Source organism: Eleutherodactylus coqui, chromosome 10 (assembly GCF_035609145.1).
Source record: "Eleutherodactylus coqui strain aEleCoq1 chromosome 10, aEleCoq1.hap1, whole genome shotgun sequence".
Lineage (NCBI taxonomy): Eukaryota > Metazoa > Chordata > Amphibia > Anura > Eleutherodactylidae > Eleutherodactylus > Eleutherodactylus coqui.
Window position 1 is genome coordinate 137755478 of NC_089846.1, and position 113435 is coordinate 137868912.

General features: G+C 45.7%; 1 protein-coding gene across 1 annotated transcript; it reads left to right on the forward strand.

The window, feature by feature from the left end:
- The first annotated feature begins 18810 nt into the window (after window positions 1-18810).
- On the forward strand, window positions 18811-109705 carry PLEKHG2 (pleckstrin homology and RhoGEF domain containing G2). Its single transcript, XM_066581909.1, has 20 exons — window positions 18811-19071; window positions 40008-40092; window positions 63329-63403; window positions 65859-66295; window positions 81319-81419; window positions 81780-81846; window positions 85404-85450; window positions 86956-87106; window positions 87185-87316; window positions 87712-87894; window positions 89854-89946; window positions 90214-90300; window positions 90937-90970; window positions 94697-94786; window positions 97515-97616; window positions 97717-97755; window positions 99135-99151; window positions 100166-100456; window positions 102671-104006; window positions 105530-109705. Exons 3-20 carry the CDS (start codon window positions 63355-63357, stop codon window positions 107956-107958), a joined length of 5685 nt encoding a protein of 1894 aa, XP_066438006.1. The 5' UTR covers window positions 18811-19071; window positions 40008-40092; window positions 63329-63354; the 3' UTR covers window positions 107959-109705.
- Window positions 109706-113435: the final 3730 nt, after the last annotated feature.

Consider the following 113435-nt stretch of genomic DNA (forward strand, 5'->3'; position numbering starts at 1 on the left):
GAGAGGGTCAGCCAATTGGAGATCCCATAGATGTCATGAGTGAGCAGCCCTACATTTTTTCATTACGTAAGGGTGGTTTCACATCTGCGCTGGGGATTCCACTTTCCTGCTCAGCTTGGGGAGCAGGAAAGGAGAATCCCCGTGTCCGAACAACTCCGTCTTTGGACAGAACCGAACAGCATCAAACAGGCCCCATTGATTATAATGGATTCCACCCAGCTGCCTGGCTTTTGGACGAAAGAAAAAGCGCAGCAAGCAGCGGATCTATGATGGAAACTCCGGCCAGAGGTGCCAATGCAAAGGTGAAACCACCCTAATTTTTATTGAAAGAGAGTTTATCAGAGTTTCAAATATTACATTATACAAAACTCTTCAAACATATTCTGTCAAACCACTTGCAGCGTACATCGAGATACCCTCATGCTACTATCATATCCTAGAGAGTAGATCTCCCTCCCCTCACCCAGAGCTCCAGCCATAGTCAGACCACATGAGGGGTCACCATCAATCACAACAATCATCATAATTCATGTTGCTAACGGGCCCACTGAGGGCAAGAAGGCGACCCAATGCTTTCTTTATTTTTATAACATTCTAGGAACAAGAATTCTATCATGAAAAGTTCAGGAGTTTCCAGACCAGAGCCGTCCAACAAGAAGCCTACAATCCTTCAACTGTCTTATAATTATCTCTCTTCATGTAAACATATTCTTCCATTGTTATGAGCCATTTTAGTTTGTCCATAAATTCTCCTTCTGTTGGCGGACTGTCCTGTAGCCATTTATATGCAATGAGTTTATGAGCCACGTGTAGCATTCTGGCCACCGCCACTAATTGTGCTTCAGAAATCGGTAAATCCTCCACATAGCCCAACACACGTGTATGGCGAAGGGGTTAAGCTGGCTGCATAGACATTCTTAATAAAACCTATAGCCACACTCCAAAAACTCCCAAGCTTAGGGCAACCACACATCAAATGTAACAGATCGGCTTTTTTTAACATCAGGTACAAAGGGGAGCTCCACGCAAACCAATACTGAATATCAGATAAATGTGGGAGAGTTGATTGACTCACTAAGTACTAACTTTGGGTTACAGAAAGTACCTCCTGTCATTGCTCCTCTTCAATGGGATCCATGGCCTCCTCCAACTTTTCCATAAACACGCAGAGGATGTTTCTCCAGTTCTTTAGTTATTAAATATTGATAGAACCCAAAGATTAGCCCGGCGGAGCTTTCTGACCTCCTCACCATACTTATAAAAGGATGTTGGGACACCCGCATATCAACATCTCCCATATTAACTGTTTCCTGTTGAAATGCGCATTATAGTTGGAGATATTTGTAATATTGGCTACTTTGCAGATCATTTTCAGCCTGTAGTTTAGAAAACGTCTTCAACTCTCCCTCCGCATCTATTTATCTTCATCCGTTTAGTCGGGGAGGACTATCGGACACTTTATGGATCGGCTCTTTCCATGCGGTTCTGTTTTGTACGGCTTCTTACAGTTCAGTCATTTGTATGTTAGTGTTGGCTTTGATAGTATCAACCCAGCGTGTTCTTTTGGTGGTCAGGTCTTCTTTTGCCGCTGACCACTCCAAGCATTATCAATGTTTCCAATGAATTAGCTCGCATTATGGGGCTGAAGTATGAGAGTCACGGTTTCATAACAAGGCCCTGATGGATGGTAGGGCCTAATAAAGGGAGGATTGTAATCTAGATAGACCCCCCTCACATAAATATCACCAGGCTAGCTAGTACCTCGTTGTGGTGTCTGACCCCCATCCCCCAGAATGGAGGTCGAGGACTGCGGCCAAAGATCCACAGCCAAGGAGCCAAAAAGGGAGAAAACGCTTGATGATAAAAACTAAAGAGTCTGTCGATGTGTTTCACGGTCATGTAGCATCTTTAGTGGTATCCAGCAAGGGTCCTCAGTGGGATAGTGAGGACGGGTACACCAGACCCACAGAGGGGTACAGACTAAACAGTATACTACAAAACTATTGGATTGAAATTCCAACAGTATGTAGATACATTGGATGCTCAAAAAGACCCTTAACGCTCCAACGTATGATATTGGGAGGATCGGGTAAGAATGACAGAGCTCTCAATAATCCAATTTTAGAAATCCACAGATATTTAGAAGGCTCGATGCGTTTCTCTGGCCGTACGGACAGAACATCAGCAGCCTAATGTGGTGAGAATATCACGGAACCAGTCTCTGTAGTTAATGATGTGGTATTTGGTTTCAGGTGAGCCAATCCTCAGCCGTGTTAACCCACAATTGGGTAATTTCTAAGGAAAACAGGGGCCTCCTAAAATGTCTTTAAAAAAACACAGGGCTGAGACCCAATCATCTCCATTGATACCCTGGAGTTGCTAATATACACCTGAGGCACAATCACCCTGTATATACCGGAGAAGGCAGCTAGAGGCTGGTGAATAAACCTAAGATGAGCTAGCCGAGATTGGGCCATGAATGCCAGATGAGCAGATACAGACATCAGTCATGATGGTGGACGGATGTTAGAAAAAGAAAGCAACAAATGCAAACACCAACTCTGATGGTGAGCTGGCGTCAGAAGGAGAGCTTAGATGCGGTCTAGAACTGTGTTTGTTCGTGATCTTGGCGGTCCAAGGAATTCGTAGAAGTTTCCTCCAGCACCAAAGTTGAAAGCCATCAATCTTCTTCTGGTCCATTTTCTTCAGTGTCCAACTTTCACAACCATAAGATGTGATTGGGAAGATGATTGCCTTGTCTATCCGGTATTTCATTGTAATGCTTATGTCTTTGTTTTCCCAGATCTTATTCATATTTAACATTGCGCTGCGCTCTAGTGTCAGTTATTGTTTTATTTCGGGTCCAGATTATCCATTGTAGTCGATTTTCGATCTGAGGAAGATGAAGTCTTAAACTGCAGTGTATTGAGCGCCGAGCTAAGTTGTCTGTCTGTTCTAATTTTATAATGGATTTAATACATTAATTTTCGGCTTTATATGAACGCACCTTTAAGGACATATTAGAAAAAAAAATAGTGAAAAGAAAAGTAAGTGACAATGAAGTTACTGCTGCAGTATATTGCGGTAGTCGGTCATTGTGGGTATGCAGGACCATTATAATTGATCAGGATTTTTATCCTTCTACCACATAACAGAACGTTCCCCTTATTGGCGTCTTTAGCACCGACCAACTCACGGATTATTTATCTTGTTTATTTATTATTCCATGGATTCCTGTAAGTAAATGTCCATTTTTAACACCCGGTCATCTTTGGGTCTAACATTCTGTGCTGAGGAATTTTCTTAAAATATCTTTGGAGCGATCAAAGCTTATTTTCTACATCGTCAGCAAAGATAAAGGGGTTGACCAAAATCGACTTTTATGGAGGGACACATTGTGGATGGCCTTGTATGTCGTTGATAATAACTTGAATTGGACTCTCTGGCTAATAGGCAGCCGGTGAAGGGATTGGCAGGGGATAGACTGGAAGAGGTGGATAAGCCAAGCAGCAGAGTAGAGGATGGATTGGAGGGGTGCAAGGGCACTGAATGGGAGGCCACAGAGGAGAATGATGCAGCAGTCAAGATGGGGGATGATGAGGACATATGCAGCATCCGAGGAGCGGGCCCCACCTAGAAGTCCACACATGGGCTAGGATTCAAAAGGCCAAACTGGAAATGGTTGGTGAAGCCGTTTACTGAGAAACTTGAATAACACTTCTATAACAGTCCTCTTTACATTCACCGAATGCTATAAAATGAACCTTCGGCCAGACAGCAAGCGTATCATCAAGTGCTAAAACTCACTCTGAAGTTTTGGTCGGGATGCTGCTGCAATGCTCATGAAGAATCCTCCCTCCTTCCCCAGCGTGTGCGCTGCATACAGTAGGTGCAGGAGCGCAGGCGCCGTGAGGAGGATCTGAGCGCCGCAGCAGAGTCCCACGTGGAGCTTCAGTCAGTTATAGGCCTTGATGATGTGGCTGCTGCCCAGCCGGACCGCTCACACCACCCAATTATTATTTATGAACTGCTTGCACCGGCCTGTAGAGTAAATGATCGGCCTCGCCCGTGGGCTACCGGCCGGGTGGCAACCCTATATATGTTGTATCTGGAGAGAATGTATTGGAGTTTCCATTTCAGAAGGCATTCTGCGGAGGTAATGAGTGCAGCACAGGAGATGTTTGATGAGACTCGGAGGAGTCACCATTACGTCCTCCGCTCGCTGCGTCCAGCTGGGAAACACATCCGTAAGAGATAAATATGGGAAAAGTGAAGAAACCCCAAAGGTCATTTACGGCTGCGCAGAATATCCCTCTGAACCTTCTCACCGGGAGCGCCCCCCTCTGCTGCCCCTGGTGCTCATATCATATTTTACCTGCGAATGGAACATTTAAGTGGAAATCTAGGAGAATTCAGGCAAAAATGGATAAAATAAAAGTCTAGTATTTAATGTGCAGTAATAGGGGGGTCTGGTCCGACCTCAGCAGGGAAGGAATGAAGATCGGCAATCAGGTGGCTGTTTTTATATTCCAGAGGACCTCGGTGCTGGGATCTGATTGGCTGCTGCTAGCCGCTACTCCATCTTCTTCTTACACCAGTTTTTATAAATCTGCTCATTGTGTAGTTCGGTCTTAGAGACCTTTCACACCGGACGGGATAAGATGCACGATGCACAGCGAGTCGCAGTACGTTCTGCACCAAAATCCGCAGACTACATGACGATTTTACTGCAGAACTGAAGATGGCGTAAAGGCTGCCTGCAACTCTGCATCGTAAACCGCAGTTAGGCCGGATTCACGCGGTTGTATTTGCGCGTGCATTAAAAATTTGCGGGCACAATACGCAGAAAATAAAGCGCACTTGTGCAAGGAAAGAGAACATCTTGAACTCGTTAAACTAATTGGCCGTTTTAATGGCTGAGAGCGAGATTTTTTGCAAACGACTTGAATGCGCAAAAAGTACAGTAAAAACCGCAGTTGTGCAAATAGGCAACACTCGATGCGTAAATACACGGCACAAGTATGATAGACTTGTGTGAATCCGGCCTCAGAGCTGCGGATTTGGCTGCGTCCTGCAGCGTCATTCCATGTTGTGTGAAAGGCCCCGTACAGTGGATGACCCCCGCAGTACAGCCGTCCTCCAGCCCCCCCACTCACAAGCCGTATAGCTGCTTCGGCTCTGCTATTTCCAGGCCTAGTGTCTGGCAGAGCAGACAGGACATTTTATAGGCTACAAACTTTTTACTGACTCGGTGGGATTTCTGCAGATGGCACGTTCGCCGTTCGCCCGGATCGCTTCCCTTCCTGGATGTCAGGTTTGAATTAGGACAGAATCTGGATCTGTTCTTGCAGATCGTTCGCAGGACGCAAAAAGTGACGACATCTGGGAGAACATGGAGCTTATTCTGCTGACAAGACAAACAGCTGCGCCCGGAGTGAGACGACTTCAAACAGACTTGTGTCACAGCAGACTCTGCGGTCCGCGGCATCTGCAGCCGGGACTCCAGGACTCTGCTGCAGGATGGAAACAGGAAGACTCTGCAACGTCTAGTTCACAAATCTGCAAGGAGATCCAAGAATGGCGGCCGAATGTGAGCTGCGCACGCGGTTGGGGCGAGATGAGGTGTTCACAATGCGACACAGCCGGCTCGCCATCATGGATCTCCGTGGAGGGCAGAAGGTGTGGGGTCAAATCTGACAATAGCCATAAGAGGGCTCAAAGCCTTGAAGGAGTCCAGGGAAAGAGTTTAAGGGATTTTCCAGTTTTGGGCAATAAACCTTAATCATTGTATAATGAAAAGTTCTGCAGTTTTCCAATATATTTGGTGTTTCAATTTCACACCATTTTCAAGATCTCTACTTGCAGCCAGTGAATGGAAACTAATGTTACCTCCATAGGCTGAACACCTATACAGATATACACATTGTCAAATAAAATCTAGGACCAAGAAGGAGTCGGAATCAGATGATACTTTCTCTGTGTGATTGTAACCATGATAGAAGTGATTACATATCAGAGCAAAAGGAGAGTTCTTTCAAAAACTCAACACTTGAACGGAGGCTCCAGTACCCTGTTGTACCGCCTCTAGCTTGGATACAAGATGTGATACGGGTGGGCATGGAGGCTCTAGTACCCTGTTGTACCGCCTCTAGCTTGGATACAAGAAGTGATACAGGCAGGTATAGAGGCTCTAGTACCCTGTTGTACCGCCTCTAGCTTAGATACAAGAAGTGATATGGGCGAGCATGGAAGCTCTAGTATCCTGTTGTACCACCTCTAGCTTAGATACAAGATGTGATACGGGTGGGTTTTGAGGCTCTAGTACCCTGTTGTACCGCCTCTAGCTTGGATACAAGATGTGATACAGGCGGACATGGAGGCTCTAGTACCCTGTTGTACCGCCTCTAGCTTGGATACAAGACGTGATACAGAGGGCATGGAGGCTCTAGTACCCTGTTGTACCACCTCTAGGTTAGATATAAGATGTGATACGGGCGGACATGAAGGCTCCAGTACCCTGTTGTACAGCCTCTAGCTTAGATACAAGATGTGATACAGGATGGCATGGAGGCTCTAGTACCCTGTTGTACCGCCTCTAGCTTGGATACAGGATGTGATACAGGATGGCATGGAGGCTCTAGTACCCTGTTGTACCGCCTCTAGCTTGGATACAGGATGTGATACAGGATGGCATGGAGGCTCTAGTACCCTGTTGTACAGCCTCTAGCTTGGATACAAGATGTGATACAGGCAGGGATGGAGGCTCTAGTACCCTGTTGTACCACCTCTAGCTTGGATACAAGATGTGATACAGGCGGACATGGAGGCTCTAGTACCCTGTTATACCACCTCCAGCTTGGATACAAGATGGTATACCAAGGGCATGGAGGCTCTAGTACCCTATTGTACCGCCTCTAGCTTGGATACACGATATGATACGGGCGGGCATGGAGGCTCTAGTACCCTGTTGTACCACCTCTAGCTTGGATACAAGATGTGATACGGGTGGGCATGGAGGCTCTAGTACCCTGTTGTACCGCCTCTAGCTTGGATACAAGATGTGATACAGGCGGACATGGAGGCTCTAGTACCCTGTTGTACCGCCTCTAGCTTAGATACAAGAAGTGATACAGGCAGGTATGGAGGCTCTAGTACCCTGTTGTACCGCCTCTAGCTTAGATACAAGAAGTGATATGGGCGAGCATGGAAGCTCTAGTATCCTGTTGTACCACCTCTAGCTTAGATACAAGATGTGATACGGGTGGGTTTTGAGGCTCTAGTACCCTGTTGTACCACCTCTAGCTTAGATACAAGAAGTGATATGGGCGAGCATGGAAGCTCTAGTACCCTGTTGTGCCACCTCTAGGTTAGATACAAGATGTGATACAGGCTGGCATGGAGACTCTAGTACTTTGCTGGTCCGCCTCTAGCTTGGATACAAGATGCCATTTTCCCTCGTACCACTACTAGGGGTAACCGACTGTCATATGCAATGCTCCCCCAGACCATCACACCGGCAGTGGGGGGCAGTGTGCCGCTCCACAGCAAAGGCAGGATTGAGGCGTTCACCCCTAGGTTTCCAGACATGAACACGGCCGTGGTCCGTATCCGACCCAGTTCCACTCCATAGCAGTCTAGTTTAGGGAGGTTTAAAATATCCCACCAGTTAGGAGTCAAATAATAACTTTTTTCTTCAATTTTCCAATTTTCTCGGGATAGGTCATCAATAGAGATGAGCGAATATACTCATTTTGAGTAATTACTCGGTCGAGCTGCACGATTTTCGAGTACTTCTGTACTCGGGTGAAAAGATTCGGGGGGCGCCGGGGGGGGGGGGGGGCGGGGGGAGGCGTGGCGGAGCGGGGGGTAGCAGCGGGGAAGCTCTTTCCCTCTCCCCCCCCACTCCCCGCTGCAACCCCCCACTCACCCATAGCGCCCCTTGAATCTTTTCACCCAAGTACGGAAATACTCGAAAATCGCGGCACTCGGGCGAAAAAGGGGCGTGTCCGAGTAGGTTCGCTCATCTCTAGTCATCAATAGTTGATTGGCAGGAGTCCGCCGCTCGAGACCTCCGCCGATCAGTTGATCTCCGTTCCTGCACTCATTGCAGCCTAGCCACACGCTGACAGTTTCATCCTCATTGCAATCAGAGCCAGAAGTATGGCATAGCTACTATGGAAATCAATGGGATCTATGGCTTTAATTACACTTCCGGCTCCGACTGCAATGAGAACAAAGCTGTCACCCACCCGCTAAGCTGCAATGACTGAGGACCTTCGCCGGTCAACCATTGATGACCTATCCTGACAATAGGTCAGTGAAGGTCCCGGTATAGTAATGAAAATTAGTTATAAATTAAACTCATATGGACCCCAAAATGTACCTAAAAACTACATTGTCCTATAAGGACATCGGAACGTCATACAGCGAGATCCTCCATACTATAACCCATAACGGAGAGCTGTTCAGTAAGAACGGGTTCTGTTCTGGAGGACGTTCTCCATCCTGGCATTTATGTGAATGGCCATCTTGTAATGCTACGTCTCCCTGCAGCGGTCAGTCACTGCAGAGAAAAGGCAAAGCGGGCGTTCCCAAGCTCCACATTCTGGGAGGGGTAGTGCATCTTGGCACAGCCTCCTTAGAAATAAAAAAGTTATGGCTGTCTTGGGTGTCCCTGCCAGCATATTATCATCAATTGGCAGCTGGCAGGATTTTGAATGCAGCTTTGAATGTGACTAGAGACATTTAGTGCTATAACTACAGTAAGACCATCAGATAAATAATATTACTTACAAATTTCCTACCATATCATTTGTTATACCACTACTCCTCTATACTACCCACTACCCCTCTATACTACCCACTACCCCTCTATACAACCCACTACCCCTCTATACTACCCACTACCCCTCTATACTACCCACTACCCCTCTATACTACCCACTACCCCTCTATACTACCCACTACTCCTCTATACTACCCACTACCCCTCTATACTACCCACTACTCCTCTATACTACCCACTACCCCTCTATACAACCCACTACCCCTCTATACAACCCACTACCCCTCTATACAACCCACTACCCCTCTATACTACCCACTACCCCTCTATACTACCCACTACTCCTCTATACTACCCACTACCCCTCTATACAACCCACTACCCCTCTATACTACCCACTACCCCTCTATACTACCCACTACCCCTCTATACAACCCACTACCCCTCTATACAACCCACTACCCCTCTATACAACCCACTACCCCTCTATACTACCCACTATCCCTCTATACTACCCACTACCCCTCTATACTATCCACTACTCCTCTATACTACCCACTACCCCTCTATACTACCCACTATCCCTCTATACTACCCACTACCCCTCTATACTACCCACTATCCCTCTATACTACCCACTACCCCTCTGTACTACCCACTACCCCTCTGTACTACCCCCTACCCCTCTATACTACCCCCTACCCCTCTATACTACCCACTACCCCTCTATACTACCCACTACCCCTCCCATCATCCATTGGTGATTTCTCTGTTCAGCCACAGATGTTGTAGGGACTGTCTACACAAGCAGACAGGGATGGCTATGGATAATGGATCCTGCTGGTCTCAAGATGTACACAGACTGAGAACTGTCTGCTAACAGACACATGCCGACCAGACGGCCCTGTGAAAAAAAGAGAAAAATGATACAATACACAAACATTGCATGTAAAAGTGAATTCCCTCATAAAGTGGGAACAGTCGGCTTACGGAGGGGCAGTCATAGGTTGTAGCCGACATTAGTTATTTAGTCTTATGTAATGTTACATCTTAATTATAATAGTATATACTTACACTACTTTTAATGTGCAGTGCAAGAATTCAAGGGCTACAAGGAAACCACCAGCCAGCTGCTGTTGACGGATCTTAACACACCTTGATATTTAAGTGCTAATGCAATGAGTCTGGTTCCAAACTGGAAGCCCCTGCAAATAGTGCAGCAGCACCTGGTGGTCTAGGGAAGAAAATGGGTGTAGTAAATAGAAAATACAGACCGATCACATGTACGATGCCCGTCACGGACATGAGCAACACATCAGACCAAGAAGTAATTGTTTTCTATGGACCAATAGACGTACATTATATCATCAGAATGCGGGGAACACAAAATAGGGCAAATAAAGGCAACAGAAATAGGCGGCTGGGAACACTATCTCTAATGAACTGTGATTTGGCAAACTAGAAGCAGGGCAATCGCTCTGATAGGGGCAGCCCTACGTCAGGAAGCTAGGAGGCCTAGTCTGATTCTAGATGAAGGATAGGGAACATGTTAAATGCAGATGGAAAGAGCAATATGCATGTAGTGTAGTGGCCCAGAGTTGGGCACTACAAAAGTGTATGTGGTCACTTTTAGACAATGACTGGCGCCCATGCAGGGGTGGGCATGGAATAAATACTCTTCTAATATGGCTGATTGCCCAGCTAGGGGAAACACCTCCCTTGTGGCCAATTAGTCCAAACACAACAGGAGATTTTGTAGCAAGGTTGTAAGGAAGGGCACATTATACATTGAGCCCACTGAGGGATTTCCGACAGATGACACCTTAGGGACCTTCTACAATGACAGGGCCCATGTGCTGAAGGCACAGTCATGTGGGAAGGGACTGATGTTGTGACAGCACCTTGGCTCCACTTATTGATTTTGTCCGGCGTGTGGAAAGTCCAATTATGTTACCCTGGAGGGTAATGAGTCCTAATTATAGGATCCCTGGTAAATTGAGTGTCTTCTCAGAGGCAGACAAGCGCTGAGCAGCGGAGCGCTGGTGATACTGTACATTAGACGATTACCAAGTAAATGTGGTTGAGTGGTATATCTCACGATCTGAGAAACCTGCAGCCGCAGCGCACCTCAGGCCACCTCCAGTACTAGTCGCTGACTGTCTGCTCATCTACAGACCCCTCACTCCAGAAGTACATGATGTCTCCCCTTGGTAGGGGACCGATGAAGACGAAGAGTTCCAAATAGCACTCAGGATGTTCCTAACCTATCACACGCTCCAAGACTGCCAAGGCCTGCAGACCATTGTTCATTGTCTTGCTGACCTCAGGTCTATGGTCATACGACCGGTTAACGTCGGGCCGTCTGTCTTTGTCGTGTGTGTTGGTCAACTTATACAAGAGGCCAAATGTCAGTGTATGAATTAGCCCATGTTTCTCCTCTCCATCGCTGGTTCCATCCTTCATGCAGAGAGTGGTCTGGGCCAGAACCTAGGACGTAACCTGGATAGTGCCATAGGAAGAACGTGAGACGGAGAGACGTTGGGCTTCATCTCCCATAGCTTCCATCCCTGTCAGTCTTTTACACTGGACAGCGCTGTCTCCGTCTCACATATTCTGCCCTATGGCACCCTCTAGGTTCGCCGCCCATCGCTGAAGAGGGGAACAATGTGACAGAAGCCTTATACTCGCCCATTTTTCTGCTCTCCAAACATCATCTTCAGCCCTCGGGGCTCCTTCACACAGAGGATAGAGCCCACTGATTACGATGGGTTTGTTCACATGCACTTATGCTGAGCACACGGGAAGAAAACCTGCAGCACCAAAAGTCCCCATAGAAGTCTGCGTGTGGAGGGGGGGGGGGGGGGGAAGGGGGGGAAAGGGGGGGGGGAGTGCGCAAATGCCTGCACAATACGGAATAAGTGGGTGCACAATATACTGTGCAGTTCCAAGGTAAAGAGAAGATATCTGGACCTCATTAAGCTAAAATGGTCATTTACATTGGGGCATGTTCGCCAGCCGCCCACAAATGAGCCTGCCCTATGGGCACAAAAAGTGCAGTCAGATACGCCAATATGAACACAAACAAGCCTCGTTCATGGTGTAAATACATGGCGCATACGGCCGTGTGAAGGAGCCCCAACTGCTCACTTGTTGGCAGATATACCCCCCCCCCCTGCTCTGCCACCATTATCACAATATAATCAATGTTATGCACTTCCCGTCAGCGGTATGAGGCTAACGTCACACGGGCGAGCGTGATATAGCGCCGTGAATCCCGCCCCCATATCGCGCTCCCCACTGTGTGAATGCCTTGAGGATGCGAGGCGTTTTCATGTCCAAACCGCCTCACGTCACGTCGCAGAATTTCTCCCATTGTTTTCGGAGACCTGGCATCATGAGCATCGAGCACGTGCCGCGCTGCCGCCGTCAGCCCCATGGATAATAATGGGCGCTGCGATGCGAGAGCACACAGGATAGAACATGCTGCGACTTGTTTCCCGCGTCACATTGCCACGCAGGAAAACATCGGTCATGTGTATGAACCCGCTCAAAAGAATGGGGTCCATATTTGTGCGCAATTTGTGTATCTTGCAACGCACAAATCTTGCATAATTTTGGCGCCTGAGTGAAGGCAGCCTTGGTGTTATGGCAGATCAGTGTAAATGGGCATTGTTATACGAAGTTGCTCCAGTCTGGACCGCAGGCCTTGCATTATATTCATGAACCAGAATGACTGGATGAACGGTGTTATAGATTCCTTTCACAAAAAATAGTGTAGGACTTGTGGGAGGACAGATGAAAAAACGAAAAGTAAATAATGAGTGGGGCCCCGGGGACAGATCCCGTGAGGCGGGGGGCCGCAGAGAAGTGAATGCAAGACAACTATTTACTGTCACTTGTCTGATTATTTTTCAAACAATGGAAAGTTTACATAAGATTGTTAAAGAAACAGGAAAAACGCCGAAGACGAGACGCTAGAGGATGAAGTCAGTCTACTCCGGCCCGATGGAGGAAGCGGGGAGCGCAGGCTTACCAGCGACCGTCATGCCGTGACCAATGTAATGTATGCAGCAGGGAGACCTACTGGCGGGATACACCTCGGAAACCAAATCCAGGTGATGGCATATCACAGAGGACGGGGTCAAGGTCACCTCTAGTCTTATGTGCATCTGCAACTTGGTCATACAGTGTACTTTAATTCAATTTCACACTATTTCAAAACCTCTGATTGCTGTCAGTGAATTCATGTTTACAAATAGAGGCAATAATCGGTATGCTTGAGTCCGCTTCCACATGGGCGATTTTCTCGCATGATTTTGTAGCGATGCGGCAGTACTACTAATCGCATGTATGTGAAGCGCATGCTCTCCTATGGGTTCATCCAGATGCAGCGGAGCCGGACGGCGCTTCTAAGGTGATGGGTACTTTTTAAAAGAAACTTTCCTGCAGCCAGGGCTTATAGTTTAGGGATTTGACATTAGGATTTCCTACTTTCAAAGTTGCATTGCACAAAAATCGCGTTTTGGAGCGATGCAATGCAACAGGCAGGAAAGCTACATAGGGAAACATGAGCTACAAAACCTCACAAGTCGCGGGCAGATCGTCGGACCCGCGAGGTTTTTGACTCGCAATGTTGGAGGCTACAAAACATCGCAAATGTGAAGGAATCCATAGGAAAGCATGGGCTTCACATACATGCCATCTGTAGCATTGTCGCAACGCGGGATAATCGTGTGACTTTGTTGCCCGTGTGAACGAGGCCGAATACTTCTCACAGCTGAGAATTTGCTACAGCGGTATCCAGTTTAGGCGATCTGTGAGCAAAATACCAGAATAAGGGCCCATTCACACCTCCAGGAGATCCGGCAGGAAACTCCATCATAAATGCTGGAAAAAAACGGAACAGCATGCAGCGCTATTTTTTTCAGACACTATTAGGCTGACTGCCCGCTAGCATTTTTTTCCCCTGCGAATTTGCTGCGTTTTTTTTCCAATTGTCAATGGGACTTTCTAATGTTAAAAACGCATCAAACCAAAAACGCAAGTTGCCATTTTTGTGTTTTTTGACAATATAAGACAGAATATAAACAAGAATTTTTCCATTCACTGACAGTAAACAGGAATATTGAAAATGATGGACAATTAATTCCCAGGTGCATTATAATGCTGTATAACTTCTCATTAGTTGTAGCTGCGGGCAATCTCTTTATGTTACGAGAGTTAGACTGCTGTGGCCTTGTTGTTGGCACCACCAGCGACCAGCTGGAATCGGTGAGGAAGCTTGGCAGCAAGTGTTCAACTTCCCTGCAGTGCCTCCACAGGGAGAACCAAGTATTACACGGTTAGCACTGAAACCAATGGTCTGTCTGGGCTCACACGCTCTTTCCATGGTCTGCAGCACCAAATATTGTAAGTAATTACATGTGCAAACTGGGTGCAGGCGATATGCAGTGACTAGAGCCCATTGATTTCAATCACGTGCGTTTTTTGCAGAGCATTTTAATCACGCAAAAAAAATGCAGCACTTTGGTGTATAATACGCATCGATCAGCTCATAATAAACCTAATTGGCCATTGAAATCTAAAGGAGCGTACCTGCGGATTTTTTTACACACATACACGGGGCTAGCGCAAAAAATATAGTGAAATACACATGGATGCGCACAAAAATGCAACATCGATTGAGCAGAACCGTGGCGCAAATGTGCGTGTAAATACACTTATGCCCATGTGAAGCCGGCGTTATGGCAAGGTTAATAGATGAGTCCGTCTATACATGCGGATCTAAGTATGGACTGGACTAATGAGTGTTGTGTACATACATATACAACAGACACATTACTATTATGTACCGATGGTCAATGGTGGAGGCAGAGGGGGATAGTAAGGACAAAGCCTGCAAGGTATGATCCCCAAGAGCCGGGTGCCAGAGGGTGACGCCAACAACCCACTTGGATTTGCCCAGGATATAGACAGTAGAGTAGGCCAGCTGTGCCTTCAGGTCTACTGTTGTTGTAAAGCTGTGACTCCCAACATACCCTGAAAGCGGGGAACGCTAGAAGTTGGAAGTTTTGCATTAGTTGGAAACCATTACTCTGGGTGAGGGGCCCCATAGTAAAAATCAAAATGGGGGCCCTTTCCTGTTGATACTGGTGGGATCCACAAGCAGATGTGTAATCTCTGCAGGCAGTTTTAGGGGCCTTTGACAATAGACAGAACATTCCAGCCCAGCATTGCGGACTCTGCCCTCCTGCGGAGTATTCAGCACTACATTCTGCCCTGCTGACCTGCGGATTTTGGTGCAGAATTCAAAGTATCAAAATCCTGCTGAGAATTCCACATCCAAATCCACAATTAGTGCGGAATTCAGCGATGGCCTATTCTGTGTGAAAGGTCCATAAAGAGGTTTTGTAGGACTAAACCATTGATGACTTATCCTGAGGATGGATCATCAATAGTCGATCGCCATTGGTCAGCATCCTCACCGATCCGCTGATTGAAGTGCGAGCGCCGCGGCTGCACAGTGTCATACATTGTATAGAGACTATGTCTGCTATAGTGGCCATGTGACCAATGAAGGTGACGTCACCTGCCTGAGAAGAGGCCGTGGGGCTCACCTAAAGGCCTCTTCCATCAGCTGATGGGTAGGAATCCCGAACTGCAGACCCCCGTTGATCAACTATTGATGACCTATTCTAAGGATAGGCCATCCAAAGATTAGTGGCAGAGAATCCACCGTGTATATTTGGGGGACGTCTTAACAGAGATTTCTACTTTTTGTGTATCACTTCGATATACCAAAAAAGTGTGATTGAAGACCTTACTGCTGGAATACTCATAATCTATAAGCAGACCTCTCCCAATCACAGAGTACAGGGGAAGCTTCAGATGTTTCCATACCATCATTTATGTCAGTGGACAGTGACGGTCCACAAAGAACAGGAGCTTCCGCATCAAGAAGGGACATTTACAGTGTAAATACAGCAAAGCAATCAGAAGGAGACGTCAGTGCGAAATCCTGCTGAGAAAACTGGAGATCTTAGAAAGTCCCTGGAAGTTCGGAGCCTTCAAGTTAAAGAGGATCCCGGGATGGAAAAATACACTTTATTGCACTTTATTTGGCTTTCCCTCACCATTCAGATCAATGGTGGTAAAAACTGAATGGGTTATTTCCGTTTTAATTCCGTTTCTCTGCTGCAAAAGCGCAATAAAGAGATAAAAAGCCAAAGCAAGGATAAACGCTTGGAATGACCCTGAGAATGTTCACACCTAGAGGGAAGGCTGCGGTCATCCTCAAGGAAAATCCACAGCATTGACAGGACAAGCCGAGCGGATGAGAAGTAACAAGTGTCATCTGCAGGGTGCAGATACAATCCGCATGGCGTCCACAAGGGAACTGATGAGAAGGGGATTCCAGATTCGCAGCATGTCAGTTTATGCTGTGAATTGTACAACTTCAGATAAGAAGATGGAACCAAGTCAAAATCCGCGTATTGTGTGCAGATATTGGTGCAAATCTTCCACTATAGAAATCCACGCTGGAAAACCAATGGCAGAAATCCACGTGGCTGTCATGGATTTCTGCCAATGATGTCTCCCATGGATTTTCAATTAAAGATGCCGCAGATTTACACACAGATGAACCCCATTCAATGGAGAACATACACATGTGGATCTTCAGATGTGGAATCTGCACCAAGAAGCGAAGTCACTTCTTTGCCATATAGACTACAATATGGAGTATATATATATATAGTGGACCCAACAGCTATATGCACTATGTCGCTATTAAAGTGGAACTCTGGTAAAAACATTGAAGCATATTTACTTAGACCGGCATATCATACTTCGATGTATGTAAACTCTGCGCCAGTGTGAGACAAATGTATTAAGCAATGCAAGCCTGTTAATACATTTGTTGCATCTGCCGGCACCTCCATGCATCAGACTGAAACCTACGTCAGAAACAAGCCAGAATACTTTTGTCACGTCTGTCTCCTGAGACCTGTGGTGCTGCAGGTGCTCTGGAGTTCTCCTGCCCAGGTGTGGGGATTGTGCTGGCTGGGCATGTGTGTCTCCAGTCAGCCAATCACTCCAGGTCAGTACACATAAGAGCTCTCTTCCCAGGTGTGGGTGTGGTCAGCTCTCTTCCCAGGTGTGGGTGTGGTCAGCTCTCTTCCCAGGTGTGGGTGTGGTCAGCTCTCTTCCCAGGTGAGGGTGTGGTCATTTCTCTCTCTCTCTCTCTCTCTCTCTCTCTCTCTCTCTCTCTCTCTCTCTCCTGTGTTTTGGGTTTTGTTTGGTTATGTCATTGGACCCCTGGGGGGCATTATGTTACGTTCGTGGGGGGCTAGAGAGCACTGGACCCCCACAAACATTGCCATGGATAGGGAACACCAGGTGAAACAACCACCGATTAACACCTCTCCCTATCTTCTAAAAAGGAAGATGACCAAGGACCTACCTGAGCGGAGACATTACCCCCATAAAGGGTGGCCCAGTGGTCTTCGGATCTGAGCCTTTACTGCCCCTAGGAACCCACGCACCCAGGCTAGGACGCATACACATGCCAACACCAAAAGGGACAACTGGACAGGATAAAGAGAGACACACAGATCCATAATCACACCATACAACAGCCAATACACAAACACTAGCAGCAGATGTTAACGCTATGAATGACAGGTATTAGTTGACATTTTGGCCAAAATATGGAAACCACTCTCCTGACATGTGAGGGTCTCAGAGGGGGAATCTACCATCATTTATGACATATCACACAGGTTCACCCCAATGTCTATGATTTATCTATAATAAACAATTTATGATCGTTGTTTTCTAAAAAGTGACTCAACTTTCTTCTGTTCTCAATTAAATCCTTATTGTCACTCCAATAGAGTCTAATAACAGTGACTGAGGCCGCTCTCACACACGCCATCAGCAAAGCGCCACGATTTCCCGCCATTTTAAAGTAGTTTTCGGACGCAGGTTCCTGCCTCCAACATCGGGTTTTAACGCACCCCATTATTCTGCTGGGTGATAAGGTGCGTTAATCGCAGCAAAATAGAGCAAACAGTGCTAGAAAGGGCCATGATTTTAGAGCGCTGTCTGCAAGGCCCCATTAAAATCAATGAGAGCGTTATACCGTGATTGCCGCAACGTTCAAAATGTCGCGGTAAAAAGCGCGGTGTCAGATTTCCCGTACAGGTCAATGCCATTATTCAGCTGACAGACAATTCCAATGGATTCCTATGTGAGAATCTTTCCCTTTATAGCACAATGTCTGCATGTAACGGGTCTTTCACACGGGACGGAACAGGTCGCAGGACGCCATAGTAAATCCTGCACCACAATCCGCAGACCCTGATGCTCGGTGTTACCTGGCCCGCTTCTGTGGTTCTATGCAGGTGTCATTGGGGGGCAGAGTTGTAGCAAAGCTTTCCTTCACCGGCTGCAGGATTCAGTTCAGTGACCTAACCCTTTCTTTTTCCCTTGACCAAAGTCAGAAACCAACAAAGTCCAAAGTCAGAGTGGCTTGTTGACGCCTCCCCGGCACCCAACCCCCAGGGTATATATCCCGCCAGCAGCCTCCAATCTAAACCTATTGGGGCATTTTCTCTCCACTTTTTCTTTAAATATTGGAAAATGTTCTAAATCTTTGTATCTCCGGCCTCAATCCATTGGGGTATGGAATACAGAATGAGCCGCCGATACATAACAAGTTACAATTAGTTATCTTGTATCAGCAAACTGCACTGTGAAAGTAGCAAGTGCACAGTGGTGGGCAATGAGATAGATAAGTACCTGCAGAGAGGTAGGTAGGCAGGTATCGGTACTAGTATACAATAGCTTCCCATCTGGCAATTGAGGGGTTAAGAGAAGCAGGAAACTTTTGAGAGTTTTGTTACTGCTCCAGCCCAGTCTCCCCCCTCTCAGCTGTGCCTCCCTCCCCCTGCGCTCATTCTCTCTCTCCCCTCCCTGGCTGATTACACAGCCCTGGCCCCTTATTTCCTTTGGATTGTCCTGCTTATTCTCTCTCCATAGACTGCACCAGTCCCCTGTGGCTTTCGGGAGACAGGGCACCCTGTCAATGAATCTGACTTTGGCCTTAAACTTGAATGCAGGGATCATTCTCAGGACTTAGTAGCAGATCTCCAACTTGGAAAAGGGACTTCTCTCTTTCATCACCACACGTGGATAAAGATGTGATTATTTTGGGGGGGAGTACCAGATGGCATCTATCTGACCGGTAAACCTCAAACTGGGGCACAGAGTGTTGTACAGATAAGGTAAGACCACTCTTACATAGAACAATAGGAGTATGGGGCTGAGCTAGTGAAGAAGGTAGGGGGTGGGGGCACAAGACCCTTAAATTGGCTGAAACAAATCTACTACTCCAGCTCACCTCTCTTCTCACAACTGGGGTGTCTGCACTACAAAGGTTATAGGGTTACATGTCCTTAGAAAACAGATTGTATCCATTCCTTCTGAGACAATGAAACATTTTTAGGACTTTCTACTACATACGCATTGTGTTCTAACATGTTCTTCTAAGCCGTCCTGAGAGACTACAAGGATACGCTGATACATCATCTCCAGTTTATTCGAGTTGGGTTGGTATCTGGTTGGGTCACATCATTCATTTTACACCCCTTAGATTTAAAATGATCCTTAACATGTTCCCCAAGTCGTAAGATCCACCATCGTCCCTCTGACTCGCAGCCCCTGTAAACGGCATGACCTCTTAACACCCGCACTCTGGAGGTGGGATTTTAAGAAGAAACAGGTGTAGCTAAATGAATAGACAATGGGACAATAGTAGATGGGCACGAGGTGGTAGATGGATCTTTAACGTTTCCATAAGAGTTCAGTGATATGAGATTTTAATGTGATAAATAGGAGGAAGACAAAGTTCAGTTGCTCCCGCCCCAGATTTGGTGTTAGGGTAGTAAGTATGTTGGGTTCCTTCATTGACATCAGTGTAGTCCCTCTCAGTCATCCTCATGTCTGGATAACATCTTGTCTGTAGAATCCACTTGTCTTAGTGCCCCATATTGGTGTACAAGGCCCTTCACCGTCCCAACAAGTTGGATTGTTCCACTAGAGCTTGTTCTAGTCTTCAGCTCCCCTTTCAGCATTCCAGCAGGTCTTGCCCAATTGTCCTCTTTTGCTCTTCAGTATATTATGTTTCTGCAAATACAGCTGTTACCTGCACATGCGCTCGTCTGAGTCGTGTTCTGTATCGGGCAAGGCCTGCGCTCCTTTGTTAGATGAACCTATGTGTAAATATTGTGCTCTTAGCAAACACCGAATTCTATAAGGTTGGTAAAGAGAACCTATACTTATTCCCGCTGATGGGATCCGGTCATGATACTTGCTTTGGCTATGATCAACTTTACAGAAGCCTCAGACAACCCATGTACTGCTGATCATATAACTCCAGTATTTATATGCAGTCCATGGCCGTGGTCCAAATATCAGTACTTTCATTAGATCTCTATAGTTGCATTCGATCACATTATACAAGTTTAGGCCATATTGACCCACAGACAATAGTCACTCCTAGCATCACTCCCCATATGAGGGTTAATCCTGCTTTTGGATCAATTCCCTTCTGACAGCTGAAGAAGCTGCAAGTCTCAGCATTTAGGCTTTCTAGAGTTTGTAGGAACCACAAGTACTAATATTCTGCCAAGGATCTGGATTGTAGTTCATCCCTTGTTAGAAGATTGAAGCTCTAAAGGTAGTTACATAAATAGTTGTTAAATGAGTAATCCATTGACCTGTGAGTCGGACTGGCCCAATGCTTTAACAAACAACTATTTTAGTATGAGTAAGACCCACAGTACTGCACGATGTGTGAAGGGGCTCTCCAGGGGTGCTAGAATTTTGTGATGCATCAGGTAAAGAGCATATACTGCCAAAAGTAGCTGCCAATGTAGTGTGTCATAGGGTAGCATAGCCTCACACACATCCATGGGATGGTCCATAGTTTTGAGACCAATGCACAGTAGGTTCTCTACTGTAGCCAAAGTTGAAACAGTTGGAATGGGCCTGGTCATGGGTAATAGAAGTGTCTGTAATCTCAGGATAACCCCCATGGCATTGGCGAACTCAAGGGAGAAGGGTAAGGAGGTGCAGACCTAGGAGGAGGAAGACCTCAACTTCAATCTGGGCTTCACAACTCTCAGCTATAAAAAGAAAACCTTCCATTTGGGTAGGCCGTGTGTGGTCACTGCGTTGACCCATGTCTGCAACTTTACTCACTCCCTAAAGATTGATAAGGAATACTAAAGTCTGCCGAAATTAAAGTGGACTGGGTGCCGACCTAGGTAGGGCTGGACCATCTGGAGCAAATATGTACATCACCTAATAGTGTTTGCTGTCTCCAAGACATGCCAAGAACTTACACTGAAAATTCATGTGTACTTGTTGGTGAGCAGAGCTGACCGGTGACGGACCACATGGCTATAGTAACCGTTCTTATACATTTCAGTTCCCGCATTATGTACTGTCCCCTACTTGCAAACGTTCGAGTTGCGAACTTCGCTAGATACGAACAAGCCTGTCCGTAAGTATGATGTAATGCTATAGCATTACATCATACTCTACAGCGATTGGCACAGCTTGATAGGCACCCAGCATAGGCAGCCCCGGGGCCTTTAAGAAGTCAACAGCGGTATTTAAAGAGTTAACAGCTCTGATGAGCAGCACAGCTTATCGGAGCTGTTGCAGGCGGGTGCAGGCTGTAAGAGCAGGCGGGTGCAGGCTGTAAGAACAGGCTGCACCCGATGTTGTTTGTAGCGGGATCCACCCGCGATCCTCCTCCATACAAGCATTTGTTCGGACATACGAAGAGATGCACTTACAAACAGCTTCCTGGAACGGAACCCGTATACAAGTAGGGGACATTCTGTATTGTATTTTTGTAAGACTATCAGGCTTTGTTTTACACTACCAGATCCTGTAGCCACATAACCTTTGACATAATAAGCCCCTCCTATCTATTAGTCATGCCTCGTCAAATAAAATAGTTTGCAACTTTGCTAGTAGTTTCAGGCTCTTATACAGGCAGTTCCATTTGGTAACCTTTTCGATACTCTTCCATTGACTTGTCATCTGCCTTTGGCTCTCCAATGCATAGTGTTCACACTGTTTTCTTCCACGTTGGGTTTCCATACGTTACATTCGTCTATAGTTTGGCCAGGTGAGGTGCGTTCTTATGAAAAAAGTGGATTCAGGTGTATGATGTGCTCTAGTGAATGATGCCAGCGATTGCCATGACTTTGTTGTGTACATCACAGCTTTCCAATGAGTGAAACTGCATTGAAGTGAATGTTTCACCTTTCTAACAATTGGCAAATCTGCTTTCTGTTACATAATAGTGCTTCCCCTTACATGACAATAGAGTCCAGATAATTTTAATATTAGTTTGGGGTAAGGCGCATTCCTGACCCCTTGAATTTGAGACATCACCAACCCAAGACACTCCTCCATGGGCTGAAAGAGCTGTTGACTGTCCCTAGTGGCAGGATGTTACATTTTAGGTCATGGGTATTTAGTACACTATTCTACTAAAAGTTATTGGTCACCTGAGCTAGAATAAAAAGTAGTATTTACTTACGTATGTTAATGCTTACTGGGGCTCCTTTGGCCCTAATGACATTGGATACTATCCATAGCATACTTTCTACTGATACTCATCAGCTGGTGTTTCCCTCCACTCATCCTGCAAACATCTGGTGAGTTCTTTCAAAGAAGATGGATGCTGTTCTTATTTCCTGACCCAATGTTCCAGTTTGTCCCACTGACGTTCAGTAGGGTTCAGGTCGGGACTCTGGCCGGCCAGTCAAATTGGGGAACATTCGTATCCTCAAACCAATATGAAACAGCGTTGGATTTGTACCACAGTACATTGTCTGGTTGCAAGTATTGCCGACCATTCCCAGAGTATTGCCACATTGTCGGCAGAACATTATTGTCTAGAATGTCAAGTTACACCCCCGCGTTCTTGTCACCACAACCAACAGACTGAGACCATGCCACGTAAACCATCCCCAGACCATGAAGGAACCTCCGCCGTACCTAACTCCTGGCACAACACACTCAGACAAAAGTCATTCCCCAGGCATTCTCCACACCCATTTGTCTGATTCGAAGATGGAGTAGCGTAATTCATCACTCTAAAGAACGTTCTTCATTGTTTAACTATCCAATGACAACCCTCCTTGCACTATTGTAGATGGGCCAATGCATCTTCTTTGAGAGAAGTCACCAGACATTTGCAGGTTGACTTGAGGGAAATACCAGCTAAACTGTATTAGAGGTTAGTAGAACGTATACCACCGAGAGTATCTGATTTTATTAAGATATGGAAATAAATACTACTTTTGATTTTTGCTCAGGTGTGTACTTACTTTTGGTAGGAGAGTGTAATTGATGGTTGTAGCCTTTGTGGCTACAATATTCTAGCCACATTGGCCTAGCACAAAATCTACCAGATCCTGCCAGGCCGATCCCATAGAATAGATCCCATAAGTAGCTCTGTTCTCTTTTCTGGACAAATATTGTTGCCTAAGAAGGGATACTGTATCTCACGTTTGTTGAACGGTCGTGACGTTTCCCTTATGGTCGTTGTATCTGAAGGCCACGATGCAGCAGAGTTTACATAATACTATATGGACTGAATTCATATGTTTTCACAGTGCAACCCATAAGGAATAAATCCCATGACTGAATGTGATGTATATTGACGGGTCGCTGCTTGTAAGTCATTGAGTGTAACAGGGCAATGTTCTGCAGATTACTAGAGGGGTCAGTCACCTCCTGGGGGATTTAAAGGGTTGTATACATTTGTCAAAATGGGTCATAAACCAAAGCACATGTGGGGCTCCCGCTTTGTCATATGGTCCGTGTTGTGTTGCAATTTGGTTCCCAAGTGCTGATCTGAATGACTGAGGCTGAAGGAGTGGGGGGAGGGGGGGGGGTTCCCCTATGCATTTCCACGTAGACTTCTATGATACAATGTTTACATAAAGTCAATGTCCATAAATTCTGAATGGTTCCTATAACTGTACATCATACATGAACAAGTAAGGCTGCATACATAGTAGTGCATCCAAACTGTGTACACCTCATACCATACTGACCCCTATGAGCTGCCCTCTACTATCATTGGGCACCAAACACAGCAGACGGGAAAATGCAGGAGTTTACGTTTGTGCCATGGCCGACCCTAGCTGCATGTGATTTGTGTGGACGCACAGGAACGCGACCACCAGCTTGTGGCGGTAGAGGGGACCAGATGGATGTAGAATGGGGGTGATCGGATCCCATATTTCTGCCTCGACAGATGGTCTTCTTCCTCATTGTGGCATCGTCTTGTAGAGCTACATGGATCCTACAACTCCTGGCTCTGTCTTCTCACCTCTGATGTTCTGAGGCGCCTCTGTCATCCCATTAGTGCCCCCACAACACAGTCACTTAGTTCTGCTACTGTATTTATGTACTGAGCTTGGCTCTAGTGCTGTATTTATGTTATAAGCTTGGTTCTGGTCCAGAATTTATTCACTGAGCTGTTCTGGTGTGGGGATGCCGCTATCTTTCTGTACAAGCAGAATACATACCGACTGCCTATCAGTGCAATATATCAATTTTTCTTACGACAGGCGCCAGCAAAAATTACCCACAGGGTTCCATCTAACCAAAGGCTGGCACTGGTTTGTGCCAGTGAGGTTGCAGTTTCAAATAGGATTTAATGCATCACCCTTTAATAAAAACGTACATATCACTCAGGGGTCTACATAAAAGAGAGTGGGGTCCTGTATCGTACATCAACAGAAGGTTTCCTTATGATGGTGCCCACTCATGACACCTATTCATTCCACTGCCCATCTCTTGTAATAGACAGTGACCCTCAGCCCTGTCCCTGGTCCACTAATAGGAGGCTTCTAGAAGGTGGATCCCTACACAGGGCCATGGCTCCAGTGGGGATGGGTTGGGTCCAATGTGAGCTGCCGCCTTCCATTCTTTGGACCCCATGGGCCCAAGGAGATTTGTTCTGCTGCCAGTTGAATGCAGTTAATATTTGTCCAATACATTAAATAGACATATTAAACATATTTGCAGAGTCTCGCCATGTGATATCTGTAGCCGGCACAAGGTGCTGCTTATAAGCAGGGACAGTACATGGATTCCAATTAATACCATGTAATGCTTTGATTGCCCACTAGTGGCGCAGTACTAAAAACAATCCTTTTCTCCTGCCAACAGTCATTGCTGGCAGCAAGACTCACCCACAGTTGGCTTTTCTCAGAGGGACCCATAAGCTTTCCAAGATGGATGGCCTCTATAAATGGCTGCTTTATGTAGAAAGCAAAACTACTGGACTACATAAAGAAAAAGCTTAGTAGAGTTATTTGATTGTCATAGTAATCAGTCCATAATCTCATCATTGAAGGGAGTGTATAGGATAAAGGCAAACATGTCAGCTTTCTTTCAAAAACAGTGCCACGCCAGTGTGCAGGATGTATCTGGTATTGCAGCTCAGCTCCTTTGACGTGAACTGAGAAGTCACTGAGGCAGAGGGATCTTAATATTTGAAAATATGCCCTTCACAGATAAGGACCCTTAAAACTCAACCTTTAATAATTTAAACCTAAAACCTAAGGGCCGTACATAAATAGAGATGCCAGACACACAGATAATAGGCATCCCCAAGGGCAATAGCCGGGGTCACAACGAATAACCCTCTGCAATTAGCCACTAATTAGGGGGAGCAACGGTTGTATAATGAACCAGGAGTCTCCCAATACAGTAAAGCCCCCAGGAGGTAAAACTATACAGTCCAAGCAGTGCCAAGTATCCCAATGGGCACCATAAAGGACAGATAGGTGCATCACCAGGAGGGAGTCATGCCCGATGCATCTAATATGGTAGATAATGGGGGTCCGAGTAAAAGCCCACTCATTGACTTAAACGCAGCTTGAAAAAATGTCTCTTTATATAGAATTTGGTGATTAACTTAGGCGGTTCGACGCGTTTCAGTCCGACATCTAACATCGTCAGGAACCTTGTAGGTTTTGAGATAAATGCTAACAGTAAAGGCCCATTTAGACACAACAATTATCGCTCAAAATTGGTTCAAACGCCATCTTCTGAGCGATAATCACTACATGTAAATGTGCCCATCTTTCAGTTTTCTGCCGAACAATGTATTTCATTTCGGCATAAAATCCATCATTCAGCAGAACAGCTGATAAGCAGGACCGCATGCTGTGTTCTGCCCGGGGAGCACTGATAACAGCTGATTACATTGTCTCAGCTGTCAGCCCCGCTGGCAGAACAAAGGGAATGTATTCAGAGAACAGCGGGTGGTCTGTTTTCTGAATAAAGCTCCCAGTGGCTCACACACTATTAATTGGTACTAATAGGCATTTGTACCAAGTAGTAGGTCAAGCAAAGTGATCGCTCAAAAGCCATTCCATTTTAGAATAACCTGGAGGCACAATAACCCCAGATCACTAAGGCTTTGTTCCCACGAGAGTATAGCGGCCGCCGTTTTCACAGCTGGCCGATATATGCTACGATCTTCGCAGTAAAAGCTTGTGAATGGGCACACAAATCTAACGTTTGTGCGCCCGTTCAGACGGCATGGGTCCCTCCGCATATACGCTGAGGCTGCCATGCTGTTGAGCCTTCCCCTTCCCTCCCCCTCGCCAGCTCACCTCCTCTCTCCTGCCAATTGGCTGATTGCAGGGAAGGGGGGGAGCTAAGCACCGCCGCATCCTGCCTCCTCCCATTGCTGGCTGTGGACAAGGGGTGGGGGGATCTTAGCTCTGCCCCCGCCCAGCCCCCACTCATTGGAATCAGCCAGAGGGGAGGAGAGAAGAGGGACAAAGTTTAGCAGGATGGGGCAGTGCTTAGCTCCACCCCCATCCCCACCATTGCTGGCTGCGGACAAGGGGCGGGGGGAATCTTAGCTCCGCGCCCGCCCCACCCCTGCCATTGAAATCAGCCAGAGGGGAGGAGAGAAGAGGGAGGGAGTTTAGCAGCCACAGGTTTAAATTATTAAAGGTTAAGTTTTCAGGGTTCTTTGACGTGAACTGGTTAATTGCAATACCACACCCAACCAGTGGACAGGGGTGGAGCTGTTTTTGAGTGAAAGAAGCCATATTGTTTAATATTCTATAACTCCTTTTAATATATGCCGATCCCAATCTAGTTGAGCATGCCCTCTCCTGGAGCCTGTCAGGGGTCCCTTCAATGTAGACTCTAATGTTCTGCTCCGGTAATAACGATTTTGGTCAACTGAAGAGCAGACGGCAAAATAAGAAGAAAACGGAGCGGCAATAATTATGTGAAGAGTTTCTGGGAGATTTCGGCATCATTATCGCTGCCTTGTGATGTGTTCTATCATGTTACTGATTCCTCTAATGATTACAATGAGCCCAGTAATTAGAGGAGTGTAGGAAACAATTAGCGGCGCCTCCTGTACTGCTTCTAGAAGTGGATAAATAGCTCCAGCGTTAAACTTTCACAGACTGAATCGTTAGTGTCCCATTAACTAACAAACTGCCCCAACCCAGAGAGGAGGAACCTGTTATATGCAGGTTACAAATACTAGCAGTTCTCTCAAAGTCTTATATGGCAACATGTGGTTAGATCCACATCTCCAATACTATGTAACCTGTGAGATCATAAGGTCCCACACTATCTACAAAAAGTAATTGGTCATGTAAGCGAGAGTCAAAAGTAGTACTTATTTCCATATGTTAATACTTAGTGGGGCTCCTTTGGCCCTAATGACATTGGATACTCTCCATGACATACTTTCTACTAACGCCTGCTACACTTCAGCTGGTATTTCCCTCCATTCATCCTGCAAACATCTAGTGAATTCTCTCAAAGAAGATGGACGCTGTTAATATTTCCTGCCCCGACGTCCCTGTTTATCCCAAAGATGCTCAGTAGGGTTCAGGTCAGGACTCTGTGCAGCCGGTCCAATTGTGGAGCATCCATAGCGTCAAACCTACGTAAAACAGCGTTGGATCTCTGACAAGGCGCGTTGTCTTGTTGGAAGTATTGCTGACCATTCCCAGATTATTGTCACACTGCATCAGCAGCACATTATTGTCTAGAATGTCAGGGTTACCTCCGTATTCATGGTTCTTGCCACTACTACCAACGGACTGAGATTATGCCATGTAAAACTGTTACAGTATACTACCCTTGATACGCCAGCCTGGGTTGCCCTAGATCTCACCCACAACCCCTGTCCCTACCTACTTGCCTCCACTCCTGGCTAACCCCAGGCGGGCAACTGGGCGGCGGTCCCTACTCTCACTAGGGACCGAAAAAGGGATGCTGGCGTACCAGGATGGAGAGGGTAGAATACCAACAGAAAAGGCAGATGTAAATAACCAACACGAACAAGAGAAAGCAGAACTGAGGCAAATGGAGAAACCTGGCGGATAATAGCAAAGTACAGCAGACAAGATGACAGAAGCAGGAGACCAACAGAGGCAGACTAGCTAGCACACTGAGGGAAACCAATAACTGGCAGTGATTGCACGTCTCTACCCGACCTTTAAACAAAAGCCTCCGCCCAGGGGTGGAGAGAGGGAGACCGCAAACTCCCAACAGAACACAACAAAAGGGAGCTCGTGCATGGCAGCTGCATTCACAGGTGTGCGCGCACGGTGCCGCGTGCCACCAGCACCACACCACCCATGCTGGACAGGCACCTGTGCCCCCGGCAGCCGGACAACAAGGCGGAGGGACGCGCCCTGACCACGGGACCCGCACACCGCCGCCCCGGGAAGACCAGCAACCGCCCCATGGTAACAAAAACATTCCCAGACCGTAACAGAACGTCCGATGACTATTGGTACAATACAGTCGGTTAAAAGACGTTCCCCAGGCATCAGAGGCATAACCTGAAGCTCCTGGGCCCCAATGCAAAATCTGTAACAGGGATAGAGAAGAGAGGCCTTATGGGGCCCCTGAGGCTCCTGGGCCCGGGTGCAACCACATTCCCTGCATCCCCTATAGTTATGCCAGTGCCAGACATCCTTCATACCAGGTACAGCCATCTGATTTGAGGATAGAGTAGCGTGATTCATCACCTCATAGAATGTTCTTCCATTGTTCAACTGTCCAATGACAATGCTTCTTGCACCATTGTAGACAGACTGATGTATTGCTCTTTGTGATGGACGGCTTGTGTGCAGAGCCATAACCTGTATATTCAATAGCATGCAGCTCCCGTCACAAACTATGGCTGACACCTCCGAGGGTCTGCATCTTCTGTAGCATGGTTTGTACACCATCCACTCTCCTTTTAGGGGTCTCCAAATACTTTTAGCTACGGTATAAAGAGCAAATTCACCCTAAACATCTGTAATACCTGGATGTAATCAGCATTACCAAAGGCATACAGTTGGGAGTAAGAAGGGTCATAGGGAAAAAAGAACTTAGGTCACCAGTAGTATTGGTAATGGAGGCACTGGGCACAGACGCAGGAACAAGATGGTTTCAAGTAGGGCCATAGCTAGAGGAAGGCAGACGGGTATTGGGCTGAGCGCCAAGCGATTCCCCAATGTCATTGACCAGGCTCTTTGGATAGAAGACTAGAGTAACTAGCTGAGTCTTTGCCCCGAGTGAAGGAACGTCGACAACAGCTAAACCTGCTGCCAATTTACACTTGTTGAGGCTCGGCGCCAAGCCTTCAATACAGCCAAGCAGTTGTATTAGTGACAATCACCCTGGCAGGATCTCTTTGTAGGTAAAGGGGTTGACTCATTGACCTCATAGAATGGGATTCCCCTAACGATGAGCATTTTAGGTGGACTTGTGTATTATTATATAGTTCCCCATTCATTTCAATAGGTGTCATGTAATACTAGATATAGGAAATGTGGCTAGATTTAATGACCACTGGTGAATCAAGCTGTTCACTAATGGTGGGCCATGGGTATTCCATGTTGGCAGATTGCACACAAATCAACTGGATCTGCCAAGAAAAATCCAACTGACAGAACACAAGATTACCACTTATTCTTGACCTTTTTATATTACATATAATTATTAATCAAGGCAGAATATCCATGTTATTTCCCAAAATAGGGTTAATGTTGAACTCCTCCTCTATAAAGGGGTTGTCTAGAGTTCGAAAAACATGGCTGCTTTCTTCCAAACACAGCGCCCCCCTTGTCTGTGTGTTGGGTTTGGTATTGCAGCTCAGCTCCCATTCACTTCACTTCCTGTTCTGCTGTGTTTGGAAGAAAGCAGGTTTTTTTTTAACCCTGGACAATCCTTTTAACAAAGCGAATTGCACTAGTTAAGGCGCCTGCCATGAATCTATGGAGAAATCTGGAGGAACCGTCTATAAATACTGGCGCTTGTACTAACTGCGCTACCTGTAGTTTCCCCCTAACTAAATGTAAAACACCTTTGTCAGTGCTAGTATCTGGTGGGACAGAAGGCAGGTCTGTAACACCCCAAATCCTTCTCCACTGCCCAATTGTTTCTGGAATTATTGACAAGATGGTTTGCATGACGCAAAGTTGCAGAATGACGCTCAACTGAAAGCAATGCAACTTGCATCGTTCTTCACACTGCGCCACGTGGTTTGCCTTATGGGTCCTATAGCTAATGGCCAAAAACCATCTGGCAAACAGCAACGTTTCTCAACCAATACATTGTAGTTGTGCTAAAGTGCACATTTGGCATGACTTAATGCAATATTGTGCAGCACAAGCCACGTTCCACTGCAGAAGGAGCCATGAAATACTTGTTGTCCCTAAGCTTTTTGGCAGATGATATTCATGTCTGTCTTCCAAATTAACAGGTTCATTCAATACTAGTTGGTGGTTTGGAGATAATCCTGTGCCGGAGGTTCCTACGAGCAGACAGAACCACAGAAGGATGTTAGGCAAGGTCCCACCAACTCCTTCGGGCACCGGATTATCGGTGGATCCCATCAAAAGTGTCCAGGTCCATGATTGGGAGCTACACAATAGATACTGCCTTGATTCGGTAATGGAAACCTCTCCAGCCTCGGCATGCTATATGTAGTTTATATCACTTGTGTAAAAATAAGTCCGAACATACTGCCTGTGAGAAAACATGCTTTTGTGGGAGCTCGGAGGCCTCTCGCACCGGCTCATATTATGCAGAAAGCGTTTTACGATATCTGATCCCAAAAGTATTTTTGGAAACAAGTCAGATATTTTGGAAACTGATTGTTTCCATATTTGGAAGGGTCAGAGAGCAAGATTTTAGAGTGAGTGTGTAATGCGCTCCGCAGCATGTCCCGAATGTACTTTGTGTGAAACATGCCGCATCACGTGCAGAGAAGGCACACCTCCCTTTTTGCATGTTGGCGTAAACACATTTTGTACCGTCATGGGTTTGTCTTCGGTCGGTTCGTAAGGCGCTTCGAGCTGCACAACATTACATTACTGGGCATTTTATACGAGACGTTCTGCAATGTTGGTGCTGGAAATTAGATGGATGTTCAACAATGTTGCAAAGTAGATCCCCAGCTGAAACGATTGATTTATTTTTGCTACATGATAGTCAACATCTACTGTCTCTTTGTGTAGCATGGCCAACAATGTACTTGCTATGAAGGTAGCAGGACGACCATAAGACCACTATGGTACTCGGGCTGTGAACAGCACATTTCGGTCTCCAGTCCCCCTTCCTACCCCCGTCGTAAGAACGCCAGTTCCACAGTTAACATCTCAGCAGCCTTGGTCAAGGTGGAGATTCCAGGAGAAAAGGAAAGGGCAGTGAGGGTTCCCCTGTGGTATGTTAGGAGGAGGGCTGTGCAACCAGTCGAAAACAGTCATTTGGAGCGAGGAGTTCTAATTTCGCCTTAGTTTTTGGACCCTCCTTCCTCATTGCACACCCCTGAGCTTTGCTCTGAAACCTGAGCTGAACCGTCTGGAAATTAAAAGGATAAGAATTATGTATACTAGCAAAAATCCTTTGATTGGGAATTCAGCCCTCTATGACCTAAACAGACCTTTTAACTCTTGAATTTCTGGGTGACCCAGCAAGATGCTGTATATGATGTCACCAAACAATTGGCTTAGGTGACTGGTTGTATATCTGTATTTACCTACATAGCTGATGTACAACCTGGACTTTTGGATAAAGTTATGCGAACAGGATGGGAAGGTACCTCCACAGCACCCCCTATTGGAAGGTGACTTTCCTATAAGTCAGTATCATGTCTTTCAGTGTGCCTTACAGCATGACTAAGGATGTAAGCCCAGCCAGAGTCTTCTCTAGAAGGAAAGGACATCCATGTGGAAACAAGGTGTTTTGGAGTGTTTGCCCCTCACTGTTCAGAACAGGGTATGGGTTGGTTGGGTGATAGGTTTTAGATGTGGGTCTGGAGGAATGAAGGATCTCCTTGTGCAGAGCGTTAAGTTGGCATAGGGAGTCTATAAGGACCATGCGATGCTTCCAAGGAAAAATATGCAACTAAGGAATGGGAAAGTACCTCCACAATGATGTCCATTGGAAGCGGTTTTCTATAAGTCAATTCCCAACCTTTCAACAGGCCTTGCGAGATGACTAAGGGCTCATTCACATGGGTGTATGTCAGGCGGATTTGTCACACGCATAATAGGCGGTGCTACAAGCCCATTGATTTCTATTGGGCAACTCACACATGCGGGGGGGGGGATATGCGTGAGAAAAAAACAAAGCATGTCCTAGTTTGGTGCGTAATCTGCACCAATATAGGCAATGGGGATTTAACATATGCAGCAAATATTCATGTACATGTGTATTGCCGTATTGCTGGGTACCGTGTATTTTACACGTGTGAAAAATATGCCTGTGTGAGCCCTAAGAGTTACAAATCATTCACCGGAGCAACCGATGTCAGTTTGCTCGTTCGCTTGATCTCACAGTTTACTTGTTCGCTCGATGTCACAGTTTGCTTGTTCGCTCAATGTCACAGTTTGCTTGTTCGCTCGATGTCACAGTTTGCTCGTTCGCTCGATGTCACAGTTTGCTCGTTCGCTCGATGTCACAGTTTACTCGTTCGCTCGATGTCACAGTTTACTTGTTCGCTCGATGTCACAGTTTGCTCGTTCGCTCGATGTCACAGTTTGCTCGTTCGCTCGATGTCACAGTTTGCTCGTTCGCTCGATGTCACAGTTTGCTCGTTCGCTCGATGTCAGTTTGCTCATGTACTCGATGTCACAGTTTGCTCGTTTGCTCGATGTCCCAGTTTACTTGTTCGCTCGATAAACACAATGAGAGGCAGCACGTAGGAATGAATCTCCTTACCAGTCGTTTAAATGTCAAAATACATTTCTTTAATCGTAGTCCACATGAAAAGCGACGTTTCGACCAAAGTGTCTATGGTCTTTCTTGTTCGCTCGATGTCACAGTTTGCTCGTTCGCTCGATGTCACAGTTTGCTCGTTCGCTCGATGTCACAGTTTGCTTGTTCGCTCGATGTCACAGTTCGCTCGATGTCACAGTTTGCTCGTTGTCACAGTTTGCTCGTTCGCTCGATGTCACAGTTTGCTCGTTCGCTCGATGTCACAGTTTGCTTGTTCGCTCGATGTCACAGTTCGCTCGATGTCACAGTTTGCTCGTTGTCACAGTTTGCTCGTTCGCTCGATGTCACAGTTTGCTCGTTCGCTCGATGTCACAGTTTGCTCGTTCGCTCGATGTCACAGTTTGCTCGTTCGCTCGATGTCACAGTTTGCTCGTTCGCTCCATGTCACAGTTTGCTCGTTCGCTCCATGTCACAGTTTGCTCGTTCGCTCGATGTCACAGTTTGCTCGTTCGCTCGATGTCACAGTTTGCTCGTTCGCTCGATGTCACAGTTTGCTCGTTCGCTCGATGTCACAGTTTGCTCGTTCGTTCCATGTCACAGTTTGCTCGTTCGTTCCATGTCACAGTTTGCTCGTTCGCTCGATGTCACAGTTTGCTCGTTCGCTCGATGTCACAGTTTGCTCGTTCGAGCGAACGAGCAAACTGTGACATGGAACGAACGAGCAAACTGTGACATCGAGCGAACGAGCAAACTGTGACATCGAGCGAACGAGCAAACTGTGACATCGAGCGAACGAGCAAACTGTGACATGGAGCGAACGAGCAAACTGTGACATGGAACGATGTCACAGTTTGCTCGTTCGCTCGATGTCACAATTTGCTTGTTCGCCCCATGTCATAGTTCGCTCATTCGCTCGATGTCACAGTTTACTCGTTCGCTCAGGTGGTCAGTTTAAACGAAAAGATAAATAGTTTATATTTTTTTTACAAGATCGCTCAGTTGGCTGACCAGGGACTGAGAATGACTGAACGATCGGTGTTTAAACCGAATGATTAGTGAACGAGCGAACTATGATTTTTATGCTTGCATGAAATGAATGATAAGTGAATGAATTATCATTCATTCATTGGCTGTGTTTACACTGAACCATTATTGTTCGGTGTAAAAGCACTTTATATCATGTAGTAAAGCCTGCTGAAAGGTCAGACATTGACTTATAGGGAAGCCACCTTCCAATAGATGGTATATGGAGGGGATTTTCCCTCCTCTCTTTGCATAACTTAATACCAGGGAGCATTACTTACCCTATATGAGTCTCCTATGCCAACCTGGCACTCTCCACAAAGAGAAACTTTATTCCCATAGATCGTTTTGCAGACATCAGCACGTGGACGGCAAGCACTTAGGCCGCATGTCAACGAGCGGGTCGGATTCCATGCGGTGAATCCAGCATAGAATCCACTCCTGCCGCGGCAGTGACCCATGCTTACCTGTATTTCCCCAGCAGCGGCGTCTGCGCGGATCTCTCCACGTCCGGGTTCGCCGTCAGACAAGCGCAGTACGTTTTTTTAAAAAGATCTCCTGCTTTCCCGTGGGATCCGCGGCACGTTCCTGTGTCAGCTGCAGACATGCCGCGGCTTCCATTGACTTCAATGATGGAATATGGTAAAGAACCAGATTTACTAACATTGACTATGATCACCCAGGTGGCACGTTTGGAAGTCTCATGCTGCATATATTTTATTTCATCATTGACTCTCTGTTCCTAATTACTTCTCCTCGATGCGAGGCTGCTGGTATGACGGTCAGTTGTACTTTTAGTAAGTACAAGTCATTCTGTGACCCTGGGTGTGAGAATGTTAGAAGCTTCCATCATCTATATGAGGAAATGAAATGTAATTGTGTTAATGAATCCCGGGAAGCCGAGGTTTGTTGGCACTGGGCTGCTGCTGCATGTGAGATTCCTGTGCTTACTGTGGATATGAGGAAAGTGGAAGGGGTGCAGCACGTTGGGGTGAAGAACCAGGAGGAGCCGGCTGATAAGCATATTCAGGGATAATGAACTTTGGAAGCTTGGCTAAAGACTCCTATCCACGGGCGGGTCGGATTTCGGGCAGGGAATCCCGCACAGAACCCGCCCATGCCCGCAGCCGGTGAGCCCTACCTACCTGTAGACTTCAGTGTCCCCACGGATCGCCGTCAGACGTGCGCAGTACAGATTTTTTTTTCTTAAATCTGCTTTCCCGCAGGATCTGCAGCACAACCGTTACAATATTGCATTGTGCGTAGTAAAGGGGGACAAAGTACCCGTGTGCCTGGGTGGAGCTGGTGAAGAACGGAGGAGGATATGGTTTGGCTTGGAGTTTTTAAGTCATTTTGCAAGGCCTGTAAGAAGGTCGGACACTGACTGGCTGACGAGGGCTCCTTCACACGACCGTGTTTGCGTGGCTATTTGTTCTCATCAGCGCCCAGTCACACGGGCATTTTTACGCGGCTTATTTGCACGTAATAACGTTCGTACTGCATGTGTTAAAAAACGTGTGACCACCAAGGATAGAACATACGGGTGGCAATGGACGTGGTCACGCGTTCTTTTTAACACACACAGTGTGACTGAGCCCTGAGCTTGTTTTAGGAAGGACCTGCTCTATCTTTGTGCATATTGCGCAGCCAAGGCTCCCATAGAAATCTATGGGAGGTGCGCAAATAAGCAAGAAGAAGTGTGAAACACTATGCAAAACGCCAGGAAACGAAGCCATCTGGACGTCATTAGGCTAGGATGCGTGTGAACTGGTCCTGCGTGCGCAAAAAGTACAGTAATATCTGCAGACACGTGCGAATCAAACTCATCAACCTCTTTCACCTTGTGCTGCAGCGAGAGTTTTGGCACATATGGTTGTGTGAATAAGCCCCAAGGGTCTGTTTACACCATACGATTTATCATTTGGACGAGCGAAGGATGTCACAGTTCACTCGTTCAGCCTGTTTATATGGCAGATATATCTTTGGTTCGTTTAAACAAGAAATCATTCGATCGTTCATATTCACTGAATTAGTGAATGAGAACGAATGAATGATCGGAATTTAAACCGAATGATATGTGAATGAGCCAACAAGGATTTTTATGTTGAAGGGGTTAATTGATGCCGGCTGAAATGGGTACCAATAATTACATTTTATTTAAAGGCACGGCCTGGGAGTTTTACTGTTGATGAGCGATCCTCAGAATAGGCTGTCAGTAGCGATCAGTGGGGGATGACGGACATAATCCCATAAACTATGTTACAGATGGACCTATAGTTTCAGAATCCCATCCTATGTATATATAGTGCAGTACTCGGAGTCCGGGGGGAACTCTGCGTGACTCCTATAATGAGTGACCGCGATGCATGTCTACTACTGAACGCTTGTTATAAGCTATCCTCAGCGCCTCTTCCTAAAATTTGAGAATAAATCCTTAACTTTCTTTCCTCCTGGTTACAGTTTACTTGAACTTTTGCAACTAAGCAACTTTGTTTGATAATATTACCATCTGTGCGAAATACTGAGAGTTTCTATGTTTACTTTACTAAATATCTCTAGAATAGCAGAGCGCACGTAGGCAGGGGTTGGCTCAGGCCGGCTGCGCACGTAGGCAGGGGTTGGTTCAGGCCGGCTGCACACGTAGGCAGAGGTTGGCTCAGGCTGGCTGCGCACGTAGGCAGGGGTTGGTTCAGGCCGGCTGCACACGTAGGCAGGGGTTGGCTCAGGCCGGCTGCACACGTAGGCAGGGGTTGGCTCAGGCCGGCTGCACACGTAGGCAGGGGTTGGTTCAGGCCGGCTGCACACGTAGGCAGAGGTTGGCTCAGGCTGGCTGCGCACGTAGGCAGGGGTTGGCTCAGGCCGGCTGCACACGTAGGCAGGGGTTGGCTCAGGCTGGCTGCACATGTAGGCAGGGGTTGGCTCAGGCTGGCTGCACATGTTGGCAGAGGTTGGCTCAGGCTGGCTGCACATGTAGGCAGGGGTTGGCTCAGGCCGGCTGCACACGTAGGCAGGGGTTGGATCAGGCTGGCTGCACATGTAGGCAGGGGTTGGCTCAGGCCGTCTGCACACGTAGGCAGGGGTTGGATCAGGCTGGCTGCACATGTAGGCAGGGGTTGGCTCAGGCCGTCTGCACACGTAGACCGGGGTTGGATCAGGCCGGCTGCACACGTAGGCAGGGGTTGGCTCAGGCCGGCTGCACACGTAGACAGGGGTTGGCTCAGGCCGGCTGCACACGTAGGCAGGGGTTGGCTCAGGCCGGCTGCACACGTAGACAGGGGTTGGCTCAGGCCGGCTGCACACGTAGGCAGGGGTTGGCTCAGGCCGGCTGCACACGTAGGCAGGGGTTGGCTCAGGCCGGCTGCACACGTAGGCAGGGGTTGGCTCAGGCCGGCTGCACACGTAGGCAGGGGTTGGCTCAGGCCGGTTTCACACCAACGGATTTGCATTGCGGAATCTGCGGTCGACATCCGAGGGTGCTCAGCAAATACCGTTCAGAACATGCTATGCAAAATCGCTTTTTCCTACACACTTGCTGAAACAAATTGCGTATTTCGCAAGCGGAGAAAAAATCACAACATGCCCTATTTTGCTGCAGATGCCGCGTGGACAGACTCTATTAAAGTCCATGGAGGCCGTTTGACATTGCAGATAGGCTGATAGGCAAATAGGCTGCGGGTACCTGCATTATCGCCTAGCAACAGCGCGGGAAATACAAATATTTAAAGAGCATCTGCGGTACAGAACTAGCAGGTACGCGGGGTTTGCTGACCACGGACTGAGCCAGATTCCGCTGAGGGAACCCGTATGCAAAATCTGGATTGTTTGTGTGTGCCTGGCCTTCGTCTCTGAGATGGGAATAGTGACATCATCACAACCCAACTTGATGACATCACTTACTGTGAGTCGGACTCTTCAGTAATCATTCACTGATATCAGATAAGGATCCACAAATGGGCAACATTGTACGTGTAAGGGCCTAAACAGGCGACCGTGATTTTGTCCCGTTTTTTAATGGTTTTATTTTGACTAGCGGGATTCTCACACGATAATATTAAGCACGAGAAAAGATGCTGGATTTACTGCGACGGATCTCGTCCACATGGCTGGCTAATCCCGGGATTAGTGGCCGCAGGCGGATTTGCCACAGTGAGCTTCCACAGGGAAATTCTGTGGCAAATCTGCCCTGTGTGACCCCAGTCTTAGAACGCCTGGTTTACTCCCACTTTATAAGCGATGTCTCAGAGACTCTCTTTTTGACCCCCTACAGTCTGGTTTCCGCCCTGACTAAAGTGTCAAACAACCTCCTGATGGCTAAATCGAAGGGCGATTACTCCCTACTGATCCTCCTAGATCTCTCCGCAGTGTTTGACACTGTTGACCACAAACTCCTCCTCACTATGCTTCGCTCCATCGGCCTAAAGGACATTGCTCTCTCCTGGTTCTCCTACCTATCTGACGGCTCCTTCACCTTCTCTCCTCTCCCCCTTACTGTTGGGGTCCCCCAGGGCTCGGTCCTCAGCCCCTCCTTTTCTCCATCTACACAACCCCAATTGGACAAACCATCAGCAGATTTGGCCTCCAATACCCCCTCTATGCTGATGACACCCAGCTATACACCTCTTCCTGTGACATCACAGCGCCGGTCCTCCAAAACCTCACCGACTGTCTGTCCGCTGTCTCTGACACCATGTCCTCTCTCTACCTAAAACTGACCCCCTGGTATTTCCGCCCTCCACTAACCGACCTCCTCCTGACATCTCCATCTCCGTGTGTGGCACCATAACTCCCAGCATGCCCACTGCCTTGGGGTCATATTCGACCCCTGATTTCTCCTTCACCCCCTACATCCAATCTCTGGCCTGAACATGTCAGCTGCACCTCAACAACATCGCAAGAATCCGCTCTTTTCTCACTGTGGACACGCTAAAAACGCTCACTGTCGCCCTCATCCACTCCCGGCTCGATTATTGCAACTCGTTGCTGATCGGCCTCCCCTGCACCAGACTCTACCCTCTCCAATCCATCCTGAATGCGGCAGCCAGGCTCATCTTCCTGTCCAGCCGCTACTCGGACGCCTCTGCCCTGTGCCGGTCACTGCACTCAAATCAAATACAGAATGCAATTTAAACCCTCCACCCAGCCCACTCCCTCCCCTCTGCTAACTAAATCAGATTAAGCGCCCCTTTAAATTGACCTCTGTCAAAACATGAAATCGGCGACCGTTTTTGGTCATTGAGTTTTCACGCTGTATCAAGAGATAGGTCTTCTTGACCTATCTTTTGACGAAAGACACTGGAAGCTCCCATAGACTCATATGGGAGTTGAAAAAAAGGGAGGTGGAGGGAGACAGCTGGTTCTACTTAAACATTAGAAGTCATTCCGAGGATTTCTGCCGACTGATGGAATTTTGCGCTGCAGCGTATTCTTCACACGCTACGCCCATGTGAATGGATGAAATGTAAGCGATTGCCTGACAGCATTCTAAAGCAAACAAATCTGCCATCGTTCGCTTGTTCCAATGATGTCGCACTCTGTGTTCAGGGACCCTGAGGCATAACAGAAGTTTGTGAACCCTCTTAGCCCACGGCCCTTTTCACTACCTCACTTTCCAAGCTCTCAGCGTGGTATGATAGTATATGAGAAACATCCGTTGGATTCCATCTATATGGACTAGCCAATGAAGACCAACAACACCAACAACACCCCTCTACAGTTGGGACCCCCAGGTCAGTGCTTAGGGGGTCCACCTTAAGCAGAATATATTACTAATTGACAGTATACCCGTGCCCTATTAGTTTACTGATATTTCCCGTACAGGTCCTCATTAACGTCTATTATAACCATCTACTTCCATCCTCACTTTCTGACTCTCTGATATGTTCATATCTTTCAGCCTCTGAGCTCCCAGGGTCGTCCTCCTCATCAGAATTTACATTCTCTCACAATGGGATGAAGATATCTGGCAGTGGCTATTTCTGGTGAGTCTCCAATTATTATTTCTCTTACGTTAAGCCCATTTCTTATATAATGTATTTAGTATCCACCATAATAACGGCTCAGTAATGTATCTGTTTGGATGCAGTGCCCTCCAAGCTGGTGTTTAAGAAGCCTGCTTGGGATGTTCCCTGATGTTTAGGACCCCAAAGGGAATATCACAATTGTCAACATTGAAGGTTACAATTTGCTATATTTAAACCAATGTAGACAGCTTTAGGCCTCGGTCAGACGATTGTTTTTTGCCGTGATTTGCGGATGCGCATGTGATCTGCGCATATATAGAACCATTGCTTCGCAATGGGATTGGTCAGATGTCCGCTTTTTATGTGGATGTCCGATAAATTATAGGACACGACGAATCGCAGATCGCACCTATCTGCGTTCTGCGATTCCTTGTGTTCTATATATGCGCTCAATGGGGCCGGCGGCAGCAGCGCCGACCCCATTGAGAACATATACTATAAAGATCGTTCTCCTCTGCCACAGCTGTAACAATGTTCGCCCATTGAATTCACCAATCAGAGGCAGCACTCACTCACCCATTCATGAATTCATGAATGGGTGAGTGAGAGCTGCCTCTGATTGGTGAGGGCTGTGACCAATCAGAGGCAGCCCATTCAGCAGGCACGGGTTTTAAATCCCCGCCTGCTGAATACTACACAGAGCAGTTCAGGAGAACTGCCGGCCGGCCGCGGCTGAACTCCGGCAGCAGGGACAAGGTGAGTATACATTTTTTTAATTTTTTAACATTTTTGGCTGGTTTTCAGGGAAGGGCTTATATGTTTAAGCCCTTCCCGAAAATTCATCCTGCGCTCGCCGGCAGCCCATTGCTTTCAATGAAGCCGGCTGTATTGCCGGCTCCATTGAATTTCAATGGGCGGACAGCGCACCTTTGATTGGGCCCGTTTCGCCGAAAACGCTGCTAGCTGCAGATTTTTCGGCGAATCCGTCATGCGATCCGCAAATCGCGGCAAAAAACGGTTGTCTGACCGAGGCCTTAGAGTCCTTGAAGCCGCCCACTAATGTTGGATCTAGTTGATGGATCCTTTGGGTATTAACTTTCAATGTTAACTAACCCTAACCTGTCTTTTTTTACTAATACGACTAGTGCTCCAATTACTCTAATTTACTATTTGTGGGAGGAATGGTTGGATTTGTTGAGACAGAACTATTCAATATGGACGCCATCGTAAAAGGTAGATGCTCTATCAAGAAAGGAATGATGTAGAAGTGTAGCTGAAACTCGTATTACCAGCAGAAACTGGAATGGGAAACTTGAAGTACCAGAAGTTGGCCATGAAAAGGACTTGGTGTTCTTGTCGTCAGGTTTCTAGTGCCTTAGGTGTAACCCGGTAGCAGGATCTACTACTACTGCCTTAATTTCAAGCCAACCATGCACATTAGATAGTTGTCGACCGAACGCTTGCTTAGCCAACGGCTGCCTTGTCCATCTGTAATAAGGTGTTAGATGGCTGTTATTTTACTATTTTGTGACATGAAGTAATGTCCTTGAACGTGTTCCTCACCTAGATGTTATGTTTGATATGGAAAAAATGTTCATTTTGCAACTGTTCCCTTAAGAGGTTACACCCCCTGGTGCTGGGTGGATTAATGCGAGGATACAGCGTGGCGGGAAATCCATCACTAGGCAACCTGAAAAGTTAAAAAAAGTTCCGCAGAGTAGTGGAAGTAAGAGTTTACTGTGACGCAGTTGGCTTGAGCGAAAGGGGAGTGCCGATCCTCTGCGGGCTGCTGTGGAAAGAGTGAGCAGCGTTTCTGAACCGATAGAGCCAGAGGCGTAACTTGAAGCTCCTTAGCCCCAATGCTAAACCTGTAACAGGGCCCCCAGCTATAATGCTTTACTCATAGTACTGGGCTCCCTATATGGAGAAGAGAGGCCTTATGGGCCCCCCAAGGCTCCTGGGCCCGGGTGCAACCGCATCCTCTATAGTTACGTCCCTGGTCATAGAGCTTATAGACTGCAGGTATTGATTCATAGCCTGCTACACGGGGAAGTGTAGGAACAACTAACACCATGTGCCCTGTCTGATGAGGGTGGCCACATGGTGCAGGCTTCCCGGTAACCTATGGTGGGACTATCCCATGGTGGGCCAACACAAGGTGGTGAAACCACCAAGCCCTGTCGTCTTCCCCGTGGCTATTCTAAAGACACCTCTACATGGGCGTATGCAATGCGTGTGCATACAAATTATACTGCTTTCTCGGCGTGTACATGCGTATTTAGTGCGCTATTGGTGCGTATGTGTTCTTCTAACATCCGTGTTGCTTCCGTATTCACTGTGTTTTTCATGTGTGCAGAAAAATGCTAGAAGGCCCAATAGATGTCATTATTTTTTTACCCACTGCCTCCTGCCCGCATGTGTACGCATGCAACGGCACATTTACTTCATTTTTACTCAATTCCATAGAATATAACGGTCCGTGATACGTGGGCAGAGCGAACCTGGTTCCCTTTAAAACCAGACCAGATGCCCCATAATTATCACAGTGGCCTCCTGCTTGTCAGGCTCTGTTCTGCTCTTCTTGGCTGGCTTATATTACACCAGAATTTTATGCCAAAATTATGAAACATGTTAATGATAAATTTGGTACATTTTAGGGCTCTTCTTAGGCTTGGCCCCTTTTCTAGACATTTTTCAAGTGTCACGTTTGGTGCTGTATGCCAATTTTTGTCACAATTCACTCCAGAAGTCTGAAGCTCATGCCATAGTAAATCTGCCCCAGGGTATCAGTGTTACCTGAAGTGTACCTTTAAGTAATATCCACACTGACAGATGCTGAATACTGGCACAATTGACTAGCCTGGCATCATATTGTATACATTAGACATTGGCAGTTGCCGACCAGGACATAAAATATGGCATTCGCTGACCAGTAACGAGTCCATTGTAACTTTATATTAATTGATAGAGCCTCACGCTCGCAGCCATACAGCATTTAGAGAGAATGCATCGCCTCACCGAGGCACCATATGGCGGCTCGTAGAGTGGCTACAAGTTCGTAAAGACCCCATAGGGACTTTGTGTGGTGCTGTACGGAGTCCACGTTCGTGACTTTTGCATGTGCATGGATATTAATAGGTTAAATCATGTTTTCTAACCAACATTCTTGTAATCAGACCTGGTCAGGGGTGACTCGGCCCATCCTTAAATCACTCCGATTCCAATTAGTGGCTCTTTTAATATCTCCTCTGGACAAAGAGCTCATTGTGCTATGGATGTCAGGGATGCCTCTCTGTGCCTGTCGGTTTGGACGGGGATGTCTTGCGCTGCAGATGTACACGTTACTCCTACAACATCTGTACTATTGTTTATGTATTGTGTTTTATGGCAACCACAAGCGTATTATTCATCTTCGCATGCGACCTTTGTGCAGCGCTGCCGCCTCGTATATTCGTAATTCTCAAAGGCAAATCCTAGAAAAACAGAACTGTACTCTATAATACACAACAACATGATGGAGGTGCAGAAGAGCACTAAATCGCAGCTATGTACGGGAATATGATAGATGGCCGGCGGTGGGAGGGAACCATAGGGGAGAGCGGCCCTCCAGCAAAGATCAGAACTCCCTCACATCTCCCACTCATCCTTCATAGGAGGCCGTGTGGCCAACAGAGTGGATCGCGTCTTCCTAGGAGAGTCCTGAACAGGTTTACAAGGCCCATGGGAAAGAGGGAGGGTAAAGGCAGAGGGAGTGGTCCTTCCTTCGTGGCCCCATTGCAGACCCCATTGTAGAATGTAGTTTTTATGTCCACCTAGAGGGTCCGATCACTCCGAGGTCAACATAATCATATGGTAGAAGTAGACTCATTACTTTAGGCCTCTGTAGGAGTATGATGTCATCACAGAGCAGGAAAGGGTAGTTAACTTTTTAAAAAACTTCTAATACTTCAGACGTTCTGCTCGGTGTAGATTGGGGTGCTGAGACCCCCACCAAACATTAAAATGAACAGGCAGAAGCGTACCTGTTCGTCTCTTTCCATCGGTGTTCCGGAGCAGTCTATGGGGTCTGTACACCACTCACAATGGCAACCAAATGGGCACAGTACTCAGCTGAATATGTCTGCCCATTCTTTTAGCACTACGACATGTCAAAAGTTTTTAAAAAGTTTACTTATGCTTTTATGAGATTTGTCCGGTGCAGTAAACAAGTTCTTCCCAAACCCTATTAGGGTAATATTGTCCTTTCCTCATGCACTTGATCAAGTAGAGAGTAGAGAGCAGCTACAAACATCATCTCTTACATTGGAGGACCCAATATGTCCATGCATTACATGGACAGCTTACTAATTTCAATGGACGCCATGTAATACTGCATTTCCCCTGTGGAGGTGTGGTGTCCTGCAGCAACCGAGACACAAGGCACACGCTGAGGAGATGGCGGGGGTAGAGATGGCACTTGTCACGGTGGCTCTACCAAACTCCTGCCCAGAGGGACACGTACGGCCTGAGCCAAGGCACCGCTAGGCCTCTTCCAGGCAACGCTGGGACAGCGGTTACCTGCATAGTAATGTAGTGGACTTAAGAAAATGTCACTCGTGATGCCACCGTTCCTTCACACCGTTGCATGTCCGGCTGGCCTACAGTCCTAGTTCTCTGTATGACTCTGCTACTGGACAAACACACCGGGGGTGGACACAACACTCCGCTGACACTTACTTGCAGTTAGTAGCTTGAACACTGCACAGCCGGCTTTTTCTTTCACTGGCACTCAAGGTAGGGGTACTGGGATGGGAACATCAAGATACCTCTCCTCAGCTTCCATTCTTGCATCCTCCTTTTCCATGCGGCCAGCACTCTCTCCACACTCTACCGTTGAAGCAGTGGAACTCTTGGTTACAATTTCCAGACATATCCCAGGCACTCACAGACATTAACCTCTCACATGCTGCAGCTGTGCAATACACATAGCTAAAGACAAGACACTTTGCACAGAGCATCTACATAGAATACATGACATGTATGACAGTTATGGAGGGGACAGATATATAGACTTCGGGCCACTACAGAGGTGCTGCAAAGGAATTAAGGACCTGCTGAGCACTTGCCCTGCAGATTTCAGCTGATCACTGTGGGTCTCTACAGCAGGACCGTCTTAGTTTAGGTGGCCTCTTCCAACAAAAAAAGATTGGAAAGTGGGTGACCCTTTTAATGGGGTTGTCGGAGTTGTAGAAATCCCTTCTGCATGCTGTAACATAACAAACAGAGATATACTCTTCTTTCCCTGCTCCCGCCTGCATCAATGCTTGGTTCTTGCTCCTGTGTTTGTTCACGGGCTGCAGTCCTGCCCTGTTTATGGGACATTGTAGGCTCTGCAGCCAATTACAGAGCTGTGATGTCCTGTAAACGGGCTGGACGGGCTGTAAAGCCTCATGTCCGCGGGCGGATTGGATTCCGCATGTGGGAGCCCGCAGCAGAACCCGACCCTGTCCGCGGCCGGCGACCGCACATACTTGTCCGGGTCTTCTTTCTTCTGTACTGTGGATGTGTGCGGAAGTTGTTTTTTTTTTTTTTTAAACTCCTGCTTTCTTGCAGAGTCCACAGCCTGTCCACAATGCAATTGCAGATGGACCGCGGATCGGACCGCTTCCATTTACCTTAATAGAAGCTGTCCATGCGGGAACCACACTGAAACGGACCATGCTGCAAATCAAATCCCCATGCTTTAATTCAGGTGTGGACGCCCATGCTTCCCTACTGAATTGCGGATCTTCCGGGCAGGTGCCTCCCGCAGATTCCGTAAATCAAATCCGCCCTTTACATTGGGCCTAAACGTAACGTCAGAAGAAAGACCAGGAACAGCTCCATGAGACACAGCGGGAGTGAGGATATATCTATTGGTTATGTTACTGCATGTAGAAGGGGTTTTACCGATAAGCTACAACTCGGACAACCCCCATAATGGGAGATTCTGAAGCTGAGAGTCAAACGTGGCAGTCAGGTGGGAGGTGACTGACAGCTTACATAGGCCTCCATTGCTGGGTGGTCGCTGTTTCTTGTTGTTTACAGTTTATAAAAAAAAGGCGACAGAACAGAAGAAATAGTTTTGTGTGTTTCAGTTTGCTAAGTGGGAATCCATTGTTCAAGTGCAACATGAATTTTGGCATTGATTCCAAAAACAGCCGCCTTGTCACAAGATAATCTATGAGTGGCACAGAAAATGTGCTGAACTTGGCTGCAGATGTACCTCCAGGACCATAAAACTGGAGACAAGACCCGCGGCAATGTGGCAGAAGATGGAACTTACTGGTATGTCCTAAACAACTGTGAACCTTCCTCTTCTCAGTGCGGATTGTGGACCGATTCTTGTAGTTTGGTAGTAATTAAATCACCAATTCTGCGCCTTGTTTTTGATAACCCCTGTATAAATACAATGTATTAGGGCTCATACCCACGGCCGTTACGGGTCCACAAGCGGAATACGGCAGCGGAGTCCGTCACAGCGCCTCCCCCCCAAAGACCCCATACTTACCTCCGGATCCGCTGTGCCAGTCCCGCATGACGCATTGGCAGTGTCATATCCTGTGGCCGGCAGTGGGTGTGGAAGCGTATTCACGCTATACGTCCGTTGTGCTCACAGTGGAAGTGTAGCGTAACGGCTGGCTTCTATTGACTACAATGGAAGCCGGCCGCGCGTATTCCCGCGGCAAATAGGACGTGCCAGGTGGAATGGGTTATGCCCTGCTGCGGACTTCTGCGGTGGAATTCCGCAGCGTGAACATTGAGCTATTAGGTTCAATAGAATCTAATAGCTGCGGTGTTACGCAGCGAAAATCCAGCCGTGGGCTTTAGCCCTTAATTGGACAATGATGAAGAATATAAGGGTGTGTCACATGGGTCAGTTTCACGCGCAAATTCCGTCCGAAGGCGATATGGATGGAACTCTTGCATGAAAATAAGGCGTTGATTTAATCTGTTCATGCACATGAGCGATGCTGTGAGATTGAAGAAGCGCCGCATCTCCTATTTTTGGGCAATTCCTTGCAAGGAATCGCTCATTATTTCCGCGTGATTTACATGCCAGAGTGAAGTTTTCAACATTGAAACCACTGGAAGCTTTGTTCACATACGAGTACATAGATGCAATATAAGTAAAGTGCGTGGCGCTCACACCCAGGATCACAAGTTTAGGAATCCGTCATCGGTCTGCGTTTCTTGGACGATATCGCACTCGGCCGTCTGAATGCAGCCTGAGGAGCAGAGAGGAGATCCGGAGAGGCTTCACTACAGAAGCAGGAAGCGAGGAAGAGGGAGATTAGGAGAATATTTACATGGAACACATGAGAAGAGTTCACAAATATCTGCCTGCAGGCCGCTCTAATGACCAGATGTTGGGGGAGAAGAAACACAAATCACTTCTCTGACTGCACCATGGCTGAGTGATCCCAACCTTCCTACTTTCCCAGGAAAGATTAACCTTTCCCTTACTGTACAACCCCCACCTTATCTCTGACCCGTAGCTGTGAGGTCAGGAGGGATTCCCAAAGGGTTTTTAATGTTTGACTTGGGTCAGGAAGAGTATGGTTTCTCCTTAAGGAGAGCACCTACAAGGTGTGAGAAGACTTATAAGGCCATCCATGCTCCTCTGGGAAATATGCAAATGAAGGATAGAACAGTGCCTCTACAGCGCCACCTATTGGAAGGCAGCATTCCTGCAAGTCAATGGCAAACCTTTTAACAAGCCTTGTAACAATGACTGGGAATTATGAGCCAAATTATGAGGGTCAGTCCCCCCAAAACAGCTGTATGATGATCTTTGCCTTCTGGAGAAGATTTGAGCTTTGGCTCACAATTCTCAGTGATTATTACAAGGCTTTTAAAAACTTCCGACATTGACTTGCAGGAATGCTGCCTTCCAATAGGCGGTGCTGTGGGGGCATTGCTCTGTCTTCTCATTTGCAATGTTTGACTAGTATGGTTACAAAGATAATTGGCTTCTTACTACTGCTTGGACACAACGGTCCTGAAGGCTACAGCTGCCGTGGGCTTCCATCGGTCCTACATTTCTCCATGCCTCGGCACCCTTTAAAATGCTCTTCTTGATATCCACATCCAATCATTTATACTTATACGGAATAAACAGACATTAATTATCCTACTTGTCGGCTCCTTCTGCATTTTACATTAAGAAGTTAGAAGAAAACTGGATTCTGAAAGCAGACTCCATCGTTTCCATCATAAGGTATGGAGGAGAGCTGGAGCTCAATGGAGTAATGGAGACCCGGTCAATATGTAGAGGCTGTTGGGCCTTTCCTCCATCATTTCCGGACATCCAGTGTTTCCAGGCCTTCCTCTACATACTAGCACTGGTGTACGGGGTGTAATTACAGTGTAGTGTATGTCAGACCTAAGATGGTGCGTGTCAAATGAGGAATTTAGGGAAGCGACTGGTCTGGTATAATCTACAGCGACCATCCTGGTCAGAAAGAGAGCAAAACACAATCCTGTAAATCAGGTGCAGAAAGAGCTTCTTCATGGATGCCATCACTATAGTATATGTAAGCTTGTTGGAGCAGGACCCTCACCCCTACTGTTTCCACCAACTGATTACTACATGTAACTGTTGTCTTGTGTTATTTCCCCTGTATTGTAAGCGCTGCGGAATATGTTGGCGCTATACGAGGGGCTGCTGATCAGTCTTTGGCTTTACCCAGAAAGAAACGAGATAGGAAGATGAAACTTTACATTTCTTCCACATCCTCTCCACTGATGTCAACACACTTCTTACATCGAGATTACCAGTTCTGTAAGCCTTGCAAAAAGAAGGATTTCGGTTGTGCCTCAAACCAGTCATCAGTAGCAGCCATGGCATCAGAAATGGTGTGAAATTTGGTCCCCTTGAGATGTTTCTTCTGGAAACAGATGATAGTCGGAGGGAGCTAGACCTGGTGAATAAGGTGGGTGGTCGACCAGATGGAAGCCTAGCTCCACCAGTTTTGCCGTGGCCACTTGTGCAGTGTGAGCGGAGGCATTGTCTTGCAGGAACAAGATTCCTTTGGACAGCTTGCCGCGCCTTTTGGCCTTCAGAGCTGCCTTCAATTGGTCCAAAAGTTCAATGCAATACCTTGCATTGATGGTGGAACCATTGTGAAGGTCATCCACTAGCAGCTCGCTCTCCTTATCCCAGAACACAGACGCCATCACCTTAGTGGCTGAGAACCACTGTGCCTCCACTCTCTGACTGCTCCCCCTAGTGGTGACTGTATATATCTGTATGCAGTGAGCTTCCCCTAGTGGTGGCTGTATATATCTGTATATAGTGAGCTCCCCCTAGTGGTGGCTGTATATATCTGTATGTAGTGAGCTCCCCCTAGTGGTGGCTGCATATATCTGTACACAGACGCCATCACCTTAGTGGCTGAGAACCACTGGGCCTCCACTCTCTGACTGCTCCTTGGTTTCAGGGTCATACACATAAATCCAGGTCTCATCCATGGTGACCAGTCCATCCAGGAAATTCTTATCAGTCCGGAAACACTGACAAATGGACTGGGAAGTTGTCACTCGATGCTTTTCTGATCTGTTGTCAGACATTGGGGGACCCACTTTGCAGATGGCTTCTTCATGGATAATGACACAAACACGTTCCCCATAAACCCCCATGATGTCGGCTATTCCTGCAGCCGGCCGATTCTCCAGTATGAGGTTGTGCGCAGCATCGGCGATCTCCAGAACAACAACCTCTCTCGGTCGTCCAGGACGTTCCTCATCATTGGGGCTGAAGTGGCACCCAGTTCATAACTGTAGAATATGAAGGGCATTGACCCCCGATGTCTTCCACAGATCACCAGGAATATCCTTCTTGGACTTTCCTTGCAGAAACAAGACTTTTATCCCTCCTCTGCTCTCATTTGCTGTGAATATCGCCGTAGACTCCGCCATTTTGTTTTCCCGCGTGCCGAGATCACTGTTGCCATAAGCTACAAACACATATATTAGACACATAAGGCTTTCATGTGATGTAACATTCGTTACCATAGAAACAACAAAAGAACACAAAGCCAAAGACTTATCAGCACCCCCTCGTATAAATATAGATTATTATTGTTATTGTGTATTGTCATGTTGTAACTGGTGAGATCAGTATTAGGTTTAACTATATAAGAATCTTCTGTTATATTAATTCACGCTATTTATCTGCTATTTTATGATGAATTATATATTTTGGTGATCTCAGAATAATGCATGGTGGTGTTAATCTTATGTATTATATGCTGGTGTGGGGGTACAGTCCTTAGAATTGGTCTAGGACCTTTTATTAATAATAATTTAAGAAAGCCGAGTTTAACCCTAAACTGTCCCAAACACTAGTCTAGAAATGAGAAAACGGAGTAACCACCCCAAAAAGGGCGACACCACACAGAAAGAAAAAATCCTACCTCACCCTGCCATTCTCTTAATAAAAAGAGGAAGGAAAAAAAGGGAGGGGGTATCCAACGATCAGGAAAAACCACATTTGATCTACCTAGGGGATATAAGACAAAAACAGAACAGTTATTTATAACAACGTTAATGCTAATTGCTGCTGTTAAGCCTCTAAAAGCCCTAATCGGTGTTTGGGGGTCCAAACCGTCCCCACCCCCTGTGATGCCATCATGGGGTGCCATATGGTAGCCAGGGACCTATTGAAGGCGCCCAAAGCTGCCATGAATAAATGCTTATAAAGGCGTGCCTTCATAGAATGCCTGTCAAAACGCAGTATAGTGTAATACTGTGGTAGTGCATTATACTGTACGAGCGATCAAACAATCGCAAGTTCAATTCCCCTATGGAGACGACAAAAAATGTAAAAATAAGTAAGAAAAAGTTATTTTCGATTAACGGAAAAATAAAGGAAGTTAAAAATGAGAAATAAAAGCATAGTTGATATTTCTGCATCCGTAAAAGTCCTATCTATCAAGATAACACATTATTTATCCTGCACGGTAAACGCTGTCAGAAAAAAACATTGCGCATTTTTTGGTCACGCCATCGCCAAAGAAAAAAACGTATTAAAAAGTGATTAAAAAAAGGTCTGCAAACTCCAAAATGGTAATAATAGAAATTACAGGAAGACCAACGAAAAAATGGGCCCTCACACAGCTACATTCATGGCCCCCACATGTGGAGTGGCAGCCCTACCCGTGTCAGGGGGTCGGGGCTGCTACCCTGTGATGTCCCCAGTGCCCCCGAACCTAAGGTGCTGTGGGGACACGACAGGGACCTGAGCATGTGGTTTTACTCACCGGGTCCACGCTTACAGCCCGTCTTCTCCCCTGTGGCGACGGCTTTTCACCCTAAGGTGCTGTGGAGACATGACAGACGGTTTTTACGCTTTTTTGTTCGTGTGAATGGCGGTGTTTGCCAGCGTAATACACCCAAAAGATAGGTCAGCGCTTATCTGTTTGCATGATGGAGATTCCACCAACAAGTCCACTACACACGGAGGATGAGCCCATCGGTAGCGATGCCTTCTATGATCGGTGTATTTGGTTGCCGGAATTTGCAGCAAGAACGGCGCATAAAATGGTTAACGAATCATATTTTTATATTAATTGCAAAACCAAATGCATTTTTTCCAGATTTGTAAACAATTCGGCTTTATTTATACTGAGGCCATTAACATGTCAGACCAATGCATACAAATCTGGGTGGATGGGCTAGGGGGGCCATGCTGTGATGGGGGCCCGGTTGGTATTCTGGTAAAGGGGCCCCTGATAAAATGTGGGGGCCACGACTGCATGGACGGAGAAGTAAGAAAGTTATGGCTGTCAGAATAGGCTACAGAAAAGAAATCTTTTTTTTCCTAAAAACATTTTATTTTTTAAAAATAGTGCAGCACAAGTAAAACTATCTACATTTGGTTTCATGGTCATTGTCCGGCCCCTCACAATAAACTTATCATATCATTTCTGCTGCAATATGTACAACATAGAAACACGGCACAAGAGGGGCAGAACGGCCTTTTTCTTCCATTACACTTCACTTAGAAATAGTTTTTTACTGTTTTCCAGTACATTTTGTGTTACATTAAATGGTACCATTGAAAAGCACAACTTATCCCGCAGTGTGATACGGGTGTTATTTACTGTCTTCTGTGGCTTACTATAGTATAACATTGTGTGGTGCTGACGATATAACTTATATGGTGATACCAATATTACATACTGAATGGGGATATAGCTTTAATGGGGTATATTATATGGCTGCATGCACTGTATTGTTTATTATATGGTCATATCAGTAATGTATGGTAATGTCAGCGTTACATTATTAGAGAGGTTATCCAACTTTGTAAAACTGATGGCATATCCACCGGATCCTGAATAGCAGACCTTTCACTAATCAGATATTGATGGTTTTTCCTGAGGATAGCCCATCAATTTTACAAGGTTAGATTACCCTTTAATATGCATAGGGCATAACTTGATGATTGGTGGTGAGCTCACTGCTTGGACCCCCACCGATCACAAGAATGGGGGTCCTGTGTCCCCTGTCCTCCTCACTGCATGCTTACTTTGGGTGAACACAGTGGAGGAGAAGACTACATAGAGCACTGGTCACCCAAAAGTACTGCCACTCCATTCACTTTTGATTGGACTTCTGGAGATAGCCAAGCGGCAAGCACTCGAGTATTTCGGTCAGCCCTTATTTAACTGCGTGGATCGGCAGCTGTACACGGTCTTTCAGGTTTCCATTCATTATTACATCACTGCAGAGGGAGAAGCAAGCCCACGGTGACAGAGGGGAACACAGGACCCCTGTTTCTGGAATTGGTGGAGGTTCCAGCGGTAAGACCACCGCTGATCAGTAAGTTATCCCCTATCCTATGAACTGGGGATAAGTTGTAATTCTGGTACAACCCCTTGAGTATGATATATTGTGAGATCAGGCAATAATAGGATAAGGTGATATGAGTATTATACATTCTGTATATCATTATTATACATGATGCAGTATAATGTGTAGTGTTATTAGTATTGTGATATTGGCATTATATTGCAGGATAGGTCATATCGGTGGGGACCAACTGCTGGGGATCCCCGGTGATGAGCCGATTGCCAGGCTGGCTATGAGTGCAGCAGGTCAGACGTCGTCATAGGGAAGAAGAGCGGAAGTACCATTTCATAATGAAATCAATGGGAACTGAAGCCGTTATTACACCTCTGGCACTGCCACCTCCGACGCTGGGGATGGACATGGATGTGTAAGAGACACTTCATCTCATTGATTTCAATGTGAGTGAAGTCAGCAATGGCGCTTCCGCTCCCGTTCCCTATGACGACGTCTGGCCCCGCTGCGGGACGGGCAACCAGCTCATTGCCGGGAATCCTGAACCCTGGTTCCCCGGTGATTAACTCCTGAGGGTAGGTCATCAATGTTTTTTTCCCGGAAGCCCCGTTATGGATAGAAGAGATGAGACTGCTATCTTAGGCTGGTTTCACATGAGCGCTAATCTTGTGCGGGCTTCAGACGATGTGAGATGCACAAAAGTTGCGCAAATATGAACTCCATTCTTTTGAATAAAGCCATACACATGAGGGATGTTTACCCGCACAGCGATGGTGTGAGAAGAAAAATTGTGGCATGTCCTATTTTTTCGCGTTCCTCGGAACGTATCACCCATTGATTTCAATGGGACCTCAAGTACATTGCACGGCTCTCGCATGCCGGGTGATGCAAAGTCACCCATTGAAAACCCTTTCGATCCTCTACCGTGCATAAAACTCACACGAGAGGATCAGCGTTTTTGCCTAAAAATCCACAGGTCAATGCACATTGCTCAGCTTCTCAGCCCGATATCATATTCGCCTGTAAGCTATGGGGGTCAGAAACGCTTTATTTTCTCCTTAGAGAGAGCAGTGAGTGAGGAGACTCCAAAAGGCCATTCATGCTCCTCTTGGTAATAATCAAACATGCATCTCCCTTATTTGCATATTACCCAGAGGAGCATGAATGGCCATTTGAGTCTGCTCACTCACCATCTAGATGCTCTCCCTAAGGAGAAAAGATAGCGTTTTCTGACCCCCAATCCCAGGCCTTTCACTAGCAAAGCCAGCCTCCTACTGTGCACTGATGAAGGACAAACACCCTGAAACAGCTGTATGTACATGGAGTCTGGCTTTGCTTTTAATTCCCAGTCATTGTTACAAGGCTTGTATAAAGAGTTCAACTTTGCCCTGAAGGAATGCTGCCATCCAATAGGTGGCGCTGTGGAGGTATTATTTCATCTCCCTTATTTCCTTAGGCTATGTTCACATCTGCATTCTGGTAATTTGGTTTCCTGTTCCGTTATGGGAGTAGGAAAGTGGAATCCTCCGGCCAAACAGATCCATTTTATCATGAAACCGAACGGCGCTGAACGGACCCCATTGGCTATAATAGAGTCCAGTTGGTTTTCGTTTGGCCGTCTGGCATTTTACCGGACAAAGAAGTCATGCAGAAATTTTTCTTCTGTATTTCATGCCGGATCTGCGCTTTTTCTTCTGTATTTCATGCCGGATCTGCGCTTTTTCTTCTGTATTTCGTGCCGGATCTGCGATGGATCCTACAATCGGGGGTTCCAAACGCATGTGTGAACATGGCCGTACCTGCAGGATAGCAAATGACCTATTCACTTTTATCACAAGCACATAGCATAAGAAAAAGTACTGAGATGAGGCCGGGTGGCTTGCAGGCTCTTCCCTCTTGCAGGGATGTTCTTGCTGCTGTTGTCTCCTCGGCTCCAGCTGCAGGGACATTGTGAGATTACTCCAGCATTCCTGCTCACGGCCCCCTCCTCCCTGCACCAACATCCAAACCCTCCTCTCCTGCTGAAGCCCCTCCAGATGCTTAACCCTCTCCTCATCTGGAGGGCCGGCACCGGACTCAGCACAACTCTGTAGCTTTACTCAACTGTGAAACTACTTATGGCCCAAAAGGCTGGAGTTATCTAATCACTATGTGAGTATGGAGGAATGAGAGCCGCCCGCCCGAGGAGCCTTGTGTACGGTTATAGCATTCCGTTACACCATTGGATGTGTCTACTCTTATTGTAGCAATGTCACCATTAAAGAAGGATTCCACCAATCACAGACTGAAGACCTTCTAGGTGTGGAGGTACTTAAAGTGCAATGACTAATCATAACAGTAGTTATTCTAAAGGCTCCTGCACACTGGTGAGAGCGACATCGAGCCATGATTCAGGGCCTGATATCGCCCTCGCAATCCATGGGAAACCCCTGGATGCGAGTCGGTTTCATGTGAAAACATCCTCGCATCACTGCGGGGAATACCTTCATCCCATTGCTTTCAATGGCGTGGCAGCAGCGCTGGCACCATTGAAAGCAATGGGAGAACATCGCAATCTCCTGCCACTGCTGTGACAGCAGTGGCAGGGGATTCCTTCATCCCCACGGGGAGTCCCCTTATCACTGAACACTGTGACAGCAGTGGCAGGGTATTCCTTCATCCCCACGGGGAGTCCCCTTATCACTGAACACTGTGACAGCAGTGGCAGGGTATTCCTTCATCCCTACGGGGAGTCCCCTTATCACTGAACACTGTGACAGCAGTGGCAGGGTATTCCTTCATCCCCACGGGGAGTCCCCTTATCACTGAACACTGTGACAGTGGCAGGGGATTCCTTCATCTTCCCAGGAAGTCCCCTCATCACTGAACACCCTGCCGCTGCTGTCACAGTGTTCAGTGACGAGGGGACTCCCTGCAGGGCTGAAGGAATTCCCTGGTGTTGCTGTCACAACTGCAGTGGGGATTGTGATGTTCGCACCTCATCACTGAACACTGACAACAGCAGCAGGGTGTTCAGTGATGAGGGGACTTCCGGCGGGAATGAAGGAATCCCCTGTCACTGCGGTCACAGCGCAGATTTCATGTTACCTCAGCAGTGTAAGAAATGAAAGCTGCGCTGTGATTGGTCGCTATGGGCAATAAACAGATTTTCTTTTACACAGCTTTCAGAATAGAATGGTGGCAGGTTTGGAGGCGGGCTACTTGTCCGTGGCCCACCCTGCATATGGCGTTCAGACCAGTGCTGCCCACTGAATTACATCTGCATTTGCTACCATATTATGTCTGAAGGTACCTTTACAAGGGGCGATTATCTTCCAGCTAAGTCCTCCGACCAGTCGCCATAGCGCAGTTGTTGGAAAGCTTTTATACTAAACAATTGTTGTTTCCTTGTGAGGCGTTACACTGGCGCACTCCGGTTGGCTTCACACGGGCATATTTGTGCGCCCAGTACCCAGACAATGGGACCCATTGATTTCAACGGGTTTGTTCACATTTCCGTATTTTGCGTGTTTTTGGTCACGCAAAAAAATAGGGCATGTTCAGTTTTTCTGCTATTTGTGCACCACAGGTCCCCATAGAAGTCAACGGGGAAAAAAGAACACATCTGGAATTCATTAAGACTAATCAGCCATTTCAAACGCACCTTTATGCCAAACTTTGTAGCTGGGTGCTGTGGTCACATGACTCCGCCATTTACAATTTTGGGACTTCTGCTGACATTCTACTCTCTTGCTTCTTTTCTTCCAGCTATGGCAATGTATACCTCGGCGCCAGTGATGTCACGGACATTGCCTCGCCGGATGTACACGGATGTTGCTTGTCAATTCACACGCATGCGCAGTCTCTACTGTACCCTGTAAATGTGCAAGCGCATGGGTATTGATCTATACAGGAAACTAATGGGACCGGCATCATAACAAACCTGGTGCGCAGCGGTACCATCGGAACGTGCATGGAGCATATATACATCATGATGCACCATGGGTACTTGGGGTGATTAAAGGAGTGGCTTGCCACACTGGAACCCCTTAAAAAAACTGGAAGTGCAAACTAACCTTTAATATTATCATGCACTACACATAAAATAACCATAATGCCCGAAAACAATATCAACAGCTGAGCGGAAACCAATCGGACCCCATTATAGTCAATGGGGTTCGTTCAACGCTGTTCGATTCTGTCATAATATGGACCCTCCGATGCAGATGTGAAAGCAGCCTTGTTCAACCATTAGGTTCCCGAACAATAACCCCGCTATATAGACCCACACAATACGACCATAGATTGTACAGTTAGGGATATACACTCTCCATAGAGCTAAACAATGCCCATAACACCATATACAACAGAGATACATATATAGTCTGACGTTGCTGCCAATCATTGTCTTGTTGTGAATGATCCTATATGGGGTGACTGAAGCCCCCTCAGGGTCGAGGACATGGGGCATTTGCCTTGTCATAAACCAGCCAAGTTCCGTCTCATTATTTTGAGTCTGAGCAGACAGTATCCATAATGACCTGGCCCACGGCCCAGAAATAACAAGCCTCAGACCCTGCATTATATTGTACTGGGGCATGTTTATACGTAGTAATGAACTGGTGACGAGAGGATATGCATATGGGTATATTGCATGTGAAGGGATCTGGGATGAAAACTATGGGGATATTAGCTACACTGCCTGATTGTTGGTAGAGACAATGTCAATGGTTGGCAAGTCTAAGAGCTATAAAATGTCAGGAGTTTGTAAAAGTTTTTTCCGGAGCTAAACTTTACGGAAATGGAGTGTTCCTCATAGACTCGTAGTGTCTGGTGCCAAGACACATTCTGGTGTCATACAGCGGACATCGGACCCAAATACAAATCCCAGTAACAGCCCATTGGGCAGCATTACAGGGCGGCTGAAGGTATAAAAGCTACAATAACTCTTCTGTTTATGGAAACGTTTGTAGATGCACACCCCATTGAAATGCCCCACACATGCCTGGATTACCCATATGAACCTCCAGGATACACTCATTGGAAAAACATGCACCAAGAAGGAGTTGTTGGAGCCCGATGAAAGGTTGTATTTGTGAATGTAATGATGATATATGTAGTGACTACAATATTAGGGCAGAAGGATACATTTATTGGGGAAAGCTGTGCAATCGAAAGGAGGCTCTGGTACCTTGTTGTCTGATCCCTACACATATTAGTGAGCTGTCATTGTCCCTCTTATCACTACTAGGGGGGACCGACTGTTATATGCCATGACTCCCTCGATCAGTGTGGCAGTCAGTATGGCCTCCACTCCAACACAACTGTCATTGGCTCCCAAGCAGAACCTTGATTTTCACTAAAGATGATACTGTTCCATAGTACTCCAGGTTTCTCAATCCCAACATCACTGCAAACGAAGGCAATGGTGTTGGGGTATTAATGGCAGGACACGTAATGGGCACAGTGACACCATATTTATTTCTGTTAAGCGCCTAAAAAGGGTCCGGGCAGAGATGGGTCTGTAATGAAGGCCCAACCTGTATCTGGAAAGTCAAGGAAACTGTTGGATCTGCTTGTCTTGTTGGTGGATCACACAATCCTCTCTACTGGTGGTCTACTCACCATGTGCCTGTCCTCACGTAACCACTGCTCCGAACACCTCCTAACAGTCAGAACGGACTAGATATATTTGTCGAAATGACCACCCTGCTCCTCTCATTCCAATGATACACCCCCTCTAGACGTCTGTTAACTGGACAATATGTCTTCAAGTGCTTTGTACAGGCATGTCTAGCAGCACATGGAGTCCCTAAGGGTCTGTAATACCGTCCATATACTATGGTGTGTTTTTAGATCTGCGCACTGACATATGTCATGCTGTCAGTCCCATGTGCTATAGTTTCCTATCCAGTTTGGTCCGTGTTCTGCTATATGATGTGCTGCCAGGTCCATATGCTACATTGTTGGGTTTGTGTGCTGCTATATAATGCCGATATGAGGCACCATATTCCCCCTCGAATGTAAGAGCAAAAAACCTAAAATGTGCCTCTATAAATGGTACAATAAGGGCCCATGGCAAACTATAGGCGCCATGTTATGGATTTGTGACATAGCCATGAGAATGAGGCTTCTGGTTCATTGAGCATCTGAATTATCCTCCAGTTGTATGACAGTTACAAGCGGTGGATTATTGGTTATCAGATAGAACTTTCCGGCATAGAGACGTTCCCTGTAAAGTTCCTATAGATCAGTCTGGACCGTACATGGTACATATGGGAGTCTGCCCATTCTGAATGACTGAGCCGAGTCTAGAGTACGGTGAACAGCAGGCGTAAGCTGGTTTGTGATGCCAATAGCTGGTACAGAATCCAAATCTTTGTATGTACAGATTGTAAGTGGAAACACCTCATATATCATCCGGAATGAACTTGAAGACAGATGCCGTTTTTGCATCAGAGTCAAATTATATCAAAATCACATGTGAAGGAAGCAATTATAATGGTGGAATGCGCCAAGCTGGAATAAAACCCGAGCCCAATCTCATACGTCTTCTGTTATGTTGCCCAGGATTCAGTACTGGGTTATTCATTATACACATAATCTAACGGAATCTGTAAGCGTCGGGGGCTCCTCATGGTAAAGGGGCCGTCTGGACTAGAAATTACAGTATCGCATACATTAGAGAATACAGAGTTAATAGACCCTGAGCTGAGGACCCACCTCTATTAGCAGAGCCTCTCTCCGTGGAGGACCTGCCGATCTGGAGCCTGTAATGCTTTTTTTCCCCTTTGGTGGTGCTGTAGCAGAACCGAACACTTGCTAAGAGGTTCTCTTACTGATTGCTGGTGATCAGCTTAAAGGGGTTGTCTCACAACTGACTTTTATCACCTAGATACAGGATAGGTGACTGATCAGTGGTGGTCTCCACACCGATCCTGAGAATGGGGGTCCTGTATTGTCCTCTTCGCATTACTGTGAGATTAGATTGAATGGAGCAGTGGCCACGCATGCGTCGTGCCGCTCCATGCACTCTCAATAGGACTTCTGGACATAACTGAGCAGTTCATTTGACTATTTCCATCTGCCAATTGAAATAAAGGGTGTGGAGGAGCACAAGTGTGACCATCGCTCCATTCAACCTGACGATACTGGGCGGGTGCAGTGATCCCATAGTAACGAGAAGTGTGCGACACTGGACCCGGTTTTCGGGATTGATGGAGGTCTCACTGATCAGTTACCTGAAAAAAATCAGTCATGAAACAACCCCATCAAAATGGCTTTAAAGGGGTTGTCCAGGACTTTTACTATTAATGACCTACAGGATAGATTAGTTGATCATGGGGGTCTGCTGCTTGGAAACCCTGCCATTCAGTTGATTACTGGCACCACCATCAGTGCAACAGCGATGGAAGCAGATAGTGTTAACATGGCAGTGGCCTGATTTGGTACTATGTGCCTGCAGTACCAAACCTGGCCACTGCAATACGGAAAGTGCTATATTCTTGTAGCACTGAACATACTCACAGCTGGCCCAGGGAGCAGCTGATGAACAGGGTGGACCGCAGTCCCATCAACTATTGATGACCTTTCCTAAGGACAAATCATCAACAGTAAAAGGCCTGGAAACCCTTTAACATCAGCGAAGCCATCTAACAAGAACCAACTGGAACAAATGGACGGCGGCTGCAGGAAGTCTGCATGGGTCCAAGTTTGTGAAGAATACCCGGAGATCTGTGTTCCGTAGACAGTTCTTCCGGGGCAGTCTGACACTTCTCACCCCCACCGATGGGAAAGGTTGGATTATATTAGCGAGTTGTTATTATGGGATTATTATCCAATTTCCTAATATGATTTTTAAAATGTCTACTTTTCTCTGGTTCACCCTTTTTTATACTTCCTGAGAGGTCATGTTGAGTTAGTAGAGGGACCCTTCCTCGAGGCCGTGCCCCCCCCCCCCCCACAATCAGCTAGGTTCATGACCAATATAAGAAGAATACTTGGATATTATAAATGATACATGGTGGGTGGATGTCTTGTAGCAGATTTTAATTTGGAGTTTAGGAGCTTAATGTACTCCTCTGATCACAGGGGATAGAAAAACTGACAAAAACCAGATAAATACCGATGGCGCACGGCTCTGTTATCTGCATCCTTTTTGATCCCCTATATTTTTAAATGAGAGCCCTCATTATGAACATGCAGTACCGCGCTTCACCACTGCTTGAGGCAACAACTCTCCATAGACATGAATGCAACAGCGCCCCCTTTTAATGAGACGTAACTTAGGCAGGCAGTGACTGGAAACTGTCAGCTAAATATGAAGCAGCCATATTTATTCGGAATAAGTAACATCGCCACATCTGAAGATGGCAGCGCTATACCCGCATGCCGGGCGGTCACTTTTCATTGAACTGCTTCCCAGTAATAGAAGTGGTATTTTTTTCCTTTGTACAAAGATGTCCCATAAAATACGTAACTTGTTTTCTTTTATAAGGGATTACTTTAATGAAAACCATGGCATGGCGCTGGAATACAGGAAGGATTGAAACATGTAACAATACATGGGTCATACTACAAATAAAGTGCGATACAGTATGTGCTTATCATGATGGGTGCAGCTGATGGATTGGGGCATGCATATATGAATGCAACCATTATAGTGCTGTCCCAATTAGATAACTGCTTCTCCAAGATAAACCGCCATAGCAATTAACTCAGTAACATAGTATGTACGGCCGAAGCTGTCCATCCAGTTCAGCCCATTACCCCCCAATATTAGACGGACAACAAGGGTAGTACACGGTAAGGGCGTATTAACACAGGCGTATTCAGTTTCCCATCAATGGGGCTGTGAGGGCTCGTTTTTTGTAGCTTTTATTGGTACCATTTTGGGGTACATATGTTTTTTTAATAATTAAAAAGTCTTTATTGTACTTTTTTTAGTCCATGACTTGAACTTTTGATCACTCATACAGCATAATGCAATACTATGGTATTGCAATATACTGTATTTATCAGGCTTCCAATTAAAGATGTGCCACAGGCACGTTTTAATAGGCATGGCAGCCCTATGGGCCTTCAGAAGGCCCCAAATTGCCATGACACCTGGACAACATCCTGTGGTCTCATTATGGGGGCCGTTCATGAAATTCAGATGCTGCTGTCAATTCTGACAGCGGTACTAAAAGACTTCACAGCCATGATTGCTGTTATCTCTGATTGTGACTGTTGCAGGCAGGTGTTGGCTGTCATAGACAGCCGATACCCACAGTGTATGGAGTGGGCCCGGCTCCGCAGCCTATTCTATACACAGCATATACTGAAGACCTCTATATACATCCTAACTGCACGGCGCATATGCAGTTAGGACGTATATAGATGTATGGCTCACAGGAAGGGGTTTATGGTGGACTGCCCTTGGACATACTTAATAGAAAGTTGGCCTTCTAATGAGAGTTGGTGGAAAGAAGGATCAGGCATGTTGGCTATGGTTGGTCAATCCTTTACATCATGGGCCAAGTATAATTACAACTTCTGAACCCACTATAGTTACCTAAATGCAATAGTAGAAATCAAATTGGTTCCCCTGATGGCTAATATAATATTATTCATCCTGGTGCATTGTCTATGCTGAAAGGACATTTGCCAATCCCCGGTCACAAATGTAATAATTTCTCTTAGAGGATACCGTTTCTCCATGATGACATCCACCTTCCAATCGCACACCCACGGGCGATCATCTGATTGCTGGAGTCTGATGATGAAACCTCTAGTAATCACCCTGAACATGTCTTTACATTGGCAAATAGAAGGTGTTTCCCAGCGGGGACCCATCCCAATATCATCCATAAGCCTAGAAGGACGTATGGAGAGGGGTTGTCCTGATGGCGCGGCCTTTTCGATTTCGTACCGCAATGTGGTGATTGGTGATTTTTTTTGGGCCTGCAGTGTACAATAACATGAAACAACCACAAAGACGAGTCTTTCCAATAAGCACTTTGGTTTGCAGCGTATGATTTGTAGGCCACACAGATATTTGCTGGTCTTAGTAATATTAGGGCATATTAAGTTACATGTAGTTTGTTCTGATTTTCACCCTCTCCGGTGCGGCCCGATGTGGGATGGTGGCTTCACTGTAATTACAGATTTGGTGACTATAAAGCAGTAATAATAATAATGTTGGGCCGGAGGATGAGACCGCAGGCAGCTCAATGCAGCCCGTAACTGCTCATCAGCTAAGTGGGAAGTAGTTCAGTACGAGGACATCATTTATCTTATAGATCACTGACCTATCAGATCCAGCCAAGATCAATGCTCCTACCTTGTACCACTACACCGTGTATACTGAGGCTTGGAACCTCACAAACCAGAAGTAACGGGAGCGTGTTTGTAGATGTCACTAATAATGGAAATATGACTTCATATCACGTTCTTTTCACCACAGGACGGGGAGGCCCCCATCTTTTCAACATGCCGGAAGGAGTCCTGAAGGGAAGCAGAACGCGACCAGGTGAACAAGGTAGGTTCTTAAAGGAAACCTCTAGGAGACAAGATTTACTACCCGCAATTCTATAATCTTGATAGAACATACATAGATGGTGACCATGCCGGTCCTGGAAGAGCATGAAGATTCAGTGCGTTTACGGTTACTGGTATTCAGTGCGTTTACGGTTACTGGTAAGGCCTGATGGTATCCAGCTACGCGCACTCATCGGGGTATTGCTTAGATTTGTAATTCTGACAAACGTAAAGTACTTAAAGGGGTTGTCCCGCGCCGAAACGGGTTTTTTTTTTTTTCAACCCCCCCCCCGTTCGGCGCGAGACAACCCCGATGCAGGGACGTACAGAAAGCTTACCGGAGCGCTTACCTTAATCCCCGCGCTCCGGTGACTTCTATACTTACCTGTGAAGATGGCCGCCGGAATCCTCTTCTTCCGTGGACCGCAGCTCTTCTGTGCGGTCCATTGCCGATTCCAGCCTCCTGATTGGCTGGAATCGGCACGTGACGGGGCGGAGCTACACGGAGCCGGCATCCTGCACGAAAGGCTCCATAGAAGAAAGCAGAAGACCCGGACTGCGCAAGCACGGCTAATTTGGCCATCGGAGGGCGAAAATTAGTCGGCACCATGGAGACGAGGACGCCAGCAACGGAGCAGGTAAGTAAAAAACTTTTTATAACTTCTGTATGGCTCATAATTAATGCACAATGTACATTACAAAGTGCATTAATATGGCCATACAGAAGTGTATACCCCCACTTGCTGCCGCGGGACAACCCCTTTAAGGCGACTATACATACATGTACACTATCCGACCAAAGTAATTGGACACCTGAGGAAGAATTAAATGTAGTATGTAGTTCCATATGTTAATTCTTAGTGTGGCCTCCTTTGGCCCTAATGGCATTGGACACTCTCCATGGCATACTGTCATGAAGTCTGATACTCTTCAGCTGGTATTTCACTCCATTCATCCTGCAAACATCTGGCGAGTTCTCTCAAAGAAGATCAGCCCGTCTACAATGGTGCAATGAGCGTCATCATTGGACAGTTGAGCAATAGAAGAAAGTTTTGTGGAATGACCAATCACGCTACTTCAACTTCATCTTCATGTTACGCAGCACTTTACATCATGGGGAGAACATACACGCTCCATGCAGATTTTGTCCTTGAGTGGATTTGAACCTAGGACCCCAACACTGCAAGGCAACAATGCTAAACACTGAGTCTCGATGTTGCCTTAGTGTGTTGTGCCAACAGTTAATTATGGCAAAGCTTCTGTTATGGTCTAGGGATGTTTTACATGGCATGGTCTTGGTCCGTTTGCAATAACGATGAGCACAGAGGTCCATCTTGACATTTTAGACAATTATGTGCTGTCGACAATGTGGCAATACTCTGGGAATAGTCGGCAATACTTCAAGAACACAACGTGCCTCATCACACTGTTTTATGTTGGTTTGAGGATATGGATGTTCTATGATTGGACCGGCTGCACAGAGTCCTGACCTGAACCTACTGAACATGTTTAGGATGAACTGAAACATCAGGTCAGGAAATATGAACTACGTTCATCTTCTTTTAGGGAACTCGAAAGATGTTTGCAGGATGAATGGAGGGAAATACCAGCTGAAGTGTATCAGGGGTTAGTAGAAAGTACATCACAAAGAGTATCTGATGTCATTAGAGCCAGAGGAGCCCCACTAAGTATTAACATATAGAATTAAATACAACTTTTGATTCTTAGTCAGGTGTCCAATTACTTTTGGTGGGATAGTGTATATCGGCTGAACACGTCAATTTTGGTGGTCCCAACCAATCATCTAATATGTATGGGGGCCTTCTGACTTTCCTCCAATGGCAGAGTTAGGCAAGATAAAGCTCAGACAGTTGAACTTCAGCTGTCTTATCCTTTTCTTCTCAGTAAAATAAGCCACTGACAGAGGTGTCCGGAAGCAGCTTTCTCTCCACCCACATTCAGAGCGCACACACGCTTGGCCGAGCTGAGCAAGCATTTTTATGGAGATGTTGGGCAAAACAGTTCTCGGCCGAACGAGCATAAAGTCTTAAATTGTGTCACAACCCATAAATAGGCATTGCCACAACCTAATAAGATATGACCACAGATGATGATGCGCCATGTGATCCTAGCCGTAAGCTGCACATTATATGGGAATTGCCAGCAAAAGTTTTTTTCCCGCAATATCTTTCTCTCCTAATTCCCTTATTTACGCCCCAATTCAGACAATACACATGTTAATTTTCATACAAAAGGAGCCCAGAGAGGCTGATAGGCAAGAAACATGAGGGCACCCGAGAGCCCTCATATAGATTAGATCAGTGGCCGACCCAACCATAAATAATGGAATTTACCAACGCAATGTATATGTAAAATCAGCTCTGTGGTTATTATGAATGGCCACCACTGGCTTGGACTGTAAACTAAAGCTTCTAATGTTCTTCTCCCGTTCCTAGGTGCCCCCAGGCCTTCATCTGTCAGTTCTCTGAGTGGAATAGCAGCCGGGATGTCTGGCAGCTGTACCTCCGTTAATACTGTGTGTTCGGACAGCGACCGACCAGTTAGTCTCAGCTCTTCCACCTCTTCGGCCTCCCTCCAGGACAGTCACAGCTCATTTGGTAGTAGTGGGACTCTTGGATCCTCCCAGTACTGCAGCCCTTCATATCCTCAACAAAATGGCAGCGACATCAGTCTCGACCTCACGCCTGTGGCGCAGTTGGAGATTGAACACAAGGTGCTGTCTAATGAAAGTGCCTTACTTGGCTGTACATGGTCACCGATTTTGCGCAAAGCAAAGGATCCAAAGGCCAAACTTTCTCATGTGGACAGAGTGGTGCTCGAAATCCTGGAAACTGAGCAGGCCTACGTCCGAGATCTGAAGAGCATTGTAGAGGTAAGAGATTTACTGCTACCGTCTTGTCTGTTGAGTCTATCCTATTGTGGTATTTCTGCTCCACGTGGTTCAGCATAAGGTTTTATGTTATGGTTCCGTATTTGGATGATAGCCTGCCATTCATGTTCCTTAAGTCAACATGTAAGCAGCCTTTTATTGATAGAGTGAAATTGAAGAACATCTAGTTGGATTTCAAAAGGGCTTAGCCATAGTGATTTACACCCTGCTGATCAAAGCAACAGTCTGCTGATAAGCGTGGACAGTAGGTCGGAGGAAGCAACATTCTACATTTTCATCAGGGACTTGACATCCAAATGTTGGATGACAGCCCAGCTGTCCGTGCCATACAGTTGTATTATTAGCTCAAAGGCAGCTGTGCCATCATAGTCTTCATAACTGGCATTTCTGTGCTAGAGAATGGTGCCATGGTTTCATACTGGGAATTTTAGGGCGTTCTGCACCCAACTATCTGCTGATGTATCGTTAAAAGAAAAGAATTCTTCAACCTCCAGACATGATCAGCAGATGGTGCGCTCGGGTTCTACCAGTGAGGAGGAAATAATCGTCATCTACACTCGGTATATGGGGTATTACAAAAATACCTCCAGACTGCAGAACATTTATGGAGAATCTCTTAGGGTCAAAATCTTAGGATTAAGATGGTAAGAATCCATTCGCACAGCCGTTTTTCTTGTCCGTGTATTTCACAAACATCACATGGACTCATTAAAGCTTATTAGACAAGTCACATGGGTGAGTTTTCGATGAAATGATGGTTAATGTGAAAAAAAATCGCAGCATGTCCTATTCCGGTCCATTTTATGGACAAAAGCAGGACATGGAGCTGTGTACTGTCCTACAATCGGACTGAACACGGATGTGGTGCCCGTCTGCTGTCCAACGCGACTTATGCCCAAGGATCTGAGGCACACCTTGCCTATGGCCATCTGAATGTAGCCTAATAGTTTACAGGGTATTTCCAACCTTGAGGGTGGATTCAGACAAACATAGTTTTTTCCCATGATGTGGCTGTGATAATCATGGTTTCATTTTTATCATTTCACTAGCTCTTCTTTTGGCCGTTAATTGTATGATTGAGAAAAGATTGAACCTTCCCGGTCTTTCCCGCACGTGGTGAATACTATGTGCGCTAAAGATCGGGCGGCACTAATCTTCCCGCGGTAATTTTTAAACTCGTGAGCTCTGGTGCAGAGTTTAAAAGGCTGGCAAAGGGAGAAAATTCTCCTCGTTCAGGCGCAACTATTCTCCATGCCGCCAAGCATAGTTGTGCCTACGCTTGTCTGAATCCGCCCCGAGTCTGATTATGACTCAAGTATTATCGATGTACATGGGTGACTTTCTTGTTCAGAGGTTACTGCTGATCATGGAGGTGGGATGTCCCATTCCAGGTTTTGGGATGAGGTCACATGGTTACTTGTTACACCCCTGCATGGGCTATGTTAACAATATAGTTGGTTTATTAGAGTTGAGGTATGTTGCCAAGCTTTAAAGGGAATTTGTCACCAGAAAATATATATTTTAAAGCTGCCACCATAGTTTAATGGAGCATTACACAAGCAGTCCACATGGTTGAACCTAAAATTAGCCATTTAGCATTAACTGAAGTTCTTACTTTATAGTTAGTGCACCGAGTATGCAAATGCACCACCTCGATTCAAAGAGGTGGCACCATCATCCATTCAAGCTAGTGGACACATAGTAGACCCGGCCTCTTCTCCCTCTCACTGCCACCCCCGTGTAAGAATGTCGGCACTAGTAGCGCTGAGATATCGTACTTGCACCGTCTGCCTCTAGTGACACATCTTTCCCATACAGGCACCGTAAAGCGACTTGTATGCACCCAGACTTCACTGGCACACTGCACCAAGTCATGGCAAGAGGGGGACATGGCACATGCTTGAGATTCAGCACTATGAGTGCTTACAACCCTAAGCGGGGGTGGGGAGGCAGCAAGAGGATGGTAGGATGATGCATTGAGCAGGAGGTTGGACCCGATCACCCTAAAGGTCCCTTCCAACTTCACCATTCTATGGCAAGTCAAGGTGGCTCGTTTGCATACTGGGTGCGTAACTATAAAGTAAGATTTTTTTTTTTGGTTCAACCACGTGTACTATTTGTGTAATGTTCCATTACACTATGGTGGCAGCTGTAAAAGTAATTTGCTGGTGGCTGGTTCCCTTTAATGGATAGTTGGAGTGCATAACATGATGACGACTTCCCAGTATTCTCATTTCATAACTCCCATTTGTTTCAGAGCCATTCTTCATTAATGGTGGGAACTGGTCCATTCTCAGGAAGGATAAAGGGCTTCCATTGATCAGACTTTTGTAATTATTCTTATATAACTTATATATGTTTGAGCCAACTTCTTCAAAGAAAACTCTTTGGTTGACTAGATTCAATCTACCCCAAACTTGTAAGATCCTTTTTATTGTGTAGATCAACAATCCCTTCAGAACTGTAGATCTGGGTAAGACATGCCTCAACCTTGATCTCACATAAAATACTGAAAGGCATACCTCTGATCACTGTTGTACATGGAGAGTCTCTATGTTCGTTCACAGTGAATGGTCTAGGGTGTGACTTCACAGATCCTACAGTCATAGTGTAGACATCGTAGGTCAACAGAATGGAATCCCATAAGTACACCAAAAACGGAAACCCCCCCGTGCTTTCCTTTAGGGGATTTCCAGTATGTTTGATTTTGGTGGTGGAAGGCATTGCATAAGACTACAGCCAAGCCTAGTCTACAGCTTTTGCTCTTTGCTTTTGTCTCAATCTCTGAAATGAAACGGGCTATGCTGCTCAGAGAGTACATCCCTGTAAGGTTTAGTTATTTCATATTCTGAACATTTTTTTCTAGAACAGGTATATAACAGCAAATTACATTAAACAGTTTTGCTGTATCTGCAAGTTCCAGTCATTGGCTTATGGATCCCCATCTGCCCGATGGGGTGTAGTTATTCCAACAGTATAAAGCGGTGGCCAACAATATTCCCGGAATTCCAGAGATTGCCGAGACCAGCGTCTCTCTGACACATTCCCACTAGGCAGAGGTCATTGTGTGAGGGAGAACAGACCACACTAACATAATATGGAGCCTTTCTTCACTCTCTTCCTGCTCTTCGCAGTGCACAATGAGAAGGTTATGAATCCCACCGGGCAAAGCTTTGCTGGCCTGTGCTCCTCACACTCATGGGGTCGGTCATTTGGACAACTCAGAGACGCCGAGAAGAAAAGCATTAAAAAAATATATTTAGATTGGAATAGGAAGCAATCCAGCGGGTGACGGCAGATGCACAGGAAATATCTGTATACGGAAAATGTTTGGAGACTGGGTAATTTTCCTCTTGCAGATGATGAAGTTGTCTACTTGTTCATGCGAACGAGCCATTTACAATAACAATGTTGTTGAATCTGAGCCATAAAGTAGCAAGGAATTCATTCCACTAATAGCTGCATAATCCTATAGCCAATTTGGGGTAAAAAGGTTATAAATCTATGCATGATTTGGATGTTGTTCCACTTTAAGAAGCCACCCCAAGAGGCCCCAGAGATGACAACCACACATACTGCAAGGCCTTCTAATGATAATCTCATGCTTTATAAAAATAAAAGTCGTCTCTCTTCCCTGCTGTGCATGACCCCACCAGAGTGAATGAACCCGGTCGTAGTATCCTGCACAGCCGGGTGGTCGGGGCACCATTGTGCGGGGAAAAGTTGGAAGAGGAGACAGCGGTAAATCAGGGCTGCAGCCCCTCTATTCTCAGGATCGTTAGGGTCCAGACATCGGGCCATGACCCACTGATCACAAGGTGATGGGATATCTTGGCACTGTCCATGAGATCAGTCCTATTTAAGGAGGGTTCTAGGCAATCTGGGAAAGTAGACAAGTATAATTACATTCCTATCCCATTTAGGGTCTCAGAAAAGTTGAACTAAGAAGCATGGAGATAAGGACATTACAGCACTAAAGAAAACCTGTCACCATGATGTTCCACCATAAACTGCCACCATAGCGCTATCACTCATATTTACAGCTCACCGGGTATATGTTTGAATGAAACAGAAGAATGCCCCTCAGCTTGAAAACGTAAATCTATACTTTAGCACCTTCTATGCTAAGTGACTCGTCTCGAGTCACCGAGTTGGGCCACCAGAGTGCCAAGTCATGACGTCATCTCATTATGCATGCCTCCTGCGCTTGATGGCCACCTCTCCCTGCAAGTCATGGTGAAATCCCACTCTTGTGCTGTGTAGCCTTCTGTCCCTGTCAGAAATGGACATACACATTGGGTCAAGGTGTAGACACCTCAACCTCAGTAGCTGAAGGATATCCTAAACATGTTGCTGAGCTGTCATTCTGCCTTGTACCAGCGAAGGCCCCTCAGACCATCACACCAGCAGTTGGGGCAGTGTGCCGCTCTACAGCAAAGGCAGGATTGAGGCGCTGAACCCGAGGTCTACAGGCACGAACACGACTGTCGTCAGTTCCCAAATTAAACCTGTGATCTTCACTAAAGACAATCTGGTTCCACTCTAAAGCCATCCAGTTTTGTCGTTCATGACACCACTGCAAATCGAGGTGACATTGGATGGATGTCAAAGGCAGTACACATAATGAGTGCTGGGAGACCTAATATCCTTCAGTCAAGTGCCTGGAAATGGTTCCGACAGACACAGGGGCATGTAATGATGGTGCCACCCGTCTATAGAAGGAAGACAATGAAACAGTTGCAGCTGCTCATGCTTTTTGATCAGACGATCCTTTCTACTGGTGGTCTGTTGAGGACGTCCTAAGCCTGATCAGCTTGTGTGTGTGCCCTACACATCCACTGGTTCCAACACCTCCTAAGAGGCTGGTCAAATCAGCCCAGGTAGCGGGCAATTTGTCGATAGGATCATTCAGCTTCTCACATGCCAATAATGCGCCCCCTCTCAATCTCTGTTAGCTGCGCAAAATCTCTTTGATTGTTCATAGAGAGAGGCATGTCTAGTGGTCAACAAGCGCTACAAAAGGGGGAAAAATAGGTCCACTGCACACAAGTAGCCTCTGAGAACCTTTTTATACGCCAAGGGTTGAACCACTTTTAGAGCTTCAGCTGGCAAGATGGTTCATCTAATCACGCCACAACTCTAATCATCTGTATATCTGCCTGAGATGGAACTGCATGCTGAGTTTTGCAGCAAAATGCCAACTCCTTCTAGGTGCTTGATTTTTTTTTTTTTACAAAGAGTGTATAATAACTTAATATTAGTGGCTTGCTGCACAGAGTCCAGAAGTCATAATTTCCTGTTGGATTACATAGCCCCTATAATCTCTCCATTTTAGTGCACAGTTTGAGTTTTCCTGAGGCCCGACCTCACTTACAGAACGCCTGGTATACTCTGCACTATAGCGTGGAGACAACTATAGGCCATTCTTTATCCATAGATCTGTAAGGTGACACGTCACTCTGTAGCAGTTTCACCTTCTTTCTCCAGTCCTGAGGAAGTTCTATTAATGCAACCATCACACATGTTATGCTCTCACATGCTGAGGGCTGAGATCTAACTTTGCACTTTGTTATAGTCCTTATAACAGAATCACAAGTATTTAGCAGCGATGAGACCGTGCACAACCATAGTCCATTTAGTTCATTACAGTGAGATCCTTTCTATCACTCCAAACTTTTCCCCCTTCAGCTTGTTGCACACACAGCCAGTCCTTGCTCGGGTCATAGAACACACCCAGTATCCCTGCTATCTCTTTAGTCCTCCAGGCTCTATGATCTATAGGTGCACCACATGTCATAGCAGACAAAATATCATATAACATCGCATTACTCCCTCACACAGTTATAAAAGAAAAACTCCTTTACTGCTGCACTTCATAAGCTCGGGGTTTCACCATGACTGAGGTGACCTTCAATGGAGGGGGCATGCATGATTAGATGACGCCATGACTCTGGACTCCAGAGGCCTGTCACTATGACTCGAGACAAGTCAATTAGCATACATGGTACCACAATATAAATGTAAGTTTGCAAACTGAGGAGCATTCTTCTGGTTCATTCAAACATACATCTGGGGCGCTATAAATGTGAGTGATAGCGTTACCGTGACAGTTTATGATCGACAATTCTGGTGACAGCTTCCCTTTTAACATGATAGATATTCCCTATAAGATTCTCATCTAACCACCATTTTTTACACCGTGATTGAATTGGGGGCAGTTTTCCAGAGCCCCCTTTTACAAATAATGATTATAACGTAACTGGTCACTTACTGAGTTCCTTCTCTACTACCTCTTTCACTTCCTTTCTCCATGTGCCCCTCCATTCTCCACTCCTGCCTGCAGTGATCACCCTCAGTCTCCCTCTTAGTGGAGAGGCCTCATCAGATTCGAGAGCAGAGTTCCTGACCTTTCATCCGGTTGGAGAAATTCCGTATTTGTAAACAAAGTTTCCGGTGTAAGTCCACGGGGATTCGACTCCTCAGTTACTGAAGGGCTGAAACCTGACTGTGGAAACTGCAGAATATTGCTACATGTTATTCCTAGTTTGGAAAAAGCACTGCTCGTGTCTGTCTTGTAAGATCTTGGACTTTCCTGTTTGCTGCAGATGAGAAATCAGAACTAAAGAAATAATATACACTATCCTACCAAAAGTATTTGGACACGTCTACGAGTAGAGGGGATTGTGTCTTATTAGCATGTCACGTATCCTAAATAGAGATGAGTGAGTATACTCGCTATAGGCAATTGCTCGAGCGAGCATTGCCTTTAGCGAGTACCTGCCCGCTTGAGACTGAAGGTTCGGGTGCTGGCGGCGGGCAGGGAGCTGCGGGGGAGAGCGGGGAGGAACGGAGGGGAGATCTCTCTCTCCTTCTCTTCCCCCCGCTCCCTCCTGCTGACTGCCGCTACTCACCGCTCCCCCGTGCCGGCACCCGAACCTTCTGTCTTGAGTGGGCAGGTACTCACTAAAGGCAATGCTCGCTCGAGCAATTGCCTTTAGCGAGTATACTCGCTCATCTCTAATCCTAAACCATCCTACATAAGATACAGAACCTTGGAGGTGTCAGCCATAGTTTTATAGATTGTCACAAATACAATGCTGTTTTATGTTAGCTTGAGGATATGGATGTTCCATGATTGTCCTGACCGGAGCCCTACTGAATATTTATGGGACAAACTGGAACGTCAGGTCAGAAAATATGAACACCATGCATATTGTTTGAGAGAATTCGCCAGATGTTTGCAGGATGAATTGAGGGAAATAGCAGCTGAAGTGTATCAGATGTTAGTAGAAACTATGTCATGGAGAGCATCCAATGTCATAAGTGCCAAAGCAGCCCCACAACCTATTAACATACAGAATTAAGTACTACTTTTGATTCCTGCTCATGTGCCCGATTACCTTTGGTGGGATTGTGTATATAAGGGTGGGATAGTTTAGTTTCTATAAATATGATCTGTAAATTAAGAAGCATTTCTATCAAAATGTAAAATCCCCAATATGATTGCCATTAGGCCGGGCTAGGCCATGACTTTCGATGCACAATGTTGGTCTACCTTTAAAGTCGCCCTACTTTTGCACTTTCAGCAAAGACTGTGGCCAAAGAAAGTTGTGCATCTATTGAGTAGCTTCTCCCAATTTACGTGCGACCCGAAGGGTTGATTTGAGATTAGAAAAAAAAGAGCTTTTCTCTTGTAAATCCTGCCCCCCTTAACTATTGATGCATCTTGTATTGCAGCTGAGCTGCCGTATCACACGGAGTCCATGGACGAGGCGGTCTGTCTTTAAAAAAAGCCTATTTAAGATGGTAAACGTTACAGGACAGAGGCCGGGCAGACATCTGTCTGGGATGATTTAGTGAACTCTTTATTGAGCAGGGGGTCGGACCCGGTGACCCTAGAGGTCCCTTCCAACTCTACCATTCTATGATTCTATGGCCTCTCACCAGCCAAGCAAGAAACCTACTGCACACTGAGGGGCAAACACCCTGAAACAGCCATCTGTGTATGGATTCTGGCTTGGTTTCCTGTTCCCAATCATTGTTTTACAGACTTGTTAAAGAGTCGTATATTGATTTGAAGGAATGCTGTCATCCAATAGGTGGCGCTGCAGAGGTATTGTTCCAGCTTCCTTATTTGCATAAATTACCCAGAGGAGCGTGCATGGCCGTATAAGTCTTCTCACTCACCTCTCAGGTGTCTTCTCACACCCCTTCTGGGTGCTCTCCTTGGGGAGACCCCCCTGTACCTAAGATTGTATGCCCAAAGTCATCCTCTAGCAAACAACTTACAGCGTATTTTTTTTATTAAATGTTTTATGAGAAACTGTTCATAATCTCTGTCCTCAAATACCAGCCACACCCCCACAATGACAGCAGAAGTGCCCATAATAGTACCAGAGCGCCACAATAACACTGCTACATCACACTGTCAAGAGTTCCCCCATGTAGGTGAAATGAATGGCTTTCATGAATTGCATGACCAGTGCCAGGCAGAGTTTACCCATAATACAGCCCCATAGCACCGCCACAGTGCCCCCATGACTAGTGCCAGGCAGAGTTTACCCATAATACAGCCCCACAGCACCGCCACAGTGCCCCCATATGACTAGTGCCAGGCAGAGTTTACCCATAATACAGCCCCACAGCACCGCCACAGTGCCCCCATATGACTAGTGCCAGGCAGAGTTTACCCATAATACAGCCCCATAGCACCGCCACAGTGCCCCCATGACTAGTGCCAGGCAGAGTTTACCCATAATACAGCCCCATAGCACCGCCACAGTGCCCCCATGACTAGTGCCAGGCAGAGTTTACCCATAATATAGCCCCATAGCACCGCCACAGTGCCCCCATGACTAGTGCCAGGCAGAGTTTACCCATAATACAGCCCCATAGCACCGCCACAGTGCCCCCATGACTAGTGCCAGGCAGAGTTTACCCATAATACAGCCCCATAGCACCGCCACAGTGCCCCCATGACTAGTGCCAGGCAGAGTTTACCTATAATACAGCCCCATAGCACCGCCACAGTGCCCCCATGACTAGTGCCAGGCAGAGTTTACCCATAATACAGCCCCATAGCACCGCCACAGTACCCCCATGACTAGTGCCAGGCAGAGCTTACCCATAATATAGCCCCATAGCACCGCCACAGTGCCCCCATGACTAGTGCCAGGCAGAGTTTACCCATAATATAGCCCCATAGCACCGCCACAGTGCCCCCATGACTAGTGCCAACCAGTTCATTTATTTTGCCGGAATTCTGGAAAAACTGGGTTATAACTTTTGTGGGTGCTGAAGCGGTGGCCATATTAACTGGCTTGGGGGCTGCTCATAATCGCTCCTTTCCACCGTTACTCACATACTTAGTAGAACATCACTAATTTTGCAGGCCCATGTGTACAGCAGATGTGCTTAAGATGCAGGATCAGGGATCCAGATGCCTTCATGTTTTTCACTAGCTGTATATAAGGGTCATCCCTGCACATTATTAGTGCTAGGTAATGGCCTGTAGGATTTCCTGCACCACATTTATAAGATGTTTGTTCTATTTTGCCCTCCGTTTGTTCCTGGGAGGGAGGATAAGGAGGGTATATGGTGCAGATGATGCCCTTTGTCTAAAACAACATCTCTTATTTAAAGTTGTCAGGACACGTGCGCCCACCTCCATACTCTGAAGGCAGATTCTGGGACTGTGAGTGTAGAAGGAGCCCTAATTTCAGACTATTATTAACTAAAACTCTCAAAGCCAGATATTTATGAAGAGGGTTGCAGATTTTTACAACTCTTTACGCAACCTAAAATTTTATTTGCTTTTGCAGCTGCTGCTTGGCATTGAGAGCTGCTGTATAGCTGGCTTTCCCAAGTCCTTCTACTGAAACACATACTGCATTCTTTATACATTCTAGTGCCAAAGATCATGGAACAGAAGTATGTAGATTGATTATAGCATGGGTTGGGATCACTGGTCCACCTAAACATGTCAGTGACAGATGTCTGCTACATTTCACTGCTTGGTGACCATTTGCAGCCTGTTATGTCTCTACTCTTTTACATCTGTACTAAGCATTAAAGCATAAGTCAGTGTTCACATGGAACAAATAAACTTCAGAAAATCCCACATAAAATACTAAAACCATCACCAAATATAATCAAGGGTAAAAGATGGGGAAAATACCTCTGCCTAAAGCGGGGTGATCGCCCTGACAAGGATGACTCCACGTCCCGAACATGTACTGACCCTGAGTAGATACAGGAAATGTCAATAGTAAGGTGGTAACAACTAATGGCAGTAGGAGTGAAGACAGAACTAATACTAAGATATAAATCAATGCATCAACTACTAAGCTTGATCCAGATGGTAACACCAAGGAAAAAGGATTAGACCAGCTTCACCCATAAGAGATGAATAATCAGTAAGTAGTGAGAGCAGTGGTAGAAGAATTTCAGTATACGACTCCCAATGACCCTTTATCAATGACGGGGGAAACTCAAGGGGATAACAAACATACAACCACAAAAGTTTCATAACGTGGCCCGGAATGATCTAGTACCACCAGTCTGTTTCTGCCTCGCGGCAGGTATACGACGGACCGGTCGTGGTTGTCAAGCTCTGACACACTCCTTCAGCTACCCCCATGATAATCAGGTATTCCAGCAGGATAAAACACCGTGCCATCGGGCCCATGTTGTCCAGAATTGGTTCAAGGAGCAGTATGGAGAGTTGCTATGAATAGTGTGACTTCGACATTTGCCCAGTATGAGGCCAATCCAGCATTTATGGGATGTGGCGGAAGGTCCATTAACACCCAAGATCCTGCACCTTCAAATACCCCGTAGCTGTGGGTGGCTATCCAGAAGACATGGCTGAACATCCCTCCAGACGTCTTCTGTCCATTTGTGGAATTGATGCTACGTGGAGATGCCGCACTTCATTGGGCTAGAGCGAGTCCTACATGATATTAGTTCCTGTCCCATGACTTTTGGCACCTCAGTGTAATTTAAACCTAAGCAGAAAATACTATTTAAAGGCCTGCTATGTGAGCAAGCGCTCTCAGGTTGCAGATTTAGCATAAGTAGCTACTTCAGCATAAGTAATACATTGCATATTTGTTAGTGATGTCATCTGGACAGATGCTTATCTTGGTCAGTCTATCTATGTAAACGGGGAAATTGGCAATGATGTTGGAATGTCTGCATTCACATGTGGTTCAGTAGATAAATGCATGAATCACCCGCTTCAGCACTTAGGTGCCATGTTTGTGTATTCAGCATTGAGGAAATGGTTTGCATTAAGCACTGTTGTGTCCAATAAGAGGAAGATGATCCAAATCTGATACATATATCATTAATCACTTGAGATTGCTAAGAGCAGATAACACAAAGGGCTCATCCCTATATGTGAAGCCAAGTCTCATGTTGCTGACTGGGATCTGTACATACAGGAGTATGACTACAAATACATCAGCTGTCGGCTAGACGACTTCAATGTGAGGCGGCGCAGGAAAAAACATCTGTCCTTGATGAAAAATAATGGGGGGCTCTGCTAAGGGTACTAGGGGAAAGTTCAAGAGTGCTGAGTGTGCGAGCATGGCATCCGATGGTCTACAATACTAAGGGGACCTGCGGCAGACAGAAAAAGAGCTTTTTAAAAATAATTTAAAGCAGTTCTTGAAGCTGAACTTCACTCCAAAACCAAAATATGCAGACCTATACGACAGGAAGCAGAGACGGCGCTCCAAGGATTCAATTGTGCCGTAAATGGTACTTTATTCACACTGCCATATTTTAACAAAGGTAGTCAACGTTTCAGCTCTTCTTCAGACTTTATGTCCAGTCAAAATCTGTATCTGGACCTCTATACTGGTCATGCAATGGGCCTATAGGGTGGGTACTGGTGCATTTTGTCTCCACCTAAAGTATGGGTGGAGACCTGGGATTGTCCTGGTGGAGTTCTATGGAACGCAACCAACTGCCGATTGGCTCCCTGACATTCCTCCACAGACGCAAGCCGACAGCATTAGCCCCGGACCCACTTGGCTCCTTGTTTACCTGCTAGTGTCTTGCTAGCAGGGCTGTGAGTGTGGTTGCGCCATATCTGCTCCTGGCCCCACTGTCAGTCTGTCGCCGCAGTTACATTTGCCGCTGCTGTACCATAATCTCCCCTCCCGGCTCCTGTCACTGTCGCGGCTGCTCTCCCTTCTCCCTCACGGCTCGTGCACTGACAGTCACGCCCACAGCCTCCCATATCACCTGTAATGTGTGCTGCCGTCGCTCAAGGTGGCTGCGCTGTCACCTCACCGACCCCGCTGGCTCTCCCCGGTCCCCGCTGGCTGTCAGAGGGCTCTCTCTCTCCGTCCCACGCCGGCTGTCAGGCACTTTCTCCAGCCTTCGTCAAGGAAGTCAATCGCAAGCTGTGGGCATTCCATATTACTCCACTCCGACAATCCCAGATCTCCACCCATAGTTCCGGTGGAGACAAGATGCACCAGTACCTATTGGGTGTTTATATATAGTATGATCGCTTTGACTACAATTACTATATGATTGTACAGTTATCATTATATGCTCTTGGACAGTTGCAAGAAAAAGTAAGTGAACCCTTTGGAATTACCAGGATTTTTGCATTGATTTTTAATAAATGTGGTCTGCTTGTTATCCAAATGATCACAATTATACACAAAGGCAATCTATCCAATAACACACAAACAGTTAGGGTGGTTTCACACTTGCGCTGGGGATTTTGCTTTCCTGCTCCGTTCGGAAATGGAACCGAACTGCGTCTTGAAGACTGCCATAGACTACAATGAGATCTGCTCACTTTCCACTCAGCTGCCCAGTTTTGGAGCAAAATTTTCTCCTGGATCTGCAACGGAACCTCCGTCCGGTGGCTCAAACGCAGATGTGAAACCACCCTTATACAGTTCATGTCTTTTATTGAGCACATTGAGTAATCATCTACAGTGCAGGGAGAAAAAGTAAGTGAACCCTTTAATTAATAATCTGTAGATTTCCTTTTAGCAGCAATCACCTTCACCAGATGTCTCCCACAGCTTTAAATCAGATTTGCACAGCACTGAGGAAGAATTTTGGACCAATCCTGCCTGAAAATGTGTTTTGGTTCATCAATATTTCTGGGATGCCTTGTACACACAGCCCTCTTCAGGTTATGCCACAGCATCTCCATAGAGTTAAAGTTAGGACTTCGATTTGGCCATTCCAAAACATAAATCTTCTTTCAACCATTCTTGAGCTGATTAATAGTACTTTTGTGATTTGGCTCATTGTCTTGTTGCATCACCCAATGTCTTTTCAACTTGGGGTCATGGACTGCTGCCCTTACATTATTTTGCAAAATGTTGGCTGCCAGAGGTGGCTGAGGCTCTGGCCACATGTAGTTGCCGCATCTTGGGACTGTAATCCATGGCTACATTCACATGGCAATAATGGCTCCATCCTGGGGTTTGTATCCAGATGGAGCCGAAGGCTTTAATTACTGAAATGGAGAGTAAAGCTTGTAAACTTTGATCTGTTTCAGCAGGTTTCCATTCATTTTTTAGCATTTTGGACAGACAGTATAGCGTAGTCAGCTACACTATTCAGCTAAGATGCTGGAAGAGAACCGAAACGAGCTGAAACGGAGATGAAAGTTTGCCTCTTTGTTCTCCGTTTCAGTATTTAAAGGGAACCTGTCAGCACATCTAAGCACCTACCACCACCACCACCACCACCACCTCCAGAAGACACAAGTAGTGCTGTTTCACAAAATCAGACTTCTCTCTTCTGGAGGTGTCGGTGGTTGTAGGATGCTTCGATGTGCTGACAGGTTCCCTTTAAAGGGAGCATAAGTTATGACGCTCATAAGGCAGGTTCCCTGGAGTCCGAGGAGGTATTTCTTATACTTATCCAGATCTCCAATCTAGTGCTGTCAGCCCGAAAGTGAGTGCGGACCTCGCAGTCAGACCACTGGCTGCACACTGTGCACGCACCCCCATAGCAATTAATGGGAAGAAATATCTCCTTGGCCTTCAGGGAGCCTGCTGTATGAGCACCATTACTTAGTTTACGGTTCTCATACTTGCTGACAGTTTCCCTTTAAGCCTGTTGCTCTGTTTCGACTTCCATCTGGATGCTGTTTTCAGCAATCCAGACAGAACCCCCGGAAGGAGCCATTCGGGCTGCGCTATATAAAGATTATTATTATTACCGCCATGTGAATGGTGCCTTACCGCTCCCTGCTCTGCGGGCGATTACTAAGTGTGCTCAATAAGAGCCATGACCACTACAACTGCTTGTGAGTTATTAGTTACATTGTGTTTATCTATAATTGGGACATGGGTAACAATCAGACCAGGTTTATTAGTAATCTGTTCAGAAATCCATGTAATTCCAAAGGGTTCCCTGATACTGACCTCTTATGTGTCAGAGGGGTCTTTGTGCCCCCTCATAGAGTAAGGCCTTGGTGGAAGCACAACGTCTGCACCTCCTTTCCTATAGCTTTAGGCCGCCTGCAGACGTACGGGTCGGATTCCGCATGCTGGTACCTGTCCGGAGTCTTCTTTATCTGTGCTGTGTATGGACGGGCCGCGTACATACGCAGTACAGATTATGCCGCGCCGTTGCTAGGCGATGACGCGGATCCCGCAACCCTTCCGTGATGATTGTGGAAGGGCTGCAGGTCGGATGGCTTCCATTGACTTTAATGGAAGCCATCTGCACGGATTCCACCTAGAAATAGAACATGCTGCGATTTTTCCTCTTGCTCGTGTGCAGGAAAAATTGCTTTTCCATTGCTTGCTATGGGCGGTATTTGCTGTGGAGTCTGGAGGCGGACACCCGCTCCGGATTCTGCAATGCTAATCCACCCGTGTGCAGGCGGCCTTACTCATCCGTGAGCCATGACATAAATGCTGAGCCTGCATGTGATCAGTATACGGCATGTTACATTGGATAGTGATATACTGGTTGTACATTAATGCCCTTTCTTGCATGCTCTCTCCATACAGGATTATTTAGGCTGCATTATAGATTGTGGTCAACTCCCCCTCAAACCCGAGCAAGTCAGCACTTTATTCTGCAACATAGAAGATATTTATGAGTTTAACAGGTGAGTGGTCATTAATACCCCTGCAGATATCAGGCCCTTCTGTCTTGGATGGCAATACCCAGCCCATAGTGTAGAGTCCAGTCTGGACCATCGGCCTCCTCTTCTCCATATGTGCCACTGTTGATGCTCGTTCTCTAACACAATGTATTTGGATAGCATGATGAGCTTTGGTGTTCCATACTGTGAAGGTGTGATAATGCATGGTCAGGGGCTGTATACTCCCTTGTAATGACTTGGTGCTGCCATCTGCTCAGCAGTGGCCTAACATTATTGTGAAGACTGTGTGATAAAATGTGTTATTACAGGGCCAGAAGTTGTTCCAGAGCCGCATTCTGTTACTGACTGTCTGCTCTTTTACAGCGAGCTGCTTGAAGAGTTGGAGAATTGCACGTCTGCTCCCATGATCGCCGAGTGTTTTGTCATGAGGGTAAGACGCTCCCTGCTGGCCGTGTTAGGTTTAGCAAGTATACAACTTGGACAAATTAAAAAAACAGCAACAGAATACGCCATCCGTTTTGTAAAATGACTAAAATGCTATATATGACATGGAGATAAAGGTTGGCCCCTCTTGGGTGTTACCCTATGGGAATGGGCATCGTCCTCTCATGAAATTGGCCATAATCATAATATGTTCACGCATGCTCCTCTACAGGCAGTGACAAGTTATGGATCCATATAGGGACTGGTCTTTAGCAGAATGGGACATGGGGCCACGGAATATACAGACAGGTTACAAATGATGTGCAAATTAGGGTGTTTTTGTGAATGAGGGATACAGTCATGACAGAAACTAAGTACGCCCCCTTTGAAGTCTATGCTTGTATGTTTCAGTACATAATAATAAACATCTGGTCCTCAGAGGGTCTTAAATTGGGTAAATAGAACCTCAGATGAACCACAACAAATGCAAATTACACTATGTGATTACTTCACACAACTAGGTCAAAATACAGAAGCAGTGTGTGAAAAATTAAGGACACCGATAAGTAAATAGCTTGTAGAACTACCTCTAGCAGCAATAAGTTAAAGTCAATGTTTAATTGTTATGACTTTGAGTCTTCACCTCGTTCTGGAGGATATTGGCCCACTCTTCTTTACAACCTTTCTTCAGTTCATTGAGGTTTCTGGGCAGTCATTTATATTCACGGCTCTCTTGAGGTCCCACCACAGCATTTCAATTGGGTTGAGGTCTGGACACTGATTGACCAATTGCAATACCTTGATTCTTTTCTTATTCGGCCATGCTGATGTAGATTTGCTAGTGTGCTTGGGATCATTGTCCTGTTGCAGGGCCCAGTTTTGGCCAGGCTTTAGCTTTTGGATTGATATCCTCACATTTGACTCTAGAATACTTTGGTATACAGATGTGTTCATGGTCAACTCAATGACTGCAAGATGCCAATGTACTGTATCTGCAAAACAAGCCATATAATCACTCCTACACCCCATGCTTGACAGTTGGTGTTTGTGCTGATATGCTGTGATTTGGGTTTTGCCAAAGGTGCTGCTGGGCATTATGGCCAATCATCTCTACTTTTGGCTCTTCTATCCAAAGGACATTGTTCCAGAAGTCTTGGGGTTTGTTCAGATGCAATTTTGTAAATGTTAGCCATGCTGCCATGTGTTGCGTCATTCACACTCATGAACTGGCGAAACCCTGGCAGAACTCGGGAACAGCAAACATAACTAAGAAACAGACATAAATCATGACTAACAAGTGCTCAAAACACTCACCTGCATACCTGCACACATAGCCAGATGGGATAACTATAGAATGTTCGAGGTACTAGTTTGTATTTTGGCCTAGATACTTAAGCCCGTGAGCTCACTTCAAGGGTCCTTGTTGTTTTACAGGTCCCGACTCTAACGAGACAGCTTCCACATGAAACCTGCCTAATAATCTTTCTGACTGTAACATGATGGACTCCAAATTGTTTGGAAATAGCCTTATAACCCTTCCCAAATTCCTTTTCTAAAATATTTGCTGCTGTCTTCTCTCTTTGTCGTAGTGTTAACACATGCCTGAATGCTCCAGACCAGCAAACTGCCCAAACATCTGCTTTTATTGAAGTGGTCATGCTTCTTGATGATCACTTAATCAGTGGCATTTTATTAGCAGCACCTGGCCACTATTTACCCTCTTACTTCCTATGGAAGCACTAAGGCTGGCCTTGATCTTTCACACACTACTTCTACATTCTCACCTAGTTTTGCTGAATATTGACTGTAATTTGTCACATGTTGTTCCATCTGAGGTTGAATTTACCTAATTTTAACACTTTCTAAGGAAAAGATTTTTTCTGTTCTGATATGTACAGCCATATGATTCATAGATGCTTAGTTATCTCATGATTGTATGTGTGACCATGTCCCTTTAAAATTAGGACGACCAATTTGGTTGCATAACCATAAAGGCTCCGAGCACCTCGGAGGATATGATATATATATACACCATACCTAATCAATATTTAGGTTCTGCTAACTGCTTTATACCCCATTTACATTGACAAATAGCTCAGGACATCATTCCTCCCATCAGTTGCTTCTCGCACAGCTTGTATCATCTGTTTGCACACGGTGATGCGGTACCGACAAACAGCGATTACTTTGTCTTCGTAAAATAGTCAATCAGTTACAAACAAGCATTCTGTTGTTCCATTATCAGACATGTTTATGCAGGATGATGATTGAAATCGACACATCATACATACGATCATTCAGTTGATTATCGTCCTGTGAAAATGGGCGTTTAAGTGAAGTGTAGGGAGTCCGAGCCCACCTGACATTGTAGCATCTGTGTTTAACATTGCATAAATAGTAGGATCTGCAGATAAGCTCTATACAGCATAAACAATGGACAATGAGTTGATCGCTGATCGCTCAGTGTAAATAGCAGCCATTCATAACTGAACAGCCGCTATGTTAAGGCAACGTCCAGGAAGGGGGGGAAGCGTGACGAGAGGAATCTCCTGCAGCCTCCTCGCTGAGAGCTAACGATACTAGCTCCCTGCAGCAGCACCGCAGCGTCTATGTGCGGGGGCGAGGGTCATGCATCGTTTGCCCGACATTCGTCCCGTCTAAATGGGCCTTATGGTCTTTGGCAGCTCCCAGAACTGCGGAGTGAAATGTTGATGTACAAACCCCTTCGCTAGCTGCAACTTTCGTTCCGTAAAACAAGGCAGAGCCGCAAAGTGAACCGGAGTTCTCAACTTATTGAAACCAGCGAGTATAAGGAGTTTTTAAGCACAAGATCTCTTCTTGAGATGCGCTGGATTGTACACAAGTCTGGCTTAGTTGTACTCCGTAGTTATTGAGAAGCAGGATGTGCGCATCGATACTTCCCTTGCTATCCCGCCCTGCCTTTAGTAATGTGGTGTTAATCCGGGCACCACTTTACCCGCGTCTATCATCACCAATTCTCGGAGGGCATTAAAGCAATCCTCTGGTTTCAGGACAAAATCCTGTCCCTGGACCACCGGGTGGAGGGGTAACCTATTTTACTTGATCTTCTCTTCCTGGCGCCTCCTTTCCTCTGGTTTGGTGCATTATTTTCGGATAGCCAGTCTAGCCGCCATTTTCTTTCTAAAAGAGTCTGTGAACTGCTCTGTGATTGGGCAGCGCTGATCATGTGAGCAACACTGGCCAATCACACAGCAGCTACAGTGCACTGCTAGTCCTAACACTATCGATGCTGTGATAGTCTAAAGATGGTGGCGGCCTTCCTGGGTGCCTCAAAATGGGATCGAAACTGGTGGAAAAAAAGGCCATGAATAGAAGATAAAGTACAGGCAAGATGCCCGTCCAGACCGAGGACAGAATGTTGTCCCGAAACAGGACAGTAGCTTTAATGATATACATTCCATGGTGAGCCATAGAAATGATATCGGGGCCCTCCATCTTTATTTAACTTCTCACAGAACTGGAGAGTCCTCGGTATTCCAAGCCTGAATGGCTGATAACAGAGACCTTCCCTTTCTTCCACAGAGTGAAGAGTTTGACATCTATACCCTATACTGTATGAACTATCCCAGGTAAGTGTCTCCCCTCTACACGGTATTCTAATCCTATATGGGACGTCCTATACGTTCCCCTCTCTCGATGTCCATGCTATGATCTAGTATCGGGCTGTATAATTATAGCCGTCATCTTCAATCTCTGACTCTTTGCTGTGAAGTCGTTGACCGCTAGATCGCTACAGGTTGGAGTCCTCTCTGCTACAGAATTATCGACATTCTTCTAATCTTGGGAGACTTACACTGAATGGCTACTTTTACTTGCCGGATCCAAAGCAAAGCAGCAACTGTGTGAATCCACTGTTCCAATTTTGGAACATTGGCAGATGAAAGGTTAATGCTGAGGCCACTATGCAAACACTGCTGGGACCACTATGGGGGTCACTATTACTACTGGGGCCACCATGGAGGGCACTTACTACTGGGGACACTATGGGGGTCACTATTACTACTGGGGCCACTATAGGGGGGTCACAATTACTACTGGGGACACTATGGGGGTCACTATTACTACTGGGGCCACTATAGGGGAGGCACAATTACTACTGATGCCACTATGGGGGTCACAATTACTACTAGGGACACTATGGGGGTCACTATTACTACTGGGGCCACTATAGGGGAGTCACAATTACTACTGGTGCCACTATGGTGGTCACCATTACTACTGGGGTCACTATGGGGGGTCACTATTACTACTGGAGCCACAATGGGGGACACTATTTCTACTTGGGCCACTATGGAGGGCACCATTACTACTGGGCTCACTATGGGGGGTCACTATTTCTACTGGGGCCACAATGGGGGTCACTATTTCTACTGGGGCCACTTTGGAGGGCACTATTACTACTGGGGCCACTATGGGGGTCACTATTACTACTGGGGCCACTATGGGGGTCACTATTACTACTGGGGCCACAATGGGGGTCACTATTTATACTGGCGTCACTATGGGGGGCACTATTACTCTGTCACTTTAGACATGTCTCAATGATCCAAATATTTGTTCGGTATCTTGTATATTGGCGCTTTCACTGCCTGTAAAACGAGTCTTTCTCTTTTTGGCCCTGGGGGGAGGGGGGGGCATTTTACATTTTGCCTCAGACAACATAAAGGCTTGAGGCACTCCGGGGTCACTGGTCTAATTTCCATACAGGAAAACCTCAATTGCAAAAGGGTCGGGTCTCTTTTAAAGCAGCCATTCAGTGTAGTTTGTAAATCATTCGCGACTGCTTGGAATCTATGGAGGTAAATGTTGTGTTCCTTCCATTCTGCTTGTATGGATATAGGACACCCTCAGATGCCCCACTGGGGGACATGGACGTCATAGAGGGGGTCTCTTGCTTGTTTTGTCCAGCTGGGGCAATGCCTTTAAATGCTGGTCATAGTAAGGGTAATGTCTTCACATAGTTTTCATATTTATGGTATATCTCTACCTTTGCTGAATAACGCCCTCCTGTTCATTCCTCTTCCTCCTCCTCCTCCTGTTCCTTCTCCTTCCTCCTCCTCCTCCTCTTCCTCAGCTCGGTGTCTGTCCTCCGTGAATGCATGAAGAATGAGGAACTTGTGCAGTTCTTCAGAGAGCGGCAGGTTGTGTTGTCTCACTCCCTGCCTCTGGAGACGTATCTCCTGAAGCCCGTCCAGCGCATTATGAAGTACCACCTTCTTCTACAGGTGAGGCACAAGCATCTGATGGACAGCCTTCTCCCTTTACATCCTATATACTGATGGCTGCTCTGCCTTCTATTGCAGGAACTGGCTAAACACTTTGATAAAAATGTTCCTGGGTACGAGGTGATGGAGGAAGCCATTATCACCATGACGGCTGTGGCCTGGTACATCAATGATATGAAGAGGAAGCAGGAACATGCTGTCAGGCTCCAGGTGTGCTGCCCCCTACAGTTAAGGAAGGGTGCCCCCTAATGTGAAGGTGACCATAGACAAAAAATAGATATTGACTCACGGCTACCCCTCAACGTCCCCATAAGTCTGCTGCTTGGCTCATGGGGATGGAGATAAGTGGCTGCCGATACCGCTGGTGCCGGTAAAGACCCGATGCTTCCAGCCTTGGACTGTCCTCAAAGATGTGAGATTGTTGGTGGATCTTGTTGAAATCCCAGAATATGCCAACGCAGATCTCATGTGACCTCCTTTAGGACTCGGGATCATTTTACCGCTGTGTTGCAGATAGATTCCAAATTTAGTGCAAATGAATGAACACGTCTTCTTCATTCCCTCACCGACTCCCATTGTACTAATATTCATTCTTTCGGGTCTAGGAAATCCAGAGCAAGCTGGTGAATTGGCAAGGTCCGGATCTGAGCGGGTTCGGGGAGCTCATCCTGGAAGGGACATTCCGTGTTCAACGCGTCAAGAAAGAACGCGCCTTCTTCCTGTTCAGCAAAATGCTGCTCATCACCAAGAAGAGGACGGATCTGTTCATATACAAAATGCATATCTTCGTAAGTCCTCCTGTCCTGAGGAGCTAGCACTCTAACCTGCCTACAGGCTGTCACCAACGCAAACCACAGATAAACACAAATATATAAATGTGAGGTATATAGTATCAGTATACAGAATAAACATTCCACAGGGAACCATTATGCAGGGTGTATATATATATAGTAAAGTGCGTATTCTAAAAGGTGTAATAAAAATTGCAGCATGCTCTGTTTTGCTGCGGACTCTGCGTGGACGGCCTCCATTGTAGTCAATGGAGGCCGTCTGAGCCGCAGCCCATGCGCAATTAGCATTGTGTGGGAGCCGTGGGTACCCGCTTCATCGCTTAGCGATGGCACAAAAAATATAAACATTCAAATTTTAAAAAAATTGTACTGTGCATGGCCAATGGGCAGCCGCCGCAGTCATCCACAACACAGGTCAGTCAGGTACGCAGGAATAGCCGGAACCGCTGCGGGCCTCCTGCATGTGGAATCCGGTCCGCCCGGCCTTAATCGGCATAGAGATGAGCGAATATACTCGTTTCGAGTAATTACTCGATCGAGCACCGCGATTTTCGAGTACTTCACTACTCGGGTGAAAAGATTCGGGGGACGCTGGGGGGCAGGGGGAGGCGTGGCGGAGCGGGGGGTAGCAGCAGGGAAGAGGGGGGAGCCCTCTCTCTCTCCCTCTCCCCCCCACTCCCCGCTGCAACCCCCTACTCACCCACGGCGCCCCCGAATCTTTTTGCCCGAGTACGGAAGTACTCGAAAATCGCGCCGCTCGGGGGCAAAAAAGGGGCGCGGCCGAGTAGGTTCGCTCATCTCTAAAATTTAGCAATTAATAAAGTGCAAGTGCCAAATGTATGCAAAATCACCCATTAGATATAGTTATATAGGATGGATATACTGAACATTTCCTATTATATATATGCGCTTTCTGAAGGGACCCGTTGAGAAACGCATAGGGGAAATGCGTGTTGCGGATGCTGAAGGGTCTGGATGCCGCCTATTACCACATTACTATGCCACTGACTTATGATGCTCTTCTGATTTAGATATATATGCATCCTTTGTATACTCTGCAGGGTATGTTCTATATATCTGTCCTATATACCTTGATCTCTTATGTTATTTGGATACATTTGGCACTTTATTAACTTCCTTTGCCATGCTGTTTAAGGATATAACGGTTCTCTGCGGAATCCATACGGCCCCGTCTCCTGCTTGGCTTTATCGTAGCTGCATCTTGTCCTGTTAATGTGTGTTTATTCTGTGTACTAATAAAGATATATTTTACATTTATATATTTTTTGTTTTGGGGGGGTGTTTATATATTTGTATCCTGATTAGACTAAATAGTTGGTGCTGCCTACAATCTCTGTATTCTCAGTGAGGGTGATAAATGAGTGGAACAGGTTACCACGGGAGGTGGTGAGTTCTCCTTCAATGGAAGTGTTCAAACAAAGGCTGGACAGACATCTGTCTGGGATAATTTAGTGATCCTGCACTGAGCAGGGGGTTGGACCCGATGACCCTGGAGGTCCTGATGACCTTGGAGGACCCGATGACCCTGGAGGTGCTGATGACCCTGGAGGTCCCTTCCAACTCAATGATTCTATGATTATATTATCTGAAACATGTTGAAATATCACAATGTCCACCCAACAATCTCAGGATCCAACACCCGATTAGATTAATGTACCATAATAGTCATAGCTGATAAGGGTGCATAGCTGCCACACAATACGTGCAACTCAACTCATCATCAATCAGCAAGTTTTGTGGCATCTGACTTCTGAAGTAAATGAGAAGTCAGTGTCATGCAACCGTAGCAAACGTTTTTTAATGACATCTATGACCCCCCTTCCCCCCAGAAACAAAAACTTGCAGCCCACTACCCTAAAACGGAATCACTGCATTACTGCTATTGCAGTGTTGTGTTAGGAACGTCGATAGACCTCCATTTGCTTTCTCCTTCAGTGCTGCAATCTGGCCTTGACTGAACATCTTAAGGACAGCCTGAGCTTCCGAGTATCAGACCTCACCATTCCCAAGCACCAGCAGGTTATTCAGGTAAGACCTGGGGCGTCTCAAAGCCTGGGCTGAAATCTGTGCATCTTTCCAATTTCATTGTAAGGAATGGCATTCAGAGTGAGGATCACATTCCTGATTCTGCTCAATGTATCTACCAAGATGCCCACGCGGTAACACGGTGGTGAGGTCAGACTGCTGTTTAATCCTGGGTACTGCATCATTGGGGCACGGACTTTATTCTGCAATGAAAAGCAAACATGACTGCCCCCTGTTGTTTCTGCATGAGACTAACACCCTCTTCTTCAGGCGAGGAATCAGGAGGAGAAACGGCTCTGGATTTATCACATAAAGCGACTTATTGTGGAAAACCACCCAGCATCCATTCCCCAGAAGGTAAAATAGTGCTGCTACGGCCAGAACTCTCCAGCTGCTCTTGGCTCAGTCCCTTATCTAATGGTCCTTGTACACAGTTCAAATTCTTGTCCCAATGTAATCAGCGCCAATCGACACACATGCCAATCAGCTTATAGGGAGGAATGATCGTTAGTACAACTGTTGGTCCACACGAGCCAACTGTACAGCTCGCTGTTCACCACCGATCAGGTAACACTTTGTATGTCCGCATGAATGAGCTGATCACTCATCGCTTTACATAGTCCCATTGTCTGGCGAAAGGACATTGGGGAGAATGCTCGGGGCTGATGACTGGTCCCTGACAAATGGCCATAAGAGTCACCTCTTATCTGCACCCAAAGTGATGGCCATACGGTGAACACAGACGTCTGTTACAAGACGTTACAGGCTGCGCTGCGCTGGTTTCTCGGTTTCCGATCCCGTAAGACAATGGCTTTTCCTGTTCCATTCTACTTTTTTGATTGTTCACGTTACAGACAGCAAATACAACAATAACGTATAGAGAAGTTCCGTTGAGCTGCGAGTCCCTGTAGATTGGGTAGAAGGGGCCGTTACTTTAATGAAGTTGTTACTATGCGCTACAATGAATCGTTACTGTTATTATTTATTTTCTAGGCAAAACAAGTTCTGCTTGAAAACACATTCCAAAGTAAGTTGTGCAAAAGTGTCATGGCGGAATGACTGCACTCAGTGCTCTGTGGGTTAAAACATTGATGACCGATCCTTAAAGCCTGTTTCACACAGATGGCATGATATCGCTGCCAGGAAATCGCAGCAATATCGCATTGGTGGTCCGTGTGATATCGCAGCGTTTTTTTTGCGGCAAAACCATGATTTTGTGGCGCTACAAAGTCACATGACTTTGTAGCAGCCCATGCAAGGATTTTCTGGGGGGGGGGGGGAGCTTAAAATATAAGCTCTACCCCGAAGATAAGCACTAGCTGCATTAAAAAAAACTGTCAGCTCCTCTCGTGTCTTCACTGAAGTTCCAGCAGATTTGCTTGAAGTTCTCCTACAGAGCTTCCTGGTCGGGACTTTGAAAATCCCCGCCTCTGGGAAGCTCTGCCTCTGATTGGTTCTCGATCTCTGGCTCAGCCAATCAGAGCCAGCGCTCGATGAACCAATCACAGCCATTCAGTGACTTAATGAATAGCTGTGATTGGTTCCTCAAGCGCTGGCTCTGATTGGCTGAGCCAGCAATCGAGAACCAATCAGGAAGGGCTGTCAGAAAACTTCAAGCAAGTGCCGGGGAGCTACAGGGAAGAAGACGCACCAGAGATGACAGCGCCTCTTAGGTGATTTATTATTTTTTTTTTTCTGTAGCTAGGGCTTATAGTTTAGGCTTTGAATCCAAATCTGGGAAAACTAGTCATGAAGCCCACATTTTTTCAAACTTGTTGGGATCTTTAAGGCTCATTTAGACACAACAATTCTTGCTCAAAATTTGCTCAAAGCCATCTTATGAGCGATAACCATTGTGTCTAAATGCATGGACATTGTGCAGTTTTTGTGCACGAGTCGTTCATCGTTCAGTTCTACTTTTTTTTTAATTGAGCGATGAACTCTTATCAGCAGTGCAGGTTGTTATCACAGTTGGCAGCGCTGATAAGATTCTTTCAGCTCGTGTCCCGCTGCTAGTTTACAGCGGGACGCAAGCTGTAATCGTGGAGAACAATACAGCTGTTTGCTTATGGACAACAGCTGTATTGTTCGCCGAGTGATAGCGGTGGTGTCCCACTCCGCCTCCATAGCTCTTAAGTAGCTACTTAGCTACTAAAGACTATGCAAAGATGATTACTCAAAACTGTCACTCAAACTATCATTTGAGCGACTTTTGAGCGGTCATCTGTCAGTGTAAATGGGGTCTTACTTTTAAAGGAAACCTGTCATCAAGTTTTTACAATGCAATCTACAATAAACCTTTAACAGTGCTGTTAATGAGATTTCCTTATTGCTAATTAGTTTTGCAATACATGCTCTGATACCTTTACAATCTGTTTTTGAAGTTTTCTTGCATTGTATTAAAATGAGTTGGAGAGAGTCAGATTTTTCCCTCAGTGCAGCACCAGGCACACTCCTGTTCTTGACCGGCATGCATGCTGATTTCTTCATTGTAATTCCACGCAGGCACCATAGCACCACGCATGCGCACCGCAGCTCTTCCGTCCTTTCTGAGACTTCTGCTGCATACTACGCATACACCTTGAGGACTGTTACTCTTACAGTCATCTGATCTCGGACGCAGTGGAAGTAACGATCCTCAAAGCGCATGCGCAGTATAAGTTAGAGCTAGTAAAGAAGAGCTGAGGTGCGCAGGTACGAGCAGAGTTTGCTACGGCGCCTGCATGAGACTACACCAAAGAAGTGAAATTGGTATGCAAGCCAATCAAGATCACAAAGGCAAAAATCTGGCTCTTTTCAGCTTGTTAGAATATAGCTTGGGAAGAGTACCGGCGGCAGTCAGAGTCGCTTCACCGAAGTGATCCACGACATTGCGGTCCACAGGAAGGTGAGTAAGACAGCTGGGGGGGACGGGACTGCACACTGACAACGAGCCATTCAGGAGCTAGGGGTGTGACAGGGCCATCCCTCTACCTAAGCCCTGTCACACCCCCAGCTTCCGGTGGCGTCAAGATACAATAATACCGCTTGGGAATATTTCAAAAGCAGATTGTAAAGGTACCATGGCCCGTATTACAAAACTAAACATCAATACAGAAATCTCATTCGCGCACCGTTAAAGGTTTATGGATTGCATTGTAAAATCTGGATAACAGGTTCCCTTTAATGGGCCATTTACACGGGACGATTATCGCTCAAAATTCGTTAAAACGAACGAATGTGAGTGATAATCATGCAGTGTAAAACCCGCGATCCAGCGGTGAAGTCTGTCAGTGTAAAAGCTCTGCACAAGTGCCAACGACCTTAGTGGTGACAGCAAAAAGAAAATTCAAGGGCAGCATAAATGGTGCAAAAGCTCACGTCTGGACCTTTATTCCTCACAGTGACGCTTGGACCTTTAAATATAGAGGGTCTTTATCAAGCTAGATAAAGACCCTCTATATTTAGTGTCGAAACGTTGCTGTATGTTGCTGTGAGGAAAAAAAGTTTAAATCTGGTCCAGGCGTAAGCTTTTGCCCCATTTATGCTGCTCTTGAATTTTCTTTTTGCTGTTGTGGATTTGGATCCAGAGCCTTGTATCCTTTACTTGGGTGGGCATTTATCACTTCCCTGGATTATAGTGTTTGGTAGTGCTGCTCAAATTTGACCTTAGCGGTGACGTCAGCACTTGTGTAATAGTTTACTAGACTGTAAGCCCGTGTAAAAGGGCCATAAGACAAACACTCTTCCAGCATTACAATAGCATTTACTTTATTAACTAGTTTCCTATTGGATGGTGGCACATCTGACAGCCGAAGCATTATTACCAATTCCTCACTAGATACAAAAGTCATCCTATAGCTACTTTCCCATCCATAGACATCTGTTGCCAGAACTAGCATGCAACCCCAAACACATACTACATGATCTAGAGGGATTTCAACATCAAATACCCTGTTGATTGTTTCTGCGATAGTGTCAGTAGTTGGCAAGACAAGTACTGGTCCAGAACGCATATAAAACTTGGTGTCCTGAGGGCCATTCCTTAAGGCCCATTTAGACACAACGATTATCGCTTAAGAGCCATCGTGCGTGTAAATGTGCCCATCTTTCACTTTTCTGCCGAACGATGAATTTCAGTTCTGCATAAAATCTATTGTTCATCAGAACAGATGATAAGCAGGACCGCACGCTGTGTTCTGCCTAGGGAGCGCTGATAACAGCTGATTGCATTGTCTCAGCTGTCAGCCCTGCAGCAGATCAAAGGGAATGTAATCAGGGAACAGAGGGTGGTCTGTTCCCTGAATACAGTTCCCAGTGGCTCACACACTACTAATTGGTACTAATAGCCATTAGTACCAATTAGTGGTTCATGCAAAATGATCGCTCAAAAGCCATCTTTTGAGCGGTCATCTTTGTGGTGTAAATGCACCTTAAGATTAGAATATTAATGTTTGATCAGTGGGGATCCAATGTCCAGGACTCATGTCAGCTGAATAATTATATCACTGGCTCCATTGCTGACCCAGGCATGGTAGCTGATCAGTACATGTGGCTGTCTGTGGCTTCTATGGCAGTTCAGCTCCATTCACTTTGCTCCGATGGTTGGATGAGCTCTTGGAGGTCAGACCTCCATATTGAAATGTTGATGGCCTGTCCTATATATGGGCCAACAGTGTTTAAGTCCTGGAAACCCCCTTTTATGTGATCTTCTAGTGGATGTGGACACTTAAGTTTATGCACTTAGTAATTTTGCCCGTTTTTCTTGCCGCAGACTGTACGGATGTGCCAGTTTCTCCTGACAGCCCAAAATCTCCCTGGATGGAGGATCTTTGGACATTTCCTCGTAACCGGAGACAATCTGGTAAGGATTACTTATTCGCAGTTCTATCATACTATGCGAGGCTGAGTGGACTTAAGAGGTATGGGCAGCTTGGGGTAATATTTTAATTGAATGGACTGTATTATGGGGGAAGGGCTCGGTCAGACGAGCGTGTGATTTGTGCACGCACAATGCACACTTGTAAAAGAACCAATAGGTTACTATAGAAGCGTTCATATGCGCAGAATTAGAAATGCAAAACAACACACACCTAAAATAGATAGGACATAGGTGCACGTTTTGCGTACGTTCAATGAATGGCTGAGCGCTGCCTCTGATTGGTCACAGTGCTCAGCCAATCAAAGGCAGTGCTTTTAGGAGGCGGGGATTTTTAAATCTCCGGCCAGAAGAAAATGCTTTATAACAGTGCAGGGGAGCTAAAGAGAAGACACAGCGGAGCTGGACAGCGCCAAAGAGGTGATGTATTATTTTTTTTAGTTTTCAAGCAGCTAGGGCTTATTTTCAGGATAGGGCTTATATTTTTAAGCTCTTCCCCGAAAATCCCTGCAGGAATTGCCTTCATCCCATTGCTTTTAATGGGGCGGCAGCAGCACTGGCCCTATTGAAAGCAATGGGATAGCATCGTGCTCCTCTGCTATAGCTGTCACAGGGGATTCTTTCTTTCCCGCGGGGGGTCCCATCATCACTGAACACTGTGATAGTGCAGTCACAGTGTTCAGTGATGAGGGGACCTTCGTGAAACAGCTGCGCTTCTCTTTAACTTTAAAATGGCTGTTTACAAGACATTACCACCCCCCCCCCCCCAAGTGATGTGCGATATCACTACTATTTCTTGACACATCTCTGTAAATGCTCGGTCCCTCACATTCTTGCATTCTGGCTTCGGTCTCAACAACAATATTGTTTAGCTTCATTGTGATTTTTTAGGAAGAGATACAAAACCACAAAGGGCTGGGCCCGGCCGATGCCACGGGAGCGGTATCACAGGAATTCTCGTTTCCTGCCAAAAATTCCTTAATTTAGAAAGATATGTGAACAAGTATTCTAATGACCCGGTAAACATGGATTCGTTGTCCTGCAGCCGTCAGTGGAATCACATGCTCCATCTAATCATGTAAAGGGATCGAATGAGACTGGAATAAAGGACCTATAAAAAAAAGCTACTCTTGTTGATGGGCCTCATGTGGTACTCATTGGGTAGTGAAGCTCACTTCTGTAAAAGTAAAGATAAGCTGCAATACTAGACACAACCTGTGGACAAGAGTGGCGCTGTTTCTAAGCCTAGACATATCTTTAAACAATTGTTAGGTCCAAATCCAAATTTTGGCATAATGAACAATCAAGAGATGCTGAGATACTGCAACGTGTTATAAATTGTAGCGGCAAACAAATATATGCAGCCCTTATTTGGTTATGTATGGAGTCCCCTTTTATACTTCCTATAGAACCTCAGGGTTTTGGAGAGAACAGGTTTTAGACCAATATGAACCCATTCTTGATGGCCAAACCTGATGTTATCCAGTTGCTTAGAACAATTAGCATTACCTGGCCAAGTATAATTAGAAGACTCTTAGAACTTTTTGGTTGCATCATGCATTAATAAGTTAATCTGATGATAATCCTTCATTGCAGAAAGTATGTAATAAAGGCAGCATCCAATGGGGTAGAGGTTAAAGTTAAAAACCTTTATTCCCCATGGTACGTCAGGAAACCGCAATGTTTCAACCCACAATGGGTCTTCATCAGGCTGGTCCATGCACAACTATAAGGGAGACAATCTTTACTGCCAAATGAGTCCAAGAATTAAAGCTGGCTAGACACATAAGATGAAAGTGCCCACGTGTATCAGAACAAAGTTGGACAAACAAACCTGTTTTGGTGGCACCAACTGAATGTCTTATTTGTATGCCAACTCTTCCCTGATGGCACGTCAGGATCAGGCATGTTGGATTTCCAAATTCTTGACCCTTTGTTCCTGTGGGAAATAAACTGCTGGCGGAGGGTTCTGGCGTTGGTTTATTGCCTTCTCCCCATTAAGAGTGTTTATGGGGTAGTAAGGAAGAAAACTGAGGGTCTAAGGGCACCTTAAAAGTTGGCAGATGTCAGAAGGAATAGGCATATTGCATTTCTACATTGTTGAACCTTTGTCCCCCTGGGGAATAAGCTATTGCCGGAGGGTTCTGGCGGCCGCTTATTCTCTTTTCCTCACTGAATTAAACATTCATGCTCAGTTTTATATGTTTAGGGTGAATTTGGGAGACTTAGACATTGACCAAATGAGCGGACAGTTATTTGAGATGTATGACCTGCTGAAGCATATCTCAGGCCGTCGATGTACAATGGACTATTCTTATAAATGTCCCCACCAAAACAAGCCAGAGGACATCCACTCTTACACTGCAGTAATTAGGCTATACTGCCTTTTCAAAAATATTACTGTCCAATCTTGATCGTAAGACAAAAAAAATCACCGTATCCACCGGTCTGTTCAGCCGATAGTCGTCTGTGTTGGATGATGCAAACAAAGGTTTCACACAACATCAATGAAGACGATATAATTACTGCTGGCCAATTAATATGGATGTTTGTACAGTTAAAACAGCAATTGACAAGGTGGAAAGGGATACAATGTAAAGAGATAGCATAGTTATAATGTTACTTACAAGGTGATATGGGGAGACCCGCCACCTCTGGTCCATAAATCATACTGAAGCTAGATGTCATCATATTATGGAAATTTGCCTTCCAGAACCTCCTCAATACATGTGCAGCCCGGGAAAGTCCAAGAAGTCCTTCACTCTCCAGAGTCTAAGTTCTGTCTCGCAGCACCGCCGGGGGCGCAGGCTGTCTGGTAAGTTAGGAGTTTTGGGTCACACAATGATCACGGAGGAAGAAGTCACGCGTTTCAGTTTAAGTAAGAATTCTTTTTACAGTTTGTCTTCTCTCCGCAGAGCCGGCCAAAGAGCTCCAAGCAGCCTTCGAACACAGCGGTACGTAGAGTCTAAACATTCTTCAATAACTTTTCATTGAGCTAAAACTGCTGCATGTTATTCTCTTCTGTGGTGTTCACCCATTATTCCTTAATGGCTCAGTCACACGGGCGTTTGTAACGGGCGTTTTTCCACACGTCAAAAAATTTGCACTAGATAGAATCAATGCTTTCCAATAGCAGCGGTCACATGTGCGAATTGTACATGCGAAAAAACGCCTGCGGCAAAAATTTGTATGTGGAACCCCTGGATGCTATCGCATCCAGGGGTTTCACCTTGCGCTCCATGGGGCCGGCGGCAGCAGTGCCGACCCCACTGAGAACATATGGTGAAGATTGCGATCCTCTTCCACAGCGGTCACAGCTGTGGCAGAGGAGAACGATGTTCTCCCATTGAATTCAATGGAGCCAGCAATACAGCCGGCTCCATTGAAAGCAATGGGCTGCCGGCAAGTGCTGCAGTGATTTTCAGGGAAGGGCTTCATATATAAGCCCTTCCCTGAAAATCAATCCCAAAATGTGTAAAAAAAAAATGTATACTCACCTCTCTGCAGCTGTCAGGGTTTAGCCACGTCCAGCCTGCTCTTCTCCTGCACTGCCTCTGATTGGCTGAGCACTTTGACCAATCAGAGGCAGCTCTTAGCTATTGAATGACAGCTGAGAGCTGGCTCTGATTGGTCCCTGCGCTCAGCAAATCATGAATGGGTGAGTGCTGCCTCTGATTGAGGTGAGTATACATTTTTTTTCAGCTGTGGCAGAGAATTTCTTCATCTCCGTGGGGAGTCCCCTTGTCACTGGACACTGTGACAATGCTGTGGGATGTGGGATGTTCTCTGTATGTCAATGGGGCCGCCGCAGCTGCCACCGGCCCCATTGACCACATCCAAGGAATCCCCTGCTGCAGCTTTCACAGCTGCAGCAGGGGATAGTGGGCAGCGATATTTTTGAGTGGATAAACGCTGCCAGCAGTGTTTTTTCCGCTGTGACGCCTGCTTCGGTCATGCAAATTTTTGAACGCATAACTGATGTGTTCAAAAAATTTGTGCGTCAAAACGCCCGTGTGGCTGAGGCCTCAGAGGATTGTCCAAGGTTAGGAAAAAATCAGCTTTCCAGAAACAATGGCTCGTCTTTCCATGGGCCGTCTGCTATTACAGTATTCACTTAAATGGTGATGAGCTGCAGTACCGAATACGGCCCACAGGCAGGCCAGTTTGTAGGGGAGAAACATTTTTTTTTTTCTGCAACAGAAGAATGAACTTTCCTTCCATAAAATATTGTAAAATGTATCAGCAGAGAAGTCGGGGCACATTTAGGGGTGATACATTGGCAGGTGCTAAATTGACCCGTTTATTCTAACAGTCTTATTTTTATTTTCCATAGGTTTGGCACAGATGAAAGTAAGTACAGTATGGGTTTAATTACTAACTCGTTAGAGTATGTCCACACAGTGAGAAAGGGATTGAGTATATATATATTAATATTACATACATATGTAAAACGTGCCAACAATCTGCTCTAAATGTCTTGACAATGGCAAAAAAATTAGAGACCCTTTTTAGAATGTTTTCCTTAATCATGTTATTTCAGCGCACTTGATGCTTTTGCCCCGAATTACAAATCTCAGCATTTCAATCATTCTCCAGCGGAGTGCTAGCTAGGAAAACTGCTATGGCAGACTAACTGGGGCAGACCAGAAAACATTGATCCATATTTATGATGTGTTTTAGACACTTTTTTCATCCTTTTTTGGAAAAGGGGTGGGCTTGGCATGAAAGGGGTGTGGCCTAAATGTGACATTGTATCCCCGAAATTGTAAATGATGTCTGTTTAGTTATCAGTAAGTCTGCCCCGTTGTAAGCAGCATTTGTTTACAAAGGAGAACAGCTATCTAATGGTGTATCCCCCGTGTACATTGGAGGTATATCTCAGGAGGATCTCACCACCTATAATTTGAACAGAGGTGTCAGGTGTATATTCATACTGCGGCATATATCGCCTTTACACCCCCTTGTTAAACACTGGATGGGTACAGCAGAGCGGTGACTACAGTATTCCACGCAGCTGAAAACAAGAAGGTGTGCCAACATATGATGGCCCTAAAAATCCCAAAAGGACACTATTTTGGCATCCATTGGGAATGGGCCCTATGAATACGCTGGAAGCTTTCCTACTACATATGCCCAACAGACACACAAACGCAGGGTTAATGGAGTAATACTTTTGTAATAACTCTCCTACATTTGAATGGAAGAGCTAATAAATGCTGAGATCCTTATATGCCGTCCATCAGCCATTCCTAAAGCACCGCTGAAGTGTTGTCTGATCTAATAAAGGCTCTAGTGCACAGCGTCAGTGTGATAGTGTAAAAGCAAACAATTAATTACCCCATGTATTCTCCTTTTTTCCTCTAGCATGCAGGAAGCGAGGGAGAACTTTTTCCATCCACTACCTCGCTTCAGTCCTTAGACAGCATATGTACCCTGGAGTCATGTATCTTGGAAGCCACGGGTGAAGGAGAAGGCTGCGAGGACAATATTGAGGATTCTGCCTTCTGTTTACCTGAAGATGCTCTGTCCGGTAGTCTTTCCATAACAGATGAGATAATGGAGCTGCTGAACCAGAGAGGACTCCGGGCTGAGCCAATGAATGGAGAGTCCAAAACGTCAGAGCTGGAAAAGGCAAAGACTGATATGAAGGAGCAGGTAACTCTCAGGGGCTGAACCTCTATTATCTGTACTCAACATATCCACTGTCAACAGCTATAACTTATCTACACTGATCAAAAAAATAAGGGAATGCCATTGCTCAAAACTAAAGGCCCGTTTACACTGAAAGGTGATCGCTCAAAATACGCTCAAACAGCAATTTGAGTGACAGTTTTAAGCGATCACTTTGCATAAACTCTTAAGTAGCTGATTAGCTACTTAAGAGTTTATTAGCGTGCAAATGAAGGCTCCTGCTGTATGCAGATGACAGCAGGAGTGCTGTTATCTGCATACAGCTGCTTTGTCAGCAGTATCCCGCTGAGAACTCCAAGCGGGATAACAGCTAAAAGAATACTATCATCCGAGTGAGAACTCAACATGCGGCACTGATAAGGCTTAAAGTCAGCGATGAACGCATAGTACATGAAAAGTGCCTGATGGGCGCTCATTTATACGCAACAATCGTCACCGTAGCAGTTAATCCTTTAATTAAAGTATTGAACCTGTCACCGAAAGGACCACAAATTATAAAACTTAACTTTTATTAAATATCAATATGTTAAAAGGCGAACCAAACAATTACTATTGTGACTACAGTCACACTTAACTAAAAAACAAAGGGGTTCATCTAGTGCAAGCGTGGTCCACAGTGGTCTATCACGATAATTGATGTGATAGAGTCCACTGCTGATACCACTGATCATTTAGATCAGCGATGATTCGCTATATCCCAAGATGAGCAATGGTTATAGCAATGACTTTAAATCTTGAGTTGAATGCTGATAATCTGATGTTCAGTTGTTTGCCTCCACTGTTCTGTGCAGGCAAACTTTGATAATTCAGCTATTTGATAGTCTTTAATAAGATCATGTATGTCACTCTGAGGACAGAATATATATAGTGTGTCCCTATTTTTCAAGCGTCGCGTTCCTACACACTAAAATGTCAGATGGAATGCCTTATATACGAACCTAAATATAAGAGGAGATACAATATGATGATAGATCTCCCTTTTTTATATAAGGCAAAATTCTCTATCTCTAGTGTGTATTATGTTTTTAGGTAACGCACTGTCCTTTCTGTTGTTGTTGTGTCTACATACACCAGTGGGGGTTAACCCACATATTGATCTGATAGTCCTGTGTGTGAACCCTCCTACAGGTAGTATGAGCATGAAAGGATCACCTTTGCTTAAAGTGTCCCAGTATACTGCCTGATACAGTCTTATTGCATCATTAATCTCATGCTGATGCACTATCAGTTCACATACGACTTGTAGCCCACAGCTGTCAGAATTATTTCTGCACGCTCATTATCCCCTATAAAGACCTTGAATAGGAGATAAGAGTTGCGTCGTTCTCTCCCTAGTCTTATAACCACATGTCATCCACTAGGCTATATTTTGTACTGATGCCCATTTAGGTAATCTCTGTCACTAATAGCCCGAGTTGATACTGCTTGAACTCTGTCGGCTATATAATCAATTTCATGAGAGGGATAAGGTCCATGGTACCCGTCCCCCCATCTCCATCAACGCGTTTCTACAATCTGATAGTATGATTGTTTCATCAGGATGGAGCGCAACACACACAACCAGCCACCTGGGCTGTCTTAGTAAACTGCACAGAACAGTGGAGGCAAACAACTGAACATCGGATTATTAGCATTCGACTCAAGATTTAAAGTCATTGCTATAACCATTGCTCATCTTGGGATATAGCGAATCATCGCTGATCTAAATTATCAGTGGTATCAGCAGTGGACTCTATCACATCAATTATCGTGATAGACCACTGTGGACCACGCTTGCACTAGATGAACCCCTTTGTTTTTTAGTTTAGTGTGACTGTAGTCACAATAGTAATTGTTTGGTTCGCCTTTTAACATATTGATATTTAATAAAAGTTAAGTTTTATAATTTGTGGTCCTTTCGGTGATAGGTTTATACGCAACAATTATCATTCAAGAGATGGTTTTTGAGCGTATTTTGAGCGGTAATCGTGTCTAAATGGGCCTTTAATTCATATATTAGTATATTCAGCACAAATTCAGAAGAGTGTTTGGATCATTTGCATAATCAAGTAATAAAAAAACCCATTACACCCAATGACGGTACAGGGATTAAACCGTTAAAAGCTATATCTAACCATCTAAAGCATAATTTGTTGTGATCTCACGTAAACAAAAATGTTATGATTTTATTTCTCCTAGGAATCCGAAAACTATGGGCTGAGACAATCCAGATCCACGGAAGACCTCGCTGAGACTGAGAGGACAAGGCCCACCTCACTAGGCGAGACACAAGAAGCATTTTCGAATGGTGACTTAGCATCCTCTGACTCTGTGGAGCTGAAAAATTTGGAACCCAGTCAAGATGGTCCTGAGGGTCCTCTCTGCTCTGGACCTTCAGACAAAGACTTGCAGAACAAGGAAAATGGCGAATCCTCAGTAGAGAAGAATACTCTGTTGGGAGCGCCTAAGCAAGGAGATGATGAGGCCATCATTTGCAGAACAGATGATGCTAAACATGAGAAGGTTCAGCTGCCTGTGCTTCCTGGTGAAGATGAGGGTGAATCTTCCAAGCTTAAAGAGAAGGTTGAAGGACAAGAAGTTGCTGAATCACAAACTATGGAGAAGACTACTTCCGAAAAGAAAGAAAAAAACATAAAGGTGAAAAGAGATTCCACCCTGACTGCAGATGACCGGCTGCTGATTGAAAGGATCAAAAATTACTATGAGACTGCAGATGCTGGAGCATCCTATCTAAGTAAGGAGGAAAGCATTTCCTACATCCCCACAGGTGTGGTTAAAGACTCTATCTTGAGATTCAATTACATTCTGCAGCAAGAGGTCAAGAAAGATCGTGAAAAAAGCAAATGCAAGACAAACGGGTGCGCTGCCGAATTAAAGGCAGCAAACTACCAAAGAAAACCCCTGCCCCAGCCTGCCGAAGTGGCCAAAAACAAAGCCGAAATGAGCAAAGATGGACTGGAGCCGGAGCCGGAGTACAAGTCTTGTGCTGAGATACGGAGGGCCTGGAAAGAAAAGGAGAAGCCAAGCAATGCTGAAATTGGAAAAGTGTCGAAAAGAGGGAAATTGAGGAGGAAAGACATGGAAGAGCCGGCTAGTGAACTGGTTATTGTTGAAGAATCGGATTTAGAAACAGGAAATCAGATGCCAAGAGAAGGTCCTCTGAAGAGGGAATCCGTTAAGGAACAACACAAGCACCTTGTGGAAGAAAATCTCAACAAACAGGACTCTCACGTACCGACAAGACCTGAGTGTTTGTCCGGTGACACCAATAAAGCCACCTTCTGTTCTTCCAGCATTGGTCTTTATGAAGCTGATGACATATGTCTAATTGAAAACTCAGAGAAAATAATTAACAAAGTGCAACTGCTGGCAAAGATGTACAGTGAGAAGATTGGCAGGATGAAGACTCAAAAGAAGAATGGAGGCAACAAGACATCAGAGGCTCAGAAGAAAGCGATAGTGAAGACCCTTCCTCAGGTCATGGATGAAAGTACTGGTGACAGACAAAGGACAGGTAAAATCAATATTCAAATACATGGCTGTCTATGTAAAGCATGGACGCACAGGCTACTCCAGAGCAGCCCTCTGTTCTGGCACATTCAAGTAGTAGGGCCCCTCTCCATGATGTCCATATACTCTTATAAGGAACTAGCAGAATTACCCCGTTTCACATGGGTTTATTTTGTTCAACTGTTTGTGTGTGTGGTTAAAAACTGTGTTTGCTACTGATATGAAGCCATCTTATCCAATAAAGTGTAGCAAGCCTAGCATTCTGCCAGTAGTTCATGTCCTGACTTTCTTGCCCTTACTTTCCATGTTGCGTTGCACTGTTTCTGGTCCAATCAGCAGGGGACAGTATCTGAATGCTCACCCTGGATGTTCAGGCATTTAGAGACATTCTGGCCAAATGCTTAGTAAACCCACTATAATGTGTGCACACATGTGATATAACAGCAGGAGAAGCAGAGACTGTGGAGATCTTTATCACAGTGTCTCCAGATCTGACAGCTTGCAGCCTACCAATGCACGGGAGCGGCTTTTGACGACCCCCCCCCCCCAATCTCTTGGTATGGAAATGTTCCTGTTTCCTCATTACTAAGGAAGCTCTGTACCTAACGACAGAGAGTGGATTGTAGAGAAGCTGGAGGGGAGACCCCTAGTGGCAGCCACTTCAAATGTGATTTACAGCGGTAAAGCAACCACATTTTTAATGCCAGTATATGACAGAAATGATGAGACTGAGGGCCCACGTGTTTTCACCGCGTATTATGTGTGAATTGCACGGCGGCGTGATACGCGGGGAATCGAGTCAATGAAAGTCAATGAACTTTCACTGATCCATGCACGTGTGAGTGTAGACACTGCGTATCGATATGCACGAGAAATAGATTGCAGCATGCTACATTTCTCTGCGTACCACACAGTGTAAGCCCTATAATTTGTATAGGCTGCGTATGAATCACTGTACATATGCAATTGGGCATACGCGGATGGGCAGCATTATTATATGCATCGAATTAAAATACAACAACTGACATTACGCATGTCCATGTGATATGCGCCATGCACAGTATACTCGCAGCTATACGTGCTCTCTGCCAGCAGCGTCGATGTTTACCAATCGGTAAATCGCTGTGGGGAGCCTGTGGCGTTTTACGCCTACGCCCGTTGACATGAGCCCTAATACAAGCTAGTAGATGAGCAGAAGTTGTCTGAAAACTTAGTGCCCCTTTAAATGCTTCAGTAATGAGTGACTTCCAGAAGTGCCAGCACATTCTCCAGGGAACAGTCTGATTGCCATTAGGGAGTCGGGAGGGAATTTTTTTCACAAAAGGGCTAAATGGCTTCTGCTCTTGGGTTTTTTGCCTTCCTCTGGATCAACAACACAGGAGGCTAGGCAGGCTGGACTAGATGGACATTGTCTTCATTTGGCCTAACGAACCATGTTACTAGGTTACTATGTATGTTCTCAGGTACATTTTCTCTTTATTTCATGCAGTGTATTTATGTTCATTCATGTTCTTTTCTCGCCTGTAGAGCCCCAGCTATACGGACATGTGATGATTCATGAAGCTTTGCTTCATCTTAATTGTGTTCAAGAAAACGGTCTGATTCTTCCTGCGACTCGTGAGAACGCTTCTGATCTATTCAAAAAAGAATCCTTAATGACTCCGTACCCTACAAACCAACAAGTCCCATTACCAAAGCCAGCGGAGACAGAAAACACAACTTTACCCGTACAGGAAAGATCTCCTATGGAAATAACGGAAGGTCAAGAGTTCTCATGTGATGGACATCAACCAGAAGACGAATTACATGTACATGATGACTCTGCTCCTCAACCAACTCCAATACCCAATGATACTATATCAGAAAACATCTGTGTATCTGAAGTATGCCCAGTAGAAGATGAGGAAACTCCTGTGGTCTGTGGTGATTGTGAAGAAAGGGAAACAAGTGTATTAGAGATCAATGTACCTGATAAAGTCCAATTCTTGAAGGCATCAAATACAGTACCAACACCGGCCATTTCAGATATCCATGAGTCACAAGCAAAACAGATCGAATTTATGACATCTGAGGAAACCAAGAACCATGGAAATGCTGAACACAGTGCAAGTAAAGCAAGAGAAACTTCCCAAGTAGGTTCAGAGACCGTGGTTATCATAAATACTAGCGAGAATGTTGCTATATCCTATAAGACGGAAGCCAATAGTGATGAGCCACAAACAGCTTTGCCGATTCCTAATTCATGTGGGACAAACTCCCCTGCTCCCATAAACGCTCCAGAGAACAGTGACCGATCAAGTTCAAACGTGAACTCCGTTCTATCATCCAATACATCTGCATGTAAAGCCTCTGAAGCACAAAAAGTACAGAAAGCCCGGGGAGTCTCTCCAGCTGTTATGGATGTCATGCAGCGTCTACAGCTGGACTCCTCACTTTCTATTCCATTCTCCGAAAATATAAACGGCTCCAAGAAGCTAAATATGGCTACTCGCTCATCGTCCTTCAAGGGAAACACTTCGACTGCCAAAGAATTACAAGACACAATCAAGCCAAAGTTGCAAATCAAAAAGCAGCAGGCAGTGGTGGCAACCCCCGGCCTCTTATCGCCTTCTATTTTGCAGAGGAAATTGTCTAGAGCAGTAGCAATGTCAAAGAATAGCCTAGAGTCTCAGCAGCCTCTTCCAAGACAAAGCCCCATGACCAAGTCTAGAAGTGCAGACAATGACACATATGCTCCAGTCATAAGATCCCAACCTTCTGTTCCCGGCCCAACGCCCTACAGAAATTCCCTTTATTCTGGACTTTTACTAAGTGATCTTAAACCCAGAGCTCTTAAGAATACAGTTTTGGCGGAGAACCGAAAAGTTGGTGAGGCAAATAAACTGGATTCCAAAATAACACAAACGTTTTCAACAAATGAAGGATCACACAAGGCTTTATCTTCTGCCTACAAAAAGGGAACTAATACCGACAGACCTGCTTGCCTTTCTCCAGGTTCAGCAGTCCTCATTGCAATCCCTTGTCCACCATCCATTAGACAAACTCCATCCTCCACAGTTTCGGAACCAAATTCACGAGTTCAGTCCCCCCTGACATTACGCTCTAGAATGTTTTCTCCTCCCCCAAGTCAAACTCTAGTATGTCCAAAGCCTCCTCATGTTCCTTCCTTCTCTAAGACAAGAGCATGTTTATTTACTCCACTTTCCTTTAGTAATCTGGAGCGTTCGTCTTCATCATCTGCAAATTCTACTCCAACGTGCACAAGTCCTCCGCCTTGTCCCTGGCCTCCTGGATTTCCTGTCCATTCCAGGAGATCCTTTGGAAGTAATGTACACAGCACTGGAGACAATCCTCTCAGCCCAAGTGCAATGCATTCACCAGTAGGGTCCTTAAACGAAGAAAATAAATTTTGGTGTTCAAGCAGATCACCTTCATGTTTGGCTCCTGATTCATATTCCCCTACCACTGGAATCAGTACTCATGAGTTAACCAGCATTCATTGGCCCGATGTACGTGAACTACGTACGAAGTATGGGCCTTTCAAAACACAGAAATCTACAAGTTTAGAGAAGAAGTGTGATCTGAGGTCTCCACCCTCATTCAGGCAATGTAAGTCTCTGGATGAAGGATCTAATCTATTCTTCAACAATATGAGTCCCCTGAATTTTGTAGCTTCACGTTCCCCAACAGTAGAGCCTAGCAAAAGCATAGAAAATTACGAAAGTACAGAGAAGTTGGACTCTTCTGACACAAAAGAAAAAAACACCTTAAAAGCAAGTTATTCCACCACTGTTAACATCCAAATTGGTGGGAGTGGCAGAATCGCATCTTTTAGCAATGCTCAGGTGAGTCTAACGCATCCTCTGCTGCAAGCTCCAGAGACACTGTCTTCAAGAAAGATAAACATTAATGGAAGCACCTTAGAGCATAAAAATGTGAATTACAGGAAAAAATAAGAAGGGAAGGGGGAGGGGCTTCAGTAAAAGAAGGAAGAACAATAATACATACCAAAGACAAGGCACAATAATATACCAGTCTGCACTTTCTTTCTATGTAGAGCATTGTTATATGCCAATATGGTATACCACAAGTTGGTCGCTCAGCAGGACTTAACAGTAGGAGGCTCATTGACGTTGCACTTAACAATGAACTTTTTACTGCAGAGGTCTGTCTTCAGGTCTTTGTATTGCCCTCTACCCTCTGTAGATACCCTTCATCACCCCAACCAAAGTCTCAGACATGAGACAAAGTTTCATGAAAGTTGTCTTCTGGCATTGTATTCTTTCTCATAATACAGAACATGTATAAGGGATAACCTTATGGGTATATACTGCAGAAAACACTGATTATACCCATAAAACATTCAGAATTGTAGCAACATGTTCTTGATGTCGTCGTACTGCATATAAATGTTCTCACTTCAGTGGATCAATATGGGACTGGGAATCCTTGGGTCCACCAAATTGACTCAGTCAGCTTCCAATGGGTTCTTCTGCTGGACTTTTCAGGTCCTGTTTTAGCAGGTCCACCTTGAGTCCGGGCCATCCAGCAAAGCTACTTGTCTTCCAGTGGGCTGGTCCAACATTTATCGAGGCACTTTGATCCTGTGACATCAGTTGGCCACCATTACCACCATTTTTACCGTAACATCCTGTGTTTACATGAACGGGCATCAGGGATCCTACTTTAATACATACAGATCATAGTTGCAGTACGTGAGGTTGACGCCTTAACCATACAGATAAGATGCAAGGTCTTTTCCTTGAAGGTCTGTGACACATGATGGAAGGGGACATTAAATTAACTGCGCCTGAAATTTCCTAACATACTCTTTTTATCCAAATTTCTTCAACCGCAAGCATAAGCGAACTATGTATGTTTATGGGCAGATTGGGGATGTCAGGTGAATGACGGCTCGGTCAACAGCTAACTTATATGTACGGCCAACCTTCACTCCTGGCACTTGATCCCTTCTAACAGATGTTGTGTCCTCCGTGTTCTGAGCGCTTGTGTCAGAGATCATTTGGAGATCAGTCTACAAATGAGTCTTATCTCAGCACTTTACATACAGAATGATATTCCCATAGCTTCCAACCACTTAGCAATCAATATTTACATTTTCTCCCTTTAAATTGGTTGGTTTAACTTCCATATTAGGGAATTCAGTCCTAAAAGAGGTCCCCATTCAGGACCCTCTGTGACCGTATTGAGGACAATGGGCATCTTTCACTCTAGAGGGAGCCAGCAGGTATGTAAGTTACACAGACAGCCCAGTAATTTCAGTAGGGATTGCTCCCAGGTTCTCTGACAGTTTCCAATATGCAATCAGCATATTGATGGATGAGGCTTTTAACAAAAAGGTTTTGTCCAAAGTAGACAAACTCTTCAGGTTTTGTTTGTTTGGTGAAAAAAGTAGGTTGAAGGTATAGTGAATGTAGAGACCATAAGATGTAATGTATGTGAGCAGCTGCGCGATTGGGCTTTAGAATGTTACTTAAAGATGTCGCCTAGTTATAAACTATTGATGCCCATAGGATAGGATAGGCCATCAATATTAGATTGGCGACAGACCACCGCCTGGGACCCCTCTCAATCAGCTGTTTGTAGGGCTGATGTGCTCATGCACTGTTCTGACTTCTGCAGGAAGCAAACAGCTTCGTTCCCACTATAGTGGTCCAGCTTGGTATTACAGGCAAAGTTCCTATTCAGTCAATGGGAATTTTGCCTACAATACCAAGCCTGGCCACTGCAGTGGGGACAGATCTGTCTACTTCCTGTAGAAATCAGCTCAGTATACAAATACGCCAGTCTTGTGATTAGCTGCTCAGCAAGAATACCAGGCAGCAGACCCCAACTCATCTACTATCGATGGCCTATCCAGACAATAGGCCATCCATAGTTTACAAATAGAAAACCCCTTTAAATTCATTCTGTTCCATCCTTGGAAGAGTTCGTTGTAAGGCGGCCATAGATATGTAGGAGTCTCACTAAGACTTGCTGAGACATCTCTTTATACTTAGACCATCACCCTCTTTTCTTATCAGGATTTGTTACACTACAGAGCCATCATGTGTCATAATAACACCAGTGTGAAAGGAGTCTAAAGAATAACTCACACTTCACACGTTTGGTACAGGTTTTGTATGCATTGTGAACAGGCAACCATGTAATACATGGATATGTCAAGTGCTCCAGCAGCTATTTACTCAAAAGGTAGGTACAGAACAGGTAATGGGGCATCTGGAGAGGGGCTGCCCATTTGAGACAGTTCTTTCAAATTGTCTAAAAGTTGAGAAACTTTCTAAATACAGTATGTTACATTACACATTTGGCACTAAACTTGAGTTGCAGCACGTGTTACAATCCTGAGTGTATTCACTATCCTACATACCTCAGAGCTGACTGCATTCCTACATTACAGTAAATGAGTATTCTGATTATTCCCCTCCGTTATAGGAGGTTGTGATTCTGGATCAACACAAGATAAGCACTGAAGTGCATTACTAAGTTACTCGAAGTTTTGTTGAAAGGTGAACTTACTCATACAGTTGGGGACTGAACACCAGTGAAAGTACAACCTTGTAGAGAGCTACTTTATTAAATGGCTGCTCCTCAACAAGCTGACACAAAAGCGATGATCCAAATATATTGTCTAGTTTCTGTCGGTCACATGTGCCTGTAATGTCTCTCCAACACAGATCTACTAGTAATTATTAGGAAATTATAGTACCAGTGTTTCAAGTGGTGCAATGCGCCACACAGCTGTGCTACATGGTACATCCATGGTAGCGGAGCGCTGACATCACCAGGGGGCGGAGCATCAGAAGCACTCACATACTCACTGACAAGTAGTTTGATTTAAAGTAGTTGACTCGACATACAACCCCTTGTTTATGGAAGTTATTATGGATCCGGCGCCTAAATCCTAGCTGATTTTACAAGTAGTTGGATAGTTTTCCATGTAATGCAAGAAGGGTTCGAGTTCGCCAGAGCAGGAGCTACAAGTACAGAACGCCTCTCCATTAGGGAATTTGCACAGGAGTGGCCTTCATGAGCCAACCCCTTTAACTAGTATAACAAGTACTGGATTGATACTAAGAGCCATTCATGTCATATTTGTGCGTCCTGAGGTTTCATACTTAAGTCATCACTGACACGGGGCACTAGATACTCAACCACCATTCATTATTCTTGGTCCGGTGTTAGCTTCAGAACAAGAAAGACAAGACTTTTACTTGAAATGTAAGATTACTGCTATTAATAATAATTATAGTTAGGTGACAGCTAGGTACATGATATCATATCTATACAAAAACACTCTTAATGGTACTGACTACATATTCTGTATGATATCCTATAACATACATGCCTATCTGATGAAGGTCAACATAAGAAACCAAGACTATTTAAGTTGTTCCCTTAAGAAAAATGCATTGTAAAGTGCACAGAACTACTAATGGCCCAATACAGAAATTAACAGGTTTTACATGTTTTTAGTTATCGTTATTTTACAGTCACTGTACAATTCTGTGGCCAAACACTAAACAAAGCAGCTCTGTCTGCCTCTCTCAGAGCACAAAATCCCAGCACGATCTGCAGCACCAATCACTCCCTGAATTACATTTAGCCAATCCTCGTAGCCCAACCACTGGGACAATTCTTGCATGATCCTTATTCCACATACTTTTACTTTTCTACCCAAAAAGGACACTTGATTGACAGGGGAGGAGCCAATCTTCATTATGTAATAGAAAAAGGTATTTACAGGACTAAAACATGTACTTTTACAATCCTATTGCACTGCTCACACCCGACTACATCACAGAACTATATTACTTGGCAGTTTACAACACCTCTGACATGACTTTAGTACTCCTCTATGGGGGTCTAACAAATTAAAGATATAGAAAAACATGGCTGCTTTCTTCTAAAAACAAGCTTTCAAGACTACGTGGGCCTCTTCATCAGGCTGTATGTATATATATATATATATATACGAGCCTGATGAAAAAGCCATAAGCTTGTTGTAACATCATTTCTTTTTGTTAGCCATTAAAAGGTATCATTAGCTAACAAAAAGAAATAATGTTACAGCAAGCTTTCAGGACTACTTAGGCCTATTGATCAGGCTAGTATATAGCCAGCCTGGAGAAGAGACCTACGTAGCCTCAAAGTCTCGCTGTAATGTCACTTCTTTTTGTTAGCCATTAAAAGGTATCATATCCACAAGACTATTTTTCCAATATGTTTCTAATCCTGGAAACCCCTAAACCTTTCCTTTAAGCGATCGAAATATACATTTAAAAAAATAGAAAATATGGAACACATTTCATGTCAGAAATACCAATTATTTTTCCTATTATTTAATTTGAATTAAAATGATCCATGTCTCACCCATAAAACCAAGGCTGAATCTTAGACTCCACCCACAAATGGCAGTAACATTTTAAGATTATAGCGACTTCAGTGTTTCCTTATGGTAAACATTTGCAACCATTGCAAAAAAAAAACTGGAGGTTTCATTTTTTTTCACCAACTGCTGGGCTGATTGAAACTTTTGGAACCCATATGGAAACCCTGAAGTTACGGCGTTCTGTGACAGTCCTGAAGTTACGGCGTTCTGTGACAGCCCCATAGTTTACGGCGTTCTGTGATGGTCCTGTAGTTTACGGCGTTCTGTGACAGTCCTGTAGTTTACAGCATTCTGTGACAGTCCTGAAGTTACGGCGTTCTGTGACAGTCCTGAAGTTACGGCGTTCTGTGACAGTCCCATAGTTTACGGCGTTCTGGACAGTCCTGTAGTTTACGGCGTTCTGGACAGTCCTGCAGTTTACGGCATTCTGTGACAGTCCTGTAGTTTACGGCGTTCTGGACAGTCCTTCAGTTTACGGCGTTCTGTGACAGTCCTGTAGTTTACGGCGTTCTGTGATGGTCCTGTAGTTTATGGCGTTCTGTGACAGTCCTGTAGTTTACGGCGTTCTGTGATGGTCCTGTAGTTTACGGCGTTCTGTGACAGCCCTGTAGTTTACGGCGTTCTGTGATGATCCTGTAGTTTACGGCGTTCTGGACAGTCCTGCAGTTTACGGCGTTCTGTGATGATCCTGTAGTTTACGGCGTTCTGTGATGGTCCTGTAGTTTACGGCGTTCTGTGACAGTCCTGTAGTTTACGGCGTTCTGTGATGGTCCTGTAGTTTACGGCGTTCTGTGACAGTCCTGTAGTTTACGGCGTTCTGTGATGATCCTGTAGTTTACGGCGTTCTGGACAGTCCTGCAGTTTACGGCGTTCTGTGACAGTCCTGTAGTTTACGGCGTTCTGTGATGGTCCTGTAGTTTACGGCGTTCTGTGACAGTCCTGTAGTTTACGGCGTTCTGTGATGATCCTGTAGTTTACGGCGTTCTGGACAGTCCTGCAGTTTACGGCGTTCTGGACAGT

Coding starts and splice junctions, on each gene's coding strand:
- PLEKHG2 (XM_066581909.1), top strand. CDS start 63,355: ATGCCGGAAGGAGTCCTGAAGGGAAGCAGAACGCGACCAGGTGAACAA. Junction 90,971..94,696: donor GCTTGAAAACACATTCCAAA/GTAAGTTGTGCA, acceptor TTCTTGCCGCAG/ACTGTACGGATGTGCCAGTT. Junction 94,787..97,514: donor TCGTAACCGGAGACAATCTG/GTAAGGATTACT, acceptor TTTGCCTTCCAG/AACCTCCTCAATACATGTGC.